Source organism: Micropterus salmoides, unplaced genomic scaffold (assembly GCF_014851395.1).
Source record: "Micropterus salmoides isolate LMB-PRFRI ecotype aquatic unplaced genomic scaffold, ASM1485139v1 Ms_hic_scaffold_1, whole genome shotgun sequence".
Classification (NCBI taxonomy): Eukaryota; Metazoa; Chordata; class Actinopteri; order Centrarchiformes; family Centrarchidae; genus Micropterus; species Micropterus salmoides.
Window position 1 is genome coordinate 48,143,300 of NW_024040040.1, and position 144,179 is coordinate 48,287,478.

General features: G+C 39.6%; 1 protein-coding gene across 1 annotated transcript; it reads right to left on the bottom strand.

Moving 5' to 3' along the window:
- Positions 1-12,210: 12,210 nt before the first annotated feature.
- Positions 12,211-115,247, bottom strand: LOC119912717 (cadherin-18-like). The gene is given in 13 exon segments (XM_038732012.1): positions 12,211-12,820; positions 12,823-13,029; positions 21,047-21,298; positions 37,721-37,838; positions 41,653-41,774; positions 44,917-45,053; positions 53,876-54,129; positions 54,945-55,132; positions 56,195-56,362; positions 72,218-72,337; positions 77,060-77,354; positions 92,692-93,252; positions 115,012-115,247. Coding segments are annotated over 12 exon segments (2,388 nt in total). The 5' UTR covers positions 92,923-93,252; positions 115,012-115,247; the 3' UTR covers positions 12,211-12,524.
- Positions 115,248-144,179: the final 28,932 nt, after the last annotated feature.

Genomic DNA, 144,179 nt, shown 5'->3' on the forward strand with positions numbered 1-144,179 from the left:
GCTCTGCCAGCTTATAGAGTTCCTGCTGCGTCCTCCACTGTTAGGGTACCCCGACTATGAGAAGCCATTTGTGTTACACTGTGACGCCTCTCAGGATGGGCTTGGTGCGGTATTGTACCAGAGACAACAAGGCAAGCTGGTGGTCATTGGCTATGGGTCGAGAACACTAACTGCTCCAGAAAAGAACTACCACCTCCATTCTGGAAAGTTAGAGTTTTTAGCAATGAAGTGGGCAATTTGTGAAAGATTCAGGGAGTACCTGTATTATGCACCCTCATTCATTGTCTACACCGACAATAATCCTTTAACCTACGTTTTAACCACAGCGAAGTTGAACGCTACAACACACCGATGGATTGCTGAATTAGCAGACTTTAATTTCTCAATCAAGTACCGGCCCGGGAAAGTTAATGGAGACGCTGATGGATTGTCACGAATGCCATTAGATATGGAGCAGTACATCAGGACATGCTCACAGGAATTGGAGCCAGAGGTAATAACGACTGTCACCCAGGCACTCCAGCTTGAATCCGGCAAACGGCAGCCCTGGATGTGTCCTGCCACCATTACTGCAGCGTGCACCGATGTGGAGCAAGAGCGAATAACATCCCCTGTGGCAGAAATCCCCATTGAGGACTTAAAGAAAGCACAAGAGGATGATCCAGTCATTGGCAAGGTGCGAGAGTATGTCATGACTGGACAATGGCCTCATCTGAGAGGGAGAGACCGACGTGATGACCTGTCGGCCCTAGCAAGGGAGAGAAACAAGTTGTATGTCAATGAAGATGGTATCCTGTATAGGAAGTCAGCGGCTCGAGCTCAACTAGTGCTACCAGCAACATTCCACCCACTGATCTACAGAGAGCTTCATGAGGAAATGGGGCACCTCGGAGTGGAGAGGACACTCTGCTCGATCCGCGATCGATTCTATTGGCCGCACATGCAAAGGGATGTGGACCACTACGTGACGAAGGTGTGTAGCTGTCTGAAACGGAGGCGTCCGAACAAGCCAACTAAAGCACCACTGGTTAATGTAGTAACAACATACCCCTTTGAATGGTTTCGATCGACTACTTGCATTTAGAAAGCTGTAAAGGAGGATATGAGTACATTCTGGTCGTTATAGATCATTTTACGCGCTTTGCTCAGGCATATGCATGCACCAACAAGTCAGCAAAAACAGCAGCTGAAAAGATCTTTGGAGACTTTGTGCTCAAGTTTGGATTTCCGGCCAAGCTTCATCATGATCAAGGGAAGGAGTTCGAGAATAAGTTGTTTTCCAAGTTAGAGGAATATTGTGGCATCCAAGGCTCACGCACAACACCATACCATGCAGCTGGAAATGGTCAGGCAGAGAGATTTAATCGAACACTCCTTTCCATGCTCAGAAACCTGACGGAGGAAGCCAAGTCTGATTGGAAGAGTTCCTTGGCCAAGGTCGTGCATGCGTATAACTGTACGCGCAGTGAGGCGACAGGATTTGCTCCATATTACCTCCTCTATGGCAGAAATCCGCGACTACCGGTGGACATCATGTTTGGCCTGACACCAGATGACCAGAGCACTTCCCACAGTGAATATGCCAGTAAATGGAGAAGGCGGATGCAGGAGGCATACAGGCTGGCATCAAAGACAGCTCAGAAGGAGCAGAACAGGTCAAAGAAGCAGTATGACCGGAAAACTTATGGAGCAGAACTACAGCCAGGGTGCAGAGTACTAGTAAGGAACTTCAGGGACAGAGGGGGACCCGGGAAGCTCAGGTCTTATTGGGAGGAGCAAGTCCATGTCGTAACTGAGAGGAAACACAAGGATAGTCCTGTCTATGCAGTACGACCTGAGAAAGGCTCCGGAAAGACTAGAGTCCTGCACAGGAACCTGCTGCTGCCCTGTGACTTCCTACCTGTTGAAGAGGATAAGCAGGCAAAGAAAATGGAAAAAAGAAAGCCAAGAGTGAATGATAGCCGTAAACGGCAGACAGAGAAAAAGGAGAGAGACCCTGACAGCAGTTCAGAGGATGAAAGTAACTGGGGGTTCATCACCACACGACCAGTAGGAACATTTGACCAGGTCAGGAGCCAGCTCAGAGTGGAAGCAGAGGAATTTCAGCCACAAGGACCTGACAAAGAACTGGAGCAAGATGGTGAAAATGCTGAGTGGCCAGACCAGGGTACAGAATGCAGGATGGAACCAGAGGTGGACAATGGAGAAACAGCAGGGGCGGAACCAGCGTCGTCGTCTGATGAAGAAGACGAGATAAACTCTGAGCGAGTGTCGTCATCGGATGAAGTAGATGAGAGAGATCCAGAGCCACTGTCATCTTCCACAAAAAAATATCCTTTTCGACAAAGAAATCCACCCAAGACACTCACATACAACACATTAGGTCAACCATCAGTCACATACAGAGGCCAGTGATATTTACAGCTAAAAATGAAAGACACAAGTTCATAGTCACATGTTGAGTTTATTATTGTGATAGTTTTAATGAAGAAGAGTTCATAGTAGCACTTGAGGCTGGAGGAAAAGGTTAAGGTTAAATTCATGCAGTAATATAAGTTTCCCATGTTAGTTAAGGAGTGAAGTACCAGAATACAGACCACTGACACATAGAAGAACACTGTGACATATGCGAGGCATACAGTAGTATATGTGAGTCTGTGTAATGGGTTATGGGGTAGAAAAAGGGTCAAAACTTTTCAGTCTAAGGTACGTAGCCCGCAGGAGTAGCGGAGTAGTGTTCCAGATATCACCTGGCCAGTGATGTCTGTTGCTGACACATGGCATAAAAAGGGAGATAACATGTCATGTCAATGACTGTGGTTAAACAGAAAGTATCCTGAAAGACTGGCTCCCATACAACCTACCACTATAACTCACTAGGAAGACCAAAGTACTCTGGGAAATCCTTAACGTCGAGGCGACGTTTGTTTTGGAGGGGAGAGTGTGGGACCCACAGTAATGTTGGCCTTGTTAATGGACTCTTTGGGCATGTTGATGGACACACAACAGTGGGCACCCCCCATTCTAATGCAGTTTTAATTGTTTTGATTTTGCTTTGGTAATCTGATGTATGTGCTATTGTACAATAACAACTGTAATATTTTAGTAGGTCAGTTTATGGGTATAATGTGTAAGGCTCACACAGGCACTTTGGGGCAGCGTGTGGGGTCCTTCGGGTTAGACAGAAGGGCACACACGTCAGTCAGTAGACGTAAACAGCCTGCTGTACGTAGCGACAACGTTCTGCTGATGTGCTTGTGTTTCTGTATTCACAGGTGAGCAAAAGTGATGAAAAGAGGTAAAATGTGGTTACTCAGATGCATAATGAATGTTTAAGACGATAACGGATTGTCGGTAATGCGGACATGAGATGTATATCGTAGTTTTGCTAGTTAAATGAGATGGCATGTTGTGGTAACGAATAGCCTACATCACCAAGTATGCTAATGAGGACAACAGTAATTTAGCTACCTGTAGCCTGCTAAATATTCAGTGTGTGTACAGCATTCTTAGTGTGTGTTCGGGAATGATGGCATTTTATGTGATGCGAGTTAAAGAGGGTTAGACAGAAGGGCACACACGTCAGTCAGTAGACGTAAACAGCCTGCTGTACGTAGCGACAACGTTCTGCTGATGTGCTTGTGTTTCTGTATTCACAGAATACGAAAGTAAAGGAGTTATTGAAAACTTATGCACGCCTGGAAGTCCTTTTGTGTCCAAGTGTGCAACATATGCGTTTTAAGTTTAAACTGACAAAACTATCCGGCTCTTGCACATGTGACATCACTACCTCAACTTGTGAGAAGGTGTGTGGGAATAGCCTTTCACCTGTAGCTCAGTCAGTAAGTCACCTATTCTGGAAATCTGCAAGTCCAGGGTTCAAATCCCCAGGTGACCAAGTCAGACTTGCTGACAATCGGGTTGTTCAGATCATAGTGAATCTAAGGTCTCTCTATTTTTGGGTAGTGGTGGGGTTCAGACAATTCATAAAACATGGCTTTGTTAAAAATAAAAATGAGAGAGAGAGAGACGAGAAAAGTACAGTATGTGTTAAATCAATTTGATGCTTTGAAGGCAAAACAATTGCATTGCAAATGAATACTAAGTAAAAAATTGCCTAATTTAACACAACTTCCTGTATAAACCAGAGCCATTTCCAGTCTACTATCCAAATACAGATAGACAATTTTGTTGGATGAACAGATACAGATAATGACATCTGTACACCTATATGCTACCTACTAAGCACTAGGAATAATGTTCTAATAAACTTTCTTTCTTTCACACGTAATCATTTAAATTGTTGTAACTTCTGACTGCCAGAAAAGTGTGGCGTACCGAGCGCCTAGATAACTGTTAATGTCTGTAATACATTCGGACTAATAATTTGTTAAGTTTATTGGGATGTTTACAGCAGGGAAGGTGTCGCCACACTCTTTAGTGAAGAGCTGTGAAAATTGCTTGCAGCTGCCATCGCTTATGTTTTAACAATTTTCACATCTAGCATGCCGTTTCAGAAGATGATGAACTCATGGAGTAACTCAACAACAATATGTACTTTAATTTAACCACAGGTTCCCACTATCTTTAATGCAGTAGGAAACAGGAGAGCCGCAGTTTCCAAACAACTCCTTCAATGGCATAACACCACGAAACTGCACTGCAGAGAACCAATAGAAGGTTGTTTTTTGTAGATGAATCAAACTGTTAATACAACATTATGTAAGATTTGGGGCTATATGGCGCCCCTACTGTTTTGTGTAATTTATTGCTGTGCCGGTGCATTTGTTATTAGATTATAATCAAAAACTGGCAAAAACTACATTTTGACAACTTTGCTAACACAGCCAAACATCAAACGTGCGACAACAGAAGACACAGCAATTACTAGTGATGTGCGGATCGATCCTAAAGTATCGATATTTCTGATACCAACGTTTCCTGCTCTAGGATTGATACTCATAAAAGGATCAATATCTAAACTCAGTCATTTGGAGTGTGTGTGTGTGTGTGTGTGTGTGTGTGTGTGTGTGTTTTATCATAAGTATCTTTCTGTCACCAGGATGGTCTAATTATACTCGGTAGATAGGAACTACTTTTCATTCCGCCTGTCAAAGTCATGCTTGCGCTACGGCTCTGTGACGGAGCTTCTTTGAAGTGAGCCACTGCAGCCATTTACATTTCCCGCGATTGAATACTGACTCTGGCTTACTGTAAAAACAGTCACGTCTGGCTGTATTTTAGCTGAGAAGGTAATAATGTTGCTCTGTGTGATGTGTGTGCAAAGACAGTGAAATACTTTGGCAACACCGCAAACTTCGCTAAACATCTGAGATTAAATCTGTCACAATAATAGGATGATGTTATGAAGCGTCAGTTGTGAGCAGAATATTTTCATTATAATTAAAGAATATGACAGTAGTTTGATGTCTTGTCATGCAGCTATTATTTTGAATTGGTAAGGCTACAGCCTACTCCTTATTTCTCATAAATACACAAACGGGAGGGGGGAGGTCACATTAAAATAGAAATAAAATATGTAAAAAGTATTGGTATCGGCAATACCAGCCTGGGTATTACTTGGTATTGGATCATATAGGAATTAAGTGGTATCGCACATCACTAGCAATTACTTACTAGTCCAACTGACAGAACACAGAAAGAATGCCAGCTCGTAGTCTGTTTTGCAGCCTTTTATTTCACAAAGCTCTAACCAAAGTCCGGGATCCTCCCGTTTTTTTTTTGTTGTTTTTTTTTGTTCTTAGCTTTCTTCGTCAACGTGCTCTTCTTTATAGCTACCAGCTGAACCTGTCTGTGGCTGATTTTGCTGGAGTCAACAACTTTGCTAACACAGGCAAACATCAAGCAAGCAAAGCAACACAGGACATAGCAAGCTAGTAAGTTATTACTTCCTAGTCAAACAGCATGAAGGTCAGTTTGGCATCTGTCCTGCCTCCTTTGAGCTCTTTTTTTTTTAGTACCCGCCAACCAGTAAAAGTCGTCTGAGATTTACTCATCTGTGTGCTTGCTCGCCACTCTCTCCTTTTTCTCTACCTTGCTTCCTCTAGAACGTCTTCTTCTGTCTCTTGGCTGCCTTTGCCATGATTTCCATGCTAAGAATACTGAATTAGCTTTTCCAAAGACCTCACATATTTTTTGCTTCTTCTTATAACTGAAGAGTCTTAAATCATTACACCATTACATAGCAAAAGGTTTTGTGCCCTGGATTCCAATGTTACATAGTCTAAGAGCGGGGGCAGCGGGGGCAGCAAGCCCGGAGTGGCTACGACAGAAACGTCATTCACCCTTTTAAAAGTCAGTGCACCATCAAAATGCTGGGGGCAGCGAGCCCGGAGCGGCTATGATAGAAAAGTCATTCACTCTATTATAAGTCAATGCAGCATCAAAATGATTTTGCTGTTATTTTAAGATAAAATGACTTCATAATGTTGCTTTAGTGTCTGATGTCAACATCAGACACTAAATAGTGCATTCAACCCTACTGTTGGTAGAAAGATTTGCGTATCTTAATGTTTTTCCTATTCAGTAGTTGCACAGAATCAGTCCTCACTCCAAAGATTTATTTGGAGTTTGCTTAAATGCATCTTTATTCTGCAGAGGCCCATCATCCCCTGAGGTGTAAAGCTGTGTAAAGAAGAGATTCATTCTCAAAACAGTGAATGTAAACTAACCACCACAATGACCTAGGTTCAATCCCCAGCTATGGTGCTTTGAGCTTAGTGCTCCATCAAAGCAGACTGGCAGTGTTTCTGGTGTGAGGATCCTCGCTAGGGCCTTAGCAAATCTCCCTGGTTTGGCAGAAACATTAACCTATTGAACATGTGCAGGAGCCACATGGTGGTCTACAGCCATCTCTGAGTAGACAGAATTCACTTGTAGAACAGTTGCCAGACAGTTTTCAAGCTGTAATGAAAGAAAATGGAAAACGTTTCACATGCCAAACCTGACTTTCATTGAATACTAACTAAAATGATTTTAACTTCATGAAAAAAAATATTCTTGTAGTGGAAAGGTGCATTCAGACTGAACATTAAGTGAATTTTAGAGGCAGTTCTGGTAGGTTTTGAGGCAGCACTTAAGCTTTCACACAAAAACACACGTTTACAACTAACTGGTTACTGCTAGCATTCATACCGTCAGTAGCTACATTGCCTGTTTGGGGCAAACAAACACGGACAGCAAAAAAACCCTCCTGTGCTCAAATTTGCATTAATAACATTAGGCAAAACTTGTGTATGTTCAGCCTGTATGGACTTTATTACTTTTGGACCTCACTCTTAAACAATGAGTATATCATTGTCATAGCTGGTAACCTTTAATCTGTGATTTTGGTGGGAAATTGGCCACCAAATGTCAACAAATACAACTACTGTACATTTCTGGAAACAAATTATCTAAATCTAGCCAACAGAGAATGTGCAGTTAATTCCATGTGCATTAAGCCACACATGAATCCGTCTCATATTCATGAAGAGGTTTCAATTTCATGATGTAGCTTTATATTAGTCACACACTGGTGAAGAAAGTCTGCAGCAGCCTGTCCCCACTCCTCCCCTGCATAACTTTTCAAAGCTATGTAGGTCAGCTGTCTCACTGATGGGGCTGTTTTGCACCATGATCTTTAAATTCTTCATTGTTTATTCTCTCACATCCCTGGAAATTATGTATTAGAGGTGATGTGTCATAGAGACAAATGCTAATCAACAAATGTACAGCCCTATTTCCCCCTTCTCCCGAAAGCAACAATCAGAATTTATGGAATTATATTTTATATATATATATTATGTACTTATTTTCAAAGCCTAAATTCACAGACATACAGTTTAACTATTATGGCTTCCTAATCATCATAGACATCCGTAGAAGAAGATGTGACACTGATAAGTCATTTTGCATCTTAAAGTTGAAATTCCAACTTTCACAAAGTACTTTTTAACAGCAAACAAACCTCTGCAGCTTCCTAAACTTTTGGGTAAAACAACTTTAATGATCGCAAGCTTGAATTTGAAAGGATTTAGTCTCTTTGATCTTTTATTTCCAATTCACCTTCACATACTCCAGAGTCATGAACATTTATAATATGCAAAGCCCTCCTCCATTAAATCATACTCTATGTGAAAGCTTCAAACCTTCTTAGAAGCCTCTGACCTCAAACAGTATGAAAAGTAGCACCGGCTGGCTCTGCTGGCCCTGAGGTCTTAGCTTACACAACCACTGAAAAAAATAGCCCCCCCCCCCCCCCCCACCCAACCGAAGTACACACACCCCTTACCTCTCAGGCAGTCAGATACACAAACATAAATGCACATCCATCCTTGACCTGATATGCAAAGTAAATTAAAGCTGTTTTGGTATGCAAACATGCTCTGTAAACAAAGTCTACTGTATGATGCATGGCTGCTCTTCCTAGAGATATGAGGATGTTAAGGGTGAAGGAGGCAGTAAAGTATCATGAGAACAATCACCACTTGCAATAAGACTAGTATTTTCTTAGATAACCCATTCTGCTTCTTTTGACAAAAGATAAAACCTCAGGAGCTATTTCCCCAACACATATCCTCATACAGCTTGTGAGATATTACCCTTGCCTTATCTTGGAAACATATGGGCAGAGCTTTGATAGATTGTGGCTCTAAAAGGAAGAAATCTTTATTCAGGGAGTGACGGTTTAATCCATGTAAACCTCTCTTGGTGTCTAACGCTTATCTTACCACTCATTTTCTGTACAAAAGCACAATTTGGCACTCCTCTGGAAACTTTACACCACTTTTTAATTAATTTACATTCAAGCTCATTTCTCAGCTGAAAACTTGTTCTGTAAGTGTCGTGTATGCTTAATTTCCTAACAAGTAACTAATTGCCTCAAGATTAGTTTTTCCAGTCATGGATGAAAAATAAACCTCTCTTACAAAGCTTTATTTTCCACAAGATTTATCTTCTACACAAATTGCATGCCTATGGATGTGATATGAACATGCTGTGTAGAACGGCACTGCATCAGCTGATTATGTTGATTTCATGTCCTTAGTCTGGCGCAGAGACACTACAGTGTAGTGTACAGACCACAGTATCTATTAGGTCAAATAGGATCCTTAATTACTGGCTAAATCATTTAGAGGTAGCAAATGATTTCCTACTCCAGGGCTGTTCATTGATTTGAACATCATCAACTGTATAAATGTAAATTCGTGTTGGGGTTTAAATATTATGAGCAACAATATTAAAATTGCTGTTGGATACTCATGGATGGATTGGTCAAAAATAAAGCTTCAGAATCATCCTTTTACAAACTTATATATCAAAAACTTTACATCATAAAAAAAGAAGATGGTTCTGATGATTTTGTTTCTGTTAATCTTTCTTTTTTCAATAAAATCTGAAAAAATAGTGTGGAATTCCCAAAACTGAATGTTATGTCTAATTACATGTTTTTGTCCTCCAAACAGTCCAAAACCCAAACATACAGAATTCAGTTTAATATGATACATAACAGCAGCAAATCCTCACAATTGAAAAGCTTGACCGAAGAATATTTAGCACTTTTGCTTGACAAATAATCAACTAATAATAATTTCTGCACTAGAAGAAATTAAAGGGGTGCTCCCATAATTTGCCACTGAGACTGATTCAAAAATAATGGTGACAATTTGTGCAGCACAGACCAAAATATCCTGTCTTTTAGGCCCTATATATGGGTAAATGCTCTAAATATGTTGGACCCAACACTTCTCATAACGCATATTGAAAGTAAATTTTGTAAAGTCAGTCGACTGCCCCTTTAATGCTCATTTTGAGACCAGTACACAAATTTGTTTTAGGCACCTGAAAGGCTCCCGCACGAATCCCTTGACAAGTGCATGGCTTTGATTCACAAAAACTGAATAATTGCAGGTCTGTATTTTCTATCTTACAGACAAGTTGACCATTTGGAGCACTCTCCTGCTGTGTGAAGATAGCCATCTATCTTCCAGAGCAAGGCTCTCTTTTTCCAAAACTACCATAATATTTCAAGTTCTCACTTGTTTATAACACAGCCCTCCAGGTTAGGCACTGGTATATTTTTGCCTGAGGAAAGACATTTTGACACTTTAGGAGCCTCATCAGAGTCATCACAAGGTTGTAGTGTTGTGGGTTATGTTTACATTGGCAACCACACTAAGACTGGGGGAATAAAGAATAGAAAGAGGATTGTTATGGAGAGAAGAGTCATGATCTCAGGAGGTTAGAGTGGATAGCCTAAAATATTCATTACCCTCCATTCGTCTAAAGACCATCGTCAGCGTTTCTGAAGCAACTAACGCTGATCAAGAGCATGACAGGACAGTCAGGGCTGAGTGGAGATAATTAATCAGCATGTACAATAACACCATGTACAAGTGATACAGTTTCTGTAAGTTAGTGCTGATGTTAGTGCCCAAGCATTTCCCTGTCATCATTACACGGAGAACTGCAGAGTTTTGTTTCAAAGTGAGACATTCTCCAGCTATTGAACTTACCAGACATTATCCTGTTTTACAGAATACTTGATAGCACAAAATGAAACCTCTTGGAGGTGATCTGGAACTCCCAACTGATAAAATGACACCCCTTTGAAGCTGAGTTTTCTTGACTCATGTCTTAGTTCCCTAATGGATGTAAGGGATGATCAAGTTCCATTTAATGTAATTTAAAGTATCATAAAGGTTGTGGTACTTTGAGAGAGGCATCTTAGACACGATTTCTTGTGGAGCAGACAAGAAATCATGTCAATTCAAATGTTCTTGTTCTACCTGGCAGGTGCCAAAACATTTATAAGACTATACTGAACAAATCACTCAACAAAATTAAAACAGCTGTAATCAATAGTTTTATATTAACAATGGACCACATGTATAAGCCATACTTCTATGTAAAAAGCGTCGCTCAGTGTGATCAAACCACAGAATATCAACTGACTATAAGTCCCCTCAGCTTTACAGAGCTTCATAGCATCTGTCATTTCATTTAATTAACATCTTTCATTTCATATTATGGTCATTGTTTTTTTGGTTCCCTCTCATTGTTCTAGGTTTGCAACTAGCTAGTGAACATAGTGGAACATTTAGCGGCTAAAGACCCAGATATTTCCCTCAGGACCAAAAATTGGACCTAAAAGGAGAGTGAATATTGGACTTAAACATGTTAGGTGACCAGAGACACAACTCTCTCTGCTCTGTTGGTCTTTATCTCCTGGATGTGTAAATGGGCACGTGTTTGCTAACAGTGATGATATGTCAGTGTTGTGTTTAGTGCTTATTTCAGCTGACAAAAAGTGGCCAAAAAATCAGTTAATGCAGTTTTAACATCATGGGGGAAAAAATAACAGGCACTAACTTGCCATAACAATTAGACACTACATGCACTACGTCCTAGAAAAGTATGAAGCACACACCAGGCAACTTTAGTCTCCAGTGTCAACACTTCATATTGAAAAGCCTATTCGAATTAGTATGCTGTATTAGATTTGACATAGAAGTTAGTTAGAAGTATGAGAGTGCATACCTGTATCTCTAAGTGGTCCCATTGCAAAAAGTGTCATGGACAAACAAATTATTGAACCAAAGTTCTTTTAGAGGGGCTCACAAATGCCTAATAAATTGGAAAGTTGACCATGAGGAGATCTTGGGGAAACTTCTGGATACCAAGGTTGCATTTTTGGGTGTTGTGGCTCTAGAGAATCAGAAACATGTTTTTATATCTTCATGGTATCACAAGTTTAAGCATTTGCTAAAAGATTTTGGCTTTGGGAAAACATCCATCACATTCATTGTTCCCTTTTGGATTGTAATAATTACGTATACCTCAATTAAAAAGTATAATGCTGTGTAAAGATGCTAGTTGTGATAACATTATCCACTTACAGTTGTACTTGAACTTGATGACTAAAAGTAATTCTGCATTACCTTGCCCATCATCAGTTAATGTCAAAGAACCATGGGAAAATGTACATGTATGGCTGATTGAAATGAGTGATTTGAAGATAATGGCAACATGAAATAAATGACACAAAACATATTGTGAGCTCATTTGACTGAAGGTGTCATTATTGTGCATATGGCTGGCTCAGCATCATCCTCTGCGTGGTGAATCACACTGTTGGTAATGCCTCCCACCATGATAATCTTAACTGGATGCTGTATCCATTCTTGGAGGAAGAAGACAAATGTACAATTTTGTTTTCACATATCCACTCATATGGATTTCAGGACTTTATTGAGCAATAAAAAATATACACCAAGGAAAATATGATTTTCCTTTTTTCCCCATATTGTTGTTCTTCCATCTCACGTAATACTTCCAGATGAACGACCCATGATCCAAAGTGTCAAAAGCAAGAGGGGGGAAAAAAAGAGCAGTATTTTTAATTCAACAGTTGAAAACCACTAGAACAGTTTGAAAGCATCTCTGTTCATTTATATTGTTCACAGAAATTTTGAAAAACGGATTTCAAACAGATTTGGTTCGAACAGGAGTGAAATCACAGACTAGGTCGTCACATCGGAATCTGCCTCTCCATAGAGTTCTGCCAGTTTCTGGAACTCAGGCCCCCAGTTGTCCAGGTAGTTATATTCCTGCTCTGATTGCGTGCCGGGAGAGTCTAAAGGGCTGATGGATCCTGTGGGTGAACCTTGGCCCTCGTAAGCGTAGGTCTGGAGGGAGTCGTAGGGCGGCACGCTGGTGTCCATGTCGGCCTCCACCAGTTTCTGCTTGATAAATTCGTGCACATCCACCTCGTCCAGCTCCACTGAAGGGCTTCGGCGGCTGCGGGGCGGGCCGCAGTGTTGCCTGCCTCTGGGCGAACATCCCGTCGGAATTTGAGCTCTTCAGCGGCAGCTGGGTTACGAAGGGCGATGATGTCGAAGGCCTCGGTATCCTCCTCGCCTCCGCCCTCATCGTCATAGGTGACCACATTCTCTCGGATGTCCTCCTCGGAGATGATAAGGGGCTCTTTCTTGCTCCGCCTTAGTGTGATGAAGAGAACCACGATGGCTGCAAGACAGAATAAAACATTTTTTCATATCAATGCTTACATTTCCAAAAATAAAATGAGACGCGCTGGAGATAACACCCTCTTATGTATCAATAAATAACAAGTATAACTGGGAAATAATAAATGTAGTAATAAATGTGTTGACAATGCTCAGCCATGTTTTTTATGCAAATATCAATTCCTGTGGGTGCCTGTGTTGTTTCATGGCCCATGACAGACAAACATGTTGTGGTTCGTAAACAGCACACCAAATGAACACAAGACGATTTTATGTACATGTTTATCCAATTTTCCATCAGGACACTAAAACTAGCAAAGCAGTGAAGAGATGTAAATCAATAATACAAATCAGCCCACGTTAGCAATGGCTGTGATGATACGTTGAGTGCATGCTGTTGAGATGATGACAATATACACATTAGTATCATCATCTGTGGAGCAAATTCAGCCTCCCCTCCAGCATTACACATTAGAATATGTGTCAGAATATGGAGGTATTTCTCGTGATTATCTTTTAGATTTTTAGTTTTAGGTGAAGCCAGTAATAGAAACAATGATGCAGTTTTACCACATTAAAGAAAATATAGCACGGCGTTGGAAAATGTCTCTGCACATAAGTAGCTTACTGTTTTAAATGTCTTTTCCAACTGCTAATGAAGTCATGAAGCCATGTAATATCTGATGACATGCTTCAGCTTGGAAATTGTTCCTACAGCTAATGAGAGTTATCCTTCTTTGGATTAATGATGACCCCTCTGTTAACATCTTTTTAATAAAATGATGCCAGGGAAGTAGATTTTTTTTTTACAGTATCTAAGAGGAGTTCATTAAGCTACATTAGCAGAGACGAGAGAGCTAAATCAGTGTTCCTGCAGAGGCGTCTTTGCTTCACAATCAAATTACATTAGATTCAGGAGGAAAAACATAATGCTTAAAAAATAACTAAGGGAAATCCAACTGTGATAAGAAATTGGTTTAAATAAAAAAAGTTGAATCAAACTTTCGGTGTCTTGGCATTCCACATCAAAATGTTATGTGCTCACCAGAGAGAGAGGAAGGTGGTGGTGGTGGATTAAGACGAGGTAGATTTTTCAGCTTTCATAATAAGGATGCAGTGATGCATTTGGCTAATCTACTATATTTATTCAAGCAATAAATTTTTTCTAAACCTATTATCGTGACTATGGCATTCTCTAGACAGGCTATGACGGATTTCAAAGCTTGTTGTCAGCGCACCTTTAGTCTAACACTGAAGCTGTTACTTCTTCAGTTCACCTGGGCAGGTGAAAATAATCTTATTCAAACTGGTAAAACGGAATAACTGGACCAAAACAGACTGACAGAAAATGTCAGACATCTTCCAGGTTTTGTCATAACTGACAACCAGAACCAACTACAGTATATGAAATTTCCATTTTATGGGTGTAATCATGGACAGATTAACTCGCCACGGAGCCTCAGGGACAAAAATGAGATGTAGTCCATTTGTATTGTAAAAACAGTTGGTGGTAACATGCATTTGAATAAGGCCACTGCGCTGACACAGTGGGAGCTCTGGGAAAAAACGCAGGATCGGCAGTAAAAATTCTACACAAAATGGGGTGGGGAGGCACGGAAACGGCGTTCTGGGATTAAAAGTCGTGAGGGAATGGTGTTCCTGCTCAGATTTTATAAATCTATTCAATGTTTTTAATCTGGGGAAATCAATTATAGCATTTTACAGAATTTCTAAAGCATGTTCTTGAAATTGAGATAATTTATTGTGCTTGAAAGGCGTGACATTGGAGGTTTCCTGGAACCAGTCCCCAAGGTAGCGTTTCTGTGTCAGTGCTGTCATTGCTGCTGGCTACAGGTTTGCTGGAACCTACAGTGATGTTGATAAGTAAGTGTCCTGCGTCTCTGACGCATTAAAATCCGAAAGTACTTGCATCCTATTTTTCCTGGGATTATGCTAACATTACATTATAAATTTAAGAATAAGAGTAATAAGTTGAACTCTTGGAAACCCTGCTCTCTAGGAGCTCTTACACAAACACACATATGGAGCAAAGTCAGCGAAGAGCAGAGTGGCAGCCTTGAAGAAGTGAACCAGGTGACCAACAACTCCAAGATTACTCGATTTGATGACAACTACGCTTGGTACTGTAAGAACGTGCAATAAAACTTTGACGGGGAGAGGGGGAGAGAGAGAGAGAGAGAGAGAGAGAGACTCTATCCTGTTGTAAACATCACTGTTCATGGTCTAGAAACATTTAAATTTTAAAGGTTCATATTAAAAAACCGAACTGATATAAGAGTAGTAGTTTTGATACTTATCCCTAAACATGAGTTTACCACTACAATTTGTCAAAAAAAACATTTTAATGGAGACCCACTCAATTTCCCTGGCCCTGCTCAAATGATGGGGAGTCACTACATTGAAAACCTATCAACATCACTGTCGAGAAATTCATTACAAATCAATATTAGGTTCGCTTTCTAATTTCCTCAAACATTACTGGACTCTTTGACGTATCTAGCCTATTTAATGTAATGTTAATCTTGATTATTTGAAGATTTGTGTGTTTATTGTTGTTGTAGAGGAGCGGAAACAATGCAGCAGAGCAGGAGAGAGGAGACAGCAGTGCAACAGAGAATAGTTGATGAATCAGTAGATGTCAGTAATCTGGACTAAATGGCCTTAAGGTTAGAAAAGTGAGTTTTTCACTAGGAGTTCTCCAATGCCTGGACCTGCAGGATAAATGTGGGTGAGGAATGTGAATTTTTAACCTCAACTGCTCCAGTGGAACTGCTCAGTGGCCAGAAGAACAGACTGCAGTTGTACGTACAGATGTGAATGTGTGTAACTGTGCGAATGTGATCAGGGCATTCGTGCAAAAGAGAGGCTTCCTCTCACTGAAACTTCCCTAAATACATAAAGAAAAGTACACCCGTAAGCCACTGTAGCAGGGTGAGAAGTTAAACCACTGGAGGTCAGCAAAGACAAGATTTTTAGGGGGTATTACCCTTTAACTGGCCTTCCAGGATTGTATTTTCTTATCTCAGAACATTGAAACAACAAAACCCGACCAATGCAAACCCTTGGATTTCTTTAATGCAGGGCCACATTTTTGACAGTGTGATGAAATACCATGACATACCATAATGTTTATAAGATAATCAATCACCAAAACTCAGGCTTGTAACTAAACTACAAGCCCTGATTGAGTTGCAGTTGGATAATGTAAAACTAAAAGTAGAATGCAACAAAGTAGACTTTTCCAATGTGAACTAAAAATAATTCTTTGACTGTACGCTAAGACACCCTATGACTAAAGTAATTACGCACAGATTCATCTATCTACATATTTCATTGTTCAGTGCAGTTCCTTGCTTGCGTTTTTAATGAAATGTCCCCCAACCTGCCTGTGATTAATCTATGCAAAGAAACCAAATTCACTGCACTCCACCTGGTGCAGTGGCATTGCCCAAGTGTGGTTAGAGAGGGTGAAAAATGTAATTTGTGTGGGACAGTGCTTATCGCTCGACTTGTTTAAAGCAACCAATTACACAATGCAATGATGTGAGAGCGTGTGGGGTAAGCTGGGTCAATCATTGTGCAGAACTAGGAAATAAAGAATTTTATTTTTTCATTTACTTTCCCGTGCATATTTTCGAGCTGCAAGATATTTTTCCACTTACTGCTCCCACTATTTACAGTTTAGAGGTAAACAACCTGAATATAATAAAAAATAAAACTTTAACCCAGACACTCAGTTAATGCAAATTTCATTATTTATCATCATACACCAGACTGCACTTTTCACAGTTCATGAGTGGATAGGAATATATTAGTAGTATATCCCTATACAGTGGAAACACCATGTTGTAATACACTCCTTACATTAATGCTCTCTCAGTGGTTCATTCAGGTCATTTCATATGCCTAGCTAAGGCCAGTTGAGGCCAAAATGTTGTTCAACACACCACTTACGGCACCAGGGAGCACGATTCCAGTCTACAGATATCTATTTGTTGCAAAAGAAGCTATTGCAGAAGTCTATTTTATGCTACATGTACCCTGGTTATAGAAGATTACACTACCAGACTAAGTAGATGTCTATATTGTATTGAAAAATAATGTCTAATTCAAATAAGAGGCCATTTTCAAATATAAGTACAGTATTTCCACTATGATCAGTATTTAAGCCATGCCACCTTTGTCTTCAGGTGTGAACAATCATTGTTAAAATCGCTTTATAAATGTGTTTTTTATATTTGAGAAATTGAGTTGCCAATTTGCCTACTAGTTCTTTTAACCTGTTGCTATGACACTAGAATGAGAAAGAACTGGGAAGGATTATCATATTAAAAAAGATTACTAACAATAAATGTTATATTTTACCAAAGACGTTACACATTAAGCAAGTTATGGTTGTATTTTTAATCAATTCCTCTTTTAACCCAAAGTACTGTAATATTGTACCATTTGCTTTGAAACTAAATTAGTGAAATCCAAACATCTGATCTGCTTAGGTATATTTTATATTATTTAAGTCATGTATGCTGTTTAATAAAAAAACAGCCATGTGTACATGCGGAAAATCATCCTTGCGAGGTAGCAGTCGCAACTGCTCAGTGCTCACTCATCAGGTTGAATTTTGAGACTTTGGAGGCGGGGATGGAATAGACAGTGGCTCATGTCTCTGCACCTTTGATTGTTCACTTTCAACACCCACAGGCTCTAGCCTGTCTCTGACCCCCTTTTTTGGCAGAAGAATCATTTAAAAAATGATGTCGCAGAAAAAAAGAGGTCAAAAAGCATAGGCTATTTGTGTTGACAGCACTGGCTTATAGGACGCAAGCAATTACATCTACAGTTGCTACGGAAAAATGTTGCTAGCAACTGCCGGTCTTCGACTGTGTCAGTGATCAAACCAAACAGCCAATCAAAGGTCATAGTCAGTATTCAAAGTGACCAATTAAAAGCCATAGTAAATCAACCGAGTCAGCTGAGAGATGGTTTGTATCCCTTTCTGGTTTGCAGCAGGCTTAATTAGGATGGCTTATCAGAGAGCTAAGAGATAAAACATGGACATTAGTCGGACAGATGGAAAACAAATAAGACAAACAAATCCCTCTGACAAGCAAAGACGAGCACAAATCGAAAGAGTGAGCAATGTCTGTTAGACATCCATGTGCTGGCTCTACCACTTTTGTCTGTCAACCAATCAACTTTATTCTGCATTTCTAAAAGCAGCTTGGCACTCTTTCACTACATCCTGTGTCGTAAGACCTCTCGCTCACTTTTTCTTGTATGTCTCTTAAACTGTGCACGGAAAAACATGTTTAATTTTCTTTCAGCCTTGAGCAGTTTGTGTTCCATCCAGGATGTTAAAAGATTACCTATCTTCGCCTCTTCCCACTAGCGTAAGCAAACCAGGCAATGGCTCCAAGTATTAGCAATAGCTAGCCCTTGAAAAATTGATTTAAAATACATGATACCCGTCCATGGCACTGCTTTCATTTGTTTGCATATTGAGATTCGATTACATCTAGAGTAGAATCAAGATACTGACAACTTTAATACAAGGTATAAATGCAAAGGCCTTGGGATTTCATATCCTTACACAGATAATGTATCTAGATATCACATGTCATTACCAGGTGTTAATGGGGTCAATAAGTATTTAGTGTGACCCTTTAAACTGGGTATAATACTGTTGCTTAGGGCCCGTGTCCACTAAAACGTTCTTTTCTGATGCCAGCGTCTTTTTTCAGTTCATTGGAATGGGAGTGCCGCGTTTTTACAAGCTGGTAAAAACACCAGTACCAGTAAAAACACAAGAAGCTGAGCGTTTTTTCAGCTCTGAGCTCTAAGCGTTTTTTCAGCTCTGGGCTCTGAGCGCTTTTTCCCCTGGTCGGCGAGAGGAAAAACGCTGCGCTCGTCACTTTCACTTTTTACTCAAGACTTACTCTCATCTGTCCAATCACAGTAGAGGAGGGGCGGGACAAATACCACACCGTAGCAACGGTTACTATCCTGGAACCAGGCTTCGTCCGACCTCAGCTCTTGGACTAAACGGTGGTACTCGCCGAACCCACATACGGTGAGTCCGTCCTCTCTCTCCACCTGCTTCAGCCTTCTCTTCATACAGAGCAAGGGCCAGAGCAAGTAGGCTACTCTACTCTTTTTACATCCAACATCACTTCCTCGGATTTTATGTATCATAGCAACCAAAGCAGTCGTAAAAAACGCTGCCCCTCTTAAACGCCCGCTAGCGCTCCCTGCTGGGCGTTTTCAGAAGAGTAGCTGGCGTTTTCAGCTGGCAAGAAATGCTTTGGTGGACACGGGCCCTTAGCATGCGTCTTAGACCACTATTCCACCAGAACACTCACATTCAGCTATTTCTTCATTGTACCTGGTTTGGGCACTGTGGTGCTGAATTATGAAAAATGTTACAGGCAAGTCAAATGACTAGCTGTTAAATGGAGTGGAATCTAATTTATTTTGACTGCGACCCACTGACAAAATGTCAAATCTCGTGGGGCAACAGGTTACCAAACCTCTGCCCAGCGGCTGAGCTATGTACGAGACACTTCGCTTGTAACTGGAAAGTGTGAACCCAAAATGCAACACAGGTGAAACAAAAAAAGAAAAAAGGTGTGATCAGTTTCTGCCTCTCCCTCTTTCTCTTTCTCTCTCACTCTGTCCTAACGAGTGTCTGCCTTGTGCTGATGATTAGGATTCAGCGTGTGTCTCTCACTCAAGCGTTTGCTCCAAACAGTGGTGATGGCCTTTTGTTCGCCTCAGCAAGAGGCTTTGGCATAGAGGAGGAAGACAGCCAGGATGAATATGCATAACCTTCACGCACTAATGTCCACAGACAATCACTGAAGAGAGGAGGGGAGAACAGCAAGGGTGAAGCTCCGTTATTAGACAGTTTTGTCCAATCATGTCCTACTGCAGTTTGATTTGCAGTGGAAGAAATTGGTCTTCGACATCTCTCACACCCTACATTTAGCTGACTTTGGTAAATATAATGAGTTAAATTTAAAAGACTTTTTCAGACATTTTCCACCTCCAACACATGTTCTATTTTTTTTTTTTTTATCTGACCTGTAAAGCTAGCTGTCCACATTCCAAATTCAGTGACAAGATCGTATTTGCAAGTTTATATATAATCATTTGCTGTCACTGCAAAGACTGGTTTCTATAGTAACACAGAACGCATACTCATTGACCGAGGACATGTTTTCTGGGTGCTGCAATGATCTGGTAAGATAGATGTAGCCCTGTTTATTTTCACTGTATTTCTGATGCAGTTTTATATTCATGGTGCAGAACACATCCGTCACACATGAAATCAACAAGAGCGGTATCTATGTTGACTGTCACCGCATTCCTCCATGCTTGTCCTCTGCTCTTCTAGTCACCACATGCAAAGTCAAACATGTGCCAGGCACATAGTGATGGGGAAGGATATTCAGTTACATGGTAAGAGAGAAGAATTGAATTGAAAATCGTCAGTAAATGTGATTTAGGTCTAATCAAATTTTCTGATTCAAGCTGCCTGAATATGAATCCTCACTGCTCTCTTACTCAAGTCCCCCTCTCGAGCCACTGCACATTTATTTCAGTATTCTTTCAGTTGTATACACCTCCTCTCTGAAATCACACTGACCCTTAAATCTCTATTCCCCTCATCTTTGCTGTCTTTGTCCTCACCATCTCCTTTCTAGTCACCTCTCTTCCAGCCTCCTCTCTGTGTCCTCATTCTCTTCTGTCCTTCATATCCTTTTCTTTTTCTTCCACCCCTGCCCTCTCCAACTCTTTCTACCCTCATTCTGAATTCTACCTGTGTCCTCACATGTCTATTCATCCCTCTCTCCTCCTCTGCCCTTGTCAAATTCTTTCAAACCCGTCCACCCTTGCTTGCTCCTCTATGGTTCATCCCCTCCATCCATGCCCTCAGGATATTTGCCCCCGGGCAGTTCCCCCCTGCTGCAGTCCCCACAGGGGCTGTCCCAACTTACCCAGCAGGATGACGATGCACAGCAGGATGGCAATCAGAGCCCCCGTGCTGAGACCCGCCGAGGAGAGGAACGCCTCGCCTTGGCACATCCGGATCCTGCCATGGCGTTGGCATGGGCACACCCGCAGGGTCAAGGTGCTGGTGCCACTCAGCGATGGCTCCCCACCATCCCACACCACAATGGGCAGCTCGTATAGCTCCTGGGTCAAGTGGTTAAAACGCCGCCGCCTGGCAATGATGCTGGCCGTGCTGTCTATAATGAAAGAGGTTAAGGAAAATTAGACCCTTTGGCAAAAAAGACTAATTGATGGTTTCATCTTTCTTCTCAATTGCGGTGCTCTTTCAGTGAAGCGTGCAATTATCCTATTTATACAGGAAGACATTTAGATTAAGGGTAAGACTCGTCAGTTTGACAGAAAAAATTGCCATTGTGAATGTGATTTTTTATTTTTTTTTTTTTTTTTTTTACTTTTGAAGTATCTCAAACTGGTAAATGTCTTACTGCTTCCTCCCTGCACGCCTAGGCTAATTAATTTCAAAGGCGTTCGTTTACTATTTTAATGTGCTTTAGAAGAGCAGTTCACCTTGGCCTCTGCTAAAACACTGTTAATGGAACATGTCATGTAGATAAACAGAAATAAAAAGGCTGGATTTGCAGAGAAGAAAAAGCAAATAAGAGAGAACTCGAGAGGAAGGTTTTATGAAAAAGAGGAGGAAGCAAATAATCGCACAGATGAAACACTTGTATAAACACGAACGGGGGGGGGGGGGGGGTTGAAAAGGAGCTCATTGTGTTACTGTGATGTCAGTACTCTCTCTCTCAGGTGGACTTGAATGCATGATTTGAGACATACCCACTACCCACAGCAATAACAGTAATGAAACAACTTTAATTGGCTTGAATTCATCCCTGTCACAGACAGCCTGTGTACAAGTCCAATGCACACCAATATTCCTAGTCAACTGAAGCAGCCTTATTTACTTCACACAAGCTTATTTTGACATTAGTGGATTGTGGAAGTACAGGGAGAATATACATAAATTAAGTATTAATATTACATGTACAGGTGTGTCTCAAAAATATTTAAATATTGTGGGAAGCGCCAGAACCAGACTGAGAGGTCTTGTGTATGTATGTCTAGAGCTCTTTTCAGGCCGACATTTCTGTATTATAAATTCTTTACTCCAAGATGAGGAAGTTTAAATTTCCATGAGCTGTAAACCGTAATCATCAAGATTAAAACAACAAAAAGGCTTGAAATAGTTCACGTTATGTATAATGAATCTAGCATATCTAAAAGTTTCACTTTTTGAATGAAATTAAATCTTCCACAACATATTCAAATTGTCTGAAATGCACCTGTGTACAGGTATATATTACACTTTTTCAAAAACAAAAACTCACAGACAAAACACAAAACATCACAAAGCACAGATTACAGATGACATTTTGTGTTCAAATGACACACACACCTTCACATTAAAATACATTTCTAAGAACCAATTGAACAATGATGTGCTAAATGGCGAACACTACGATGAGCAGAAAACACTACTAAACTCAGCAAAAAAAGAAACGTCCTCTGACTTTCAACTGTTTTTTCTTTCAGTAAACTTAATGTGTGTAAATATTTGTATGAACACTAAAAGAGTCAACACCATAAGACATAAACGAAAAATGTTTCACAGACATGTGACTAACAGAAAGAGAATAATCTGTCCCTGAATGAAGGGAGGCTCAAAATCAAAAGTGCCAGTCAGTATCTGGTGTGGCCACCAGCTGCTTGAAGTACTGCAGTGCATCTCCTCCTCATGGACTGGACCAGATTTGTCAGTTCTTGCTGTGAGATGTTACCCCACTCTTCCACCAAGGCACTTGCAAGTTCCTGGACATTTCTGGGGGGAATGGCCCTAGCCCTCACCCCGCGATCCAACAGGTCCCAGACATGCTCAATGGGATTGAGATCCGGGCTCTTCGCTGGCCATGGCAGAACACTGACATTGCTGTCATGCAGAAACTCACGCACAGAACGAGCAGTATGGCTGGTGGCATTGTCCTGCTGGAGGATCATCTCCGGATGAGCATGCATAAAGGGTACCACATGAGGGAGGAGGATGTCTTCCCTGTACCGCAAGGCATTGAGATTGCCTGCAATGACAACAAGCTCAGTCCGATGGTGATGTGATATACCGCCCCAGACCATGACGGACCCCCCACCTCCAAATCGATCCCGCTCCAGAGTACAGGCCTCGGTGTAACGCTCATTCCTTCGACGATAAACACGAATCCGTCCATCACCCCTGGTGAGACAAAACCGTGACTCATCAGTGAAGAGCACTTTTTGCCATTCCTGTCTGGTCCAGCGAAGGTGGGTTTGTGCCCATAGGCGGCGTTGGTGCTGGTGATGTCTGGTAAGGACCTGCCTTACAACAGGCCTACAAGCCCTCAGTCCAGCCTCTCTCAGCCTATTGCGGACAGTCTGAGCACTGATGGAGGGATTGTGTGTTCCTGGTGTGACTCGGGCAGTTGTTGTGGCCATCCTGTACCTGTCACGCAGGTGTGATATTCAGATATACCGATCCTGTGCAGGTGTTGTTACACGTGGTCTTCCACTGCGAGGATGATCAGCTGTCCTTCCTGTCTCCCTGTAGCGCTGTCGTAGGCGTCTCACAGTGCGGACATGGCAATTTATTGCTCTGGCCACATCAGCAGTCCTCATGCTTCCCTGCAGCATGCCTAATGCACGTTCACGCAGATGAGCAGGGACCCTGGGCATCTTTCTTTGGGTGTTTTTCACAGTCGGTAGACAAGTCTCTTTAGTGTCCTGCGTTTTTAGAACTGTGACCTTAAGTGCCTACTCTCTGTAAGCTGTTAAGGTCTTAATGACCATTCCACAGGTGCATGTTAATTGTTTGTTGTTTAAACCCTTTACAATGAAGATCTGTAAAGTTGTTTGGATTTTTATAACATTATTGTTGAAATACACAGTCCTGAAAAAGGGACGTTTCTTTTTTTACTGAGTTTATAATAATCTTATCAGTTTGCCTTTTGCATTTTCAGTGTTACACTACATACAGTACGTATCCTGTTGTAAACTGTTATGTTTTCATACTCAAATATAAAACTCACAAATACAAGAATAGAATGTTTTTTTTATTCTGAAATACTGTGTATACATCTGAGGAAGCACAGTTGGATTTGTAACCTGTTCTTCACACAGAACAAACAATAGAAAGAAGAAGATTAGCATTAAAAAAAATACAAAAATAAACTTGGCTGTAACTTGCTACAGCATTGCAGGTGATGTTCTCCCTGGCCAAGCAGCAGGAGAAGTATTGCCTTGCATGGTGAATCCAGCCCTGAAAAGCTTTTACAGGTATATCTGCACATGCATCTTGCATAGTTTGCATAGTTTGGTATACATGTTTGGGGATCGTGGTCTTTCTTGGACCTTCCATTCAGGCAGTAAATCATGTAAATACTGTGTAGATGTAGATATTTCTTGCATACATAAAATATACTTTCTGTTGAATTCATGAATAATGGTTCAAATGTAGAACATTGTGTGTAATGTTTTGAAAAAAATTGTGTTTTAGAACTGTAATCTGAGTGTAAAGCAGGAAATATGTGTGTATTTTGGTTCAGAGGGTTAGTACATGAATTAAAAGTTGTGGTCCTGTGTCTCAAGTACCAATGTTAGTGTGTGGACAATAGAGTAAAACTGCAATACACGTATATGCTAAAAAACAGTCCAACAGTGAGAAGCACATAGAGCTCTTGCATGGACAGCAACAGTGGCAACATTGCTGTCAGAGCTGCCATTAGCCATCTGGTGGTATTTATGGTCCAGTTGCCTACCAATTCCAAACAAAACGGAGTAACTATGCTGCATTGACTTTCACTATGGACTGTATTAGCAACCCCAGCGAGAAAGGATTGCCAGCAGAGTAAAAGAAACTTTCTTCAAGGATAGACCAAAGAAGCTACCAAAGCCAACAAGAAGAGGGGAACAGCTGACTACTGATTGAGTGCCTCTAACTTATCTGTTTGTACATGAACAGCTCTATATGTTGTAATATGGGATTTATAGTAAAAGTAAAATATGGCGATTCTATATTTGAATAGTTTAAACAGTCCTTATCTTCATGTTTGTTGTTGTGAGATGGCTAGCATTGCTGTAGGGGTAAGCTTGTTAGCCAAACTTACACAAGGGTGTTTATAATTTCCCCTGCACCCTTCAGATTGCACAAAAATAGCCACTGTTCCGTTGATTTGTTTTGCAACAGTAGAGGCGAAGCTCATTTCAAATTTGTTAGGGATGTTAAACACTTGTTTTCAAAAGGTGTGCATACTAAGAAGCTTACACCAACATGTAGGCTATCACACAACCACTTCACATGTTGGGCTGGTGAGGGTTTAACATCAAAAATCTGACACGCAATGCATATTGTATATAGGCTGTGTGAGAGGGGCAATCTCAGCAGGAGATTACCAACTAGCTAAATAGGCGTCCAAATAGCTATTGTTTTATAGTAAGGTGACCAAATTTCTGAAATGGAAAACCCGGGACATTTTTGGTTTGGTAGCCAGTACGTCATTAAAAAATATAATATTATTATATATGAAATAAAAAGGGGGATAATTTTGGTTTTATAATCGCTCAAATATAACTCTTCTGAATGAAATCAAGTCATTTTGAGGCAGAAACTACCTTTCATTCAATAAGTAGAGGCCGCAATCACTTTCTGGCAAGTAGAATACTGCATTTTATGTGTTGTTTTTGCCATTTAAAGGTATTTTAAGAGGTAAAACATACTAGTTGAGTTATAATCCGTCAAATATAACTTTGAATGAAATCAGTTCTATTATTTCAACAAAGTTTACATTAAAAATCTTTAAATCCAAACTTCAAAATCATGCTGAAAATCAAAACGGAGTTACCTTCCATCAATTCATCATTTGCATTTTTGGTGCCATTTCAGATATGTGTTACCTTGTAGCCGTCTTTGGCAAGTTGACAGAGCATAGAAAGTCAACAAAATGCATCACATTATCAATAGGTTATCAATAAAAACAAGTTAATAAATATCTGTCTTATACTTATACTTGTCACTGCCCTTTAATCCTCACTGCTCTTCCTCACTCTTTTTCCTCATCTGCGTTATTAGACTCATCCTCACAATCACTGTCACTTTTCTTGCAGGATTTCCAGCAACTCACTGTTTTCCTCACTACTAAATCCTTATTCATCCTCAGTACCATCACCTGGAAGTGACCTTTCTTTGATGAATCATAGAAAACCATTGTGTTCATCCTCTATATGGAAGAACAATGTGTTTAAAATATAAGCATGTGCTCTGCAGGGGGGGATAACAAAGCGTAAGGTTAAAATATACAGAGTAATAATAATTCATCCCTATAATACATTTTTTTGTATTACAGTGTTATTACAACTAACATTATCAAATATATAATTATTGAATTAATTAATGTAAAATGAGTCAAAATTATGTTAACTGTTATGCTTTTTACATATACATACATACATAAACCTAATGCACAACACCAAAAAATGGTATGACGGGATTCCATAATGGTGTGATTTTGCTTCAAAGCAACATTTGCATTTGAACTATTTTCCATTGTATAATTATCAAATAAATTACATTAAACAATTAACAATGCAACTTGACTCACCAATTATTGTGAATAAAATCTTTCTGGGTCAAAAAAAATGGCATAAAAATATGTTTTGAGGGCAGTTTAGAGCAGAGAGAAAATGGAGCTGAACCATGTGTGAAAGGCAGCACTAAAAGGATTCATAATGGGCGCCAGAGAATCAATTGACACATTTTAACACTGCTATTGGTTTCCTTATGGCCCTGCAACTCTTTTAAAGTAATGCATCATATTTTGGGATGTTTTGTGGAGGTGTACTAGGCCAAAAATGGGTATGTTGCCCACAGGCAACATCGTACCATAGAGGGCAAAATAGTTTGTGAGATAAGGAATCACATAATGTTGAAAACAGTGCATACTTCATTCAACGTATATGGCTGGGTGAATCAAGTACCTGGATGACTAACTTGGGCCTTACATGACTGACTACCTAGAAACTTGCAGATGACACATTGCTGATATATATTCACACGATATTTTGAGTTCTGAAAATGCTGAATCGTGCACAGGGCAACCTTTTTCCTTTCCATCCAGCAAAAAGACACCTCTGCCGTGCTGTACTATCATGCTACTGCTCTGAGACCTCGCCTCCCACTCCAATCTCTGTTCCATCTATGAATAATTATAATGATCGACAGTTGGAATGACAACACGTACTTCAAGCTTTATTAAGTCAGACTCGCAGTATCACCGTATCAGCAAGCAGATGGGTGGGGGGTTTGAGGGACTGGCGTGTGAGAGATGCAAATAACAAGGAAGAGAGATGGGGAGTTGGAAGATGAGAGGAGAAGAGGGGGAGGCGAGGGGGGCGAATGAGGGAGGTGTGTGTATGTGTGAGCCAAAGAGAGAGCAGATAGGATGAATACCCAGGCTGAGGCGGAGAGAGACACAAACAAGCTGTGTGTCCGTGGTGTTCGCTGTCACTGCCTTTACACTGTGAACCACACGACCACGGCAGCATGGGTACAGACCTCAACAAGGAAGTACACATCAATTAGGTCATGCTAATTTCACATTAAACTGCCTCTCGTGGCAGGTGGGTAGAGGAGAGCTGTGCGCTTGTTGATTAATGTCGCAGTGAGATGGGCCATCTGCAGCTACGTGGCATCCACATAAGAGGAGCGACAGCATGAAGTTAGAACACTCACAGATTAACCGTGTTGTGACAGCTCGCGTGCGAGGCAGATGACCACCCAGGAAATGAGGGAATATATGCTTTTAAGAGCATTTCACACTTCATTGAAAATGATCCTGTACATTTTGCAGATCACTAGCAATCACTTTTCCATTTTTCTCCCTGGTGTCTAGTTTTCTACCACATAAAAAAAACGCACACAGGCATTAATATGCATGTGTGTGAGGTTTTACAAAACCCTGTGGAATTCCGCCTGCACTGGGTTCGTTAAGCCAGAATACGAGCCACTAACTGGCAAATGGCCTAATTTTTTCACTTTTCCAAAGGCATTAGCATGATAGGTAAAGTATCACTTTTTCAACTTTTGTATTACTTATGCATTCCTGACTCTCCATTTGAAGATATTGAAGTTAAGTGAGATTTCACAGCAAGCAACCCTATAGGACTTAACTATGATCTCTGTGGTCACTCTCTTTCTCATAGTTTGTTTTCTTGATTGAAAACATTTTTTGGCTGTCATGAAAAAACAATGAAGCCATTTAAACTTTTTTTTTAAATGTAAGTGACAATGAAAAACTAAGCAAGAGGATAGCAGATTTAAAAAGTGATTTAGAGTATCAACTGATACAATAAGAGATGGGCCACTACATTTAAATGTAAAATTTATGGTATGTACCATATAGAGACTCAAGTATCTTTGTCATAGAGTTGCCTCACTTTAAAACATATGAAGTGTGATTAAGAAAAAAAAGCAAGCCAAAAATATACCAACAATAGACAACACAGCCACATCTCTACAGACTTCACACTTGCCTACACATGCACTTAGCTGGATTCCTTGTGAACTTTGGTGGGTGTGTGTAGGTGCCACTGATGGGATTCAGCACGAACCTTCTCTCCAGTTGCCATTTGGAGCACAACATACATTGCGGTGGCACTATTTTGGGACAGATAATACTGTATATTGGGTCACATTTTACAGGCGAGTACATATTGTTGGGGATCGCTCAAGTTTATAGGCTGCATATGTTTAAGAAATGTATGTATTATGTCGGTGCTGCAGGTATTAAGTCCTTCTTTCTGCAACAGATATAGCAATAAATTTTGTTAGACAGTTTGTTAGAATCCTCCAAGGCTTATAATATTTAAGCAATTTGTGTTGAAAAAGTACAGAGCCTTGTACATAAATAAGACAATCCCAAATGCCTTTAAATTGGTTACAGCACACAGTTTCCCTCCTGTACAGTCCAAAGTTGGTGTACTGGGAAACCATAATGCCTTCAAGGAGAGATTGATATGGGAGGGTTTACAGACTCTGCCCTTATGGTAAGATGTTGTATACAGTATTGCACAAGCAAAACAGATTAGCAGCTGGTAGCCAACAGTTACCCATCAACATACTGACAAAGCTTTATGGGTGGAAAATACACTTTTAAAATTACTGCATGTTCCACAGGTGCCAAGATGTAGACTGCACTCAGCCTATATTAAACTACACTGAACAAAATTATAAATGTAACACTTTAGTTTTTGCCCCCATTCATCATGAGCTGAACTCAAAGATCTAAGACTTTCTCTATGTACACAAAAGACCTATTTCTCTCAAATGTTGTTCACAAATCATCATAATGTCATATTAAGACATAAAAAACACATTCTCACTCCAGACTCATCACATATTGACCCTTGGTCAAGGTCCTTCAGCGTCACTTTTTAACGCCCTGGGTACCTCTTTCGCGTCATTTTTTGATGTAATTAGTTAGTTAAATGTAGTAACACACGCTACAATGCATTTTAACTCGAAATTAATTGGTGTTTTATTTTTTTAATAATTCACCAACACCAAGAAACATTTCGGCAGCAGAAAAACAAATCCATGAGTAAAAGAGTAATATTATTTCCTGTTGGGGGAATCCGATGGTCGAGATTGTAGGCAGGGTGCAAACTACAGGGGAGCTTGTATCCTCTTAACAAGACGGTAGCTCACCTGATGGATCATGCGGAAATACTATGTGTTTGTGCTTGAGCAAATTAGAGAGGCTGATCCTGTTGGAGTGTCGGGGGATTCGTACCTCGTACGTAATTGCGCAGACTGTCTTTGTTAATGGGGAGATGATTCATCCTACCTACTTGGTTAAGGTTTGGAAAAGATCATGGTTTGGGTTAAAATAACTACGTACGTGTGTTACCACGTAAGTTAACTTACGTCACTTGCCTAACTTTCGCAATTTACAGTACTTGCGTAACTTAAATAAAAGTATTATGTTGACTTTTTGTTTCACACAGGACACGAATACCGCTCTCCTGCTTCAAAGTCCTGCCACCTCCTTAGTCAGTCTTTTCTGCTAAATATCATATACCTGCCATTACCGTCGAAAACTGCGTTGTACTATGACGCTATAGGGATCCCCAGTGTGTTACAAACTGAAGCAGATGGGTCTTGACCATGCATCCATATGTGACGAGTCAGGGAGTGAGAACGGGTTGCTGTAAATTCTAGAAATGACTGCACGTGAAAATCCCAGTATATCAGCAGTTTCTGAAATACTCAGACTATGGAGCAACTTCAAGTGTCTTGCTCAGGGACACAATGGTTGATGTGTCACAGTGGGGAGCTGAACCCAGGTCTCAGAGCAAATACAGATGCAGTTATATGTCTAGGTATTATTACAGAGCAGCTGTGAATATCAAACACTAATATAATTTTGTGTAGAAAAAAGAAGGCCTTTCATGCCGAATAACAAACGCATCAAGAGACAAACATAAAAATCTCCTTTAAAAGAAACCCCTGTTCAATAAGGATTAGTGTGACTCAGTAAGGCTTAGCCTAATAAAATATGCCCAGCGGTGACAACAGGTAGCGGTAAGTGATCGGGCTGCTTGTAAAAAAAACCCCCAACAACAATATGTTTTGGCCACTGCATTGGTTTCAGCATACTCACACTGTCTCACTATGGTATGTTTATTCCAAGGTTGTGTTTTGTGTATTTGAGTTAATTACAGTTTGGCCTGTATGCTTCTGCAGTAACAATCAAACAAGACCTCAGAGTACTATTATTACGTTCCTATGTTACGCAGGAACAAATTGGTTTACAGATGTGGCACCAACAGCTGCTGTGGCCTTACTGCACACATATTAGTCTTATGCAAAACAATATGGGTTTATTTGATTAAAAGAAAACAATATTATTCCTTTTTCTTAAACTATAAACATCAAGTAATTAGGGAAAAGGCGGAAGTTTGTGTGATTAAACAGAAAGCTAATCAAATACAGTTTTTGCTGTTCGTTGTGCAGGTTTTGACAAAACCAGCACGAGACAAGCTGCTCTGCCCTCTTTCCACAAATCATGCTGTTTCAGCAGATAATGGGTGTTTGGGAATCTAGAAGTATAACTCCCATTGCAAGTGAAGTGTGAATGACATAAAAGCTAATTAAACGTCCTGCATATCAATGGCTTGACAGCGCTTCTTTCAACACAGCTGATTAACTGTAATATTATAAGGTCTTCTGTATGCACACTGGAAGAAGCTGCCTTCAGAAATCAATTGATCTATTTAAGTATGTGGGTTATTTAGAGATCATAGCGTCCATTTAATTCCCTTTTTAGAAGCAAATGTCATCACAATGTGACAGATAAGGAGATCAAAGAGGCATTCAATTTTCAGCCATTGTAAAGTAGGCATAGTCAAGTTGAATATATTTAAAGGGCTTTTAATGGAACAGGTTTGTCACAAAGTGCTTTCCTAGAGCAGTTGAGTAGAAGCATCCCCCTTGTTTTTCAGCTTTAATGGTGCCTAACATGCTGTAGGAGTTTGACCTGCATATATTGTTGCACATCCAGCACTCCAACTGCATCAGCACATCTGCATGATAACTGTGTGCTTAAGGAACCCTGTCTTCATCTCTGCAATTCCATAACGAGGAAAAGGCCTTGATCTGCAGACTGCATCTGTGTTTTCTTTTTAGCTCAAAATTGACTCTCAACAGCTATGCTGATCTGATTTTGTTAAACAGGGCTGGAGCTGTTAAAGGTCTCCATACAAAAACAACCCAATTGTAACAAGGTTATAGCTTTTAACAAATCTGATATAGCTGCAAGTACAGAAAACAGCTTGTCAAAAAACCCATTATGCTTTCGTTAATGGGTTCTTTTAAAAGTCGTGATTGTTAAATTACCTGAAATGCATGAGGAGGAGGAATCAATTGCAGATGTCATTAGTTATTTAATTTTAAAAAAGTAGTCATTAAATATATCAGATGGTCTCAAACTAAATCCTTTTTTCTCTAATGCAAAAATTGTGCATGGAGCCACAAAAATCCTAGTTCATGAGGATCCATTCTGAGCAAACTGTAACTGAGGAGGAAAGGAGGCCATGAGAGAGTTAGTCGTGTGAGTGACTGAGAGGGATTTTCGTCAGTTGCACAACAACAGAGGGAGGTATTAGGCTCTGGCACAGAGTAGCTACCAACTGTTGGTCTGCTACAACAGCAATGAAAGAAGTTGCTTCGAGTGTGAAGAGCTTACTTTAATTATCAGATACAGGAGTCAACAGTATGGTGCATTGTGTGTCTGTCCCTCTCTCTCTCTCACTTACACTCACACACACACACACACACACACCCTGATATTGTGAACACAGCAAATAACTTCTAATACACAGTGGCAGAAGAAAGCTATATGACTCTGACACCTCTTTTGAGTGCAATTGCAAATGCAGGCTCCAACTGACTGGAGATGACTGAAGCAGCATGAACTCAGAGTGCAGCGGCTTAACATTTAGAGGGAGGTTGGTGTTTTTGAACTGCAAATGAACTAGGAGGGATAGAGAGAAAAAAATATTGAATTATTATATGAATCTTTGTAGGTGGACAAGGACATATAATATAAAAGAGTAAGCAAGCAAAACAGATCGGAAACAGGTAGCTAAAAAGGTAATCTTGATGCTTAATGCTGATGTGTTTTGTCACTTGAGTTTTTGACCTGACGACAACACCAATTTCCTTCATTCATACAGTATTGAATATAACTGTGTGTCTGATAGTAGATGGTTCTTTAAACCACTTTCCTTGTCTAAAAGCTTAAGATTAAATGTGCCCTTGATCAAGGCATTTAACTGCTCCACTGGTACAAGTTGGACACTTTTCTGGGCAGTTGTCTCCCTTTCATCTGGTCAACTAACTGTCCAAGTTATTGCCTTAAGACCGAATATGCTCTTTAACAGCTTTCCTGGTTAAAGAAATTAAGCTGTATGAGGAAATACAAGGATCCCTGTATGTTGGAGTGGTAGTTTGAATCCCACTTCTATGCTAGCCGGATGGGATGGGTTGTTTTTAGGTGGATGGGGAATTTCCTCTTTTCTTTCAAGTTCTCTCTGACAAATGATTAAAGCATGAATATTTTTTGACACATGACACATACTGGCCCATCCCACTTGTGGTTATATCACATAGATTGAGAAAAACAAGATCCTGTGGGATGGTACACATCAGGAGCTAAACCCAAATTGAAAGGCACCATTACTCAAACAGCATGAACCAAAAAAACTGCTGTCAATCCTTCAAGAAAGCAGGGTTTCCTTCCTGGATGCTTTGGGAATACTTATACTTACATGCTGCAGATGGCTCTGTTGTTAAGAAATCTAAAGATATTTGAGAAAATCTCTTTGCATGAGTGGGACATATTTTGAAATGTTGGGTATATAAAGAGGAAGTCTAGTATTTCAAGTGTTTAATTTGTAATGTGCACTCAATATAGACCATGTCCAACCATAACCCCATGGGCAACCCTACCCACTTGCCTGTGAGGCCTGGCTCCAGAAAGGTGCCGTCCTTTCCTAAGCAGACCTTTCCAAAGACACTGATATATAGATGGCTTACCACATGCTCTTGACCACATCATTTGACACCAATTTGTCCTAGAAGACCATACTAGAAGCTTTGTTATTTACTTGGTTAAAATATTAAATAAATAGCCCCTCTAGGAAACTATAGCTACCACTATTCCTCACTATGCCTTTGTATATTTGTACTTGTGGCCCTGGAGGACATAATTTACATGTTACTGTTCACAGTTATGATATGCCTCACATTATCTGGCAGACATCTTACTATACAGAAAGCAGAAGGAGTCAACAAAAGCAAAAAATGACTGCATCACTGTGGCCAGCATGTTAGTGGTTAACAAGTAGTGTTGGGCAGTAACGCGTTAATATTACTTTTCCCAGTAACTAGTATTGTAAACCCCCCCGCCCCGCACTGTGATTCTACAGGAAACACTGGAAAGTAATATTACTTTTTTATGGAGTAATAAGTAACTAGTAATATATTACAATTTCTGAGAAACTTGCCCAACACTGTTAACAACTGATTAGTGATTAGTATTAGCTTCTGTCAGCTTTCCTTCAAGTCAGCACTGTCAATCCCTAACTTTGATTTGGTGACTTTGTGCATAATAATAAACATCAAATGTAAAAATATTGACAAGGTATATTGAAAATAAAATAATAATGATTAATGAAAAACCCTTGAATAACAAAGTGACAATGATGAAAAATATATTTAACAAGTGTTTTTCACAACATATACAACACAGTCACACTTGTAACAAGACGTTAAAATAACAATCCTCAAATAGTTGGAATAAAAAGCGTGTCTCTGGGTTTTATACCAAGCCCAGAAATTTTCTGTGTGGTGTGATGGCAATTTTCCATTAGGTAAAAATATTTATTTGGGCTTCTGCACTAAGCAGTGATACATGTAATACAAAACCGATTCATATCAAGCATGGAAACTAAAGTAAATATTCACGTCCTTTGCCCCAACAAATACCATCACACTTCCACTTCTTGGGAGGGTTCAACCAATGAATTGAGAGCTGTACTAATCAATGGCACCGTCGAGAGGGGGGGGGGGGGGGCTGGCAAGGAGCATATGCATAAAGTGCTATATACTGTGTGTATATATATATATATATTATGTAACTCCTTGGTGTGAGTTAGGAGGTGATTAGCTGCATACAAGTGTTCTCATATTAGGCTCTGTCACTTTAAGATTTAACCTCTGACCCTGAGGTGTGACAGACTGTTTATTTTAGGAGGATGCCTCCGATTCGTCCATGTAGATGACAATCACGTTTCTAAATTGTGACTGATTAAGGGCCGGGACTAATGGGCAGAGCAGAGTGGCGTACACCGGTGTTGTGCCGAATGTGTGTGTTTTCTGTGCACATCACTACTGCAGAAGAAATAAAAGTCAAATTAATGTACAGAGACAGTTAGTAGTCTGGCTAGTTTATAATAAGTTTGTCACACTGCTACACAGGTTTGTGTATTGTACTGTGTGTGAGAGCTAATAGTCTGCAGATAGGAACAGGTTAGCACCATTGCTAACAGCAAGCTAACGTCGTACGAACACTGGAGCCCCTGACAGCGCCGTGTGTGACCGGCTGTTAACTTTATGCTTCGAGGGAGACCGCTCTGTACCTGTTTTCATCTTCATCTTTCTGAGAGGATTACAAAACACGAGAACAGAGGGAGTCATCTGGAACAATGCCGTGAAACTGGGCTCAACGTTACTTGCGGCCAACAGGCGCCCCAGTGAGCAGCACAACAAACACGACGAGTCGCCAGCCTGTCTGAAAAACTTCAGAGTCACCCAGAAGTTTGCCCAGAGGAAAAAACGCCATTCTGCCTTTCTCCTCATGTGAGGCCTTAGCTGTAGTGAGTGAAAACATCTTTTATCATCCTGACTCTGCTGCTGGTCCCTGTATGGGCAAATTGTTGTGCTGGATCGGTTGAGACTAGGCTACGGATTGCGGTTGTTGTCATATAGCCACTGTCATACTGCCTTATTATTCAGGATTATTAGGCCAGTTTGCTGGCTCGCTGCGCTGTATGAAAGGGACGGAGCTGGGAATAGGATATATATTGGCGGATATTCTTTCTGTTTTGATTGCAGGATCTCTGTGGAAAGCAGCTATAGAAAGGCTCTGGATCCCTAAAACATTGTCTGTGCGCCTCGTTGTTGACTTCAGTGGTGTCTCAGTAGGCTCATTTGTTCTGAGCTTGGTTGTGTCTGCTTAAATATTGCATTCTTAATTTAGGTTTGTGACAGTAGTACTGTAACTTGTGTCAATGCATCTCTCTCTCTCTCTCTCTCTCTCGTTAAGTGTTTTATGGAGCCATGCTGTTTGTTGACGTGTTAAAAAATACAGAAGCAAGACAGATTATTGTAGTTTTACTGGTATTTATGTTTTGAAATGGTTGAAATGGTCAAATCAGTTGTTAACAAGTGGGATATTTCAAGAATAACTATCCTAGTTGTTTGTAACAATAATTACACAACTCTATACAGACATATCGTATATTTCAATTTGAATTGTTGGAAATATTAAAAGAAAAATATTTATGCTCCATGATGTCTTTAATCTTGAGTAGGCTTGTTCCCAGTAAATGTTTTGTTCCTCTCCGTCAGTGCACTCCTACAAATAAAAGCTGTATTTGTCTTTTTAAGGAAAAGGTCAACTTACCTATTTAAAGAATAATTAATTGCCGAACACATACAGATAACACATCAAACAGGATTTTTATGTTGTTGACTGAACTGGTTTTAGTCTATGGACATTAGACAATTTTAACTGTAAAATAAGAAACAAAAGTAATTCAGTCTGTGATTCCTTAACTCATATTTTTATGTAGTATTCAAGTAGTCTATATAATGCATAATCGAATTCCTGAAATTCAGTTATGGCTTTTGGTTTAGTGTGCCACCCCAGGATTTTCAGTGGCCCCATCTGAATATGACACTGGTCAAATCGGTGGTTAAAAAGTGGGATATTTCAAGAATAACTATCCTAGTTGTTTGTAACAGGAATAACACCAAACTTGTGAAATAGTATGTTAATAAATATGGCTTTTGGTTTTAGTGGCCCCATCTGGTCACCCCTAGGAAAGTTTTCTGGGGGCAGGAATGGTGCTACTGTTGTTAATGTGTGTGAAAGTGAATCAAACTACAGTTGAATAAAATAGTTATACCATATTTGCACTTTCAAAAATAGATAATTTATTGTCTTCTGGGAAATATGTGTCTTTGGAGCAGTATTACAGTCAGTCTTTGCTTTGTTTGATTTATCTGGCCCTTAGGAGTGGAGGTGGGCAGGAGCTGAGGGATGTCCCTAAGTGCCACTCACATAAACGCAGCAAAACTAGCCTTTGCATATGTTGCAGTTGAAGTGGACAAGGGAAGGCTTATGGTGGGAAGCAACTGGAGCAACGGCTAAACAGACTTATCTCCTATTATCACATTGATTTATTTTTTTTTTTACCTCTCCCGCACTCTCTTCCTCTCTGTTTTCAGCCTCTCTGTGGCTCAGACATTCATCTGGAGTGTTGTGAACTCCTCCTCTCAGTGGGCAACTGTGCGATCTTCTGGCTGAGAGCTTTTAAAAGCCCTGTGATTGCAGACCAACCCAGGGCTAGGTATTCACCTGAGACTGAGATGGTTGCCATGGTAACACCCATGGTTGGCTCTGCGCTGGCACAAAATAATGCACGCAGGAGGGGAAAGAGTGAGCGCCAGACCGGGTAATCCATTTAACACGATGCGCAAACATGCCAAACCTTTATGACTCTTATGTTTCATGAAGCCCCGACTCAGAGTAGATCCCTGCAGCATTTGAATCTCCAGATGTTTATCGCACGCAGTTGACAAACCACATATTTTATTGCACCTCCAAGGTATGAGGAAATCAGTAAAGCCTATTGAATTTTGGAATGTGAGCAATGACGATGGAGCCCTGCCCCGAAGGCTGAGTGCAAAACTCATAAGAAATGCAAACAAACATATTGATCTCTTTAATTACCTTCATTGTCTTTCAGAGTGAAGTTGGGATTGACTGGTAGCTGGCTTGGCAACGCAAATGAAAACCGCTGTCCATTGGCAAAGTCATCCTTATCCATTGCTGTGACAGTCTGGATCACCTGTTGTTCAGAGGACACAGGTTAAATTACTCTCCAAAGACACCTGCATCATTTAATTATCCGTTGAACCATTTAGAATCACTTTTCACTCTAATTACATGCGGGACAAGGAGTTGTTTCTGATACATGTCTCATGATTTGTTGATCATAATTGGCCAGAGTCAGAGTTCATTTGACCTTCAGCTAACTGGCCTTGCAACGTTTTCTCCTCTACCTGTGTATGCTGCCTGAAAGAGAGGCTGGTTGCAACGTTAAGATTCAAGAACATTTGGCTTGTGCCAGGGGTGGGGGGGCTGGCATCTAACAATGACAGGGGTGCTCTCAGGGCAACCTCACTGCCACTTTTGTCAGCTTGTTACCCTTAATTGGAAAAACACACAGTGAGAGCGCGGAGGGAGCTGGAGTTGAGAGAAAAACGACCTGATAGCCCCTGTCACCACGGGGAGTTCTTATCTTTAATGTCAGATTTGGGGTGTTGTTGGTCTTCTTGCACAAGCCTCTGCCTTTAACTGTGCAGTATTAGGATGTACTTTGTGTGTGCTTTAGTTAATGTATGTGGATGTCATGCTTAACGGGGTGACACTTGTGTGAGCTGTTGGCTGAGAAAAGCAGGGTGCTTTTTCCTCTAGTGTTTATTGGTTTCAAACTTAAGTTGTAATGATTTTTTTTGCAATATGAAAAACCAGCTAACTGCCGCTTGATTACTCCATGGAACATCTGGAAAACAAAAGGCAGCAAAACAACTGGTTGGAAAATGCCTGCCTGGGGAAACATCACACCTGAGTGGGTGCAAAGTTGTTCTCCATAATGTAAGTTTTGGTTTAGAGCTTAATGAGTCTAATGTGTCTCTGCTCTTGTTCAAGAATTTCTTCAGAAATATGTGAGATTGTCTATATAGAGTTCTGGCTACCAGTGGTGTAAAAATACTGTACTGTATCTTTCAGTACATAGTTCTCAGTCTAATACGTTGAGCAATACAATGCTCTCATTGTTGAGATGACAAGATTAGAGCCCGACCGATATGGGTTTTTGGGGGCCGATGCCGATATTAAAGTGAAAAAGAGCCGTTTTATGAGCTGATATTTTGATTTTAAGAATGATTTGGATAGTAGACCCCTTTACTGTATAAAGTACACTTAGAACAGGCCGATATTGAAGCTGGTATGTATGTGGGCTATAAAACCTTTTCTTAAATGGATTATGTTAATAAAATCGATTATAGTCTCAAAAAGTGAACATGTAAACAATTCACATCAATAAATATTTGCTGCTGGAAGGTGCAACTTTTTCAGCCGTCTGTAAACAAAGAGAGAATAAGCATGTGTATTTCACTTTACACATAATCTGCCATAATTTCAATGTAGCACATTCAGGTCTAGTTCATACCCTTACCAGCACTCTTTAATTCTAACCAAAGCTATGTGAAACCATTTAACCACCATCGGTATAAAGCATGCCGTCTAGATACAGTGAGCTGCTGTTGAATGCATCTAATACTACAGGAATGTCTACAACGAGGACCTGCAACTTTGAGATTTCATTTAACTAACGTTACATAACTACAACCAGAGCCGATTACACCAGAAACTATAGTTTAACAGCTCATTAACTCCTCCACTGTTAAACACAGCATTAGCTTTGTGGCTAATTTAGCAACGAGCAGCATTAGCTGCTGTAACGTTACGTGATTTTAGAGAATATTTAGAAGTGATGAACTAGGGACAAATGTGAACCGTTCGCTAGAACTGCCACACTGGTTGAAATAAATGTACAGTTACGTCTGTCCAGCAGCGTAGCGTTCAACACCCAACTACCGTAACATTGAACTAGGGTTTGGCAGGCATCATGACGTTGAGCCGGCATCGTGATTGTAAAACCCCCACCCCAGCAAAAGAAAATCTCAAATGTTCACATTATACCACCCTGTAAAATCATGTTTTAATGACCACTAACATTCTTCTTATTGTTCTAAAGAATGCTTTGCACCTGCCTCGGAGTTCTCTTCTCCCCACACTCTGACACACTCACACACACCTACATCTCGGGTAAACACCTCAGGTTGACTCGCCTCTCTCTGCCTCACTGTCTGTCCCCCCGTCTGCTCCATTTTCTCCATCAGCAGTATGTTTTATAAAGTCGCCTAAAAGAATGATAACTCGTCTTTTTGCCGTATATTTCCAACCGCAATCCACTATCAAGGTAGCAGGTGAGCCGCACGTCGGCTTATTAATGACGCAGCCTATCAAACAACTGAAATCAACATCTGCACCCCGTGTGTTCAATGCTGCTTTACCTGGTGCGTGCGTAAAATATCCACCATGACTTGTAACGTAAGTTAATAGTCTTCCAATTTTTGCGCGCCCGCGCACCCGATGACATCGTTCATCCTGATGTTTCGTTGTAGACATTGTCCGATGGAACCTTACATTAAACTGCTGCGAGCTGGTAGGAAGCCGGGAGATAGCAGTGAAAAACGGGAGGGTTAGCAAGTCATGAATGTTTTCAGAAGAGGAGAAGTGACTGGGTCTGTTTTTATTATAATTATTAAAGTCATGTAATTAACTTGACAGAAGACTGACTCACTGCTCACACGGTCCTCTGCGTGTTTCTACATGCTGCGTGTAAGCATGCAGCTGCAGCTGGTTGCCTTCTGGTGGGCAAAGTATGCAACACCCATGACATGAGTGAAGGATTTGACTCTAGGTTTCTTTTTTAATAGTCATATATCTGCTGTTATAAATGGCCGATGCCGATTAAATGCAATTAGCTCATATCGGCGATAATATTGGCCGGCCGATATATCGGTCAGGCTCTAGACAAGATTCCTCCTCTCACTGTTAGCACATGTAGGTGTTTTTGTAATACCACACTCTTTGTAATAAGTTTCAGCACCTGTTGTTCTCAACACCATTCACAAATCTTGAACCTTGATGTCTAACTGGCATTAAAGTCAAAATGTGATTTTGTGACTCATTATACCCTACGCTTTTTGACCTTATGGTCATTTTAAAAGGATTTAAAGGATTGGTCCATTTTACTGTTGTACTGTAGCTACACTTACCTGCAGTTTAATATACATTGAACACTGATTTAGAACATATATTTAACTCTTGGAACTAGGTGTTCTCATGCAATTTTGACACATAGACACCTGCAAACCAGAACATTTTCCATGGCCATGGTATAGAAATGGAAACAGATTCTCAAACATTAATGAGCATCTTTTAAATCCAGTCATCTGAATGGTGGTGTGCCACCGTCTCATTCAACAAATTCTTCCCACTTAATCCCCCAGGCCAAGAACCCTGAGGCTATAATGCAACTTTAATTCAAATTTAACGTGACCTTTAATTTAAACTTTTCTTCCACACACTTAAAACTATTACAAATGTGTATAGATGTGTTTCCCCAGTCTTTACTCCATCATCCTTTGCTGAACCACTGTTTCAGCCATTTCCATGCGCCTGATTGCTCTATATCTCAAAAAACCTTCTTAATTTGAATTAATCAAAGGCTACAGACAGCAAATTGGAATGAGCTTCAATTTAGAGCTGTCATGGTTTGCTAAGATACTCATTTTGAATGAGGGGTGATTAAGCAGCTCTCTCCAATGCCTTTACAGTATCTTACTGCTAAGTTCTCAGTGAGCAACCCAAACTCCTGAGGAAGACAACAGTTCTGTGTACAAATACATCGGCACAGTGAGACGACTGATATACAGCTCTCAGCATATTCCTTCTGAGGTGTGTCTGTGGTGTAAAATGGCGAGGAGAGAGAGAAAAGCATTTTATCTAGTTGAATCCTAGACACTCACCTGTCCCGGCCTTGAGCTCTCACACACAATGACCTCCTCGTCTGTAGCTATTTCTGGTGGATTGTCGTTCACGTCAAGCACCTGGACGGTAACATGAACATGACTGAGAAGGCTGGGGTTGTCTGTAGCACAGAGAGAACAAGTGACAAAGAAGATGAAAGTCAAATGTGAGCCATGATAACAAAGTAGAGCTTCAAACTATAATTTTAAACTGGGACACACTGTTCTCTTCTTGTTAGCCTGCTTATGGGTTTTTGTCGTGGGCTGTGCCACTAAAAGCACTGAGGGACGCAATGTTATAGTAGACTATTTTGTGTATTAAAGCACATCTGATTATCTTTGTGCAGCATTTTCTTGTCCCAGTTGGTATACTTCGTTGTGCTGCATTGTGTGCCCCTTCTACTGCATGAAACATGAAGTCATATGTCTTACTCCTCTGTTTTTAATATAAAGTAACAGTCTTAAAGGCAAGAAAATAGCCACATATGTCACTGAAATACATGATATAGTTACTAACATTAGTTTGAAATACATAATTTTACACTTAAATTCTGATCTGCCCTATTGAATTAAGATTTCATATTTATTGCAGTATATGCCATGCGGCAGACACCTATATCCATTCAGCACTATGAGGCCCGTATAAAGCAACAACAACACTTAAATATCTGTTAATATTTATGCAAACTGTTCAAATGTGAACAATCAAAGATTATTTTTATTTATTAGTTATTTTGGTATATGGAAGGTTGAGATAGTCTTTCCTCAAAAGACATGTTTTCCTATGATTTTTCTCTAGTTCCAGAAATATTATTGAAGTAACCCAGAGCAAGGCATTTTAATTCCCCTAACTCATCGGGCACCTCAGTCCCCAAAAGAAGAAGATTGTTTTACTGGGTAGCTTCCAGGTGCGAGTATGCTTTACAGTATGAGTGTGCAGCAGGCAAGCACTAAATAATGGCATGCTCACTCAGCAAAACCTTCCTTGAAGAGAAAAAGTCATGCATCTACGACTGTCTTTCCATTAAATTAATGTTTCGAGATTTTTATTTACTTTATCTTGTGCCTAAAGGTTTCCATGCATGGTATGTTTTTTCAGCTCCTAAAGACACTGGACCTACTGTAGTGTAAGACAGCTCTTTGTGCTTTAAGATGTTAAGTGCCAAGGTGATCCTAAAATTTAATCATATATTTATTCTCCAATTCATTCACTCACTATGGTCTATCTACTCCTGGTGCACAGAAAGCGGGGTAAAGTCTCTGTACTGGATGCTTTGTGTCTATGACACTATGTGTCCTGACTCATTCAAAGTGAAAAAAATTATCTTTCTGCCTTTTGACAGTGTGTTGGCATGCTGTATCCTTGAATACTAAGGAGAGGTGAAGAGATAAAGAAGCATTAGCATGCAGCACCTTTTGTCGGTTGGCAGGAGATTTGCCTAATTGTGATTACAAATTACCCAAGTTACCTGATAACAATTCTTGAAGTTAGTGGGGCCTGCATTGATTTAATTAATTTTCAATGTAGGAAAGGACATTGAAACAATTGGGATTAATTTGATTTTGTAGTTAATTATAAGAAAAACACACTCTAACCTATTTGAATACATTATAATCAAAATGCAAATGATCTTCTTCATCCTTGTTTTCTCCAGACTTTAATTCTTAATTTCAGTATTGACTCACCTGGTACTTGGCTGTATTTAAATATTACTGTTAATAATGCTGTTAAAAAATATTGGTGTTCTGAAAACTGGACAGGTATGTAAACAGTGCAATGAAATGCACAATACAATAAGCTATTTCCTTGGATCGACCATGTTAATTATTAAGAATCCCAATAATACAATACAAAGAATTTTTCCTTGTTGAACACTGTATTTTAAGTGGGATGTTTTCACAGCATAACTAAAATAAATAAGGTATTTTACTATCCAATCAAACAAAATTATTCTGTGACAAAGACTTCAGACAATTTTTTTGTGGTCAGGAGCTAGCTGTATAGTCTGATCACTGTGAACCTTAAATAAAATTCAGCAGACTAGGTTTGCATTAGAGATCAAAGAGAAAATATGTTACACTGAACTCCTTAGCTGAATAGCTGCAGGCAGTAGACACTTATTGTAGTTTTGGTGAACCCTTATAGTCCTTGTTTTGTGCATTCTTTCCAAATACGTAATTGGTGGAATTGTGGCCTCATAGTGAGGCTAAGACTTAGAAGTCGGAGTCCAGCTGCAGTGGATGTGTATTCCATTAACATGTACAATATCTTGTGTCTTTGATGAAGACACTGCATCTATTTCTTCTAATCTTTGAATAAAATCTGCTCAGTGCCTGAAACATGCTGCTGAATTTATTATGTAGGTAAAGGGAGAGTGTGCAGTGTAGATTCATATAATCATTTCTTTTTATGGAACCTTTCTTTGGTTGATATTGATTTTGACTCCAATTTTACACGCTGAATTTGAACCTGGACTGCTCCCTGACGATATCATCCCCTTAGGGTGTCTTGTTATATTATGGGAAAGGGGGGGGGAAAACAACCCCTGAGTAGACCTTTAGCACCTACCTTTATTTTTTAATTTTTAAATCATGCTGTTGTGGCAAAAAACTTGGCCATGATTTTAATGCAGTTCTGATAATGATTTATAATGTCTCCTTAGCTTGAGGCAAAACAAGATGAGTATGGAAAGAAAGAGCAATCTTTTTTAAGTGCCTCTTTCAGGAAATTGCATATCAGTATTTCATATGTTTACTACAGCCCCCGAAGGTGTGAAACATGGGAGAAAAACACCAGTTATTTAAATATTTATATGTCAGAAGGTGAAGAGAATGGTATGTTCAGTATGTGCAGTGTGTAAGTATATGTGTACCATATCTGCTTATTTACCTACTTTATTACTAGATTGTAAAACCAGTTTTTAATATGAATATCAATAGAAATGCAAACATATTTAAATAATCTTATTACCTGATGAAATTGTAGGTGTACAACTATATTAAAATAGCTATTTCACAATAGCATTGAGACAGAACTAGAACATCTTCAGGTCTCAAGACTTTCTTGTACTTGCATAAAGTGAAAATTAAATCAGAATCTGAAGGAACCAAGTCAAAATGGAAAAAAATATACAGAACTCAAGAAAACCTACATCTGCTCACTCATGAACACTCACATAAGAACAAATATATCACAGCAGGTCCATTACATTTACACGCCCACGTGTAAATATTTAGTTTATGGACAGCAACCTGGGTACCTACCAACCTCCGAGGCCATCACAGTGATGTTGTGCCAAGGCATGTCTTCCCTGTCCAGAGGCTGTGTCGTCCTTACAACTCCACTGTTTTCATCGATTCTGAAGTACCTTACTCCTTCCTCTTTGCTGTCCAAGAAATACCTATTTGGAAAGGAAATTATAATCTATTTATCCACTCCAAGTGCATTTGTCAAAAAACAGAGCAATGGAAAAGATAAGGTTCAAGAGGCCATCAAGATGGCAGTGGATAATCTACAGGCTACCGGGCACAGTTAGATGGTGCTGCCCGGTCAGCATGAATTTTCTTACTTTACATTGAGATGACATCACACAGAATTTTTTCCCCACACTCTGTTAAAGTTTTACACATCTTGTTGGTATAGGGAAATGCTTTTTTAGCTGCAGGGAATTCTTAGTTGCATGTGTTTGGCCACTGTGACATAGTGGCGGCAAAGCAGACTTTCTGCACATTATAAAGCTCTCTTGATACATATTTGATCTACATGGAATAACTGTAGCTGCAAAGCCATATATTTAATTTCTTCTATAACCAAGCAACAGTTTATTCCCTATGTCTCTGAGAGTGCCTTTCAACATCAACATGGAGCCACTTCTTGTTCTTTACTGAACAACAGTGTTTGCAAAATACCTAAAATGATGAATGTGGAAGGCCAATTATAGATGCAGACTTAAAGGGGCATTCCATCAATTTAATGCTGCACTTCCATAACTCGCAAGAGAAAAAATAAAAACAATAATGGTCACAATCCAAGCAAAAAAGGCAGATATACAGTCTCTTAGTCCATATGGATCAAGCTGCTAAGATACTGGGTCTTTAATTTCCCATATGCAACCAATAGCATACTTCTGTTTTACCCTCCACTTGGTAAACACCAGCATCTTTCAATGTCAGTTTCCGCAGGCTTACTGTTAGTAGTTAGTAGTCTAGAAGCCCATTCCGAGATACAGTAAGTGATGATATAATCAGGAGGAAGGTCCGTTAGAGCCAGAGAAGACATTATACAACTGTTTTCTCAGACTGCGTACTAATGCTCATTACAAACTCAACTGACTAGTAAACTGACTAGTAGAGTGCCACTTTAAGATAAATTGTACACAGTTAAATGCCTCAGAACACTACACACATGCTTGATGTGTTTTGATCACATGTATCAAACCAGACAAAAAGACCTTACATTAATGATAAAAGATTCGGTCAACCAAAACCATGCAGCGGCATGAATGAAGTGCAGACACAGCACAAGCCAAAGGGGATGTTCTTATGCCACTGTGATTTTCAAAATCAGGACCCACTTCTAAAGAACAGGAATAGAATAATCCCTACTGCTTTTAAATGTACTTTGGGTCTTAACAGGATGTTCTTAAAAACATATTTCTAATTCAAGAGCAATTATCTTTAATATTTAATAACGACAAAAGGCGATGTTCTGCTGGCAATGTTTACACGGTTGTAATGGTTTCTTGCAACGTTGTTATCAAACTAGAAGCAAAGCTGTCTGTGGAATACAAAGCAGAAATGGGCTCAGCTGCTCCTCTCATGAGTTCAAGCACGAAATGAGCATTGACTGTGTATTTCCTTATTTATCTCTTAATGACCTATTTACACCTTTTAATCCAGCAGTCATTCTCCTGAGTAATAAAACCTAAGTCGACAATTTTCAGTTGACAGAGAGGGAAATGGTGAAAGGGATATTAATGCCAGGATTGCATTTATTTGAAATAATTAACTTTTTTCTTTAGCTGGAATTATTTACAAGCACCCTCAGTAGAAATGCTGTCATTATTTATTAAATGCTCAGGTTCATAAGTCCATGAAGGCTTTTGAGAAGTAAAAGTAAGAATTTAGGTGCTAAGCATTCATTTTTTTAAGGAGAAAAACATGCTATTTAATGGCTTTTAGGGAAAAATCCACTGAAAAACATTTTCTCTTAATTCTGTGATTACTGCTACTGATGATAAATGTTGTGTATTTTGTTGTTTAATGGTTTATTTTTTTATTCCTGCAGATAACTAATCAAAAGTACAACATGTTACATCATTTGACTATTTTCCAGAATATCTTGTATGCAAAATATCTTTTCTTTTCATCAACAAACATCAGGTTTTCTTAGCAGACCCCATGAATTATATAACAAGACTGCTGCATGTGAAAAGATTTCCATATGAATGGCAATAGCCTCCTTACTGGCATTCTGGGTAAAGTAGGAAATTCAGACTGAAATACAGTAAGGGCCTGATTTACTTAAAGGTTTGCGTGAGAAAAAAACGTATGCAAACTTGATATCACCAGTAAATTAGCACGTAAGCTGATCTACTAACGGTGTGCACGCAGAATAACTAATTTCAAAAGTGCAAGATAGCACCTGTTGTTCATTTAGTACTTTTGCCTTAATGAATATGCAATTTGGGGCGTTTAAATTTTATAGTGCAAAGTAGTGGTAGGGTAACATGCAAATACATTTATTTACTACACGGAATTTGATCTAACAAGCCTAAATGCAATTTCATGTGAGTGCAACAGCATCTGTATTTAATACGTTTAAAAAGAAGGTGCAAACCGCCAAGTGTGAGATGTCTGCTGTTATCGTTGCCAGAAGGAGACACAGCCCTAATGAAAGACAACGTAGTCAAAATAACAGATAATATTATTTTATATCCAATGTATTGATATTATTTTATTGTAGTTATTCGATGAACTATATGAATTGATTTTTTTTTTTCCTTTAGCTTTAGCAATACTGTTGTATTAACATTCATGCCAATAAAGCAAATTTTGTTTCGACCTGACTTCTTTTCTCCGTGAGATGGAAGAATTTAGAAAGTTGCGTGGCGCTGCGGAGAGCCCCGTGCTGCAGTAGTGCATGGATCACGCGTAAAATTCATCCAGCCAGAGGGAACGATCACCAACTGTTCACAGCGTGCTGGTCATAATAGCGACACAATCCATTGTAAGTATCGGAGAGGGACTCACATTTGAAGGGATTGCGGAGCGGTGCGGATGGTTGTCATTGTTCCCTGTGGCTGGATGAAACCAAGGTTTTTACGCAGTGGCTGCTTTCCCTCCCGACTCTCCATGGAGGAAACCATTAAAACACGCAAAACCCTCATTTAAATACTGCCATCTCCATTGTTTTTGCTACTGTTGTCATCTACACAATAATTCTTGGTAAATCCCCCATAACAGGTACTAAAATTGCACGTGCAATATTTTAGAATGCACACGCAATTTAGTGCTCTTTATTCGGGATGTTAGTAAATTGGGCCCTAAATGTTCACTGGAAAAGCCTTGGTGCACTGATCATCAACAAGTGAGAGCCAGGCGGCGTACGCTCCTCCAACGAACGCCACCTGGCTCTGCCATCACTTCACACAAAGCAATCCCAGTCCCGGCTATTCTCATCTGTGACACCACGATGGTGGAACGAGCTACCACAAGCCATCAGAGCCCTCTCCAACTTCAAGAAGCTCTTGAAAACTCATCTCTTCCGAGAACACTTCCTCTTATAACACCTAACTCCTAACCTCTAACATGCACTTCCTGTGCTCTTCTTCTTCTTCTATCCCCTACAATTATCTTGTATTGATTGCACTTTTTTTGTTTTGATTGCACTTTTTGTTAACTCTTACTTCCTTCCCTAGGTATTTACCCCATTGATGTGATATGTACTATGAGCTCTTACTAGTATTTATTGCTGCTCTTACTAGTATGTATGTCAGTTGTAGATCTGTAGTTGATGCTCTGTTGATGCTTCTATGTTGTTCCTCAAATGTAAGTCGCTTTGGATAAAAGCGTCTGCCAAATGAGTAAATATAAGACTAAAAGTCTGTAGTATTGCAGACCAGTGATGTGGTTATGCTTAATACATTTTCAGAAGTATGGAATTATAGATGATCTAACCTTCTGTCAGTAGGTGGGTGGAAGACAAACATAACAAAATACGTTCAAGTATACACAACACATCTGTACAACACGCATGTTCACTTATGGGAAACTGGAGAAGGATTTTTTTCTCTTAAACTGCACCTCTTTGTTGTCCTCAGAAGTACAACTGAATATTAACTTGCTAATGTGAGCATGCTAGGTTAACATCTCATCAGGATGATAGTAATTCAGTCATGAAAGGTTTTCCGTTAATGTGGTGAAGTCTTGGACAAAATTTTGGGTACCATGAATATTTGTGTTTAAAGGTGAGGTGCTGGGGTAGACAAAACTGGAGAAACTAGCAAGAGACAGCTAGATTTTTAAAGGTTCAGTGTGTAAGTTTTAATAGCTTCTAGTGGTGAGGGTTGTGAATTGCAACAATAGATTCACAATGTATCACATGCTCCTCTGAGGGTGCCATTTCCTGAGTTGTGAAGTCATTCTTCCGACTTCAGCGTTTGTTCACGTGCTCTTAAGTCGGAATGTGGAATCAACATGGACGCTACTACAAAGATGTGTTGGATTAGCATTATCAGAGCATATAAACAACACACAGACATCTAGATCACTCTACATGGACAGCAAACTAACTGTTATAACCATGTTACACATTATGTGTGTGTGTGTGTGTGTGTGTGTATGTATGTATGTATGTATGTATGTATGTGTATATATATATATATATATATATATATATATGCACTATGTGATTTTGTACAAATCAAAGGAGAAGCTATGGTGGCCAACACGCTGTCAGCTCTTGTGCTAAGTAATAGATTTTATTTATTGATTGCTGTCAGGATGTAAAGAGAAAATATATAATATAATTTATTTATTTTTTAATATAAAATATCAAAATTGCTTCTGAAGTAAATTGCCTACCCCAATAACCAATCTGCTTTTTTAAAGAGGTGGTATTATGCTAATTTTCAGCTTCAAAATCTTATTTAGGGGTTGTACCAGAACAGGTTTACATGGTTTCATATTCAAAAAACACCATATGTCATACTGCACATTGCTGCAGCTCGTCTTTTCAACCCTGTGTGTTGAACGCTTCGTTTTATCTATGCAGTGATACATCTGGCCTCTACATGATCTTTGTTGTGAGCTGCACATGCGCAGTTCCTAGTTAAGGACTACTAGCCAATCAGTAGCAGAGAAGGGCGGGTCAGTGAGAAGCCGGTAAACACAGATTTGGTTCAGCTGTATATCCCCTTACCATTAATCTGTAACAGAAGTATCTTTCATCCATAAAGTTTTAACTGACCTCTACATCACAGTAACAACTTTATGTCCACTGACTGCCTGGAGGGTAGCTAGTGTTTGGAAGGGAGAGGAGAGGTGTGCTGCAGCTCACTGTTTTTCCACCAATGTTTTTGAGGGTGTGTCGGACTAGCCGCTTGGCGAGCTTTATATAACGTGCATTTTGCTTTCATCCGTGTGACATCAGAGGGATGAAAGGGAACGGCTGGACGAGCTGTTTTCAGGAAGTTCAGAGCAGTGTTTTGTGGGAGATGGGAACTCCCTTTCGGGTGGACTTTGGGTATTTTCCTTTTGCAAATCTATTACATGCACAAAAAAGATATATAACTCAATAAAGGAGAGGGAAAAAGGCAAAAAGCATAAACACCTCTTTATGTACTTTATTTTTTTACATTTAAATTCCTACAAAATGTGTTAAAACCGTGTTTAATCAAGTGTCTGTTTGGTAGTCTTAGTTGTCATTGCTATCTATTTAAAACTCACTACTTTCAACAGTTTATTTGATATTATCCAAAGAAGGTTAAAGTCAAGGGTGGCAGGTCTTGGTTGAAGATACTAAAATATGTTTGGTCCCTCATCCAAGAGACTTATTCATTTCTCAGTATCTTCAACCAAGTCCAGACGCCTTGACTTTAACCTTCTATGGATAACTATGACCTGGATGACTGAGAATCTTCACCGACATTTATTTGATATTACAGCTGTTAACACCATGAAAGAAAAGAGACTGTCAGTTAATACAAGTTGAAGACGTGGCTGACTTGAATCCATGAAGTGCTTAATAGTAACCAGGCCAAGAACTGTTCCTGAAGATTATGATAATGTATAAGAGCAACCAGAGGTAATGAGCCATCGAGACTTTGTTTGGCTATTTAGATGTCAATTTCAGACGAGCATTTGAACTGTCACTTCAATAATGTGTTTATTCCATTGCATGCATGGGCAGGCTTCTGATGATCAAAGAGCCGAATACTGATCCCTGCCGCATTCTGATGCCAACGCAGGGAGCAGTGGCAGTTGAGTTCAAGTGGATGTCATTGAAATACTCCCTTGCCTTCTTTATGTGGTGAATATTAGGAGCGATGTACAGTAGGAATTGACAAGGAGGAGGTATCCCACAAGGAGAGCAAGGAAACTCTTTCGTATGCAGATTGCCTTTTTGTTTACTACAAATGTTTTACAAAGTCTTAAGATTCTGATATGAATCAAGAATGACTTTTACCCTGTGTCTTCCTCCCATTTGAAATCATACATTATTCATCGAGAATCGCAGAGCTCACCTCTCCAAAACTGGAGGGACAGCAATATGGTCATAAGTCTCTGTTTAATGCCGTTTAGAAAACCCACAAAACCGCTGGCCTCCGCTGCCTATGGCAAGACTTTAGACTATGATCCTATAACATGTCATAGCAACAGAAGATTGCTTCTTATTGATATAATACCAATGCTTCATCTCATGAGGGGTTCCATGTTTACAGCTGCTCCATCATTTACGCCAAGGCTATAGAGGGAATTCACATTAATACTAGCAGTGCACAGTTGCTTGACTGTAATGTCATGAAACGAGGTACCTGTGCAGAGCAAAAACCTAGAATTAGTCCACAGCCTTAGGGTAATATCAATCTTTTTTCAACAGTGCACAAGAATGTGTTTAGAGCGCATACAAATGTGCTAAGCAGTTGTATTGCCTCGGGTTACTTCACAAGCTTGCAGACAAAATAACCATCCAGCTGATGATGCCAAAAAATGTTAAGATTCAGTGTGCATATTACTGATTTTCAGAGGGGATATGAAACATTAACAGCATGTATAGTATCAGAAACAAACAATAGACTATTAAATATATTGCAGTCCATCTTCAGTATATTGCAGTCCATCTTCAATCTATCAAACATTATTCTCTGTATTGGTATGACCTAAGACAAGGTCAAAGCCACCTAAAAAGTCCTCAATTTGACTTAATATTGTGAAAATTGTTATATAGTGCTTACATAGGACATACCTCATGCTTTTTTCATATATTGTTGCATCCTGTTTTATTGTCATATTTCCTGTTGACCCTTTAAGGTTGATTATCTGATTGTTTGACACCATTCTGACTATTGGGCTGGGTCGATATAGGCAGGCCCTTCTGTTCAGCTCTCTCTCTCTCTCCATTCTGCTGCAGCAAGACCTTTGTGGTGCTTGGTATGTAGTTTCCATTTATCCATTCATGTATTCCAATAAACTTGCATGCAGTAACTCTTCCCTGGTATTGTATCCATTGCTATGTGTGGTGTTTGAGCCAGCCATGACAAAATAAAGGGGGCTCACCAGAGATACAAACCCATTTGGTAAGGTTAAATCTAGTCTACTGTGTCAAATGAGAAATTGTTGATTGGTATGTTGGTGGCAAATTTGGTTTGTGACCCTTGTGGCTTATAGCATATATTAAAGATCCTTTGTTTTTTAGCATTGTGGATAAGATTTTGGGGATATCGCACAAGGTTTTTATCGCACAGTTGGTTAGACTGGTTGCTTTTGCTGAGTTTGTTTTTGGTTGATATTGTCTGTGAGTAAAGCCACATTAGTTTGTAGGAGCCATGCAAGTGGTTGATCTCAACAGGAGACTAACCATTTGTTTTCTCTTAGTGTGGCAGAGAACAGGGTGAAAACAATGTCTTGGAAGCATTTCCCTAGTTTCCAGGGAGTTACCAGTTTCTGGTTGCCTTTTGGTTTCAGTGAAAGCAGTGCATAAGTAACCACCAACAGTAACTGTCTAAAGACTAGGGCGAGCCCCTATTATTTTGGCTCAAACATCGAACATAACAATGGACACAATACCAGGAGAAGAGTTACTGCATGTCGGGTTATTGGAAAACATAAATGAATAAATGAAAATCAGATACAAGCACTACAAATGGACTGGCTACAGAAGGGGGTGGGGGGTAGAGAGAGAGAGAGCTGAAAGGAAGAGCCTGCCTATATGTATACCCAGCCCACTAGTCAGCAGAGGTGCCTGCCAATCAGATGGTCAATCTAGAAGGGTCTACAGGAAACACAAAAATAAAACAGGACGCAACAATGTACATATCAGATACATGTGCAAATTACAGTGTGAAGTAATCGCTTTAAATGCTTATCTATAAAAGGTACCGTTATATGAGGCAGAGATATGACATGCAAATTGGTGTTTTAGTTAGACAAACATTTCTTGGAGGCAGAAATAATCTTATTAATCGACTTAAACCTCAATGGGCAAATCTAAAGCGCCTCAGTTTTTTTGCAGCAAAATATATTTTACTTGTAAACCTGAATGCCAAAAATCCCCAAAAGATGTATAAACAAACAAGCAATTCCTGATATGCTGTGACCAGTTTGGCAAATAAATTTTCTTTCTCGTTATCAAAATTCTTGCATGGCAAACGTATGCTTAAACAGATATGGTTTCGAATCCATCTGGCAAAGACTGGTATGTTTCTAAAAAAAAATTTACGTTTTTGGCAACCAAAGTGACAGTTACATTGGCTGCCAGTCACATCTGAAAGAGCACTGAGCCTCAGAATAAGCCTCATAATATTAACAACCTCCTCTCTTACCCATTGCTTTTGCAACGAGTTTGTCTGGTATTTCTTAACAAGAGATCTTCAGATCTCAATTCTATCAAATGATGCACGACTAATAAGACTGTATATCTACAGAGCTGCTTTGCCTCTGAATATTTGTAAGCATTTCTACAGTTTGTAGATGTACATTTATGGGAGTTAAAGTGTCTTACCTGACAGGACTGTTCCTGCTGTCAGGATCTCGAGCTGTGACAGTGCCCACCTCTGTGCCACTGGGCGTGTTCTCATATACATCCATGATATAATGATCTATAGAAAAGACAGGGGCTTCGTCCACATCCCCAACTGTGATTTTAAGGGTGGCAGTGTCTTTGAAAGACCCAAGATAGGAAAAACGAGGATCCACATGTGTATTCACCCCCTCAATGTGGAGAGTGTAGGTCTTCTTTCTCTCGTAGTTTAGAGGCTATTGGGAAAAGGCACCACAGGGAATTATCATTAGCACGCTAGTAGTACAAAGTAGTTACACTTTATCTGGATGGATCAAGTGACAAGAAGTGAATGCTAACTTAGGGCTAACTTAAATACAGCCTATGCTGCAAGTCTACTTACAATTGTGTTTATACGCTTGCCGTCCTATAAACACAATTGTTTTAACTATGCAGTAAGCAAGTGAACTATAAAAATGCAACTAAAAAGTACAAATATTTACTTCAGTAAAAGTCATCAAAGAATAAATTTGTCACATAACCATCTGAGAGCTGTCAGTTTAATGTGATGCGTGTTGACAAGAAATCTAATTTTAGTTCATGATATGTTTAGATGCATATAGACAGTTGTGGAGTTTTCATTTTAAACAAAATGACTTAATATTAATTCAACACTACTACAAAAGTCATTGTAAGAGTCATAGATGTATGTTTTGAGTGCATTTCCTACCTCACAAACCCATAAACCTTTGGAACAATGTACATCAGCTGGCATTTAACTCTTTCTACTCCTCCATTACTGGAGCATTGCTACATTTCAAAGTGCATTACTTTCACCAACTGTTACCACCCTCTGCAGATGGCAGAATTGTGTATGCATGAGTGTCCTCATATGCCCTTAATTGATTTAATTCAAACAATATGAAGACCTGCCCTTCAAAACATTGCATTGCATTTACAGCAACACGTGTGGTCAAAACTCTCCACAGTACTACTTTAAGTCAGTGGAAAATATATTTTCCTGAGGAGTCTAAAAAATTACATTTCTTTCTTGGAGACAGTATTTTCTTACCTTTCTGAGGCTGATAATTCCCTCTCTTGTGTCCCTATCCGTGGATATGGAGAACATGTTGGCCCCCTCTGAGTTAATGATGCTGTACTTGATGTCTGCATTGATGCCAAGGTCCTCATCATTGGCTTTGATCTTCCCTACCGGTTTCCCTACTTGAGCTGATTCAGGGACATACAGCTGGTAATTTTCTGTGGATAAAGCATTGATGTGTACCCATTTAGAGATTGCAAAAACAGTTTTAAACAGACTCTGATCTGCCCCACATCATTGTCAGAATGTTCTACCAAAAGGGCTTAGCTAAGCAATTTGATTCTGTCACCATTTGTTCCTGAGGGAATGTCATTAAAAATACTCTGCAGTGCTTCAACTGACATTAAATGCTAAACCGTGGTTGATAGCACTGCAATGGAGCAGATCAAACTCTGAGGCAGATGATTATTTAGGAAATGTTGATAGTTTTGAAATTGTTTGTCACTGCAGCACAAAATAAAAATCCCCCCTTAGGGGATTGTGCTTGATGAGGCACTTTCAAAGACAAAGAATCACAACGTTACGATTACTTAAATTTATCATTAAAATGAAGGAATTTCAGGCTGCAAAACAGAGGGTTTTGATGAACGCTCGTCTAATTTAGCTAATTATGGAAAATCTAGCTGCAATATTACACTAAGGAGAAATGTAATACATCAGAGTGAGGATTGCTGAGTAGATATATAAGGGGAAGCTTCAATAATCCATGATTGGTGCTCTAAAATGTTTAAGATTGATATTTTGTTAATCAATACATGCATTAAAAATGTATAATTAAAATACTTTTGTATCAGCAAATACCAGAATGTTGATGTTTCCTCAACAAAATAGAAATGCTTTTGAGGTAATGTAACTGCCTCAGGCATCTGTAGAGGAGGTCTTCTGCTCAAGGCCAAAAATGGCTGAGAACAGCTGATAATATTTCCAGACACAGCTTGAAATAAATGTAATGTTATAGAAGCTAATGTATTCCGGTTGGTAATAGTAACACATTTACATCACCATTGGTTATTTTGCTAAATTACCCTTCTGGCTAGTTAAGTAGCAAGGAAGCCAAAGTGCAACAATTTTCTCAGGGTAAAGAGTTTAACAATAGAGGCTACGGAAATGCAGTGTCTTCCAGTCTCCTTAATGTAATAATAAAAAAATAACTATCTACAGCATAGTTAACTTTAGGCTGTATTTTGTTAGCTGGACTGTCGTTGACATTTTGTACATACTTTGGGGAAATTTCGGTGGGTTGTCATTGATGTCTGTCAGAGTGATATTGATGGTGGTAGACCCAGAGAGGCCTCCGACCTGGCCTGCCATGTCTTTGGCTTGGATAACAACAGTGTAGTGTTCTCTGGCTTCCCGGTCCATGTTGGCTAAGGCAGTCCTGATGATTCCTGCATGGTTGGATGAAACAAACCATTTTAGCTAAAACAATTCTCACAAGGCACCAGACATTTTTTTATATCTGTATAAAGAATAATAATGAGTTTGCGGTTAACGCAAAGTAAAATACATTGCCCACTATAAAATATATCATAGATCTTTTGAGAATAAACACAACAAGAAACAACAAAACAAACCATGCTGTTCAAGATAAAGACACAAAAAGGGATCACTGTTGAGAGAGTGAAGATGACACTGTTTCTGTCAGGATGTTACTGCTGTTGTCCTAATATTTTTCCCACCAAAACTTCTTTCAGTTATACTCATAAAGCACCATAGAAAAATGTGCTTCTTTCATCTTTTATTCTCCTGGTCTCTCATTGCCAAGGTTAGTGTTTCCTCACTTTTCATTATATTTAAAATGACTATGCAACCTTTGATCGGGGCAGATTGCAACTTTCTCAGGCACCCACTCAATCACGTTTATTACTACAATAACACAGCAAAAACAGCCATGAACTTTCACAATGCTAACTCAGTGATATATGACTGCACCTCTGCCCACTACAGAGAAACTGTACACAGGTAAATTGGAACACAGTAACAAGCCAAAAAGACAGACCGAGTATTTGCTTCCTGTGTTGCTGTGTGGTAGGTGATTTACTGAATGTATTGGCTGAATTTCTTGCACATATAGTGTGTGTGTGTGTGTGTGTGTGTGTGTGTGCGTGTGTGTGTGTGTGTCTAAACATGTCTGTTTGTCTATATTAGTTCTTTTGTGTGTCTATATCTGTGCCACAGGGTTAATTCCATCTTAGCTCCTGAAACCACAACACCACATGGAGCCTGATTTAATATGTTCTACCAGTAACATCAATGTTCATTGTAAATCTTGCTTTTCCCCAGAGCCAAGACCCTCCGGCTGCCATTGAACTTATGTTCTTGTGAACTTGTGAACCCTGAAATAATACAATAAAACAGTTGACCGGCAGCAGTTAGACCTGGGAGGAAATGGGATGTCGTTGATCATGATGGTAAATGGACTTTTGCTGCTGTTGACGTTTGATAAGATAATTGATAATAAAGCTTTCGAGAATAAATCATGGCATCACTACCATCACTGAAGCCTGATGAAAAAATATTTTTGGTTTATGTTTACAGCAGAAAGTGCTACAGTAATCACATGTTTTGCATGAATTACATGATGAATAATTAATTCACATTATACTCTCTGTTTGGCTATTTTTACGTATGTTTTGTTGAGAAGCCAAGGACACACAATTTGGTTTGTAGTAAATTCATACTCCACTCCTACTGCTTATTTTCATTCTTCTCTGGGAAGCAAGATGTATGCAATTAAATGCAATTAGCCCTTTTCACAATCATAGCTGATGATCGTTGTGTTTACTTTGTCGTGGCATTCTTACTATTACTACATGTACAACTGTTACAGTGCCACCCCTTGCTGACTGTCAATTATCTTCAAATCCACAAAAAAAGTGTTCTACTATATCACATTATGCATTATTGCCACAGCCATATTTTTCTATTGTCAGAGGACTCAAGAGAAGCAGCTGTTTTCTGCAACAATAACAAAAAAAAGCTATAAAAACCCATTGTACACCACCTGCCCTCTGCAAAATAACATACAGACAAATTTAGTGACTAGCTGGTCAACCCAGTGGAGTGTTTAGCAGCTAAAGAGGTGACCTAAAAAATCCATGGACACATCAAACAGACTTTCTGACCTGAAATATTAATGAACATATACATTACCTAATGTAATTGTTACAATTAAACCATCTATACATAGAAAAAAATTACCAAAGACCTTATCCACAATGGTCTTTAAAGTTTACTATAGGTGAGTTAAGTAGAAGTTCTATGTGGCAAATGCATTTAAAGCATCTTTCACTAGTTACTTTTTTGTGCTCCATCCCTCCATCCCCGCTTATCCTGCGTACAAGGTCATGGGGGGGCTGGAACCAATCCCAGCTTACATCAGGCAAAACAACCACTCACACCTAAGGACAATTTAGAAACACCAATTAACCTAGCCTGCATGTCTTTAGATGGTGGGAGGACGCCAGAGCACCCAAGCAGACACAGGGAGAACATGCAAACTCCACACAGAAAGGCCGGGGCAACCGGGGTTTGAACCCACAACCTTCTTGCTGTGAGGAAACAGTGCTAACCACTGCACCACCATGCCAAACCTGTATGGGACAAAATTTTAAAAATGTTATGTATATATAAATTTCTTAAAATGTGTTTGAAGTACATTGTTAACTGACTCAGATGACTGACCACGTAAATTATCATTTATACCAATTATTGAGTTAGTATTCTGTTTCCAGTTCAAACCTTAACCGCATGAATTTCACAAAAATTAATTTTGGAGTGACTTAATGCAGTTTTATGATTTCCTTATTTCACAAAAGAGACAGCTATAGCTGTGTTATACAATAGGTCATTTTCCTCTTTCATTCTTCAAGACTCCACAGACAGAAACTAATCCACTCGCCTCAGGCAGAATAATCATTAAAAGTGGGTCAAGGAGCAAGTCAGCCAATAGTGTTAAGATCCAGGGGATCTTAGGTTACACATCATCCGTCAGACTGAGCTGTGGCTTAAGTCCCATAGACTCATCAACAGTGAATCAACAAAAAGGGAAATTATATTTTAAATAGCAGATAGATCAGAATGGAATAGTAATATTTAACTATCATAGGACAAATTATAGGACAAGTTGTACAAGGAGTCAGTGTTCTGCTGAACATTGCAGACAAGAGTTGAGCTAATGTCAGATGATTCTGTAATCTCCACTATGCATCCTATAACAAATATAAACTTGACAAGGTGACGTGTCTATGAATGCGCTGTCAATAGAGTTCTACTGCTGCATCCACAGTGGTATGAATAGTTTCTACCGCAGCATCCACAGTGGTATGAATAAACCCTAACCTATTGATTCCTCCTTTTTGTATTTCTCTGGTGGCTGATGCTTCTAGACTTTTTCCATAAAAACGACAAAATAAGTTGACCGGTTAAGAAAGAGTTTGCCAATGTAAAATGTCACAGTGTGTCCTCAAATTCCTCTTCAAGGATGTTGTGGGCAATAGTAGATTTAGCAAATTTTTTGTAAGGTACTTTAAAAAAATATTGTGGTGGTTCAGTCTGTTTTATGTGCCAACTCTGATAGTGTCTACTACTCGTATGGTATCATTTGGTGTGCATTAGTTCTGCTTGCAAAAGAACAACCGTTAAGTGGGGCAGCAAGCTAGACAGACACTAATGTGTTGCAGGGCTTTATTCCAAGGGATATCAAAGCAAATAAATTCACTCTGATTGCCAGGTAGATTCCTTTCTGACACTACACAAAAATATTTCATTTTTTCAACAGCTGCATTTGCATTTTGTTCCCTCTGCACATTTCATTTATTCGTTCATCTGTTCTAATATTAGAATTAGCGCTTGATTTAAAATAAATAATAGTGGTTATATTTTTACAATAGTCCAGTTCTAGTTGAATGATTAGCCTATGGGAGTCGACTGACTTGTGAGTTGGTGGTGAATTGAACATTTTGTCTTTCAAATGCTAAGCAGATGGAGACAGACTGTTCCTTTGAACTCTGACTGAGTTGAAGGGACCGATTAATGTTATGCTGCGCTCCCTATTTGATATGCTAGAACTACAAGCTAAAGCAAAATTATTTAGCCATTTTAACTTAAAATAACAGCTTCCAAATAATTTTGATTGTACACTTGCTTTCATTGTCACTCCAGGCCCGCAGCGCCTACAAATGCACTATGTAACATTGGAACCTCGGGCAGGAAATTTATCATGACACTGGAGTAATGCTTTACCAAATCGCATACAGGGTATATAATGTAGGCCTACAATGAAACTTCTTTGGAAGAAACTAGCTAACTTGTTATTCTCTGTATACACATCATGGCAGAGGCTGTGAAGAAACCGAAGACATTGAGGAAACGAGGAAGAGACTGGACAACAGTAAATATTTGACTGCCTTTTACGCGTGAGCTAAGGGAGCTGAAAGGATGCAAGACAGATGCCAAGCTAACCTTCTTGCTGTTAGATAATTAAGTAATAGTGTGTTAGCTTGCTTGCTATGTTGTGTTGTTGCACTTGACGTTTGCCTGTGTTAGCAAAGTTGTCACAGAGGTTTCACAGACAGGCTAGCTCGCCAACCAAGTTTTAAGCAACATTATGGCTGCAGGTGGAGAGCCTGTGTTGAGCTGGAGCCAGGTGAGCAGGCAGCATAACCGGGTTCAGAAGCCTCTATGGACATAATGTTTGCTACTGGCACAGGCAAAGATACAAACAAGGATGCTTACTGAAGAAGCAAAGAGGAGAACAGAACAGAACAGAGTGACACTGAGCTGGCATTCTTTCTCTGTATAGAATTGGACAAGCAAGAAATCTTGTATCTTTTGTTGTCACACTTGCTTGATGTTTGGCTGCGTTAGCAAAATTGTCAACTTGCTAGTTTTTATAATTCAATAAGTAATGTTATTATAACAAATGCATGTGTACAGCTGTCCTTATTTACAACAGCCTGTGAATTACACTGGAACGGTAGGGATGCCAAATCACACCGAATCATAATGTTGCTTTAAACGCACCTAAATAATAATCACCAGTGTTTACTATATATTGGGACTACTGGATTCACTATGATTTCAAAGATTGAAAGATGTCAATATTTGCGTCCACTGTATGAATACTCTGGAATATTTGTGTTCTTGTTGGAGGAAAAGTAAAACAATAAAAGCTATTTCTTAATAATAGACCAAATACAAGAGGTTTAAGTTGTGCATTTAAATACATACAAACCCAAAAGAATTTTATTTTACCCTACAAAACTGACTCAGAGAATCAGAACATAGTTGTTTAATTTTTTACCACACTGATTTTTTTAAATACCAGGTCTCAGCATGGATCAACTGCTTTTCCTGGTCTCAGAACTAATGAAAGTACTTGCAGCCACTTTCCTGTAATGATGCAGGCTCTGCAAACTCTAGTGGTCCTTTGTTATTAACTGGAGTCTTAGCATTACTTAACCTGGGGTCCTTGAGACACACATACCTTGGCAAGTGGCCACACTTTCCATTAAAACAACACCATGACAGACGATATGACCTTTCAAGTCTCTTATTACCCCATTTACTCTTGAAGGCGCATCGTTCCTGGGCAACATTTCACAGCAGTGGATTTAGGAACAATGAGCACACACTACAAATGTATGAGGTTTTCTTTTGTGGCTTTGGGAATACCACTGTTGTCCATAACAGTGAAGATGATCTGCTGACAGTCGTTTGTCATCCAACAAACAAATAAGAAGCCGGAACTGTATTCATTTTCAAAGCAAATTATTTAACAATACAGAAAAGGCCACAGGGGTATTCTTAGGAAAGTGCAAGTACCTGAAAGGTATGTCAGTACTTTGACATGAGGATCACACCCCTGAACTCCCTTTCCTGACCATTTCTGAGCCGCAATACCTCAGATAGTCTCTGCTAAGTCTCTATGGAGCTCGTCAGTTAATTTAGAAAATAATTGAGAAAGAGCCGGCTTCCCTGAACCTGGGCCCATTTGACACAGTGAGGTGGTTAGCCTTTTCCTCAACCTCCCCAGTCTATTAGAGTTGATACCATCACACTATCCACCTCTTTGTCTGTCTGGAAACTTCTAAAGGGGGACAATCTCCTGGGTGAACAAAAAGGATTATAGAAGATTACTAAAGCGCTCTTCAATCTCCAGCTTCAGGAATCTTGGTTTTTAGCCCATACAATACGATGTTATCCCTGTGTGTCTGCACTCTTACAACGTTTCTGGAAAAAAGGTAGATAACAGCAACAAAAGCAGCTATAAAAATCATAGAAATCATAATGGTATGCTTCTTCTTTTGACTTTACAAAGATTCTTCTGCATATGTACTGGATCATATATCTGATTGAGAATAACTGGTAGGACTGCTCACGATTACATCACGACTGATTGACAAAGTGACAGCTTTTTCCTTGGCTTAATCCATGAACCGCAAAACGTCTTGATCTGTGTCAGCTCCTTCAATAAAATCCAACACTCCCAAATCCCAGATCAGCAGAGAAATTAGCCTATTTAGAATGCAAAAGGGACTTCAGGGTTCTGCAGTGGTGTGTCTCTGCATGTATGTGTGAGCAAGTACAGATGTGAAGTGGGGTTGGGGGAGCATTCGACTAAGAGACTCAAGGGGAACAGCCTTGATGTCTCTGCGGGTTAGTGACAAATGCACAGTAGTAATGGGAAGAACAGGAGTTACGACCCGACTATAAAAAGGATAAATGCAACCACCGTCTAAAATGTGCATTTGCTGAGATATAGAAAGCTTATATTAAAACGGCTGGCTTGCAGTTTCGAGATTTGCAAACCATGTAATCAAGTGAAGCCATCGGAACAAATGTTCTTAACACAGTTAGCATGTCGCTTAGCATATATAACTGGCAAGCTAATATTTTAAGAGTTCTCCAACATAAAATGACAGAGCTTTCTCAGGATAAACGTGTCAAATGTACATCCAGGCACGATTTCTTACTTTTATCCTGTGTGCTTTACATTCAGCGAGCAGATAGAGATTCAGTCTGCCTGCCTAATACTTCGTCGTCCTTGTGCATCTGCTCTTGTTATTGACCAAAATCCCCAGACAAGTCACAACATAAGCAGCAGGTATGGGGCTCAGGTGACTGTGGCTAGACTCTGGAACTCTCTCCCTTTAGCCTTGAGAACGATAGATTCTTTTGAAACTTTAAAAAAATAAATAAATAAAAAAACCCACATCTTTTAAAACAAGTTTTTAATTGACTGTCTTTTAATTTTAATGGTACCTTTTATGTGCAGTTGTTATTTTATTAACTGTAAAGCACTTTATGACCCCTCTTTGTCTGTGAAAGGTGCATATAAATACACCTCTAAGTGGACGCCTTACCAGGATTCATTGATGTTGTTAAAAAATCTTTACCAAGCAAACCTCTGTCAAGGTCCAGCTTTTTTGTTAAAACACAAGTTGAAAATTTAAAAAGGAATAATTTTACATATTGGGAAATTTGCGTATTCACTTTTTACATACAAAAGTAGCTACAAAGATAAACTCCAATATGTGCATTCAATATGAAGCTAGAGCCAGCAGCCGGTTATCCTAGCATGAAAATATGGGTAAACAGTTAACAAAGGTAACAAAATCTGCCTACCAGAACTTCTAAAGTTTACTAAGACGTTTGGATTGTATGGATTAAACAAACTAGATAGAACATGCTGACAGATTTCAGATTCAGAGAGTCAGCAACATAATGAGTAGGCACATTTCCCCAAATGTTTTACCTATTCCTTTAAATACATTTCTAGGAAAACACAAATTAATTCCTGTTTACTGGTGATGAATAGCAAAAACTGAACTTGCTTCGTACCTACTATGCAGAAACTCCAGGTAAAAAGGGACTGCAGAAAATAGTACTGAATTAAGAGTCTGCAGGTTTTCACTCCAGCCACACACCGCACCAGATGATTTCACTGATTAGTCTCTCCACTCTTTTTGAAGGTGTGATAATCAGTGACCTCTGTTGCTGTAGTGTGCAGTTGGAAAGAAAACTGCAGCGTCTCTGTGCTTCACTAAGCAACAAGTGGATAATTTAGGCACACCTCTAAATTACATTTCACTGTTCTGTATAATAATGCTATGGACACCATCTAATTTGAACCGACACATATTTAAGTCTTTATAATGTGGTATACATAGTTTTTTTTATTTATGACTACTTGATTTAATAGATCAAGCATTTACACAATTAAGTCAGGATCACAGGTTAAAATAATCTAACACTTTAAAAGGACTTTGTTCAGCACTATTAAGATGTCAGATATAAATATAAAACATATTGGTCAAATAGAGAAGTTAAGATAGTAAATGTAAATCTCTCACCACATAATCATTACTGACACACTGGATTGTTGGAATTACACCTCATATTGCTAAGATGACAAAAATCTTATTACCTACCCAAACGTCAACCACACATGATTACTTACATTGACTCATTTGGCAGACGCTTTTATCCAAAGCGACTTATATTTGAGGAACAACATTCAAGCATCAAATAAAGCACGAGATCTACAACTGACTAGTAAGAGCAGCAATAAATACTAGTAAGAGCTAATAGGACATATCATGTCAATGGGGTAAATACCTAGTGAAAGTAGTAAGAGTTAACAAAAAAGTGCAATCAATGCAAGATAATTGTAAGGGGATAGAAGAAGAGCACAGGAAGTGTACATTAGAGGTTAGGAGTTAGAGGTCTTATAAGAGAAAGTGTTCTCGGAAGGGACGAGTTTTCAAGAGCTTCTTAAAGTTAGAGGGACGCCCCTGCTCTGATGGCATGTGGTAGCTTGTTCTACCATTGTGGTTTCACAGATGAGAACAGCCTGAGATTGCTTTGAGTGAAGGGACAGCAGAGCCAGGCAGGGATTGCTGGAGGAGCGTAGTGGCCGAGAAGGAACATAAACTATGGAGTTTAGGTAGATGGGTGCAGACCCAGTAGTCACTCTATGTCCAAGCATTACTGACTTAAATCTGATTCGGGGGGCCATGGGTAGACAGTGGAGGTCACACAGTAATGGAGTGACATGAGTCCTTTTGGGCTGATTAAAAACCAGACGTGCTGCTGCGTTCTGAAACATTTCTACGGGTTTCACCGCACAAGCTGGAAGACCTACTAGGAGGGCATTGCAATAGTCAAGCCGAGAGATAACCATGGCCTGTACCAGAAGCTGGGTGGCATATTGGGTGAGGTAGGGCCTGATTTTTCTGATGTTGTATAGCAAAGGGGGGGTTTTGGTCCTGATGGACCGCAGCCTTCTGCCAGAGGGGAGTGTCTTAAACTGTTTGCGTCCGGGATGGGAGGGGTCAGCTGAAATCCTTCCTGCACGCCTCAGAGTCCTGGAGGTGTACAGTTCCTGAAGAGATGGAAGGTGACAACCAATCACCTTCTCTGCAGAGTGAATGATACGGCAGCAGCGTACCAGATGGTGATGGAGGAGGTGAGGATGGACTCAATGATGGCGGTGTAGAAGTGCACCATCATTGTCTTTGGTATGCTGAACTTCTTCAGCTGCTGCAGGAAGTACATCCTCTGCTGGGCCTTCTTGGTGATGGAGTTGATGTTTAGCTCCCACTTGAGGTCCTGGGAGATGATGGTGTCCAGGAAGCGGTCCACAGTGGTGACTGGGGAGTCACACAGGATGATGGGGGAGGGTGGGGCTGGGCTCATTCTAAAATCCACAACCATCTCCACTGTCCTCAGAGCGTTGAGCTCCAAACTGTTCAGGCTGTACCAGGTCACCAGATGGTCAATCTCCCACCTGTAGGCGGACTCATCCCCACCTGTGATGAGCCCACTGAAGGTGGTGTCATCCGCAAACTTCAGGAGCTTGACAGACTGGTGACTGGAGGTGCAGCTGTTGGTGTGCAGGGACAAGAGCAGAGGGGAAAGAACGCAGCCCTGAGGGGAACCGGTGCTGAGGCTCCTGGAGTTAGAGAGATGTTTTCCCAGCTTAACATGCTGCTTCCTCCCCGAAAGGAAGTCTGTGATCCACCTGCAGGTGGAGTCAAGACACGCTTAGCTGGTAGAGCTTGTCCTGTAGCAGGGCCAGGATGATGGTGTTGAAAACAGAGCTGAAATCCACAAATAGGATCCTGGCGTCGGTTCCTGGGGAGTCCAGGTGCTGGAGGATGTTGGTGAAGGGCCATGTTTACTAAGTTGTCTACAGACCTGCTGGCTCTGTAGGTAAACTGCAGGGGGTCCAGGAGTGGGTCAGTGATGGATTTTAGGTGGGACAACACAAGGCGCTCAAAAGGACTTCATAACCACAGATGTCAAGGTCTGAAGTCATTTAGTCCTGTGGTCCTTGGTTTTTTGGGGACAGGGATGATGGTGGAGGCTTTGAAGCAGGCTGGCACCATGGCATGTCTCCAGTGAGGTGTTAAAAATGTCTGTTAACACCGGAGACAGCTGAGTGACGCAGTGCTTCAGGGTGGATGAGAGACAGAGTCCGGCCCAGCTGCTTTGCAAGGTTTCTGCCTCCTGAACAGTCTGTTGACATCCCTCTCCAGGATGGTAAGAGAGGGAGAGGAGGTGGGGGGTGAGATGGTGGACTGTTTCCAATCAGTGGTGTGACGGGGGGCGGTGTCAGGTCTGTCCCATTGTCTTTCAAAACGACAGTAAGAGTCATTTTTTGAGAACTGGTGCTGTAATCTCTCTGCGTACAGCTGCTTAGCATCTTGCACTGTCTTGCTAAAGCTGTACTTTGACTCGTTAAACCTGGCCAGGTCTCCAATTCTAAACGATACTTCCTTTTCCAACCTCAACTGTCTGAGGTTAGCTGTGAACCAGGTTTGTCATTGGTATAACTCACTCTGGTGCATGTTGGAATGCAGCCGGTGGGGTAGTCTGGCGGGAAGGATAGGTAGAGTTGCGGAACGTCTGCGTAGCAGTGGTAAGAGAAGCCCTGTGAGTGAATGATCGGCCTCAGTGAGTTAGTGTAAATTGAGAAGAGAAGGGGCCCTAGCACTGAGCCTTGAGGCACCCCTGTGGAGAGGCAGTTGGAGGAGGATAATTGTCCTTACCACAAAACATTGTAGGAAGAGAGGTAGGATTCGAACCACAGGAGTGCTTTACCCGAGATGCCCATTGCTAAGAGTGTGGTTAGCAGGATCCTGTGATTGACTGTGTCAAAAGGATGCTGATAGGTCAAGCAGGATAAGAACCAAGGATTGGGCTGCAGCTTTAGCTGACCTTCTGTTACAGACAAGAGCCATTTCAGTAGAGTCGCCACTCTTAAAACCAGACTGATATGGATCTAGGAGGTCATTCTGTGAATTCTGAGACCTGTTTGCAGACTATCCATTCGATAGTTTTGGATAAAAATGGTCGAAGTGAAACTGGACAATATTTCTCAACTTGAGTTGGGTCAAGTGAGGGCTTTTTGAGCAAGGGTTAACCCGAGCCCTTTTGAAGGTGGTCGAGAAGGTTCCTGAAGCCAGAGAAGTATTTATCACATGAGTGATTGCTGGGACCATGGTAGGAGATATGGCTTGCAGGAGAATCATAGGAATCTGGTTTTGTTCAGTACGAAGCCTACGGATGGTATCAGCTATGGGACTGGTTCGGGCGAGCAGGCTTGGTGGATAGAGGACACAGGCTATCCAGGCATGAGCTCAGTGTACAGCACAGAGATTGTGCGGCATCATTGACCTCGAGTGGGGAAAATGTGTTGAGGGGAGGTAGAGCAGAAGCTACCACTGAGGCAAAATGAGTGGGAGACAGGTTGCGAAGGTTGCGGCCGTGTGATGTGACAGATGGTGCTGGAACAATGGGCTGTTTCTGTAGGCATATCGTGAAATGAATGACATAGTGGTCAGACATGTGTAGAGGTGTGATTGTTGGGCACTTGGTGGCACAGTTTCGGACAAGAACGAGGTCAAGCACCTTGCCAGCTTTGTGGGTCGGGAGGCTGAGAACCTGTGTTAGATCAAAGGACTGAATCAGAGACAGGAAGTCTGCTGAGTTTGATTTGTCTAAGTGAATGTTCAAGAAACGGACAGTCATGCTCTGGGATTGAAGACAGCAGTGTGTCTAGCTTGTCCACAAAGTTACCCACTTGTCCTGGTGGACGGTATATGACAATCACAGAAACCTCTACCAAAGTGGACACCAAGACAGCAGCTGTGTGAATTTCCATGTGTTGGAAAATAAGAGCTCAGTCCCAGTGAATGAAAGAGTAATGGTGGACAGCGCAGCAGGGGCAGCAGAGTTTTCTGATTTGATCCAGGTCTGAGTGCGCGCCAGTAGCCCAAGAGATAATGTGTTAGCATAAGCAGTGATAAAGTCAGCTTTGTTGACTGCAGACTGGCAGTTCCATGAACCAACAGAGAAGTAAACGGATGTGGGTGGTGTCTGTTTTAAAGGCTTGAGGAGTGCCTGATTTCTGTACCTAATGTCATGATATCTCTTGCGTGCCACAGAGACAACAGGAATAGTATGGTACATGGCCTGTGTAGTTGTAGCCAGCAGCTTTAAGTGAGTAGGTGTGCTTAGGAAAAGCTACTCTAGTAGGTGGCCTTGCTTGGTGGACTCGCACAGGTAGACTGGCTGGTCTTTACCCAAGTAGGTCTTCACACAAGGAGCAGACGCTTCAGTGATAGGTTTCATTGAAGTAGTATCAGTCTAATTGCATACAGGTGTGCATTAGAACTGATTGTACCCAGTTGAGATTGCTCTCCGGATAACCAAGACAGCAGGGTTGGTTTCAGTGGGTGGGACACCAACTTACAGACAACTCTGTCATTTTATGTAAAACTTGAGACATTATTCATGAAAAACAATTGTAAGGCCATATAAAATATTTTGGAATGACAAATTATTCTAACACAGTGCAAAGCTGCCACATTTGTTTTCTTCTGCCCACATCTTTCCCCTCAGGCCTCCCATCATTATCAGCTGTATCAGTTATATTTCTGTCTTTACAAAGTCTGTGTCATGCTCATTTATTTCTTCAGCGAAGTAAATCTAATCCTAAATTCCTATCTCCTTTTTTGCATGCCGCATGACACCATTATAAATGCATTAATTACAATTTAACATACATGATTGAATCTTATTTCCAGCGGAGACAAGAAGCTGCCTTAATATTGTTTTCTGAGTTAATTAGTCAGTTAAGAAGTATAAACTCAGTGTTATTTTGTATTGAGTTATCAACATGTTGTCTTAGTCATCTGACTTTGAAATACATTGAATGTGCCTAAAATATTTAATAGTATTATTTAGAACTAGTAATTGGTGGTTCAGTGTCTGGTGTGAGGCTAGACAACTAATCAACCAATTATAATGTAAGAAGCTGATCTGTTTCTTTGTTTAGGATGATACAGTTTAACTAGGGCTGTCCCTGAATAAGGATTTACATGTCAAGGATTGCCTATAGTCGACAGATCGTGTGTGTGTGTGTGTGTGGGGGGGGGGGGTTACACACGGTAACTCTGCTTTAATCTCTAGAAGTTGCAGTCTCTATTCATTAGTCATTGTAATTTACACTGTAGATTTACACCTGAACTGAGGCAGCTCTGCTCGCCTGCCATTCACTGGTCTTGTGCAACGTTGTGCATGTCCGCCAACTCGCCGACAATTGCATGCACGTCGTGGTTGCTTGTGGGTCTATTCGAAGTACTGTTTCGCTTTTGAAAGATAACTTGAATGTGCTTATTCCTGTGTACATAACAAAGCTGTCTAAATCTTCTAATCTTCTAATTTCAAAGACGAGACATTTAAAGTGATTATGGTGACAGTGTACTTTATATCTAACAGGTGATCATCTTCATTACAAAAGTAGTAGTAGTGATTTAATGTAGTGGAGTGCAAGAGACGTGGGTGTTAACCAGTCATGGACAACTTAATGACAGACACTATAGGGTTGCATTATGATAGATGTACATCATTTCTGTTTTTGAAGCATGACTTTTACAAGTCAGGATATCTTCTCTATCTTCTCCTGTTTAAACTTGTCTCTTCTATAATATTGTTCACCAACATTATGAAAGTAAACTATTAAATCACTGGAGTAGCCCTTTAATTTAACTTTCAATAGTTTTAAAGAGTAACTGCATCTTGGCAAATCATGTGACCATTCCTAAACAGTATCTTACTTCATACATAATTTTTCAAAATACACACTAATAACACAACCCTAATTTGACTATAGAGTGGCAATACAGCCATGCAGTATTCATTTATAAAATAATTACATATTGTAGCTTAACCCTCACATCCTATTTAGTTTTATTACGGACATTAATGTACATTATTTTAATTCTAACAGCTGCAAGGCATCACAAATACTTAATGGGATATTTGGTATTAGGAGCTAGTATCAAGTTTATGATTGCTTTGCCAAGGCAGCCTGTTATATAATACCTTTATCCTGTGCTAAAGTTGAAAAGGGCTATGTGCTGTAACTGTGGTCAATTTACCATTTAATACAATTTCTAAACAATCAGACAGGCCTGTCATTTGAGTCATTGGTGGGTTTGACATGATGTTATCAAAACCATTGAGCCAGGATAAAAAAATAGGTAAACCTGTTCCATTTGTTGCTAACTGAGGATTTGGGTCAAGTCTGAGACGGTCCTTTGGGGATTCCTTTAGCACCATATGTGCAGGCCAAATGCTATCATTACCCTCTGCCCTTAAACGATCTTCCCTTCTATCTTGTGGGTCTTATAAAATCTGTCACTACTGTATCAGGCCACCAGACCAAGGTCAAATGGGAAGGGGTGGATTTGTCCGTGCGGGTTTGCTTGCATGTGTGTGTTCTTTTAATCTCATTAATGATATATGAATTCCCCATGACGGTGTCTCTATAGTTTAAGCATGGTGGGAGCCAGGTAGATATGAGGAGGAGTAAACAAGCTAATGCAATGTAATACAGATGCAGTTGCAGTTTCAGCTCCCTAGTGTGGTGCTCAAATGTGGCAGCATGCCAACAAAACAGGGTTTTGACTTGGGCTTAGCATATTAAAGATCACAAGTGCAACTCCCTCCATGTGCACATCTCCCATTGACCGCAGGAATTCCTTGTCCTAATTTGAGGGAAGAGGTTGCACTGCCAGTGGCGAAAACAACAGCCGACTTGTATAAATTAATACGCGTAGGCGGAATAGTGCTGTGCAGAAAGTGCAGCTGGCTAGGCCTTCGATCATGTCCCTACTCCTCTGCATGCCCCACACTGAATTACAATTCAGACAAGCTGCCGAGTCAGCTCAAGCTAAACAAGCCATCTGATGTGTCCAAAGGCACACTGCATATAGAAAAAGGAAAGAAAAACACTGTAGAATAATAATCTTTACAATCAAAATGTGATTTATAATAGATTTCAACTACAAGAACAAAGTATGTGGCATTGCGTGAAAAAGCCCAATTTTCATTCAAAAATTTACCTCTCTTTTGCCTCCCCACACCACTGCAAAATTGCTCCATCAATCCCTACTGCCTTTTCCCTCGAGGTAAAGTCAAAATATTCAGCAGTTCATTTGTGTTGCTCATTCAGCAAAGAACTTGTGTATTACATGGGCGGTATAGTCTCAAAGGGGCCAATAGTTGTTCCAGACAGCAATGAATCAATTCATACAAGTCGATTGTTGTTCATGTTAAACGGCAGCACAAGCAGAGGCAAGCATGCAAAACTTCAGACACGGGAGCATGTACACTCTTTTTTTGTGAGCCAATAAGAGATGCACACACGCACAACAACAAAAACTTCACATCATATAAAAGTGAAATGTCCTGCACTTTAGAGGGTTTATTAACATTTAATAGATTCCAGCAGAGGCCTCTCTGACAAAAGAAAGACTTTGAACTGCACTGCCTGTTGTGGCTTTTTACTGCCTTTCAAAAGGTAGGAAACAATGGCTTTCCGAAGGCATCTCTACAAATGTCTCCTTTGACCCTTGAGGAGTTACTTATGGCCCACAGAGTGGATTGCGCACTGAACAATACAGCAGTCGTATGAGTCCATAACTCTGCCGTGGCTGCATTAGCTTTTATGATGTCAGACGTGCTGCAATAACAGAACAGGATGTTCCTTGCAAGAAGCGTATGGTGCACGTTTCACAGCATGATATACACATCACTTTAGGACATCAACAATAGAGATTATAACAAAGTTATTACTCCCATTGTTAGTTATAGTCACCATGCTTTCACGAGTGTGGGTGATTACTATGTCTAAGCATTTTTTTCCAGAGCATGCAGTAATACCACACCTGTTTTGGGGTCGACAGAAAAATATGGCTGTCCTTGTAGAATACTGTAGACTATCCTGGCACTGTTTCCATAGGTGGGGTCATCCGCATCAGTCGCTGTGACTTGCAACACTGAAACACCTAAAAATGAATACAGCAAGATTATTTCCTGATAAATACTGTCTCTCTTGGAGGTTTGCAAATAATGCAAGTGTATAATTATTATTATTTCATTATGTAATGGCTATGTGTTGAAAAGCAACCATGTCTGGTGACTTTAGATCAGAGGAGAACTGCTTATGCATTATGAAAATATGATGAGAGAGAGATACTTAAAATGCTGAACATATCCTCAATAAAAAACAGTTGTTGTTGTAGCTTTACGAAGATCACCTCATTAAATCTAAAGAAACAGGCAGCTAGAGAGTAATCATATAGAAATGCATTCACTTATTTATTTATTTATTTAACAGCTGACTGGGTGTGTGTGTGTGTGTGTGTGTGTGTGTGTGAGTTATGTCAAATTGCTTTTTCAGACATCTTCATCTGTTAAACCTTAAATGGGCAATAAGAGCACAATCACAGGTCTCCATTTTCAAGCATTTTTCATTACGAAAGATGACAAAGACAAATCATTTGTAAATTTCCTTAAAAATCCCTTGTAAAAGTCATTGTGGTTCAATTTCTCTGTTGCTCAAACAGTATTATGATTATTACATTATAATTACATGATGAGTGCATTGTAATTGCACAGCAAGCTTATTAAGTACATATAAGATTCATAATATGACTGTGTTAGGAGTAACATGAACTATATTGTACATCCTAGGGCACACAGGCTCTGTTGTTGTCCTCTGGGAATTAAAATAAAATAAACATTTGAAACTCACTACACTCTGACCCACTGGATTTTATTTCTTGTAAACCTGAAGGAAATCCCACCCATAATGAACCATCTACTCCACAGTATGCTTGGGCACTCTGAATCTCTGTCAACCTTGAAGTGAATATTGCACAGGGAATTATTTGGAAGCTGAGCCGGTTCCAAATCATCTGTCTAGGAAAATATAGTAGTTAGTACATAATTGAATTGATTATCCTTGAACTGCTCTGTGTTAATGGTTTAAGTAAAGACAATGCTCATCTGTGACCTCTTATGATTAATATTTCTGTATAGCATGGTGAAGAATCTGAACTCTTTATCAAGCCTACATATTTTATCTCCAGTTTTTTTCAAAATGTGTAACTCTAATAGAAATCTTGTCACAGTACCTTTTTTCATGTTACAGGCTTCCTGAAGCATAAAGACACTTTACAGTGGGACAGCACCTAACAAGACTTTTTGTAGTTTGTCTTATAAGAAGGAGCCTGAAATTTTCTAAGTTAGTGCTAACTTGTAGCGACTGGATCTAGGAGTTCTTGGACTTATCCCAGTTAAGGGGTCGTTGCACCCAGCCCCTTTTGCAGGTAGTGCCCCTCAGTTGAAACAAATTGACTATTTTTGACAGATAAACCCTTGCAATAAATTTGACATTGAGTCCTCGAGGATATATTACATTGTTGGAATGCCAGACCGCTTTGACGGCAGTGAGGCTCCATCAGTTTAAGGTTTCAGTTGAACATTACACCTTTCATTGCACATGGATTATTTTTATAATGTTCTTTTTGAAAATGACCACAATTATAGAGATGACAAAAGACTCATCTATCAGTACACACACACAGTGGCCCCTTCATTACTGTAGGTACACGACTGGTTGGAAACATGTCAAACAAAAGTCCAATTATATGTTTATTACTGAGGTCAAGTTAAAGGTGGTGTACTGGACTACTTTATCCTTTCCATTTACATACATGAGGGGGTTTAAACAACTCTCAATACAATGCAGTCCAATACAACATCATCACTAACTATGACCGCAATGTTAAAATATAAATATAATTTTATTAACACCTCTATGACAGGCATCATAAAAGTTGCCTTTATGGCAGAACAGTTGCATTGAATTTTATTAGACCATACAGGCATACCCAATAAAGGGACAACTGAGTGTATACTAGTTGTTCATATTCATGAAACCTTCCAGAGTACTACCAGCCCATGGAAGTTGTAGATTGTGCTAACATCACAAAGTGGGAACAGCAAAGGGTTACGCAGAAAGGTACCACGCTGGAAATTGGCTTCAGAATTTCTTTAAAAAAACATCTGTACTTGGTTCAACATTTACAGATCATCCTTTCCATTATGAACCCAGTACATCCACTTTTATCACCTCCTTTAGGTTTCAATCCATCTACGTCTATTGACTTCACTGGACTCATTGCTGTAAATCACAAAATCTAATGCACTTTTAAGAGATCATGTTTGGTCTCGGGAACTGGATTACAATGAGTAGCACCTCTTCATCCTCCCTCAGTCTGAGTCAAGGGACTTGTGCCATTTGCTGAAAAACCCCAATTTCTTGGATGTGAATTGTAATGAAGCAGCAATTTGTTAGAAAGATGTTGATTGAGACTTAATGGGTTGAAATAAGATGCCATCTTAATGGGATAAAAGATATCCATACACAGCCAAGTGTTTGGTTTCAGAGAGGCCAGCCATCAGATATGGAAACTGATTGGAAATGTGAAAGCAAAACAGAATGGGCAACAAGTACATATCATACAACATGGGGTTTATGGGGGGGGGAAGTCAAATTGATCTGTGTTTTATGATAGATAGAAGCATCTACTGGAAACATTTGAGAGATGCTAATATTGGAAAATAAATCCAAAGTGTCAAAAGTGCTTTGTATACAACCCTGAATATCTATTTTGATGTGTTTAAAAAGGGTTAAACACTTACTTACACATTTGTGCAATTCTGCTCAATTGCCATACACTGGTTCCAATAACACTAATTTAATCATAACTACTCACCTAAACAAGCCACCACCTCTGCCTCTAGGTTTTGAAACCACTATTAAACAGTGATTTTCCCAGAAGTGAAATGGTTGACAGGAAAGCAGAGCTTCTACATCCAGCTTTTCCATTTAGAGACAAGTCAACTGGGAGATATCCAGTAGTGGGAAATTGATACTCCTTTCATCTAGCACTCTAAAAAATATGAATGTATGATTGAATGGGAAGTATGAAACAGTAACGCTGGACTACCTGGCATGTGCCCAGCTAATCAATTTAGACAGGAAAAAAGAACATCACAACCAATTAGCTGCCACACTCCCAGACAGCCCCTTCCTGCACTTGGGAACGCCAGTATTGATAAATGCTGGGGGATTAGTGCTCTGGAGTGTGAGGACAGTTGATTGTTACAGCCGATTTGACGCTGCAGATGCCGAACCAAAGAAGAATTACTTTAATGGACATCTGCAAGAGGGGGCGGGAAAAAGGCTAATTATTTTCCCCTTCACAGTCTTTGATTTCCTCCCTTGGGTCATCAATGATGATTGATACTTTTTGTGCAACCGATGATGACGTTTGCAGTGAACATTGAAACTTTAAAATGAGTGGCCTCATTAGAACTAAACTAAGAATGCCAATACACAAATTAGTGCTGCAAGTATATTCTCATTACCCTATTATGCACTCATTTAGAAATAAAGATTACAGCAAACAATTTATCTAATTATCAGAATCATTTGTTGTAAGATTTAATAGACATATTTTTGCAGCAACAGCACAGTTTTCCACCTTAAACTAAACCTAAAAATAAAATATTCTGTATTATTCTACATACAAAGCATCAGGACATACAGTGCAGCACTCCCAGAAGATATTAAGACATGTACTTGACACATCCAACTTAGAAACAAATATACTGACTAGCAAAGTTGTATGTGTGTCAGGCCTGTCTGTTCATGAAAATTCATGAATGCAACCAGGAAGATATTGACTGTTTATAAAGATGGCGCCTACAGGTCTATTGGGGTTTGCATATTTAATCAGTTTTGCTCATTTCCATCTTCTTGCAGCAAGAAACTGATGAAGCTGTTCATTTTTGCTTTGAGATATTTTCTAATACATATTTCTACTTCTGTTCAGCAACTTTAGGGATTATTTTAGACAGACAGATATAAATGGAGTATTTTCAACAAACTGTCAGCGTCACAAATTCACCATCTTATAGTATATTTGAAGCAAAATTGCTCTGACAGCAGTTTGGCCACCATTTGGACAACCTACATATGTTTTGAAGGAGTGCTGTGAAATATTAGAGCACCGTACTTTTGAGCTATTGTGCTTCGAGGCAGAATCCACTGGACTGAGAAAAGGGTGGCTTTTGTTCACCCGAGCTAAAAACAGAACAGTACAATAAAGAAATAAAAAATAGATGTTTGCCACATGATGCTGGGCATATGAGGAGAAGTTGTCTCAGAGGAGGTGGATAGAGGCTTTTCTTTCCTCTATGATGTGGAGGACTCCACAGTCTCGATGGCGGGGATTGCTGTGGAGGCATTATTGAATGCTTTATAAAGACCTGCCCACCCGGGAAACCATCACAGCAACCAGAAAACAAAGATGAAAAAGAGGACTGGGCTGGCTTACAGAAGATCAAACATTCTGGAGAACATTATCACATAGAGGGCAAACCAGAGTGCCGCACAGGGTAATAACATGTTTGATCACAGTTCTTCATGGTAATACCTTCTTTTAAACCATCTTAGAGCAGCAGTACTAGATCATGAGTCTATTTGAAACATACACACGTTGTAAAGTCAAAGGTCTTGTAGTTTTCTCTTTACTGTAGGTGTAAAGGGGATTTTAACCATGACACATATCTTAAAAGCAACATAAATGACACTCAAATTCAGACAGAAGAGAGCAATTATTTGGAGGTCCAGTTTATTTTGTAGCACTACTCACCCACTTCAGACATCTCAGGCACCGTAGCTACAAAGGGTCCATCTGTGAATTTAGGTGCATTGTCGTTGATGTCTTGTACTTTGATGATGAATTCTGACTTTGGTTCCAGGGCCTCCTCTGTGTTGCGGTCCAAGGCTTGTGCATGCAGGACATAATGTGTTTTCCTTTCCCGATCCAGGCTCTTAGTGGCATGAATATCTCCTGTCACTTCGTCGATGATAAATATAGTCCCAGCTCCTTCCCCGCTCAGAATGTACCTGACGGATCCATCGCCTTTATCTGAGTTTGAGTGAAGCTGCAAGGAAAACGAGACAAGACGTTGTTTGAATGCAGAGGATGTTGCCAAAATCACTTCTTAGGACTGCTTTTGATTCACAGTTTTTAAAATATGATTCACACTCGTAACATTCACAGTGGCCACAGTGCACTGCAGTAGAAATTCATGAACAGGGACTGCAACCACTAAGATGTCCATATTGGCGCTGAGATGATTTGTTGATTAGTCAATAGTCAACTGACATAGTTAATCTCAAATACTGGTAAATGGTTAATAGTTTTCCAGAAAAAAACAACACAGTTTTTCAAATGTGAAGATTTTAAGATTACTAAACTAATACTAAGCTAAACTAAATAATTAACAATATTGATGAAAATTATAAAAAGTCGCAGCCCTAGTCCATATGAAGACAAACATAGGTTTTATAAGAATAAAATACACATCTAAAATACTACACTTTGATATAATCCCTACCAAGACTATTTAAAAACATCTGTTCTTTATATAGCAGTAACCTTTGCAGCATTACTGCACTGCACGGTGATCGTCAGCCCATGTTTCAGCTTCAGAAAGCTCCCAACATCTAACTCAGACATTACATTATTCAATATTCTTCTCTCAGGCCTGACTGTACCCAAGCATCGCTGAAGAAATGCATCTTTAGAGATTAAAGTTTTGGGGGAAATCCTTACAACTCTGTTCAAATGGAAGAGCGCTGCCTCTTTCTCACCAGGAGAGAGAGGAATAAGAGAAAAATGAGCCACTTGTTCAGCCATAATTGACACCAAGAGGATTAGGACTTTCATGCCAATTGCTCAGCTGGGTTGCAGTTTTAGACTTTATAAATATATTTTACAATACCACTGAATTGCCAAACCAGGGCGCCACGGTAACATCATCATTTAAGAAATTTCATTTTTATCCATGAATAAAACATGTTAAGAAACACAGACATTTTTCCTTAGGGAAATGTCACAGCTCAACATAACAGAACAATCCATTTTCATTGAGCATTGGCAAAGCTTTACATACTGGTGGTATTTTTGTATTTTATATTTGCACATCAACAAGCTGTGAACACAAACTTTGAATTCCAAAGTGCATCTCAGCCTTAATCAAGATTCATGCAAGTCTTTGGATAACATACGATACACATACTTGTTTGTAGGATATATTTTCCCCCTCCTCACATTGTCATATATTTATACTCTGAATAAGCATAGTTTTATGAAACCTGCAAAAAAAACTACCAAAATGTAAAAGGGGAGACAAAATACTAACTAAAACTACTAAAATAAAACTAAATAATGTAAAAATGCCATGAAAAGGAACTTTAACTTTGAAGTAATAAATCATAATTACAACTGTTGCTAAAAAGACAGATCATTTTTTGTTGAGTGCCAATTAGAAACTTCAGTATACTGTTGATATGTTACCTTGCTTGACAGTGTACTTATAACCAATCACATCACAGTAACAAAGATATTTTTAACCAGTCATGTGATTCTCCAACTGATATCAGTGATAGATAAGGATTTTGTTGTAAATGTGTTTGACTGGTGCAGTCCCAGAGTTGGGAACCAGCTACAGTATTTTGGAGTACACCCATTATTGACCAAACTACATAATACCTTCTGTTTGTTGAATAATTAATTACTATTGCAGCACTGCTAATCCACCACTGAACCTCCATCTCTGCTGGGAGATATGACATGACAGCCTGTAAACCTGTAGAGTGTGCAAGGATACAAGTGGAAAAACCAAATGAATTAGCGTAGTGTTACCTTACTGACCATGAAGCTTGTTTCTGGCAAACACAGGTGTATTTTCCAACCACTTAACAACAAGTACAACCACAGATGTACACATTTATATTTACAAAAAACATTTCAGAACTTCTTCTATAAGATGCACAACCATTCAAATAGACAAGTTATTTAACAAGCTGAACGGCAGAGGTCCTCAGGCGACATCTAATCAAAACCCAGACTAGCAAATAAATTACTAATTAGAAAGCTGCTGTTGATTGCTGGGCTGACTCTTGATTAGCGCTAACTGTCCTTCCCGTGCTAAATATCAAGCCTGTAATTAGATAAGGAGTCAAAGATCCTGTTGAATCAGGTAGTTAATCAGTTACTAGATTATACTAATATAAAACACAAGCTTCAAAACAAGAAACACATGGATTGTATTATTTAAGTTATTACTTATTACAAGTACAGACCACTTCCATAACTACTACTAGGATATATCCACTTTTGTCCAGCAGCGCTCTACAACTACATCTCACAAATGTAATTTCGCCTCCAGCCGGTGCTAATTTAGCCATCCACTTCATTTGCAGGAACCAATAAATCATGCTCTGCAAAGTGCGAACCAATGATGCATATGGCGACTACTGCCTTCCAAAATCTATGGGTGATAAAAGTGTCCACAGGTTGCCGGCTTTTACATAAACATTGCGAACTGAAAGCACAGCAGTGTCAAGCTAGCTGAGAGTGAAACAACATGAGGATACTCTTCATTAAAATCAGAAAAGAGTTATTGAGCAATAAAAAGGATGCATGCATGAATATATTAAGTCTGTTATATTAAGTTTATTAAGTATAATTATTTTTTAAGTCTTCTCTGCAGGTGATGCAGTCTTTATTGGTCTTAAAATCACCCTTATCTTCCACCATTGTCCATTGCTTACTCATAATAGATGTGTTATACATAATGTATGAATGATATATTGACCCTTTTAACCATCAACACATTTCTAAACTTTGTATACTCTAGTGAGGATCGGAAGATCTGGGATCCAGGACTCTACAGATATCTTCAGGGAAAAAACAAAACAAGGTCTCTTAAGTTTCAGAGGTATGCACAAAATAGTGAGTGTAACATAATGTGAGTCAACACTTTTTTTTAATTCATCATATTTTTAAAGCGGCAATATGTAGTTTTCAGTGGCCACTACCGGTGCGGTTTAAATATTGCAACCAGGTGTGTGCTTGTAGGCGTGTACTCATGAGCGAGCATAATCCGAAGCATAACCGCTTTCATACAGAAATCCTGCAATAAATGCAGAAAAACTGGCATACAGGCTGTGGCTTTTCTCCAGACATGTTCCGGCTCTGTTACTTCAACGTTCCCGACTCATACAGCGCAGTGAGCCGCATTTTGGCACAATACTCCTGGAATAAGGCAGTGGGACAGCAGCTATAGACAGACAGGGAGACAGCTTCACACAACATGCTGGAAACTCCCACCGCAACGTTACAATAATATTTTTATTACCTTGCGGTTGAACTAATCTACGCTCGTTACAAAATAGGTAAAACGACAATAAATCTAAATTGAACCTTACGAAGCAAAGAGCGGCAGGTCCAAGCTAATGTAGCGTTAGCTGGAAGCCCTGCCTGACATCACTAGAGGCTAGTAAACAAATCGCTCTACATTTGCTTTTTACCATTAGATGCTTTCTTGCAGGCTACTTAGACATAATACCGGTGGTACACAGGATAGTAACATGGGTCGCGTTAGTTGGTGATGTGGAAAGCAATAAAAGTTTGCACTGTATAACGTTAGCAACTGCACGACGTTAGCCAGCAAGCTAACGTGACGCACTCCGTGACTTTCCAGTGTTTTCTGTTTTTACCCGACATCATTTGGTCTGATGGGCTTCAGCACATAAAACTTTGTTGTTGTTTTGTATCCTTAAATGGAGTTTATGTTGGAGTCTGTGTTGTGCTGGGAGCCGGTTATTTTATGGTTTACTGTAAGTGGACTAAATGTTGTTAGCTGCGGTGTTGTCGCTGTAGTCTTAGAGAGGCTCGGGAGAGTGCGCAGGGCCACATCCCAACCTGGTGTCCTCACATAAGAAGTAGAAAAGTGCCTGATGCATGTAACAGAGAAAACAGGCGTGTGCTTCATTTCTAAGTGAGGTTAGAGTCCATTGACAAAAAGGAAGTAAAAATTTGATTTATTAATAAGTGATTTCATTGAAAAATACATATAGGCCCTTTAACCAGCAAGAAGTCCCATGGAGATGCAATATCTGTTCTGCCAGGGAGTCCAGGTCAACATCAAACTTATGTCAGAAATTCGGCTGAGCAAATATCTTGTTACAAGGTAATTTCCACTGAGAACTGGGGAGCAATGCCCCCATCACTTTTACAGTTTTGATTTGATGTTCCTGCTCGACACCCTCTACTGCAACGACTATTGTTGCTGGTCTTATTGTTATTATAATCATTAACATTACGATGGTTACCATTAACACTATAATAAATATCTGTACCATTTTTCATTTAGTTTATAGCAACATTACCTTCGCTGTCTGTACCTCTGTGTGTATATTGTGTAGGCTGCCTCCCTCCCCTCTCTCTCTCCTTACATCCCTCTCTCTCTCTCTCTCTCTCTTTCTCTCTCTCTCTCTCTTTCACTCTCTCTCTCTCTCTCTTTCTCTCTCTCTCTCTCTCACCCCAACCGGTCGAGGCAGATGGCCGCCCACCCTGAGTCATGGTTCTGCTCGAGGTTTCTGCCTCTTAAAAGGAAGTTTTTCCTTGCCTCTGTCGCCTAGTGCTTGCTCTTGGTGGGAACTGTTGGGCTTCTGTAAATATCATCACAGAGTACGGTCTAGACCTGCTCTTTTATGAAAAGCGCTGTGAGATAACTGTTGTTGTGATTTGGCGCTATATAAATAAAATTGAATTGAATTGAATGTACTCACTAAACACTCTCTAAGATGAGTTATTTTACTGTCCACCTGTCACAGTCCACGTTTGTGAAGCTATAAGTTGGTGAATATTTAGATTTTCTCATTTAGGCTACCTTCAGTTTTCACCCTACACCCACAGCAATAAGGCTTATGAGCAATGGCATTGGAATTAGCAGACTCTCTTGTCCCGGGTTTTGTCTGTCAGGCTCGAAACAGGCCAATCTAACCATCTGATTGGTGGAGCTTTTTGGGGCCATATGTAGCTTAAAGGAGACATGAGGTTAAAGTATATAAATGAAATCCCTGTGAGCACAAACCTCAGATTTCCTCCTGTTCTGAACACTCTGTTTTCAACAGCTTTCTCTATCAACGGCTCCTTTGTACAACACACACAGAGCTATACAGAGCCGGTATTCCATATATGGTCTTGGCCAATCAGAAGACAGTGGGCTTTGAGAGGGGGGGGCGGGGATTTCACATCTGAAATCAAACATACACCCTTGCAATTATTTAATAATATTTTGGGGTTTTTCGGATGGCTATGGTCAGGCAAAAAGTTAAAAAACATTAGTAGTACCTTGATAAAGCCGGGGGTAAAAGCATTTGCTGTTAATTTCTTTTGCAACAGTCAAGTAAATTAAAATAATTTCAGTCAACTGCAGCCTTAAGGACCAGAAAAAGACAACATAAAACAACAAATATTTATAGATCTTAAAGTGATATACCTCCTGGCCGTAAGTAAACTGCATACAACTTTCTCATGTTTACTAGCCATCTGTGACTGCTTGATGATACCAAAGAGAGAGGAGGCAAAAAAAAAGACATTTTTTCTGGACAAAGACTGCCCTCAGTGCTATTTAGGGGACAGTAGAAATTTCACATCTTTCCCTTCTTAATCAAAGCTGATTGTAAAAAAATAAAAATAAAAGTGGTCTTGGAGGAAATTTCTGTAACATGATTTGAAGCCTTCATTTCTCTTTAGAGGGTACTGCTACTGCATATTGGCTTCAGCGTTGGAATATTTTATTTATACTTCATTCATTTTGATCACACAGAAAATTTCATGACTTCCCGCCTTAATGTAATTAGTGTCAATTTTGTTAAACTGCAGAGCACACGCGATATGAGCTTAACATACATAAGCACTACATGTGGCATTCTGGATCAAGGGGACATGAAAATGTCAGTAATGTCCAGTTCATGCAATAAATAATGAAAGGAAATATATGGAAATCTCTCATACACAGTGATCAGAGAAGTCCAGGGGAAACATCATGAGAAAGTTGAAAATACAACCTCTGCAACCTTGTTGTTTTGTCATCTCCCCACAACGACTTAGAGGAATCCTTTTCCTCCACAGGGCATCAAAACAAGGGATTGTTTTTATCTCTCTGTCTCTATGGGCGACTTTATTAAAGACTAGTGGAATAATATGACTGACATGTGGCTGGCGGCTGGCAGCTGGCAATGCATTTCTGAGGAGTTTAAAGAGATCAACAGAGTCTGGGGCTCTAAAGTCGCTGGCGCAAACACTCCAATCGCAAGAAAAACCTCACTTATAATTTCATCATATGCCCAGATGAGCAACCTGAGAGAAAGTGTATCTTCACTTTCTTTTGTCAACAAGCTACGTGTTTTCCCTGCCAGGCTCTGTATACTCATTGTCAAGAGCAGCCTTAAACTTTTTGTGTTCACAAGCTAATTGGTGCTCACAGCCAAACAGTCTACCTTTGGCTCTGTCGTACCACTTGTCAGGTGTCAAAGTCAATTACAAGGAGAGAAGAGATTTGAGGAAGAAAGCAATCCTTAGTGGATTGATAAATGATAAATATCTGCCAGTACCACATTATTTCTGCAACATTACATTGTATTTTTTTACTCATGTAGTGATGCTGGATAATATAATAAAGTTAATGGGTCACAAATGTAATCAAACTAGAGCTGCAACTTGTGATTATAGTTATTCAGTCACTCATTTAGTCTGTCAGAGTTGATGACAAATGAAAAGTTACAAATTATGAGTTACAGCACAGAGTGAAAATTGCACAAATGAATAAAGAGAAGCTGTGAGCAGCAAATGTTAGTCTAAAACACTAACATTCGCTGCTCATAGTTTCTCTTACATCTGTATAACCAACACAATAATCACAATTATCAAAAGTAATTAAGTTGGTTCCTGGCTCAAAAATTGATCGTCAACTATTCTTACTGCTGTTAAAGGCTGTATAGTGACACCATAACATATTCAGAATTTTTTTTTTTATTACATTCTGCTGATGTAACAAGTGAAGTGTGGGATCAATAAAGTCTATCTTATCTTATTTTATCTTTTCTTCACTGTCAAATCTTTGAGAAACTGTTGATAAAATAAAAATAAGTGGATTATAGGACTGGACTATATGTATTCCATTTAATATACCAGTATGTGAAATATCTTTTCTTGTAGTGGTTTATTTTATATATATGTTTGTCTGGATGAATTACAGTATGACCTGTTAAAGATTCTGGACTTCTTCGGTCTGACTGGGTTGGTTGAACATGACACTGGTTGTTGTATCTACTCTCAACTAAGCATGTACAATCCTGAAACTGCAATTAGAATAAATTAAGGTTGGTAAAATATTCACAATATCTGTAATCTGATAAATTGGGTTTATCATTTGATAACGTAATATTGTGCTGGTATTGCATTTGTAACACTAGTTCTCATCATATGAGAAATCCAATCAAACATATTTTATTACATATTAACTAAGATTAAAGCTAATGATTTAGGGCCCTATGATTTCCGTGATACAGAAAACGGAATTCGATAATAAAAACTGAATCAAGAATTTTTTCAGAGCACTTAAGCCAAACAAATAGAAAAAACTATGCTTTTATGTTTTGGTGTAATTTACAGGCCCTGATTCTATCATCTGCTCTCTGTATTTCATTAAGACGGGGCCCAGCGCCTCCTGTACGTCGTTTACGAAGTTGGCACTCATATGTAAGTTGGCACTCTAGCAAGAGCTCATCACTTCAACATACTCCCAAAAGTGCAACAACACAGACTCTAATACAAACTCCATGTAAGTATTAAGACCAACGACGAAACTTTATGTGCTAAAGCCGAAAAGTCAACATCATAAATGCTGGAGTCTGACACAGAGTTGGCTTTCATCCTATTGGACAGGTAAACTAACATTACTGCCAAGCATATGAAATATTTTGTGATTTTGTGCTTTAGTTAGCTCAAGTTACTTAAGGTTAGCTTGTCGACTAACACCTAGCATTTGCTAACATTATCTGGTGCCCTTGGATTACTTTCTACATTACTTCACCAGCAAATGTGGCCCATATTACTATCCTGAGTACCACCGGCATTATGTCAGTGTTGATTTTAGCCTGCAAGAAATTATGCAACGGTAAAAAGCAAGTGTGGAGCGATTTGTTTACTAGCCTTTACTAGTGATTTAAGGCAGAGGCAGCCAGCTAACCTAAGTACATATCTACCCATGCTTTGAAATGTTCAACATACATTTATTGACGTTTTACCAATAGCAGACAGCTTCCTCACCTGTAGATGTTGCCATAATATACATTAATGCAAAATAAAGGCGCAGGACATTAACACCCATGGAAGACCCTTTCACAACCGTAAAGTTACTTACTGCGGTCTAATTGTTATGAAGTGTGGCAACAATCTTATTTATAGCACATATCTGTTTGCTATCTGAAGACCAGACCGCTAATGGCCACTGGAAACTACATAATGCCACTTTAATAGAGAACAATTTACAATATATTGCAACAATACATGAGTGATCAAGTAAATGTTTGGCATTTCTTCTTGAAAATAATTCCTGGAATTGGATTGTTGATCCATTTTCTGTCACTTGATTAATCAGTTAATAAAATAACGTCTCCGTTCTAATGTTGACAATTAATTGCATTACCCAGCAGCCATCTAGTGTACCAACAGAGCTATCCTGCAACCCACTACTGAAAATGAATGAACAACTGCATACAGAATATCTTACAAACATTTATGAATGCATTAGCACAAGATTTGCTGCTGCAATGGATGGCCAAAAGCATATCACTTCTGAAAGCATTCAAGAAGATTCAAAGTCTCCAATAGAACATCATGCACCATTACAGCATTCAGTCTTGGTTTAGACATAACCACCATGCCAATTATTCTATTCCGGCCAATTTTTCTGCTGAAAAATATAGAGTTGACTGGCCACATGGTGCTGCAATAATCAGCCAAATTGCTTAGAAGTGCACATGGGACAATGTCCTATTTCAGTAGAGTCAACAAAATTATCCTTAATTTCCTAATGTTGGCAAACTTTAATAGAGCGTGGAAAATATCCACTTTTTGGAAAAGGAACGCGTGACGTGTAACACAATCTTAACAATTACACAGCAACATCAGAGGATACGCTCTACTGAGTGCCATCCTGATACATTATTAGTTGCTACACAGCTTGACCTTCATCTCTTTTGCTCCTCCACTTCTTTTCCCTTCGGTACTGGCTTAGTCGTTTTCATTTTACAGATCCTGATAATGTATGCGCCTGGTTGGATTGCATTATTGGTGAATGTCCTTTGTAATGGCTTGGACATATTCGGCGTACAGATCCACATAATGTATGTGCCTAGCTAGTCTTGTTTGCTCTCTGCTTGCATTAAGGGATGTTGCTTTACTACTGTTATGTCTACTCATTATGTACGCTATGTATGCTGTGTGGAATAAGAACAAGGAGATGACCAAGAAAAATGTCTCTCTGGCTGTCACAAAATGAACACGTACAACATGAAACCCAGCATATGACAATATGAAATCCAGGATACATTTTTATACCAGGCAAAGAGCATAAAATATGTCAAAACACAACCACTGTGGCTACATTTCAGCTGATTGATCCAATACTTATAGATTTTCCTGCAAGATAAACTTTCAGTGAGTTAGCCTTATGGCAAAGCTAAACTGCCAACAGGCTACACGAAGGCACAGCACATTTCTATAGATGCACAAGGCTACTAATAGCTCTGCATGCTTTGCTGAAAGCTCAACATCATTTGTGTGTTCTTTGTTGTACTTTCACAACTCTGGTAATCAGTCTGGCACTGGACAAACAGTAGTGACATTTACTTCATCTTGGTTCCAAAAAGATTCATGACCATGTTGAGGCAGAAATGGGAGTTGAAGGTGTGGGGCTTTCATTCCATCAACAATGTGCATGGTGATGGGAGCGGGGGTGGGGTGGGGTTGGTGGTGGATGAAGAAAAGGAGAAATGAGCAGGCTATGCGCCCTAGCTGATGATCAGTGCCTTGGCTTCACATTTGCAATTAGTGAAGGGGGGGGTGGGTTTGTTTTTGATTGAATCTCAGCTCTTACACTTCACTCAAGAGGACTTAATCACTTTTTGTGTGGGCGTGCTTGATTGTCTGATTATATCCACATTTTGGCCATGCTCCCTCCCAATCAACTCCTCTGAGCGACTCCTTCTCTGTGATTGATTTGTAACAGTCACAGTAAACCCTGATGATGGAGCGCCTGTCTAATGACCATACAAAAGACAGTGATGAGGGCTGTGCTGTAGACGTGTTGTTGATGCATATCACCGAGATCCGCCCTAATAGTTGTCCTCTATTTTGACAACTGGGGGGAGAAACAGAATGAATCGTTGTCTTCCCAGCAGGATAGTTGGCTTCTTGATGTACAGTAATGAGATTATTAGAGTCCCGGAAGCAACTCTGACAATCATTTAATGGCTCTGCCTCTAACTGCTGCTAAAATTCAATATTTGAATGAGACCAAAATGTAATTGTCCGCACAAAACATGAAGTTTCAGCCTTGTGCTCTGGCAGTGAGTGAAAGCAAATGGTTTTAGTCTCAAGTGTCTAAATGGTGCTAATATGTTTGAATGTTTCAGCCAGTGGACAGGGGAATGCACTTTGGAAATTATGCATGCCTGCACAGACAGCAGACATAAGCTTCAAGTGTTATTTTCTGCAGTTATTGACTCAATGGAAGTTAAACTGTAATTCACTTGACTTAACTTGCTTAACTTTGTATCATATTTTGTTTTGTGAAAGTGAGACCCTATCAAGGACACATCACTACAGATTTCTAACCATGACCAGAGAACGATGAGCCTTTCCAAACAAAGACCTGAAACACAGGTGAGAAAAATCAATGACTTTCTCTTTGCCACACATGTCAAGACACAACACTTACTGGTGCTATAACAATTGTTCATTTAATCAGTTTTGACATTGTTAATTGTTTAAAGCTGCACCAATCAATATTTTTCTATCAACACTGGATTCATTGATTAAACAGAGAATTATGACCTAACACTGCAGTCTCCTTCTCTACGAGGCTTTACAACACTTTTGGTGTCTTTCAGCTAATTAGTTTGGTTTGAAAGCCTTTACTGCTTGGGTCAGTTTGGGTTCATCAGCCTCACTTCCAGATGCAGCAGGCAGCTCCGATAAACCTACTGCAGGGTACCCCCAGGATTCTCCAAGTTAAATTTAAGATTTTATTATAATACTGACATTCATATATGATAGCTTTGTGTGTTTGTAATCTGATAACATAAAATGAATGCAATATTTGTGGGGATAATGACTTGGGCTCTGGTTAGTTTTTTTACTCGTCCCGGTGATCAGCACATCTGAATGACGTAAGTTTAATGTCCATTAGCATGTTGGATGTTTTCATTCACATAATGTTACCCTACAACAGTGGCGCAAAGCCAACACACAGACACGGTCCTCGTGTCATTCACTCGTCTCTCCATTGCTGTTGTAACATTCACTGACCAGTAACCTGCAGCGGGTCTTCCAGCTCCGCTGTTTCATTAGCGCTGGCCATAGTGTGACTGACTCGTAGTGCTAACCTCAGCGCCACTGCCCTCAGCCTCGTCCCCCAACATGTCCATATCTCTGGCCTTCTGAACTTCACACACTTGTCCATTCTGAGTCGACCAGCTAACGTTAGCTTGTTAGTAGCACATCAGAGAGGTTTTGTTTCCTAACAACTGACTGATTCGCACCAGAGCTTGGATGCTCATGTACCGTGAACACTCCACAGTCCAGAGCGTAAAGCTAAACTCTGGCCTAAACAGCAGCGTTACCTGTACTGCCGTATAGCATCAAACGGAGTAAATTGTAAAGTCACAAACACAAAAAATATTTATTTATGATGTTACGGCATTTATTTAATCCTACGAAAGGACGAGAAAAAAATTAAGACATTTGTAAATGAAATTTCACACTTTGTAACCGAATATTTTTAGAATATTAAATTTAAGACTTTTTAACCCGTGGGTACCCTGTACTGTACACTGACAGGAGAAAATGTTAGCAATTAGATAGCATAGAGGAGCATTTAGCAGGTAAAGAGACCTCTCGCAGTTTGTCCACAGCAGAGCTATAAAATTGTTAATAATAATAGTGAATATTGCACCAATATTCATCAGTGGCTCTTCTCTCTCTTGATATGTAAATAGCCAGCTATTAGCTAAAACATTCACCATATCAACTTCATGAGTTAATCACTCACTCACTCTTTTTGTTAGTTTTGTTTCATTGTAAATAGAAAATCTTTGGTTCTACAATTGAAGATGTAATTTTGTGCTCTGTGAACCAGCTATGGGTTTGATTAATTTCAATGAATCAAAACAGTAATTAAAACAGTCCTCAACAATGAAAAATATTTTTTGTTGTAGCCCTAATACACAGACAAACAGACGCATTTCTGCACTCATATGAGCATGTGTCAGTGTCATAAACAGTTCTCACGGGTTGCTAAGTATTATTTCTGCCATTTTCAGAATCTTTCAACAACGCAGTGTAGTAATGTAACACTGGCTGGGAAATGTTCCTTTTTATTTCATGCAACACTTCACTGGTTTAACACTGAAAACATTTCAATCTACATGCACTTGTTTCCTGCATTGCAAAGTGTGGGTGAAAAGCAATTTTATGTAAAAACCTCTTTTTACTTTCCCCCCCCTTCCCACTGTTGAGCTATTACTGTGCATACAACAAGACAGTTGCCTGATTCTGTCACAGCACAATCCATTTTTAGATGTATGAATAAAACATTTAGACACCTTTCTAACAGGTTGCTGCTTTACTCTGTAAATGAACACACAATAAGACAGGGGGTATTCCTCCTAGTCTGGGTTGAAGCACCCATTCTGTCAAGTCTAAATTATTTACTGTATATTGTAGCGGCGGCGAGACACCCCATGATGGAGCGACTCAAGGATTCCTGACCAAGGATCTATTTTTTTTAATCCAACACCTGTACCCCGTCCTCCAAATAAGTTACAGCAGACAGTTCACCGCATTTCATACTCATTCAGGGTTTGAGGATTTGCATCGTCTTTCTAAAAATTACCATCCAGTCTGTAACCTGCCTGACTACTTCAAAGCACCAAGCTGAACTGATTGACATTGAAGACATTCGCGCCTCCATCCAGAGAGTGGATTGTCTCCTCACTCCTATCTGGACAAGCCCTGTCCCCTACCAAGCAGTTGCGTCTCACTCATGCACAAAGCTGTCATTTCACAAATGCATCAGCCCCCCCAGAAGGTGTCACTTGGGATTACGGCATACCTCAGGGGGATTAAAAATGTTCTTGACAGACTGGCCGCTTCGCTTATTCCCAGAAGTCACTCCTTGCTGTCCTTTATGTGAGAGTATTGGTAAAATGTACACATAACATTTAAACCTGCCAAGGCCAAGTCTTACACTGTGGTATGACGGTGTAGATTTCTTAGCACAAATGTGCTTTTTATGTTGACGGTGCAATACTTAGAATTCCACTTCAGTGTGCTGTAGTCCCCGCATCACATCATGAAGTCTGTTTTAAAACTTCACATTTTTTGATGAAAGCAATTATCAACAAAGAAAGTGTTGGCAATTCCCTGTAGTGGAACTGCTCATTTGCTGCTTGTTAATGTCCAGAGTTTTTAATCAAGCAAAGGGAGGAAGAAAAAAAAACAAAACAGCCCAGTACGTGCTGAGTGAATTAATCCTCCTCCTCTCCTGTCTTCGTCTAATTAAGGGTCATTCTGTCTCCTGGCCACATTAGGACACTGCACACCAGTCCCAACCCACATAATTAAATGTTTTTTTGTGCTAACCATCTGGAGACCTCATCTCTTTAAACATGCATGTCAAATTGATTCCTTAATAATGTTTATGTTTCTTCTCAGTGCTTTATTATCATCCAGGATTAGCTGTTTATGTTTATTCTGCTTTCATCAGCAGCACGAGTCACACACAGACACACTTACACACACGCATACACACATATGCTGAACAACAACACCCTTAAGGTAGGAGTAGAACTAGCACACCAGCCAGCCAGTCAGTCAGCAAACCAAACAATCACGAACTTCAAAGCAGTGGATGGATTTAATGTAAGCGTAACTACTTCTTCATGAAGTTAGTACATCGACAAACAGACGCTTTGAATATGCAGCAAATACCATTGGTATTGTCTAATACTCAGGACACAATGCCTCATAAATGCTGAGGGATTGTTTTCGTTGGCACCGTGGGATTCTATGGTTCATTCATGCATCAAATAACATTATCAAAAGCATGTTTCACCAATAAATAACCTTTCTATCCTGCCTTGTCATCTTCGCAAAGGACATTTGTGATTAAAACCCCAGGTTTATTCAATAAATAGACAGTTAAGCAGGAAATTGATATTGGCTGTTTTTTTCTCCTTTCACCCTTTTTCCAAGCATGTCATCCCTGTTTTATTTTATTTTTTTCCTTCAAATGGTGCCGTTGTTGAAATGCAGACATATGTGCAGTCAGAGGAGCGTTCTGCCTTTCTCAATCTCTTTCTCTCGGAGTGCAGTTGAGGGGATTAGTTTGTGCCTGAGTGCCTAGAATAATGATCACTGCAGTGGAGAAACACATTTTAACATTTCAGGAGATAAGGGCAGGCAATCTGCAAGTAGAGGACTTAACCAGCTCCCTGTGGCTTATTGTAGAGCTAACAGAAAATGCACCACCAACAACCAGGCTACACCGTGCCCTATGCACAAGCAGGAAGAATACCCACTACTATCCTCTCCACTGTAAGGGACACTGAAATTACATTCATAAAGTTTTCTAACTCTGAGGCACCCTGGCTGTCCCCATTGCACTACTGTCCAGGTTCTTACTGTGGTGGTACATTTCCCACAGTGAGATCAAATCTAATATTTCACTTCAAAGATAGCTTGATGTAGAGGGCTGTTCTCACTTTCAAACTCCTCTCTTGCATCCTGGCTTCCCAGAGTGGCTGGCATGCTGAGAGTCACTCCTTAATTACAGAGAATAAAACATTTTTTGGACATTATCATAAGAGGAATTCGGTCAGCCGTCGTAACGACAGAAAAAAAAAAACTCCATACACCTTCACAAACGAGACCCGAATTTCCACATCAGAAGATTTAAAAAAGCGTGTACAATGCCGACGTGGCAATCTACCTCAATAGAACAGCTTGCTGCTGCTGTAACCCATTTCTCAATAAACAAGAGGAGAGAGAAATGCCAAGTAAGCTGTTCAAAAGCAAGTTCCCTGGGATCAAAAGATTTCTTTTTTACAGTTGCAGTCAGTTCACTAAAATCCTACCTTTCCCACATACTGTGCATCTGGTCCCATGTGCTCTTCTAAAACAAAGAACTGGTTCCAGATCCAGCCACGCTTAGGCCTGTGGTGCACCTCTGTCTCCCCGTTGGCCAGTTTGGTCTGGTTCTTGGAGGGCACATTGCTGGGGCCGTGGTGGCTCGCCCCGTAGCACTTCTGGATGAAGCAGAGGCAGACCAGAAAGGGACAGAGACAGGAGGTGGTGTATATCCTCATGGTGGTGTGTGCTTTTGTAAAGTTATCCCTGTGTTCCAAGGTGGTAAGGTCCTCCCACCACCGCCGCCGCCACCACTAGCCACCGCTGCAGGCCTGTGCAGTAGTCCCAGCAAAAGAGGAGTCTAAATCCAAACTAAGGAAATAGTGGTCCCGGTAGATCCTCTAAGGTTCATGGCCCAAAGCTGAAGGTTTAACGTAAAAAAAAAAAAATAGCAAGCCACATTTACATTATGGAATTTCCCAGGCTGTGAGATGCTGTGCAAATGGACGTGAACTTCTGGGTAGTTCTACCAAGAGCAGAGGTTAATCCCGGAAGCCATTCTGGATTTCCTGGGAGAGAGAGAAGGGAAAAGAGAAACACTAAGTTAGAGATTAATTTGATGGATATTAGAAGCTAAATGTCCACTAAGTCCCTCCAATTAAATTGCAACTCATAAATCCTTACGGATGAGGACATGAACTTCAAACTGGTTGACTGTGATAAAGCACAAAGAGGCAACGAGAAATCTAGTTTCAGTATTCCAGCCATTTTGCCATTATACAGATGATACAAACAAGTTAAGACTCGAGGAGTTAAAAGTGCTATTAAAAGGCTGTCCATGCCTATAGGGTCAGAGCGCTGCTTGGTGACTGATACTGCCCTGTGAAGTCAGAGTCATGTATCAGAGTAGAGCAGCGCCGGCCCTGTGACTCAAAGGATGAGTTGGCTTTATTAAAAAAAAATCTGAAAAAGGTTTGATTTGGATGTTTTAACATGACCAAGGCATACTGTGAGGCTTACTGTGTGCCTCAGCGGTGAATAATAAGTGTGGCAGGAAGGAATACATTTAGTATGATAAGGACAGACATCAAGCCACTCAGACGTAAGGCAGAGAGTGATTTTTAGAAGGCAGTGGAATGGAAAAGACAGAAGGAAACTGTTTCTAAATCTAAATTGTATATTGAAGATAGCATTGAAGTAGTAAAAATTAACTGCAAGCATTGTGAAATCTCTGTTACTGAGCTTTCAAATGAAGTTCTGCTAGTCCAGTGTCCCTTTTGAAAGAACGTGCATTACAGCTGCATGTGCAACCCTGTGCTCTTATTTTCATTTTTTTTTTTTTGCGAGAAAACGACCTTGTCGTTTTGAAATGCCCTTTGGTGTGACGTCACAACTAAAGACACAAGAATTTCTTGTTAGTTAGTTGATATACAGTTAGATATGAGGCCTTTATCATACAGTATGTCACCTTCTAACTTGCACCGGGAGCACGCACAATTTGCAAACGAGACAAAAACATTCTTGCTGACCAGCTTGGTGTTTACACTGAAAACAAGTGTACACCTTCTGTGTGTGACAAAATATTCTCAGCTCAAAGGTCCACTTATCTACCTATTTTGGAGCTTCAACCATGTAGAAGGGCTGGCAAGAGATACACCCATCACTGCGCAATTTATAAAACAGGGAGCCCAAAGTACCCAGAGGCAGCAATACTGTCTGTTGTTAACAGCTTAATAAAAACATTACCCTTACATTTACTTTGAACCAAAACTATTTGACAAGCAACAAATATTATATTTTGGCTCTGAGGAGACATCACTGCCACTGATAAATAACCAAAGGGCTTGCCGAGGTAAGACTGTTGAAGATGACCATAGACACAGACCCGCTGACTGATTGGAGGAATTTTTTCAGGTCAACCACATATTCACAATCGAAATGCTTAATTTGTCACAAAACGACATTTTCGGACACAGGTAACAGTTGGATGAATAGAAAATAGTTCCTGCTCACTCTGCAACTCCATGTTCACACAAAAGGGAGAAGGAAGAACTCTTGCAATGATTTTGATCAGTCTTGGCTAAATGCAGACTTCAAATTGGGAAAATCGTTATTCTTTAGATCGACATTAAAGTCACAAGAACAAATGCAAAATGAGACAGTGCTATGGTGTTTGGGTATGACCAAGGGTGGGGGACCAAGCCAGTTATACTGTAAGCCAATCAGTGTGGGGGATTATGTATAATGCTAGCATACAAATAAACAGCCTGTTTCACTGAAGGCTGGTTGGGAACTATTTTGGTGGGGGAAAGAATTAGCCTATGGTCTTCTTATGTAGTAGTCATAACGGGTTGTCACAAAAACCGGAAAGTGCCACCCTTTTTAAATGAAAACTATCTGCACTGACAAGTGAAACTTTCAGGAAATTATATAACAAATGTAAGTCAACACTGTAAAACAAGCACAAAACAGTAAAAAGTTTGGGCACTTTTCCACAATTACACAGTCTCGATAACTGACTTAAAGCAGGAGAGCTTGTCCAACATTCAAAGTGCTACAGTAGAATACCAGTTTTGTGGGGATTATCGACAGGACAAACACGTGTATTTGATATTTAATGGGATCTAGGAGCTGACAGACTTCAAAGGAAGCTACTCTATCACTTACAATACATGTGACTACATTAGTGAGAAACGCTAAAACGAGACATTAATGCAACTTACGACTGTCACATACTTTGAAGGATAATCACTGAATTATTTTTTCATAAATATAAATATTTTTACATATATATGGATTAAGATGGGCTTAGAACCCCTGACTAATCCCCATGTTTCAAATATCTCTACATGCAAATTATGCAGCTCAACTATAGTTGCTGTTGATGTTGACTAAGTGCAGTGGTTGTAATGGGTAATTCCTACTGCCAGGCCAGTCTGTGAAAGAGAAGGCAAAGTCTGTTCCACATCGACTTGGATTAAAGCAGCAGAGGATAAATACTCAGCCACAAACTAAACATGTGTAATCTGGGAAAAGATTCTCATCTGCATAGGTAGAGCTTTGCCCAAATCCTCCTTCCCCTGCTTTCTTCCAGTAACTGAGAAAACGATATCAAGCCCTGCAAAGAATGCTGATTGAGGAGTTCTTTTGCAAATCTTTTTCAGCAATTTTAAGGTTTTTCTTCTTGGTTCAGAATCATTTTTCTGATTCTGATCTGTGGGACATTTGTGGTACCTTAGGGAATCAGACTCTGCTTCACAATGAGAATAAAAAATTTTTTCCAGTTCACTTTTGCCTCCTGGGGTTCTCTTCAATCAGTCTTTTAATTGTCTGATTTTCATGCTGATTCTAAGCAAAATACATTTCAGGGAGCCATGAAATCAACAGCATCTGGCTCTGTCAATGGAAATGATTTTCCCCTTTTTATGATGATGATATTGTTTTGAGCTGCCCTCTGCCCATGGCATGTTTCTATATGTGCAGCGTTTAACAGGATGGGTTATGCAGATTTGCAGACACAAATACTTTGACAGGACTGCATGCAAAAGAGGCTATGTTAACAATGCAATTCTGTTTCGATCTCATTTTGTTAATGCCGTACCTTGATTTCAATATCCTTGTTAAATTCATAATCATAAAATAAGGCTGGAAATATTTTATATTTTTCTTCAAATCCAATAAAAAGACCACAGCTATCAATGATTTAAGTCTGATATAGCTTATTCATCTTTGCCAGAGAGCTCTACTGCTGTACAAAAAATGTTTAAAAAAAACACATGTTGCACTGAATGACATCCTACAACATTACCACACAGGCCTGTAGTTTACTTTCCCACATAAACTGTCTGCTGCTGGAAACACTCAAGCATAATAAATAATAAATGCATATTAATCCACTGTTAAAAATAATCCTCAACAAACTGAAACTATATATTTGTGACTTGTTGTGAAAGATTTTTATCTTCAGTAGTAACCGATGGGCTTGGGACTGAGAGTTGCTGAGAGGATAGGAAAGGGGGGGGGAGAAATCAGAAGATATTGCGAGACAGACTAACACATTGCTGATTTCATGGGATCTGTTGCCAATAAAAAAATATATTGATTTAAACATTAGGGTTGGGCGATGTCTACCATATTTCCATTGGACAATGTCTACAATGAAACATTGTGATGGACGATGACATCAGGGAGCGCGCGCACAGGGGGAGGCAGCGTTCGTCCTATGTCTTGCATAGACTTCACTCGTAAAAACTTGGTAGCCTATTAACTTACGTTACAAGTCGCGGTGGATATCTTACAAGCAGACCAGGTAAAGCAACAGTGAACACACAGGGTGCAGATGTTGGTTTTAGTTGTTTGAAAGGCTACATCATTAAAAAGCCCATGTGCGGCTCACCTGCTGCCGTGATATCGGATCGCAGGTGAAAAATAAGGAAAAAAAGACAAATTCTGTGTCTTTAAGACGACTTTATAAAACGTACTGCTGAAAGTGTAGCAGATTTGTTGGATAGAGACAATACCAGCTCAACGTCGTCATGTCTGTCAGCCATCACCGATGGACGATGTCTATCCAACTCTAATAAACATATGTAAGTATATAACACCAGCCCAATAATGTTCTTGTTGATTTTACACCTAATTATGTCCCTTCACACTTCATCACTTTCTGCTTCACTTGTCTGCAAAAATCTGACTACAATGTAGGATTAGTTGATTAGTTCATTAATCAGTTAACAAAAAATAAAGAATGAGTAATTTATCTAGCAAAATCTTCCAAATATTTACTAGTTCCATATTCGCTGTTGGATTACTTTTTTCACAAATAACCCACTGCTCAGTTGACAAAGATAAACATTAATATTTTTTTATGTATTAAATCATTTCATATCTTTGAAAAAAGTTACATCACATTTCATATAAAATATTTATATGGTGAGTTACCACAGCTGTCGGTACGTATGCACACTTGCACAAAAATAACTACCACCAGGCTTTGGGATTTTTCTCAGAGAGCCTTTCCAAGCATCATACCCTTTCCTCCCCCTTTATGCCCTCTTCCCATCATCCCCAGTGGCACACTGAACCCATTCATACTTTTTTTTTTTTTTGCTGGTGAACTGTTCAACATGTGGCTCCACCATAGGCAGACAGAAATACTGTGTCTCTGTCTCCTGTTTTATTTGTGGAAACAGGAAAACTCAATCGCAGGAAATCAACTGGTCATGTAAACAACTTAAATTAAATAAGACCTTAGCTGGAGTACCGGCAGCATTCACAGGCAACCACAGCCACTGATGACACTGCAGACAAGTGAAACACTTAAAAAGGCAGAAAGATAAAGAAAATGAAAGACAGCGAGCGAGGGAGAGATGTTTAGAAAGCGACAGAGATGGGTCTCTATTCGGTCTGACAGAGAGGTAGAACAGGCTCCTGTCGCCTGCCGCTAATAGCTAATGTTTTGGGCTCCTGTTGAGAGCTCACCCACTGCATTCGATTTCACAGCATCGGCTTTCTACCGATGTCAAACACCAGATAGCAGAAGACTAGGGTGGGTCAAAACACATATCACTGGACCACTGTTCTATCCCCAGAGCAAAGAGGGTCAGCCAGAGAGAGAGAGACGACCACCGAGAAAGATACCCTTGACTTTTGACCTCACCTGAAAGGAACCAGTACAAACATTTCCACCCATTTATAGGGTCTGTTTGTTCCCTGTAGTCTCAAGCGATGTTTCACTGAGCTCAGGTAAATAAACAAGAGGGTTAAAGTAAGTACAGTGGAGGAGAAAATTAGTGACACAGCAATGTGTTTGTGTAAAATCAGGCTGTAACACTGCAGTGAAATGTTCCTGAGGCCTGAATATGAATTTATCTGTTGCTCTGTAGCTTATCTGTTGTTTCTGATGAATCAGAAGGAGCTCTCCATGAACCTGTTGTAATTGATACTTAAATGGAAGGCACGCTTAAAGGCATATTCTGCACTAATGATGTAATATATATAGCATATTGTCTAAAGCTATTAATGTTTTTATTCGTTATAGCGTGTAGCTTTAGAAATATGTGGTTTTATACTTATACAATATGGACCCTGTACATATTATACACATTATACTGTAAATATCTGTTAGTCTCAGAAGCTGGGTTACATTATTGCCCTAAGGGCTCACTTTTGTAGACACAAATTTGTTGGTCTGTGGAATTTTTGTGATTTTGTTTCTTTTACACAAAAGGAAGATAAAATCATGCATGTGTTAAATTTGTTTCTGTGCAAAAGCATTGCAGTATTTTAAAACTAACAGTGGTAGATTGGTATATTGGTCCTTTGCCAGCAAAAAGTTGTTTCCTGTTTCTAAGCAATATCCTGTTGCCTTTCCTTCAGCATCCACTTGCTTACTGTCAATATTTACTTGAGAATGTTTCAGGTCATCTACTAAATGTCTGATTAAATTTAAAACTACCTAACTCAAAATTCCCATCTTGGTTTGGTGCTTTGTAGCATCAAAAAGTATGGGGCACAGTTGTTAAGAAGTTGGTCCATTATATAAAAAAAGCTATACCTGTCATATACCTCAAGCGTTGAACTATAAATATAAGCACCCATGCAGTTAGAATATGTACTTTTGAACTGAAAGCTGTACAATACAGTATATTCTGAGTCACTGACAAGTGATAACTACTTTTGTTAAAACTGCAAAAATGCATTTGATTGATCTGTACCTGCTCTAAAAATAAGTGCTTTTTGCCTGGAGTCTATTGGGTGATTTGACCCAGCTCATTGTTTGTGAAGGGAAGCAGATTAGTCTGATCAGCTCCGCAAGCAGGGCAATCCTCTGAATGTGTGGCACACCCTGGAGGTTCCACGAAATTGGAGGAGACAAATAGGTTGGAGAAAGGTGCCAGCGTTTCATGGGTTTAGCCAAGCAGACTGTAGTATTTCCACAATGCCATCTTACTAGAAACACACGGGCAATCATGGCTGAATGAATTGTTTTAGGGTTTAGTTTTTCTACAAAAGCTGTGCTCGTGAGCCCTTTTTACACAGGTCTAGCCTAGGGTTTGTGAAATACATGATTTGGTAATGTGATTTTTTTTATAGGACATTCTGTTATGCTTCGTTTTGTTGCAACTTAGCATTAACCACTACTGATGTGGTGAAGGGTCTGTCCACAATGCAAGCTGTCCTGGAATATCACAGTTTCTCTGCTGGAGCAGGTGTTAAATGTCTTGCTCCCCTTGATAGTAGTTCAGAAATATGTCCTGAGATTCAGATCAGCATCCCACATGGCAGGGTCACACACTTGCTTCTCTTAACTTTCAGGCTTCCCAAAATGAATGGCACTCATCTTCATAAATCTAATTTCCTATTTACAACTGCCCTACCCTTACTTTTAATTAAAATTCAACATCAATTTCAGTACTTTTTCTAGAAGCGAATGATTGATATTTCGTTCTCACACATTCCAGCACCTTCAAGAATACGACTTTAATCACATTACATCACCCAAGGATGGTCTGCAGAAAACAACCTTAACATTATCTAATAATCATGAGCTGGCTCTATAGATAAAACTTCCCTTGACTCGTCTTCTTGTCGAAACCTGACCCCTGAAGATCTGGGAATCAATTCTCTTTCTTCTTGCCTTAAGTGATGAGGGGGAGAGTAATTTAGTTTTCAGGCTACAGACTGTACAGCTGTCAGAGTAACTGAGTCATTTTAAATGAAGGTGTAAGCTGTGAAAAACATAACGAAAATACTTGGTTGTCAAACACACTTGTGCTGTAGAGTACGACGACAGATAAAGCCCTCTGTGTAAACAGTCCAGGAAATACAATACCACACTGAAGCTACAATTAAGCATCTGAAGCTTGAAAGTATGACATAATGGAACAATCCCCACATCTATTTTCCTTCTCTCAAGCACATACACATACAGAAACACAACAAACAAATGCTCCAACCTTGCATTTCAATCTTTTTTCAACACTTGTGGGTAATTAAAAGCAATAAGCAGCAGGTTTTTAAACACAGATTACGCCTGAAGGTAATTAGGCCCATTGCAGTAATGACTCCCACTGAGTCATGTGGGTAGGATAGTGTGTCAGTCACCCCCTCCCACCATGTCTCCCAAAGTCAACAGCAACTTGTCCTTCCAGTACACTACCCTCCAAATGCCATCTGTTCTAACCCTCATCTTTGATTACCTCAAACCCAAAACGCACTACTCCTCACACGACTCGGCAAGGCAAAGGTTGTCGAGATGAGAGCGGGAAGCCTCTGATGGTTTCATCTCCTCATGTTTACATGCCAAGTTAAACAACCTCAATTATATCTGTGAAGGAGGAGTTCTTCCTCGTTTTTCTTCTTGCTGTCAAATTAGAAAACATGCCTGCACTCGTCAACCCCACTATATGTTGTTTGGCTGCTTAATGAGAGCTGGGTGGAAGATGGAAAATGTCCCATCTGTTGTGTGTTTAATGGCTGGATTCTTGAGCTCTAATCATACAGCAGGAGTGCCAGGATGGAGCAGACAGCACCCATCTGCTGGCCACTGCGGGAAAAAAATACAGTTTTTCAACTCGCATCATCATCATCATCATCATCTCTCTCCACCCTCACTGTAGCGGCTGCCGCACAACATCCCAACGTTCAATGTAGGGGTTCAACTTATTATTTATTTATCAATATGTTGATGTGTCAACATATTAATGTCACCATTTTAAAGGATTCAAATCATTTGCTTGTTTTCAGACAAAAGAGAATTGAAAACCGATATTGTTAAATTATGTTAAAAGCAGCAAATCGTCGAGGCTGGAATCAGTGAACATTAGACATTTTGGCTAATTAATCAGTCATTTATTAAAATTTCTGTTTTGTTTTAGTGACTCTTTTTTCAATTAAACAATTAATAGTTTACTCTAAGTATCTGAAAATAGACACAAATCACATTCATAAGTGTTTTTCTCAAATTACAGCCTGGGGGATTTAAGTGAAATCATTCTGACAATATTAACAAGGACATTTTCTGTTATCATTGTTTTTGTGCAGTGGAATGTGTACAAAATCACATATAAAATCCTCAAATTACTGTTCAAAGCTTTCAACTAATTAATAGGATAACTTCTATGTAGAACATAAGACATACAATCATTATTATATTATTTTGATGACATTAAGAATCCATTATGTCCAGCTGCACTTCAAATTGCTCGTTTTGCCGAAACAACAGTCCAAAACTTAAAAAGGAGTTTTCGACCACTAGAGCACAGTAGAGCGATGTTTTGAAATGTAATGTTTCGCTTCTAGCTCATGCACAAGTCCAAATGTTTGATGGGAAAGGAATTGGAGTCGATAAGGTAGGTCTCAAGGACACAAACAATTGGTTTTACTGAGAGAAAAGTGAATGTTTACACTGTTAACTTCATTTGTTTACAAAAAACTCCACAGAGTATATTTCAAGGCATGAATTCATTTTCCAGTGATATAAACCAGAGAAAAGTAAATCCTCAAAATCAAGAGGCTGGAAACCATCGTCATGTTGTTTGAAAAATTGAATGATTAATCAATTATAAAAATTGTTGATACATTTTCAGTTGACTAATCAATGAATTGACTAATCGTTCCTGCACTACTTGGATGAGCTTGTAATGCTCTTGGGATTTTAGTCATCCTCTGCCAAAGACAACAAAAGAAAAAGACACAAGGTAGATTCAAGATGGAAATATATTCATATCACCCACAGCACTTGGTTCTCTTCATGTCTGAGAAGTCTAAATTCAGGTTGAGGCTACCGGAGTTTGGCAGGCTTCACCATTTCACACATGCTAAAACACACAGAGCAGGTGGGTTTTACAACAAGGAGAGGGCCTCTGTGCTCTCATCCACAAAGTAGGGCTGAGGCTATTCACATTAGCATTTCATACACAGATAAGCTTGCTTTCTTGCTGCCAGGTAGATTCCCTCATGAGAGGATGAAGTGCGAGAGATTTGGGGGTTTTGCAGATGCTCACCACACTGCTTTTCAAGTGCCCACGGAGACTCGTGGGGGGGTGTCAGGAGCAGCAGCAGACAAATATGCCACCTTATGGTGCAAATAAAGAAAAGGCTGATGACGTAGAAGGCAGAGATGGAGGTAGGGATGAAAACTCATAGGGAGGTGTGAGGAGGGTGTGCAGTGTTGTGTGGGCTGTGGGGGACACTAGTGTTTTCAAGATGACATGTTTTAAAATTATTTTAAAATGCTGTTAAAAGCCAGAACTACTCAAGTGTCATGAAAAACAAAAAGAAAATGGTAGATTAAAAGAGAACATTTCTGGGCAAAAGGAGAATCACGACTTTCTCATTTGAGTTGAGATTATGATTCTCTCACAATTTATTTCCACTTTCTCTAAATCACCAGTGGGGTTTCCTTGATTCTGACTCATTTTGTTCTTGTTTTTGTGGTTCCTCCGAGGCATTTTCTTTCACTGTGAGAGATTGATTTGGGAAAATTGAAATGTATGTTCCATTTTTGCTCTCTGTGCCTGTGTATATGGTGCAATGCAGTTTGTTCTTTGTGATCCAACTCAAAAGCACAACACTGAATTCAACTTTTTTAATTGGTGAATTACTGTTTACACTGAGTGACTTTTTTATTAAAATCTTTTGGTTTCTGGACTGTAGTGTTCATTGCAACAGCGGTTTGTTTGAATTTTTCCTATCAGCTATTTTCATTATCGATGAATCTATAGATTGTTCTCTTGATTAACTGATTAATCGTTTCTAATCATGGAGTTTAAAATGCCCATTACAGGTTCCCAGAGCCCATTACGAGGTGTTCAAATGTCTTGTTTTGTCTGACCAACGGATATTCGGTTTAATATCATAAAAGACAAAGAAAACTATATAACATTCACATCTGACAGACTGGAACCAGTGAATGTCTGCAATTTTTGTGAATGATGAAATAAAATACATTTTCTGTTAATCGACTAATCAATTAATCATTTCATTTTGGACTCTAGTCCCATAGGCAACAACACACTTTCTCCAATTTTTCCAAATGGCATTTCTATCAAGGCACAATATATATATATATATATATATATATATAAATAGTAATCAACTGTCAGTTATTTGCAGTTTGAGTTTGAGTTGTAATTTGTGAAGACATTTGGATTTGAAAAAAAAGTGTTATTATGTGACGGGGCCATCAAGCTACATCGGGATGTAAAGTCGCTCTTTAAGGAGAAAGAAACGACGCTGGTGTAAATACTACAATATAGTTGCCATGTAAGACGGAGACTGTGTAGACATATGAATTGATTTTATTATGGTTAATTAAGCAGCCATGCTTAGACTGATATGAACTTACCTAACCTAACTAACTAAATACCAGTTCTGGTAGTAGCTGGATGTCAAGCTTGAAATTAGGCTCCTGGCAGGGTAGTTGACTTGTTTAGGTACATTGAGATTCATGGAGAGCTGTTTCGCACTTTGGCAACAGTGCATTAGCTCACAAATACAGTCGTCATAGATGTTGCTACAAAGTGAATGGTTCAATCACAGTTCTGGAGACTGTTCTAAGAAAATCTGCTTACACAGCTCAACTGGAACATTAACAGCAATGGTACCAATGGAGTACAGTCAGTGGTGACTGAAATTATGAATGAATCAATATGTTCTATTGTTACGGCTGCCGAGGTCTGGTTGATCCCGCCTCCCACATCCGACGATCCTGATTGGAGTGGCGCACCAACCCTCCTCCAATCACCGAGCTGCCTGTAGGACCGCCTTCTCGCCTTCTCCGTCAAATAGGCTGGTCTGCTGCTGGATCGAGGCAGCTACCATTTGCCACGTAGTTTGCCCCGACACTGGTCCTGACATTGAACTCTGTGTGTGCGTGACCTCAGTGGAAACAACCATTTCCTTGTTCGTTAGATCTGTGTGTTATTGAGAGTTGGTAACTCACCCGGGTTGATCTCAGTATTGGTCTACAGAACTATGGAGGAGAAGCTCATCACTGATTACTTACATCTGTTAGAAATTACTTGTTTTAGATACACTAGGTTTAGGGGTGCTGCGCTCCCTGTGTTTTGGTTTTTGAACGACGGCTAGAGAGGTTTTTGTTTATTCCTTTGTAGAAGTAGTTTAGTAATCCCTCGTTTAGGAGGGATCTCTTTTTGTTATATTTGGTTCTTTGTTTTACGCAGCACCTGCTTGCCCATTTTCTTGACTTTTTGTTGTATCGTCTGTTTAATAAATAATCTTTCCACCCATACCAAAACCATCTGGATTATGTTTACGTCTCTCCTACCCCTAGTGAGCGGGGATGTAACATCTATTATTTTAGAAATATAGTGTAAATGCATCAAAATAGAAGCAAAAAACTGCACCAAAGCCATACATTCTCGTCTAAAACTAGAAAATGGGAAAAAGGCAAAAATCCACCTGTACATAAACACCATATAGACGGGATATTTACTAGTAACTAGTAACGCATTACTGTAATAATATTACTTTTCCCAGTAACTATGTAGTGTAATTACTTTTCTAAAACAGTGATATTATTACTAGTTACTAATGCAAGTAACTCTGGCTGCATTACTCGTTACTGAACGCACCATCCTTGACGTGAATCCACGACTCAGGACACCTGACTTTGTTGTTAATGTCTGCTGATAGCCAAAAACTAAAGGAAGAAAGGAGAACGAGGGAGAGAGGCGTTCTTTCCACAGCTGTAAGTAGCTACCACTATTGTGTCACAGTCTGATTAAAAAAGCATTGTCGTCTAGTGTAAATCAGCAAAAACCTTTCAACCACGATCAATTCTACATCTAATTCATTGAAGCATCTGCTAAAGCAGCACATCAACGTGAAACTTACAGAAAGAAACTCCGGCAGCTACTGCCACTGATGCTTGGACTCGTCGGGAGAGAGTGCCATTAACGTAACGTTTTGTAACTACTGAATACTGCTCTTATAAACAGGCTACATTTGCAGAAAAACGGCCGTTTAAAAGTCAGGATTTACTTGCTTTATTTTTATTTCAGCCGCTGGTGTTAAGAAACGTTAGGCCTAGGTTATATACTTTGTAAAAAAACACTCTCGCTGCTGTTATGACTATGATATTAGTTAAAAAGTCGGGAAAGACAGCTTTGTTTGGGGGTGAAGGTTAAGTTTTCCATAATTAGCCTATGATTTGGATAATTATCAACACTGACCGCCACGTACTGATTTTCAGATTTTTTTACTATGCGTATTTAAAATCATATTTGATTGAGGAGCATATATTCGTGCAGCACCTCCTCGCTCCCTCCCTCTTTCTCTCTCTCTCTCTCTCGTGAACACCGCTGAACAAACCTGTCCAAAGTTAGTTCGCACATTACGCTGTAGCTTGACTTGTTGTATAACGACCTTAAGCTTGACAGAAGCTGATACTGCAGAAACTTTAGTGTCAAACAGGGAATGAAATTAGCACCCGCCACCCGCGGGTAACTGAAATCGTCGGGCCATCCACAGCTTTGGCGGACAGAACATACATGGCGAACAGAAAGACACAGGAAGTGCGTATTGTGGCGATCGGTGCCTGTGACACTCAGCCACCAGCGGGAATATCTGTGAAATGGCGTTTCAAACCAAAATCACAAGTCCGAGAAAGAGGCCCAGTCTGTCCCAAGTTACAGCCTGGTTACAGCCAGTGCGTGCTGCTTCAATTCAATTCAATCAACTTTATTAATCCTACTAGGGGCACTTAGTTAAGAGCAGCATGTTTGCAACAGTACATAACACAAATCACACACATTATTCACATCATACAAGCAGCCAGTACATTTAAAACCCCAAACAACCCTACAGGGAGTTTAAAAGTTAAAATTTTTTAAGATAAAGGACAGGAAAAAACAAAAGATTAGATTAACATAGGGGATAATAATAATAGTGCCTGGGCTTTTCTAAAATTAATTTATCATTCTGTTATTGTTCATATATTCTCTAATGACAGTCCATGGGGCACCTATACCATTATCATAATCCTTGAGGCTTGAGGCTGCATTCTCCATTGATAATAAGTCCAGGAAGTCTTTCAGCCAGTTGTATTTGTTAAAACAGTCCAGTCCAGACAAGAGGCATCACTTGGTTTTATTTTCGTTGGCCAACTTTTGTTTAGAACCTCTTTTTTGTTTGCTTACTGGGATATAGAAAAGGAGGTTTTTGATGAGAGATGGACTCCTAGGAGATTTGAACTGAGATAAGGTCTCAATAATTGGTGGTTGAACTGTGGGTTTTAAGCACTTACGGTACACTGTGGTGAACTTTGTTTTTCTTGTTGTCTGTAAGTAAGCCTCCCTGATGATATTATATCATTTTATTTAATGCCACGACTGGACTCTCAAATTACCTTTCTCATATTATAATTTTTGGGGCGGTGCAGTGGTTAGCACTGTCGCCTCACAGCAAGAAGGTAGTGGGTCCAAACCCTGGTTGCCTCATGTTCTCCCCATGTTCGCATGGGTTCTCTCCGGGTGCTCCGGCTTCCTCCCACCATCCAAAGACATTCAGGCTAGGTTAATTGGTGTCTCCAAAATTTTCCTTAGGTGTGGATGTGAGTGAGTGTGGTTGTCTGTCTATGTGTGGCCCTGCAATGGACTGGCGACCTGTCCAGGGTGTACCCCGCCTTTCGCCCCAATGTAAGCTGGGATTGGCTCCAGCCCCCCGCGACCCTGTACGCAGGATAAGCGGTTGACGATGGATGGATATTATACTTCTTCTTAATACTTCTTCTCCACCATTGCTTATAATAATAATTCATGCAATTCATGCATCACCTAACACAGGCCTGACCCACAAGAAAGAACAGTGTATGTTTAATCTATCTAAATTGTGTTGTCTTGTCCATTTTGAATAACACAGAAGGTAAAGAGCTTAAAAAATAATCGCATATTAAAAAAAATTGCAATTAGTTTATTTTCCAAAAATGTTCAGCCCTAGGCAGAACCCAATGTATTTTTCAATTTCATTAATTTATACATCAGTCTTCTTTGTCTTGATATCAGCCATCGGCTATTAAACTGCACTTGCTGTTAGGCCTACCACCAGTAACCACAGCTGTCTCCAAATCAACCAGGACTAAAATCTTAAAGATTACAACTTTAACTATTGCCTGTTTATAAAACTAGCATTGAATTCAACCTTTTGCAGAGGTATTCCAGCAGCATTAAAATTATAGTTATCGTCTTAACTCCAGTGGACAGCCCCCCGCGGCTCGCCTCTCATGCACCTCAGATCTGTGAATCAGAAGGGACGCCCTGTCCATCTCCCCCCCTCGCTCTCTCACTCTCACCCTCATAAAGTGTTGGCATGGTCCAATTAACATCTCTTTCACATTTCCACGTCCCGGCTTTGCATGTGAAGGGTGAGCAGGTCTGACAGGCGCACAGCACACTAATGTTTTATCAGCGCCACACATCAGGGTTTCTCTTTGCACTGTGACACCGACAACTAACTGACGTGACTCGCCTTTTCTCTCTGTCAGGATACTACAAGACTTTTCAGTTAGTCCATCTTCCACCGAGAGCAATTTTTTCAGGTAGTAAATGAAATGTCTCTCAGCAATGAAGGCAAAAAAAATGATAAACAATTGCTGCAGGGTCTCATCAATATAAGTTTTATGTCAATATTGTCGATCAACACACTAATATTATGTAAAACTCTTATTGAGCAAGATGCTGAATTTCTACCAGTTTCTTGTGTGTACACTGAGTAAGTGTTTTTGAAATGCCTGAAGCTTAGAATGTAAATTTAGAGGATAAGTATTATAAAGAATTTGCCCAAGTGAATAAAACACAGGCCTTTCCGTGAAAAAGCTGAAATCTCCCAAATGTCACCGAAAGCCATACCCACCACCCTGAGCAGAGAACAAAATAAAATACTCGGAGGCTACCCCCAGGATCCCAGGCAGAAACGTGCTGCGATTACATAATGACAGTTCATCCTAAAAAGCTATTTAAAAAAGGGAAAGTCTCTGAGCAAACACTCACAAATGTGAGCTGGAAACCCAACCCCCTAATAGTACATTAACTATTCATGCAGCATATTGGCAATCAAATGACTTGCAAAGATATTCTTCACATATGCAGACAGAGAATATTTTCATCTTGCTGCATTTTTGTTATTTTACGTCACAGATTTTTCTGCTACATTACACTTTGAAGTTCACATGCTTTTTATTGTAAACATCAAAAACAATATCCCACCAAAAGTGATTTTACGTTGTTTAGTATTTTATGTAATTCACATCTGCCATACTATGTAATATGACTCAACACAAAGCTTTTCTACCATGTAAGGCAGAGCTATGTTTCTATTACATTCTTGAACAGCAATGTGTTGCGGACTTTGTTGATGTGTATGACATGTTCTCATACCAGGCTGTCAAATACTGACGCTGCTTTGTCTCGCTCCTCGGGGGATCATATTACATCCCAAGGGGTACATCCCGAGTCTCCTAATTCCACCCACGTTTCCCTCACTTGCATCTTTTCCATTTTTCCTCTTGCATATAGAGACACAAGGAAACCATGCAGCACAGAAGAAATGAGAAAACGTTTATAGAGAAATGAGTCCTTTAGGTTTAGGCACCCAAAATATTCGGTTAGGTTTAGAACATAGACTGTATATAAGAAGTGGACGTAGTCATTGAGACATTACCCGTTGGTTTGTTGACTGCTGTTTTGAAGCCTCGAGTTTGGCGATTAGGGCGCCACCATGTTGAGATTTTGCAACCAGCGGCACTGGACATGACCATATTTAGATCAGACAGTGGAGCTAACGGCCGTGTGTGGTGCTAAGTAGCTTGCTTAGCTACATTCATCTGTAATTCACGTTAACTGTCATTTTAACCGGAATGATAATTGTACTCACCAGAGAAAGTGAACAGTCAACTCCTAATAAGCTTTTTCAACGGCGTTCGTTAAATTTAACAGTGCCGTGGGTACGAGTCACTCTAACCTGATAGACACGTTGCCATGGTAACAACTTGTCAATCTCAGATAATCGTACCCTGAAGCATACTCTGCTTTATGGTCTATTTTACTCTAAATGGGACCATAATTCACTAAATGAACATCATGTTGTATTGAAGAAGACTTGAAACTTGCAATTGAGACCATAAACTCATTAGGGAAGTGTTTACTAAGGTAATAAATCAGGTGAGAGGTAGCCTCATTTTACTATTATTTCTAATGGAACCAGGCCCTTTTTGCAACCAGAAGAGAAAGACATCATAGTTTGTGTTATAATGAGTCACATAAATTATGTAACGTAAAGTAGCATTGTCTAACTAGGTCAACAATAACTTAGTTTCCCACAGGACATAAACCGTGGTCTCCTAGGTGAAAGTCCTGTGTTTGACCCATCCATCCACCCCATCTCCTTATGTGTACATTGTCGTTCTGTATCCTACATCACTTGACAAGGATGGGTTACATTGAAAGCCTGGTGTGTTTCATATGGATGTTAAAGGGTACTGTGTACGTCTGTGTGAGACGGCGGTCTGACAAAATGTGGGTATTTGACAACCTAGAAATGAGTAAGGGCTGGACGTTGCACTTAAGAGCAAAACATTTTTCTTATTTTCAGTGTCCGCTCAGCATCAAGTCTTGAAAAATCACAGAAATTCAAATTTATTATGAAAAAGCCTCTAAAAATACTAAGCTTATGATCCATTAAAAATTAAGAAATTCTTAAAAACTGTCAGGGTTTTTATGAGACAGACTATTTATATAATTAATGTGTAATGTAATAATGAATTTCTTTTAGACAATTACATGCCAACTTTAATAATAATTGTGTTTTCCTCAGGTCAAAATATTGATGCTCAACTGCCATAGTCTTCTAATAGTGCTCTGTCATGATCAAAGTTAAACTCCCTCTCATAGTGCTGAGTGTTCTTTAAGGAAATGCTTTGCTGCCCATTCGTCACTGACAGTGGGAGCAGGAGATGAATCATTCTAATGTTGCTTTCACCCATACTGAAGAAACCCAGAGAGCAATAATGTCAGCACGATGCAGACTGCTCTCTGTGACCCACTGTAAGAAATGAAAGTCTAAATCAAAACAAGGAAATGCTAGATGTGTTAAACGTAGAGTGCCTGACATATCTCTTCCTCATTGTACTGATGAGCCAGGTGTGTCTGGTTTCAGTCAAGACAACTCTCTCAATGATTTTCCTCAAAGCAAGAGAAGCCAAATGCCTCCACGGTGTTGGACCATGTAGCTCTACAGCCTATTTAAATGTAGAACTACATGGTCTGTAAGTTGTGTTGATGATGGTGCTATGACCAAAGCTTTCACTTTTTTTCATCATACTTATACTGTGACTTTTTTAATAAAGAATGGCAACAATGTAAATATCCAACAGGGAACTTATAAAAGGCAAAGAAAAATGCAGAGTATTGAATCATTCAACATTTAAATGGAAACCCATGAAAGAAAATCCAGATTGAAAGAAAATACCTTTGGTAGTGTTGTAGTGCACTTTTTGATATTTGGATAACAGATGATAGCAGTAGCAGAGAGGATTTAACTGGGAAACAAATAAAAGGTACATGCAGGAGAATATCATAAATGATGACATAAAAGTGGACTACGTCTAAAATGGTAGGACACCGCAGTTCTTATCCATTTATACTACTCCCTGCAAGATGCTGTAAAAAATATGCTTCTCTTTCAAAATGCAATTGGTGAATAAAGTCTAATTCAGTGTGCAACACGGGTAGATAAAAGATTATTATGTGATTATAGTTTGATTTTTGTTGCAACAGTGGTGCAAAGCAAATATTTTTATCAATTAAACAGCGAGGGTGTCCCTTTATTTTCTATTAATAACTTAACTTTCACAAGGTGGAACCCTTTTTTTCCCTCCATCAATCAGCCCTATTCACGCTACCTATTGGTTTCCTATTATTCCAAATGAACAGTTGCTGCTGCCAGACATTTAAAATGCAATACTTCCTGCATATATAAATGTATAATGCTCAGTGTGAAAACTCATTTTTGTGAGTGTGTGTATACATTCCCATCAGGGCAGCATGTTCGATAAGAAATGTAATGACAAAATTCATCCATCATTTATCTTTGTAAGACACACACAATAACATCACACTGCAGCATTAGAAGCAGGGGATTATTTTACCTTGTCACATCCTGGATTTAGAAGACGATGGCATCACAGACAACACTGATCAACACTTGCCTTTTCAAAGCTATAATTCTTACTTGTAGTAACCCCTACATTGTCAGTCGTGGTTGGCAGACAGGGACAGTGAATGCCCACTTCTTGTTTGCTTTCTGTGAAGAGACTGTTAATGTTCAAAGGAAAGCATGATTCATCTTTTGAATGGCCCTTTGAATGTGCTGTTGGAACAATAATCCACTGTTCTTTTTCCTGTCTAGTCTGCAAGTGATCTGATTGAACATGCAATGGTGGCCATCACACTGTCGCCACCTGAGGTGACCCATTTCTGCATGGACCATTACTTCTTGATGCATCTTGCTTGCTTGTAAGATTGATTTGGCACAATCTAGAAGGCGTTACTAGCAGGTTCCTAATGAGGGGTGCTCCAGAAATTGAGAATTCTACCTCCATGAAGTTGAGGGACTTCGACCTCCAAAAATATTGCGTTCTAAAATTCCAAAAATGCAGTTGGATAGCATATTTTGTTAGAGCCTCCCGACAGCCAAACATACATATCTTTCAAACTCCACACCTCCAGTTTGCAACAGAGGCTTTCTATTAGTCGCCAAGCCTTAGGCAAGCTAACCCTGATGCCACAGAAGACATTATACTATATTAAGTGTTTCACAGGCTTAGTAGTACTCCTTTATGATGAGTAAATGGATCTTCATCTGTAAAATTGTTGAAGTGCCCCGCTACATTCATGAACCTGTGTCCATATTAAGCCTTGATGACTAAGTCAGTCAAACTTTTCTGATCAAAAACAGTCGAAATTGGCCTTTCAGGATCCAAACAGTAGCATTAAGTGACTAATTACAAAAGTTTTATGATTGTCAACGTGTGGTCTAAAATTACATCTATTTTGACAAATAATTACTTTATGATGTCGCTACTAGCTTGCCACCATGCTGAGCAATAAACACCATTTAAGATGCCTGCTCTGCTGCAAGCACACTGTTATGAGTGACTGATAATTGCACAATTGTTCACAGTTGAGTTCACACAATACTTCAGGGTAGGGCTTGTGTAAGTGGCTTCAAATCAGGGATTCTAGTGATTACCATGTACAGGTTGGCCTTCGTGCAGTTATCATTGTGTCTACATCATAGTATGATATTCAAACAGGAGTCTGTCTGTAAGTAAAGCAGACATTTTCCTGAGTCGCTGTCTTCAGTGAGATTAATAATGATGTAATTAGCTCAGTCCCCTTTTCAAACAAGGTAACGTCCACAGGCTGGACAGAAGGGCATACAATTATATCAATAGACTGTCTAATAAAGGGTAGTGGGGCCACCTTTGTCCTTTCAGAGCATCTGCAGTTTGCGTTGGATAGCTTTCAGGCAGGTGCTGACCTGTGTATAGTGGGATACTCCATTTTTTATCGAAGGAGAGCCTACAAGTCACTGTTGCAAGTAGGAAACCCAAAATCAACAGGTTAAATGATGATTTGTTCTGGTGATTGCCAGGAAAACATGTATTTTTCAGAGGTGTTGAGCAAACCAAGTTCACTGAGTGGCTGCCACAATTATTCGATTAAGTGAATATCACAATTTCAATAATTTGTCATGTAAAATGACCAGCTATCTAAGGGTTTTCTCTGTCATAAGCTTCATCATTGTAAATGTAATGCTTTTAAGTTTTCTTTCTCTTTTAGTCAGACTAAGCAAATTTAAGGTCTCTCTTTTGGCTCAGCTAACTTGATTGACATGATGGAAGGATATGTGAGGCCTTCTGAGGTTGATGCATATTACATAATGTATGTCAGTGTTCACCAAAATCACACAACTCACAAAATCACCAAATTCCCGATATTCAGTCTAGTGCTGAAACTAATCAACAATTTTGATGGCTGATCAATCATTTAAGCCTAACATTTGGAAAAGCTTACTCAGATTTGAGGATGTGTAGATTTTTTACTTTTTCTATTAATGTAAAAGGATTCTGAAACATTGTGATAGACATTTTGTACTAATTGCTGACAAATAATCAAATAACTGATACTGAAAATAATAATTTATTGAAGCCCTAGTTCAGTCCACGTGGCTAAATAAGACCATGGATGTAAAAACACAGGAATAGGAACTGCTACACATGTCCCCAGGCACCAATTAAAGAAAACATATCATCAAAACTTCTCCCTCAGTGCAGTTTTACGATCATAAATATCATTTGCATGTAGTCTGCGTCATTGTCAGAGCCCATGGGAGCCAAATGCCTTTCCTGTGGTAGAGCCATTCTGTCAACTCTTCAGCTATATGGGGAAAACATCATCCACAGTTTTTTTTTCACACACTATAGCCCAACAACATGCTCACTCAATCATAGTGACACTTGGCATCTTTTTTTTCTAAACATTTGCAAACACATCAGAGAGGTGATCACCTTGCAAAATAATGCTATGCTGAGGATTGGCAGCCAAACCAGAAGCCAACCAATGCAAAATTAACAAGGACAACTAAGCATCTGGCACTTGGCTCACGTATCGTTCCACACACAAGACTGTCAAAGCATTTCAGAGCATTCAGATGACTGAGGCATCCACTCACAACACTCTTTATTTTATATTTTTTACTCCCACTACAGAGAGATGGAATCTGGTGCGGGGATAGAAAGCTCGACTTAGAGAGGCTGCAGTCAATGAGTGGACTCCTGTTTCCTGCAGTGCGCGCAAATTTCAGTCTAGCTACACTGGTGCGGCACGCGCATCAGAGGGATCGGATAGCCTCTAACTCCCACTCTATTATAGCAGCCTGTCTATCATTCATAACTACATTGAGGCAGTGGGCAACAACACCCCAGGAGAAAAGACTGCGGTGCGCGAGAGAGAAGTACACTCATTATAGCCGAAATATGACATGAGACAGGCGCACTCTTCTACTTCTGTCTGCTTAGTGCAGATTTTCTTGGGGTGCAATTGAAAATGCGCGCACAAACTCACCGCTTACGAGTGCGCGCACAAGACTCCTATTTATTTCCCAGTTCTTTCAAACACAACACAGTATAGGCGGGGGCACACGCCCGCGCACACAGGCAGTCACGGGCACAGGTGCAAATGCAAAACTTAACACTCTAACACAGATAACAGCGTAAACCAGACAAACTTATTTCTCTCTCTTACCTGTCCACGTTCACTCCCCTGAACACACATGACAGCTGACTAACGGTGAAAAAGATGCAAGAGTTTGGGTTTGTTCCTCATTGCTCCTATCCCCCGGCTCTCTTTCAATGTCCTCCCCTTACCGCTGTCATTCTCTCCAGGGCAGAGCTTGACTGCACGGCTTGCTGAGAGCCGATACTCTTCCTTTCTCCCCGTATGTGTGTGTGTATGCTGGCGACGGGACGAGCGAACAGAGCCGGTGCTCGTGTGCGCATCTCTCCTCTGAGGCATCATCCAATCCTGCCCGGCTACTGCGGCGGCTCAGGCCGAGGAAGGCGCCCGATTGGACGATTTTAAGATCAATCTATGGCTATCAGACTCAGACCGGCCTCTCTGTGCTTTCCCCTACCTCTCTCTCCATTATCTCCCTCTCCTCCTTTGCTCCTCTCTTTCCCTTTTAACACGATTATATAAGATAGTGATCAGAAAGCAATACTTCATCACATCTTATTTTCTTACACAAAGTCTAGCTTCCCTGAATGTCAGTAGCATATAGAGCTCATCTTCAACAAACAAAAAACTGTTCATGTATGCATGTTTTTCACCTTTGAAACAACAAATACCTTATATAAGTTACCGTTCAGTTATTTAGGCTAAATTTTATTCTGACATAATGTCTTTGTGGAGATAGAATAAAATACTCATTCTCTTCACAAAATGTTGTGGGTACCAAACTGAAGAAGTAATTTTCATTTTCATTTTAAACAGCAGTTTTATTTTGAAATCATGAGAGACTGGCTCAAACTCTGGGCAGCAAATCACACTGGCGCTCAGGACTGTGGGAACTGCAGACTAAATGTTGCATAGATTTTTCTCATTTTAGCAGCAACCTTGGGAATAACCCCGTTCACAGAATCAAGAAATTGTTGATATGAATATTCAAGACTCATGATGTCATTGCTTACTCATGGTGGTAACTGTTCGGTCTCTGTTAATAATATTACAAAGACTACAAAACAAAAAGTAGTAAATGTGATAACGTTTATTATGAATTGCAGCTATATACATAAAATTGAATTGAATAGGCTGCTAACCTTTCTGACATCATACAGGTCAGGGGTCAACATCTAGGAGGTGAATAGTTAACAAAAGCATAAAAAATGAATAATATAGGCAACTATTTAGTGGACTCCTTACAGCATGTTCTCAATATCAACACACAAGGGAGGGGTTATAACAAAATGTGATCATTTTGCTCATAACGACCTACGATGATATAGATATGATGCACCAATAGGTTCACATGCAAGCCTAACTTAAACAAGGGGATGGAATGCTCTGTTAGGGTTTAACATAAAGTGCAGGTGTGCAGATATGAGGGAGTACATGGCTAGAGTGAAACACTGTAATAAGTGACACCTTACAAAAACATGGTACAGCAGTATATTATGTAATTATCTTAATGCCTCCACTTTCTTAAGGGGATATGAAGTTTCCACTTCAGAAAGTATGTTTTAAAAGTTCCAGATGAAAAATTAATGAACATTTTTTAGGAACAAAATAATTAGGCCAAGACAATTTCGCTCCAATCCATGTTTTTGGGAGGTGGTCTGTATCCTTCCAAATCGACGCATATGACATTGAGACAGTGACGTCTGTGTTCATCTCTTTCTTTTTTTTTCAACAAAGATGGAAACTGGGGGTTCTGTTTCAAAAGCTTTAAACATCTTCAGACATGATTAGTCCTAACAATCAAATCTTTTTTTAAACATTTCTGGTTGAGATTTTTGAGTTGTGAAGAGTTGAGTGTTACTTTCATCCCTCCAAAATCTTAATAGCGCCATCAGCAAAGCACAGCTACCAATTACTCCAGTGAGTTCAGAAGAATTAGGAGCGTGGGGTCAACATCTAAGCAGTGGAATTTAGGAAAAGTAGTCCTCATAGATTCATAAACTTCAATTTGCTCATCTCGCCTTAGAGAGAAAGTTTTGCATATTATGTTGGGCTTTTGAGAGAAAAGAGCATGTCCATGTGCTTCAAAACAACTTTAATAGAAATAGAAATTGAGTACAAAAGCTCTTCATCAGGTCAAACTTACACTCATAAGGACATAGTTATGCTTCTGGCACAGTATAGCACATACATTGATCTGTTTGGGCATCATTTGGGCATTTTGTAGAAATCAGTCAACATGCATCTAATTGAGAACACTTCCTTTTATCTATTCACTTTCAATACCATTCGTCACAATGCAAAGCTTTATAGGAAACAAATATGAAACCAAGATAAGTAAACAAGCAAATGGACTTTGCATAGACAATACAATTGACCTCAATTGACCAGTTGTTATTGCACTACAATATCTTTGCTACCACCCCTACATTTACACCTCTGCATTCAGCACATAGCTTGTGTTTGCAGACAACAGGGTGCATCAGTAGTCAGCTGTTGCTTTGAGGTGCATAACTAATGCACTGAGGCGTTCAATAAAGAATGACGTTTTGTTTTGAACCGTGTTTCGTAATGCTTTGCACTGCTCTCTGAAACTCAAAGCTGGATCTGCAACCATGCATGCATGTCTAAAAACACTTTCCTATCTGCACATCTGGTGTCACGACAGTCTGTCACAGGGTCATATCCCCTGGGGCATTTCGATGATGTTCAATGTCTGGCCACAATCGGGGATTGAATGCACAAACTCACAATCGTGGTAGCTTGGACAAGCAAGGCAGTTTTTAACAGCACAGATGTTCTTCTGCAGGTTAGAACCTAAACATGTGATCCAAATTATCATGTTTCATAAAGATAAAACCTCCTTGTGCACAATTAAGAGTCAGAAAAAATACAAAAATTAAAAAACTTATTGTTCCACATTACTACATAACTCTAATGGTGAGACAGATACCATTTGACAACAAATAAAAAAAAACATGATTTTTATGACATGATGGAATGATGATGTCATCATGAGCAATAATGTATAGCTAATGTGTCCTGATATAGAAAATATCATACCAGGACAGAGATGTGCATAATGTCTAGGATGGATGACTTTTTAGGAAAGTGTATTTGTCATTTTAACCCTTCATTATCCAGTTTTCAGAACACAACTGAAGTAACCTCTTTTGCCCTCGGAGGCACCAATACCCTATAGTGAATAAACTGAAGAAAAAACATATTGTTTTAAAAGACTTATCCAGTCTTCCACAAAACATCAGTTTTTAATCACAATAAAATTATGTCAGTCCTCCTGTACATGCCACTCCTCAGCTAGGCGACACCTTTTCTTGGTTTCATCATACAATGGCATTGCCTCCTGCAACCAGCACCTCTCTGATTAGCTGCACTGCGTTTCCTGGTTTTAAAACCGAATCACACTGTTTTGAACTGTTTTTCAGCAGAGTGCTCTTTTTTGACTTTCAGTCTTTCTTTTTCTCTCCCTTTTTTGCTTCTGTCAATCAATTAGTCAGTCTGTCAGTCTGTCACTCTCTTTCTGCCTCTCTCTCTTCACACACACACACACACACACACACACACACACACACACACATCTCAGGTACCCTTGGGCCAGCTGTTGAGTCTGCCTATGAATTCAGCCGTGCTTTTGCTCTCTCTGGGTCCAAAGGGGAAACTCAATGAATAATGAACAGAGCAGTGAAAGGGATGGGGGAGTCGGCCGAGGAGATGGGCAGAAGGAGAGAGAGGGAGAGAGGCCCTTCAGGACCAGGACACGATGGAGAGATGGAGGGAGGGCAACTTGTTAGTGTTCACCCATCAATTAGGCTGCAGAGGAGACATGAAGAGAATGGAGGGTGATGCGTCATGAACAGGGGGGGGGGGGGGGGGGGGTGAAGGTTTAGAAACTAAAGAGTGTGCTTGCTGAGGAGACCGATTAGGCATCAGAGACAGGAGGCAAGCAGCGAGATGAGAGTCAGAAGGAAGTGGACATGGAGAGGCAGGGGCCTAGAAGACGTCAGAGGCTCCTCGGCACACTGTCTCCAGCTTCATCTATCATCCAGGCCTAGTTTTTCCTGCCAACACAACTGTGTCTCTGGTCCACATCCAGAGTTGGCATATAGCTTCAAAAACACTCTAAAGTGGATGTGCTCAGTATATTAAATAAAGTAATGACTCTACTTGAAACTACAGATAGGTGTTTTTATTCTTAGCCCTAAATGAAAATAAGAATTGCACGTCTTGAAATTCAGATTCCACTTTATTGTCAAATGTTAAGTCTGATTATATTTGTTTTTTGGCCGAATTTGTACCTAGTGTAAATGATAATGCTGTTGTCTCTTCTTTATGCCCATCATTTAGTTTGCCCCTATCTTGAAATAATGCTGCTGATGTCGGCACAAAATCAGAATCATTTTGGTACTTCATGAAAAATCAGCCCGATCTCTGCAAGTTGGATAATTCTGCAGTCTATGTTTATATCCACCTGCAACATTCAGTGTCACTACAAGAAGAATCAAACCTGTCTCCTCACATTTTTAAGGCAATTTATTTATATAGATACACAGTATTATTAAACTCTTTTTTTAGGCACTCACAGCACCTGGTTATGGTTAGGGAAATATAATGATCGTGGTTTAATACTTTTTTTTTAACACAGTGACATGAAGCACAAGTAACAATATGTTTACCATACTGACCTTTATCTGAAACATGAACTTTTTCAAACTTTAACCAACCATTTTGTTGCTCTTTTTTTATTAGCCTGACTGCCGGTGCCAATATTGTGAGATTAATTCAACTTTCTAGAACATGGTCATTTAATGTAATACAGGGCTGCAGAATTAGTCTGTCCGTTATCAACGGTCTGTCTGGCAAATGTGTTTGTTGGGGTGTGCTACTCTGGCTAACACTGACTGAGAAAGCAAACTGTATCCTGTCTATCTAGGACATCCCAATCAGTATGCTACCAGCCATTGTGAAAGACTTTTAATTGTTTTTTGTAAATGACCATTTCCTGCCTGTGGTTAAAAACACTTAAGTAATGGCTAGGATGTTTATGTAGATTAAAATTAGATTCAATTGCCTAAAACCTCACATCAATGTATGACACCATACCTTCAATCAAAGAAGGTTTACCAGACTCTGGACATCATCCAGAAAGTGCATTAGTTACTATGATTAGGCTATGAACATGGACAGTACTGTGCAAGATTTTTAGGCAGGTCTGGGGGAAATGCTGTAAAGTAAGAATGCTTTAAAAAATAGACAAGTTAATAGATTATAGGCTATTTATCAATTAACAAAATGCGAAGTGAATGAACAGAAGAAAAATCTAAATCAATTCAATATTTGGTGTGACCACTATGGTGTTTATTTTTGGTCATAAGTTGTGAGCGTGTAAAACATGCTCACGAGCAAATTATGTTATTCCACATGCGCAAAAATTAACCTTCCCGTGCGCACGATACAGTACTCGCACACAATTCATCAACCGAGAGTTGTACAGGTTTCTGTGAGCGAGCGCCTGGTTTGCTCTCAAGGGATAACTCTGCTTGCACAGTGGAATTCTGCTTGCGCGCAGCACTTTCAACGTGATCACAACCAGAGCCCTTAAATAAGAGAGTTACGACACTCCCATTGACTTCTGTAGGAACTGTGGAATGCCAAAGTGGTTTGCCCACTGCCAATAAACACAAAAGAAGAAGTTTCAGCGCTATATCCCATTCATTTTTGTTGTTTCCGATGAACCTACGCTCGCTGGTAAGTTGATGAAATAACTGACATTTTAACCCATCAACTGACCTCTTTTTAGTCAATAGTGGTATTTTATGTAGCCAGCTTTAGTTCAACTTTAGTTTAGTTCGGAAGATATTAACTAATTTCATCAGATTCTAAGTGCAGCTAGCTAACCTGAGCAACACTTCACTGGCTAAGGTACCATAAAGTTAACGTTACTCCTTGTCAGTTTGCCGACATGTACTTTAAATGTCAAGTTATAAGTGTACGTTGATTCATTGGCATTCAAAGTTTATCTTAAGTTATTAGAATTATAATAGAAGTTAGCATCACTTAGTGGCTGCCGTAGTAGTAACATAACGTTACTATGAACGGTAACATTAGCTATGTGAAATAGATAACATGTCAAGCTTGTATCTAGCAAGGTTGTTCCTTGGTTAACGTCAATTCAGTCATTAACGTCACACACATTGTTTGTTGGACAGTGAATCGGCTGATAAGATCAACAGCACAAAAAGCAAGTAACGTTATAACTGCAGCAGATAACGACTTCATATGTTTTTCTGTTGCAGAGGCTGACATATGAAACCATCGGAGACTGACTTTAATGAGTGAGAAAGCCAGTTATCCACAAAGGATCCAAATATCAACGAGGTATGTCTCTGTCAGAAACCGCTCTCCGTGTTGAATCATGCCTCTGAACAGCTAAAGCTGAATATTTTAACCTTCATGAAGGTAGTATTTTTGCAGGACTGCATTATTTTGTAGCTCGGTGTACCTAATAAACTGGCAGCTGGATCTGCTTACAGGCCTCATAGAAATGCCAAACTTGTATATTTAAGAGTAAGTTAGTGGAGTGCAAATACTATATCCAGCCAACAATAAAAACTTCCTTTCACATTGATGCAAATATGAATATAGTGACATGAAACATACAAATAATTTGAGCTACGGAGGCATTTACACATCCTTTCAGCTGCTGGTCTCACTGTGTTGAATGCTCTTAGTGGCCTTAATAGGTGCACCTTTACAATGTAATGCAATTCAATACAACAGCTGTGCCATTATTTAATTAAATTTACACATATGACCATAAATGTGTAAATTTAATTAAATGTTTAATACTGAGGTTAAAATTAAAGGGTGTTTTACTGAACTACATTGTGTTGGATATGAGGATTTTTTTGTCCTCCCTATTTGTCCTCACTGAAATACCATGAAAAAAAGGTTATAGTTGCATAATATCAAATTCTTTACTGGGGCACAGAACCAAATAACCAAAATCATGCCAATGTCCAGATATAACTGGACCTAACTGTGTACTCTCACTCCTGTAATCTCAACCTCATGAAATTATTTGGGAAACATTGGCTTTCCATGAATATTATAATTATAATTTATATTATAATATTAAAATCAATGTCTTAAATGTATTAACCTTGTATTAACATGTATTAACACTGTTTCATCTTTCTTCTTCCTGTTCTTTCCAGCAGCATCAGGCTCGTGTCTCCTCAAGAGCTTGGTCTCATCTGGGGCCTATGACCTGGTCTGCTACTGACAGTGGAATGTCCTCAACAACCTCACTTACCCTCTCCCTGTAGATAATATATAATAAAGTGTTTTGTTGAATGCAATTGGTTGCTTTATATATTTTGCACTATTGACCAAACTTCTCTCTTGACTTAAACTGAGCAGCTTCAGTTATTTATTGATATTCACTTGTTGGGGATGTTCATGTGAATGTGTGTTAACACAACAGTACATTAAGACATATAGGACTAATTATATATATTATGCATATGCAGTACATTTTATGCATGTATTTGTGTGTTCCGAGGTATAGTTTAGCCTGTGTTTCGGGAAAGATAAAGGGGTAACATTACAATAGTCATTTTAAAATAAATTACAAAGCAGTAAATATATGGATTGTATTTAGGAACAGAGTAATTCACTCAGTAGCCTAACCATCTCTGCAGTTGCATTTCAACAGATAATACTGTTAATGTCTATGAAGATTCTCAGTCATCCAGGTCATAGTTATCCAACGAAGGTTAAAATGAAGGGCAACTGGACTTGGTTGAAGCTACTGGAAGACGTTTCGTCCCTTATCCAAAGGACTTCTTCAGTTCTGACTGACTGGCAGGGAAACTCAGCTATTTAACCTCAGTGGGGTCGTTATCCCGGGTCATCGATACCGCTGGTTTGTTAGTGTTCCTTGGTGTTGTGACGACAGTCGTTACAGTCGTTGAGACTACCTGTGGCCAAGACTGAACGACCATCGTTGGTATCTTCACCTGAGGCCAATAGGTTACGTTTGTTGAGTTTCCTGGGAAGTGATGAAAGGACAGCATTGTAAGTGGGGGATAAGTGGTGGCGTAGACCCCTCGGGCCGGGTCATCGATACCGCTGGTTCGTTAGTAACTAACGAACCAGCGGTATCGATGACCCGGGCCAACGACCCCACTGAAGTTAAATAGCTGAGTTTCCCTGCCAGTCAGTCAGAACTGAAGAAGTCCTTTGGATAAGGGACGAAACGTCTTCCAGTAGCTTCAACCAAGTCCAGTTGCCCTTCATTTTAACCTTCATTGGATAATACTGTTAATGCTGTCTCTCCGTCCTTCCAAAGAAAAAAATCACTACTGTAAGTACAGTTACCATAGTAATCAATGCACATTATACGAAAAGTGCTGCAAATATAGTCTGCTGTTAATGTGTTGTAACGTCACACCTCTTCCCTCCAAAATTAACCCCAAACAGATAATAATGCTTTCCCGACTCCCCAGAAGAAATTGTAGGCTATCATATGTAAGTATAAGGGTGGTAATCAAAACACATTATGCCTTAATATTTATCCGAAAACTGCTGCAAATATAGTCGCCGCTGGTGTGGTGTCCCACCTGAAACCGTTCAAAGTGGTTGACAGTGCGGATTGGTTGGAACTACTGAGAGCTGCATGGAGCACGTGATTGCGCGGCGGCAAGATCAAAGAGTGTCGTTACTCTCTTATTTAAGGGCTCTGGTTGTGATCACGTTGAAAGTGACCAGTCATAAGAGGGTCAGTTCCCTCCTTGGTTTCCGCCCCCAAATTGTCAAAAGTCATGTAGACTCGAGCGAGCAGAAATCAGCTGAGCGAGCAGAAATCCACTGCACGAGCTAAACACCACTGCGTGAGCAGAAGCACACTGCGCGCCAGCAGAATTCCACTGTGCAAGCAGAGTTATCCTTTGAGAGCAAACCAGGCGCTCGCTCGCAGAAACCTGTACAACTCTCGGTTGTTGAATTTGTGCACAAGTACTGTATTGTGCACACGGGAATGTTAATTTTTGCGCGTGTGGAATAACATAATTTGCTCGTGAGCATGTTTTACACGCTCACAACTTATGACTTAAAATAAACGCCATAAGGGTTACTTCTCTTCGCCATTGGAAGATGTCTAGTAGTGCCATCAGCTCAGAGCTAGCAGAAAACAGTGGGACCCTGGTACACCCAACTCCTGTCAGGAGAAGTCTGGTCAGTAGTGGCTGCCATGGAAGACTTGCAGCCAAAAAGCCAAAATTACCTCTGACATGGAAACAAGGCCAAGCAATTCAACTATACACAGAAACACAGGAACTGGGATGTAGAAAAATGGAAGCTGGTGCTCTGAACTGATGAGTCATAATGTGAAATATTTGGCTGCAGCAGAAGACAGGTTGTTAGCCGAAGAGCTGGAGAGTGGTATAAGAATGAGTGTCTGCAGGTAACAGTGAAGCATTGTGGTTCCTTGCAAGTTTGGGGCTGCATTTCTGTAAACAGAGTTGGGTTAATCTGTTAATGGTGTTCGCAATGCTGAGAAGCACAGGCATCAGGGAGCCATCTGATTGGCCCCAAATTTATGCAGCATGACAATAACCTCAAACATACAAATCATAAGAACTATCTTCAGCTTAAAGAACATGTAGTTCTGGAAGTGATGGTATGGACCTCCCACAGTGCCCTGATCTCAATATCATCAAGTCTTTCTGGGATTACATGAAGAGAGAGAAGCAACCAAAACTGCCTAAATCCATACAAGAATTGTGGGTGGTTCTCCAAGATGTTTGGGCCAACCCACCTGCCTGTGTGTGTGCTGCTGCGTGGATACATGGATACGTGGATACATTAATAAATATATGCTTGACAGGGAAGCTGTGTGCAAACAATAATACATATGTATTCGTTTATTTAAAAAGAAAAAAAAAACAGGTGTTCAAGCCACTTTTGATATCTATGTGTTCATGTGCGTGCTCAACGTCCTGCCAATTACCAGAGACTATCCCCTTACCAACTTCCACATTATTTTGCATCTTTATTAGTTGGAACAGCATTTCACTTCACTATGGGTCCAACACTTTTATGATTATAAAAATGAAAATGAATTTCAAAATGAGATGGGAAAAAGTAGTTGTAAAATAGTAACAGATTATCAACCCATATGACAGTGGTACAAAGTGCATGGATTTCATTTATTGTTTATTAATGAGGGCCAGGAGGACCTTGCACATACATTATATGAGTGTGAAACTCTGTAAACATAAATGCTTCTCCCTAATGACAAGCTGCACAGTGCTTTAAGGGTTACTCAGATATCGATCCATAGTACCATTTCTCTGCATGATGTCTAATAGCCTGACAGGTTTTTAATGATATGTCAGTGGATCATTTTGCCAGAGGGGCTGATTGCTAAAGAACCTTTAACGATATACTGAGATTACAATGTGTTCTCTGGACAACTTTGCAAACGATTTAATTGCGTGGACATTTTTTGCGATTTACCAAATAGCCAGTGTGATTTCTTTTTTAAAATGGTGCAAGCTGGTTCTGTGGAGCCCCCATATATGAGACATTTGGTCAATTAATCACAGCTAAGCAGAACTGAGGGATTATGCACTTGAGTGAATCTCATTTCAAGCTGCTGGTTCGGGTGGGTGTGTGCACAGGAACTGCTGTGGACACAGACAAATGGTGGAGGCAGCGGGCTCTGCTGGAGCTGGGAGACACATCAGCAGGGTAGGACTGGGAATTTGTTTGCCGAAACACATTTCAATGATATGTGGTTGACGAGCATCAAGGTTACACTGGACCCATCCATTAAAAATCCATATACTACTCTTCCCTCAGTGGAAAATACTGAGTACTGTTACTCCTGAGCACTTACCAAGCCAAAGCAAATTACTGCTCAGGAATCAAACAAATAGTTGTTTTTGCTGCCGACTCTGAAAACATATTGTTTCCTTGTTAGAATGCATCAAACAACTTGCTGAAGAATGTGCAGCCTCTCAAAGGCCCTTAGTCTCTCTTATGCACAATGGTTAGTTACAGTTGGTATGAACAATGAGTATTTCTACAGTTTACATTTTAGTGAATTAGAATTCACAGATATTGGTGGTTTTGAAAAGTAGACTTAGAGTTCATATTTAATTTTTTCTAACCTAATGAATGAATGAAAACAATAGATGAATTATTTTTTTCTGTCTTTAAAACACACAGGGATTTCATATTCCCCACCCACACTTTATGCTCTCATTAATTATGAATTCACTAGATCTGATTTACAATACAAACACAGGCACTGCTGGGTGATGGGGGGAGAATGTCAAGAGTCAATCTGTTTTACACAGGGGAAAGTTTACAAGCAGCTTATTTACATTCAGCTCATACACTATAAAAAAAGAGCGTAGCATTAAAGAAAGAGAAAGTAACTGCAAATCATATCTGACATAAAATATTATCTGTATAATTGGAAATATAACTCCAACATCTGACAAAAAATGAACAAAAACAACTGAACAAAAAAATCGATCCTATGACAGAACAGCCATTTACTTTCAAATCCACGTTTCTTTGCACTCATGTATCAAGTGGCACTATGTGGGCTTGACTCCATTGCTCTGAGTAACGACTAAACACAGGCAACGGTGTGAGTAGAGGGACAGTGTCAAGAGTTACACCTGCTAATGGGCCGAGTACACACATGGAAAACTCTTTTAAATAAACTGCTGATTAGTTTAAAGAAAGCCTGAAACTAGTGATACTTTTTCATCAGTGATTGATCTGGTGATTTGTTTTCTTTCTTTTGAAACATCAATTTAGTTCATAAAAATTCAAAAGATTGTCGAAAAATGCAAACGTGTCTCCTAAAAACAATAGCAGCAACAAAAACATATTTCATTTGTTTACCTTACACTATCTGCCGCTGGTAACTAAAGGCAACTCATATCTCTTTGATAAGGTTAGGGCAAGATGGTATTCTTGGTTGAAAAATTCAATACTGACACAATCCTGCACAATTAAAGGCTGCAAATCAATCAGTGTGCTCCAGTCTCTGTTTTTCCTATGTAAGTTTGCTGTCCGCAATCTGGGAAGCGCCTGATCCAAAGCGACTTACAATTGCTATTAAAATTTCAGAGGTCACACACCTCTGGAGCAACTAGAGGTTAAGTGTCTTGCTCAGGGACACAATGGTAATGTGATGATTTCACCCTAACCTCAACCAGTATTATTGTAGCTCATTCTAACCTGGTGTCAAAGCCCTGTGCTTTATACGCGCAATGCCCAGAGATCACATTAAAAATAAATGATTCATTCATACTAAAGTGGTAATTCTTCATGGTCTTCATTTATGGGATAAACTGTACACAATGCAGAGAGGACATGGAGACTATTGATGGTTTACTCTGACCTTGAAAACCTCTCTAATGCACAATAATAAGTCAGGCTCCAGAGCACTCCCAACCTACCCTAAGGCTTAACCGAGGGGCCAAAGGTCTCTCTGTAGAATACTCTTATTTCACTCTCACAAATACTATAACAACCTTGATAACAGTGTCTTTGAGCTGTGAAAGAACACCAGATATCCCTGGACTGCGGTCTGCCTTGGTTCACCTCCTCCAATGGGAGCTTTTTCACATTTTGTTAAGCTCCAATAAGTGGGGACTTTGTAAATTTACATGTGAAGACATTTTCATCTACAATTAGGAACTGTTTCTGCTACTTGTCTGCACACTGAGCAAGGAGGAAATTATCTCCAAATTGTGCAGAATTATGAATGCAAAATAAATCTGACAAATACACTATATAGCCAAAAGTATGTGAACACCCCTACCCACATCCTTTTGGTCTAGAGCTATAGAACAATAGTGTAAATTTAATGTACCTTTTCCTTTGGTGTGGTGTTCCTTTAGTGGCTTATACAGAACTTTGACCTCAACTCTATCAAACATCTTTGGGATGAACTTAACAATGACTGCAAACCAGGCCTTATCGCCCAACATCAGTGGCCACTCTCACTAATGCTGAATGGCAGCTAATCCCTGCAGCCAGGTTCTAAAAACTTGTGAATATACTTACCAGAAGAGTGGAGAATGTTGTAGTAGAGGCCTGTGAATGCATACCTTTGGAATGACATTTGGGTGTAATGTACAGGTGTCCTTGGAGTGCATATATAAATATGTTCCTAGGACTGCACTCTTCTGGACAGGGACCTCTGATGTTTTACCTGGAATATGCTGTAGCCACTCTCCCAGTTTAATGGGTCACAGGCCCCAGTGCTTCGATTACCATTGGCACCACTGTTGCTCTTACTTTCCGCATCTTTTCTAGCTCCTCTTTCAGCCCTTGGTATTTCTCAAGCTTCTCGTGTTCCTTCTTCTTGATGTTGCTGTCGCTTGGGATTGCCACATCTATTACTGCAGCCTGCTTCTGCTGTTTGTCGATCAACACGATGTCTGGTTGGTTAGCCATCACCAGTTTGTCAGTCTGGATCTTGAAGTCCCGCAGGATCTTAGCTCGGTCATTCTCAACTACCTTAGGAGGTGTCTTCCATTTTGACCTTGGGACTTCCAGCCCATTCTCATGGCAGATGTTCCTGTACACTATGCCAGCTGGTTATGGCGTTCCATATATGCACTTCCTGCCTGCATCTTACACTCTGCTTCCAGACTGTTGATCTTGTACATTTCCAAGCATTCCAGTATTCATGTATGTATAAGTCATAGGCTTTCTTGTAGTCAATCCAGGCGGTGCACAGATCGGTCTGCCTGGTCTTGCAGTCTTGAGTGACAGCTCTATCGACCTGTAGCTGGTGCTTGGCTCCCCTGGTATTACTGCCCTTCTGGGCCCTGTCCATGTAGTGAGCCATGTGCCTACTCATCTTAGCTTCATTGCTAATGGCCGGTAGTTGGATGGGATTGTCCTTCTGGGGATCCTTCTGACTGTCTGTCTTTGGTCTCGGTTATGGCTTTAGTAGGGATAGTACTAGTATCTAGGGCTGCATTCACATCTTCTAGCAGACTTTCAGAGGGTACTTTGTCACTTAGCCTTGGCAATCTTGGTCGTTGTACTTGGGGGTCCATTTGGTAATGATCTTCAATCGTAGGTCAGTCGCCCTTATGTTGAGTGATTCTGTACCGTAAGGGCTTGTTGTTATTCGGGCTTGGGACCCAATCTCTGAGTGTGGGGAGGATGATGATAATATCTCCCCGCTGACCTGTCGTCCTGGCTTCCCCTTGCCGTAGCATATTTGTTGTACTTTGTCAATCTCTAGCAGTTGCCGTTGGCGGATGTTAGAACATGTTAGAATGTTTCTTTGTCAGTGTGGATGATTGGTCGAAGCATCCATCCATCATGGATGCTAATAATTCACATTTTAAATTCGGGTATTTTTCCCTTGTGGTACAACAATCTCGCCACCAACCTAAGTAAAGGATGTAACTACTAACTCCACCACAACAATCTTTTTTCAATTCTGTCTTGTGAAAACATGTATTTGCATGTGTTCTTTTTTTTTTGTTTCTTTTAATGTGAAAGGTCACATTCTAATTTCTATAACATGGTATCCCAAATCTTTACCCTTTGATTTATTGAAAAACATTCTCTTCCAGTTGGAGTTTCTGTCTGACAAGACTGAAATGAATGAATTATTTAACATTTCACATGCTGAGGTATAGCCCTTTACATATGCACTGTTGTGTGAAGCATGTTTGTTTGACATTGCAGGTGGATGACTTGATTTCTTGCAGTCAGATTACATGAGAGTGAATAATGGTACATTTGCAGCCAGCTGATAAAATTAGAACAGTATGTCACAAGGTATACATGTTTTGCAGGTTAATGTTGGAAACTCTCCACCACTGTGTGCTCCTGCCTCTGGCAGCGCCCAAAGGATCTCTGTCCTCCCACGCATGGAGATCTCATTTATAGACCCACAGTAACCAATCAGGACCAAGTCAAAGAGTTTTGTTTCACACTGATACACTCAGCATGTGAAAAAGTGATACCTACTGAAATTCTGGAAAGTTTAAGAGGACAGATGGTAAAGGATGTGCTTATTTGACCAAATGATCTAAATACTTAATTTTCATTCATTATATACGTTTCAATCTTTGTGGCAACATTTGATTCATAGGATGTTTTGCATCAATGTGATGAAGTATCTTAAGATGGCATATTTAGTGATCAGATTTAGTATTCATGTCCGTCCGTCTCTAAAAGACATTATGTTAATCAGTTGTATGTCATTTTCTCTTTGCAAAAAGGCACAAATGGCCAAAAGATGTTAATGTTTCAGTTAACCTGCTAAAAAATCCCAATTGTGTGATTACAGATATGTATTATTAATAAACTAATTCATGGGATAACTTATACTTTGGAAATATTTTGTAATGCATATAGATAAATGCACCAAGAGACATTTTACAGTATTTCCAGTAAAAATCAATGAAAACACATAGCGTCTTGTATAGATTGAAACTACTGTATTTTCTGAAATATTGTTAAAATATAATATTAAATGACAGATAATTGTTCTCTGCTCCACATAAACATGTATATTTGTTTTGTTACATAACTTGCTGTGCAGTACAACTGACTACATTGCGCTCAAAACAGTTGAAGTGATGGAGCTCATTTAGGTGGATAAAGGGGCTTACACCTCCATCATCTCAAATATTGAGGGTAGCGTTTTTTAGGTCAGTGGCCTTCCTAAAACAAACAGAACTTACTTGAGCTACTGGAGGACTGTTGACACAGTGCTGTAGTTATTTGAGGAATGATAGAATTGGACAAACTTGCCGTTTGTACAAAGGACACTTTCCTGAGAAGTCACAGCCCCAGCAAACAGCACACAACCCCATTTAGCCCCTGAAATGATCCACTTCACTCCACTTAATTAATCCGTTTATACAAGTAAGACAACATATAGATATTTTGTCATTGCTGACAGCTCCAAATAAAAAACTGAATTGCTCCTTAAAACACTATTAATAATAGTGTGTTTGTTTATTATTCTCATTTCATGGATGTTTGTGACTCACTTTGCCCTTTGAATCATTGATGCGATCAATACTGGGTCTGAGAACTGCAGCTGCGGATGAAATCCAAGTTGAAACTAATATCAGGCCAGGCACAGTGACCACAAGGCATTGAATCATTCATAATAATAGCTGGATGAGCGACTGCATGGCGGATGATGGTTAACATCTGATGCATTACCAAGGGTACTCCAGAAGAAGTTAGGCCTAGAAACATGGATTGATTTCATCCTTTGGGTCAAAAACCTCGTGGATCAGTTAATAGTGGGTATCTATCTAAGTTATTGTTTAAAATGCACATGAACAAGAGGTGACTCCACAAATAGATTACTATATAGAAAAGCTCTGTCATAGCTCTATAGCTGTTATTATTATTATTATTATTAAGCTCACGTTAGCTTTCCCTGACGCTGCACTTCAATTGGAGCATGGTGTTGGTGCCAGCCAGTGAGCACGGTAGAAAAGAACATTTCTGGCCAAGCATGCTTGCCCATAACCTCAAGAGACTAGTGTTTGAGGACTGAAATCAGACATCAGAATCATGTCATAAACTCAGACCTAGTGAAGTGATGAAGGTGACGGAAGGAGAAGTACTTTTACTGAGTTCTGCCAAGGTTACACATCAAACAAAAAAGCTAGAGTTGCACACTACCTGAACAACGCCTTTGTTAGTGTGGTACTGGCACACAGCATGAACCACGTGTACTATCACATCCTCAAACTTCTGCAATTCCTGTAAAATTTGAGTATAACTCAGATGATTCATTATTTATAGGCACAGACAGGAAAGTCTTACTTCTTTCATACTTGCTTGAAAAGGTTCGAGCGCGACCATGTTGGATTTTTTTCTGTTCATGACAGGATTGTGGTGTAAATATATGGGACACACCCACATTTTAACCATTTATTACAACAATACACTTTTTTGTTTGGCTTTGTGGCTCTACTCGTTCTGGAGCAAATCTGAGCAAGTTTGACACAGACCAAATGAGTACTGAATGTTTCTATGGATATACATGATTTGAGCATGGATGGAAGATGGCTATGAATGTTTCTGTCCAACTGTATTACACACCGTAGTACAACATGTAATACATTTTATCCAAGAGATATCTTTTAAAAACCCAGACAAAATCTGTAATTAGGGACTGCAGGTATAAAAATAGTGCCGCCACTTCATAATATAGTAATAGAATAGTAAATTAGGGTGTCATGTCTAAATTTGTAACCAGTTATGACTCATATGTGCTTAGCAATGTGCCTGCAGAGAAACAAAATATTTGGAGAATAGCTATGTGTAAATTGAGATTAGAGTCTACTGTATTTGACGGGCGTCATGAAGACCTAAGATGTATACCTTTATCTGACACATCCAGTTCAAATCGTGCCAGGGACCATTGTTGCATTTCACGCCCTTCTTTTTCTCTTTTCTCATTTCATATCTACTTCTTAACGGTTCTTATCAAAGAGAGGCAATTAAATATGCTCAACATAATGTAGAAAGTGTCCACTGTATTAAGCTCTATATGTGTCAATTCAAAGTACACCACATTCTACATTGTAGATTTTATGCCAGACCATAATAATTTTGGGCACAGGGCATTTTCCAAGACCCTAAGAAAGATCTTCAGGAACCTACATGACAAAAAGGTGTAGTTACATTTACTTTGTGGAAAGACATGGATCAAAAGATTTTCTTCTCTATCAGTTTTACTAGGCTATACTATTTTTTAACCCTAACCCTACTTGATAGATATATACCCTTGGTAAATTAGATGTTATATTGCAGCCAACACTATATACACATTTTCTACTGTTGATGAAACATGGTCTCAACAAAATATTATAAAATTTATTTATTTATTCAGGGAGGTTTCACTGAGAGGAAGCCTTTCTTTTGCAGGAACACACTGATCACATTCAGCAACAGTTTCACACATTCACACCTGGAAGCTGCCAAGTTCAACCACAGTCTGATCTGCTGGCTACTGAGTTGGGGTTACGGGCCTTGCTCAATGGTATCTCAGTGGTAGCAATAAGGGAGGGGAAAGCGCTGCTTTTTCACTTTTCCAGATTCATCCTACTGGCCTGGGGATTGACCCGATGAGATCCCGGTCAGAAGTTCAAATCATTGGGCTATCCATGCCTAATAAGTGCCAATATCCAGCACTTAGTATACTGTATTATGCTAATCATTACAATAAAACATAACGTTTTTAGGTGGGTGGAAATGCAGAGAACAGTACTTTCTCATAGGCTACAAAAGAGTGTACTTAGAAAATTATACATCCTTTCTCTTTGTGGGTGTACCAGTGAAGGTAACATTTAGTGACAGTTGGAATTGCAAGAGTTTCTTAGAATTGCAGGGATACATGGAGATTGTAACATTCAAGGGACCAATTAGAATAATGTCCTTTTACCACTGAAGTCCAAGTCAGCCCCTATCTCACTTTGTGTCCCACACGCAGCAAAAAGCTATACAAACACTAATAAGACTGGGGACATTTTCAATATCTTTTACATCCTCTCGGGCGTTTAAACACTGTTAGTTCAAAGGCATCACTGGCATGGATACAAGTTACATTTTGGTAGTGGCTTTAAGAGCTTCTCTCATTATGCTGAGTCAAGAGCATCTGATGAAACATAAAGTGACAAGCGTGTTTTCTACAGCAACATCACCTAAATGTCTGAAAGGGATTTGCTACAGACGAGACGAGCAGAAAGGTTCCTGAAGCCCTGAACCAAACTGTTGGGTGGAAATCGACACTGTCAGATGTCACTCACAAGAAGAGGAGGCAAAGTAGAGACACCTGCGTCACTTAAATTGTCTTAGACTCCAAGACTAGAGGCCACAGGAAGGAAACAGTGACAGAAAGTGATCATACTGAAGAATCATACATCCTTTAAGCAGACTGAAGTTTTAGTTCTATAGACATTATAAAAAGTTTAATTTTTAACACAATTTCTTGCTAGGAAATGTTAGACTGCAAAATCACAAAACAAAACAAAACAGGAATAAGAAAAGGTACGTAATATTATAGAGCTTACAGAACAGTCAAATTGTTGAATAACAAAATCAACTAATTAGATTATTACTGCCAGCAGAGCGGCTCTGCCTCTATGAAATGTGCATATTAATCACTTGGAGTACACATTTTACTAGCTCAAATTATTTTATAACAAGAACTAAAAGAACCACTGAATTTATATAAACTGAGATGGGTGATTTGTTTTGGGAGTTTCTTTTCCTTTTGTCAGGTGTCCTGAACAGAAATAAGCTGTAAAGCGTATGGATAAATGCAGTTTAGTAGTGGGACTTAAGTTTCTGTATTTACAGAATACAAAAGGTTTGGCCCACACAATCAAGACTAATTAGTAGTAGTAGTAGTAGTAGTAGGATTAATACCTTTTCTCAACCCCCCAGAAATCTCAGATTTAACAAGAAAGAGCAAATTCACTGAAACAACTTTTGCAAATTACTCATTAGCACAGTGATTAATAAAAGGGGGCGGCAGTAGCCCAGTCCATAAGGACTAGGCTGGGAACCGGAGGGTCACCGGTTCGAATCCAGAGTTGCAGAGTGTGGACTGATAGCCAGTTGCAAGAGATGTGCCAGTTCACCTCCCGGGCACTGCCGAAGGAGGCCTTGAGCCCTGAACCCCCAACTGCTCGGGGTGCCGCCGAGTAGCAGCCCCTCACTCTGACATCTCTCTGTGTGTTGCTATGGGTCCTGTTTGTGCATGTGTGTGTCTTTTGGACCTGTGTGTAAATACTAACATAATAAAACAGGGTGAAAACACTGAGTTTCCTCTGGTGGGATTAATTAATCTTTTTCTAAAACCAAAAATGATAAAAAAGGTAGTGTTTCTACAAATTATATTTTTTTACATTAATTTTTCAAAAAATAGCCCAGAAATACTAAAATGTGACAGAGCTGTATTTGTGAGAGTCGGTCTGAACCAAGTGCGTTTGTTGAAAAAGACCTAGAACCCCACACCACCTGCAGAATCAGGATCAGCTGTGTTTTCTAACCATGTGTCACAATTTGCTCCTCAGTCTCTCTTTTAGACCATACGCTCTCATCCCCAGCTACATCAAACTACATCAGTCTGCCTGTTTCATCTGCGTTTGGGTCAACACTGAATTACACTAAATGTGAAGAAAAAAATTTGCATTCTGTCATAGAACTTATATTTAAAAAAAAAAATCCTGTTTTATTGATGAAAAGCATGTTCAAACTTATACTAGTAGCAATAACTCTAACTTTGTCTTCATTCAGTGAGTACAAATTTGCATTTGGAGCAGAATTGTGGATCCACGAAGACATCATGTACAAAGGTAATCTTGTAAAAAAAGTAATTGTGCAGATTAGTCATGGTTTCAATCTACATTGAAACTACAACTACACAAAGCATCCTTGTCTTCTTCAGTCACGGCTGTTTTGGCACAAAACTCTACCTATTCTTTTGAGAGAGAGGCTCCACAATCTTGGAGCAACAAGATGCTCTCCCACTGAGAAGTGGGACTGTTTACAAACGTTTCAAGCTTCTTGATCTGTATGTGGGTCTTGCTTCAGGTTCTCATCTCCCACACAGTGTGTTCTTCAGGAGGTAGCACTCATTGTGTCCTGTAACAGTAAAGTACACTCTAAATTCATGGAACATGTGTCACATATACAAGCAAACCCAGTAGGTTTGCCAGCACATAAGGGGGGACTCTGTGGGTAAAACATTAAAACACAACATAACTATAAATTGTTTCCAATGTTATAAAAATAAGGCATTTGTATTTAAAATAGAATTTATTATTTGCCAAACAAATGAGATTATTTCTGCATCAGCTTTTTCCACCATGAATGCATCATCCACAACAAGTCACTACAACCATTCCAAGAATGCTTCATACATAGGTATGGTCAGGAGCATTATTATAACAAATTAGTGTTTTGAAAATAAATTACTTCCAGTTTTTCTTTAAACTCACTTTTAAAGTTACTTTAAAGTAAAACACACTGTCTAGGCCTGGATAAAGCTGAAACAAAGATGTAAAAATTACATGTCCATGGTGTTTTTGTTCTGGTGAAACCCAACAAACAACTTCTCTTCTTCCCATGCTTGTGGGAAAAATCATGATCTAATGAGAGCAATGTTTGGGGAAGCTGGAAATAGCTCAATGAATATTTTAAAGCCACTGGCTCCAGCAGCTATTTACTAAGAGCTAGTTTCATTGCTGTTCAAGAAAAAAAATATTAACAAACAGTGGGGTGGGGGGTGTTGTGGGGGCGTAGTTAAGACGTGTTACTTCTCAGCCTTGCATGCGGTTGATTTCCTCAGTGCTAATCTTTGCGAGACAGATCTGGGATTAGAGAATCAGGAGCGTATCACCAGGTAATCCAGCTTGTGTGTCTCGCTGGCAGAGGTCAAGCATGTCAGCGTCTGGTGCTAAATATGGCCTCTAGCCGGCGTCCTGCAGAATGGCAGCTAGAATCCAGTGGGATAAGCTTCTCACCCACCAGACCAAGCAGTGTTTGTAGTCAAGTCACTGAAACTGGCCTTGTTGGTTGGTCCACCAATATATTCATGAATATCCTGAACCTGTAATTACTGCACTGACCACTCCAGACCTTTAAATTTCCAGTTGACCCTTTCAAAATTCTAGAAATCCAAGCTGATTCACTCGATGTAAACGTTTAAGAATCAAGAATCAATGCAAGAGTTTATGAGGTCAAATGCTGCATTTGCTGCTCTCTCTGTACAAAACAGAGCAGCTCTTTTAAAAGCTGATTCCAAGAAAGCCCAAAAGGTCAATCTTCATGCTGTCAAAGAGTCCACATCTAACCCATAGGCTGGGAGGAAGTGCCCCCTGCTCCAAGAAATTCAGACATCACACTCGAAAACTGGAGGCTCTCTACCAAGAGCATCCAAAATCAAGATTGGAGAGTTACAGTATGTTGGTTGTAAACTCCCATGCCAGTTGCGTTTACACCCAGTTCAATCAATACTACCCGCCCATAACAGCCCTGTAGCGCTGTGATGCAACACAGATACTGGGCAGCATTCTGACCTGAGGAGGCAGAGGCCTTTACCTCACAGGTTAATATAGAAGCTGATATAATCCTTTCCTTCAGTCTGCAGTCACAGTTCTAGGAAAGGGTGCTTTCTGCTCACGACACCTCTGAGCTGACCAACTGCACCTTTTCAATGTACATGACAAATACTGACAGGACATTATGTGGTACCATAATCACAATTCACATTTAAAATGAAGTCATCTGTTTTATTCTCTTTTTATTCTGAAATACAAATAACCATTGACAATGTTGTCAATCAAGGTCCTTCAAGTTGTAGTCCTTAATATTTCAGTTCAAGCTGATTTGTGACACCTGTGGTTTCCATAGTAACAGAAAGTGTACTTTAATAGTACAGAGTGCTTTACTCTAAAATACAACACAAGATCTATTTATAGTGCAACCAAAAAAAGTCACGTTGTAGGTATTCATAGGTAGGCAATTTGAATGCATGGTGTGAATAGCAGACTCCACTTCTCATGATGACAACTATAAAAGAAAGGTAACGACAGAATGTAAGTGCACTGCAGAAAAAATATGACCATAGATAGCATCAAAAATTTAACTTTAGTTTTTAACATTAATAAGTGCAAATTGAATTTTTCCCACCTCAAAACAAGTTCAACAAGAAATAAATTTGTAGTTAGACTTAATAAATAATTCAAAAGTCTCGTCATTATCTGGGAGTTGTCTTTTTGGAAGAAAAGTCTTCTCACACAAAGTTTCTCGCACAACAGAAAAAGTTAAATACAGATTCTTTTGAAACCAGCACATCACCACAGTATAATTACATCATGCAACAACCTCTGACTTAAATCAGATGAAAACTGGCTTACTGACCTAGGAGGCCAAAAGAAATCTCTGTGTACTAACTCCAAATTCCACAGCTAAAAATTACATCCAAATTAGAGATTTAAGGAGTAATCATCAACCACTCCATCACTCTTACCCCAAACAATGCCTGGAGAGGTAGCCGTGGAGCAGAGTCATTTTGAATCAAATGTGCTAATACAGCCTTTGCGATGTGAGGGCAACATCTTAATCTCTTACCTCATTAAACTGTATAATGTGCAATAAAATTCTCATTCCAGGCACAGAAGCGTAAAGTGTTGACTTCGGAGTCCAGTCTTACTGCCAGTAGCAGTGATGGTGAAATCCCACATGGGCAACAACAGCAGCACGCTGGTTGTGTGAAAAGCAACACACAGCATGGGTAAGACCATGCACTTTTACCAGGGCTTTATGTGAATACCTAGATAATTCCCTGTTATCAAGTTAGGGATATAGACACATGGGGAGATAGCCTTTTCATAAATTTCTAACATATTTTTTTGTATGCAACACTTACCGCAGCTATTTGTACTTTTCACTGTGCATATAGGGTCTAAATGGGTGTTGAACATGTAATTTGCTGGTTAGAGGATAGACTCTATGACCACCTGGCCGTGCCTTAATGAATAATCGTGATGAAAATAAACTTGTGTATATTAGCATAAAATTAGGGCAGGTCATTGTCATTTTCTGTTAAGACAATGGGGGTTTCTTTGTAGCTAGATTTTATACTCTCTATTAATTCATTTGATTGTTAAATAATGTGTTCTATAAAAAATTTTTTGTATCCTACACTATCCTCTGTCACTGAATGTAGTACACAGTGGTCACTTTGTCTCTGAACCCATTTTAAAAATATCTGCTTAATGCAAGGGTTCCAGTGTGCTATTCACAAAGTGTAATAATTTCCATCCTAGAGATAATTTTTATTAGGAAATACTCGAAATATTCTATATTATAGTTGCTCATATTTTCAGCTTCAGTAATGTAACATATTCATTAGAGTAACTAAAATGTAAAAAAGTGTAAATCCTCCGTATTTGTATAGCGCCTTTCTAGTCTTTGCGACCACTAAAAGCTGTTAAACTACATCGCATTCACCATTCACACACAAAGTGCTCAAACAGAAACTAACATTCACACACATTCATACACTGGTGGAAGAGCCACCAGGGGAAGTTCGGGGTTCAGTGTCTTGCCCAAGCACACTTAGACATGCAGACCCTCCTCACCAAAAATACGGCCCTGTAAGTCATCTGTGCAAGCAGCGTATTAAAACCCATGTGTACATTTATTGTAAAGCGGTGACCTCTAGGGACCTTAGTAATTATGACTGCGAAGTCTGTGTGGGTGCATGGATGGGTCAAACACAGGACTTTCACATAAGAGACTGCTGTTTGGTCCTGTGTGAAACCAAAGGTCCATGTTGACTTACTGTAACTTACGCACGTAAGTGACAAGTTAAAATAAGTCAAATTAACTAATGTGACATACTTTTTGAATGTGTATGTATGCATGATCTTTTGCTAAACCCTACATAATAGTTCTGGAGGCTATAATACAACGTCATATGTCGTTTTGGGAGTCTTTGGCAAGCAAACTATTCTGTTGTTTAGGCATGAGGACACTCCCCTTACCCACATTGTTAAATACAGAGAAGGAGAATAAAGGTTAAATTAATCAATTAGACCTCAATCACACACTTTGGAAATATGAACAAAGTTTTTGCAGGTTGAAATCCAATCTTCCTGTGTAATTGCTCTGCTAGCTACCCGCTGGGCAGTCAAGTGCAGCTTTATATGATGGGCGGGTTTAGCCCAAATCACTTTTAAATACAATACATTTTTGACAGATATTTAGTATATAAGAAGTGATAAAAGAACAATTATCAAAGGGACACAAGATTGTAACTTGAATAATGTATTTCTCATGTCACTGTATCATCAACTACTGCTGTTAAAACCTACTACAGATCTAATTGATGTACAAATATGATATACAAGTATGTTTTATTTTTTGTTTTTGCCTTGCTACAGACAATAAAGATCTGACCTGATCTTATCACTGAAGTTAGGCCAGCTCGACACATGTGGAAATATGTTTGAATGATGCTGGTGTCCTTTTAAAAAGGAGACTCAAAACATCAAACATTTTGTGTGTTTTCTCATTGTATATGTCAGTGATTGTCATTCACAATCAAAAATATATGTTTTTACATCATACACCTAAAAGCACATTTGTACGTATTTGCCCCAAGAGAAGACGCTGCCTTGAGTCTACTGTAAGTATAGTTCTCAGTTTGATGTACTCTAGGCATGCATCATTTCTAACATATTAAGAGGAGGTTGCAAAGGTAGTTACAGTAAGCGACATTTATCTTTTGGATGGTTATGTGCTAAATCTAACATTGAGGGATCATCATCAACATAACATATTAAATATTGAAATGCCTTGTGGAGAGTGCCACAATGTCAAAACTTATTTAAGATCCTTTTTTTCTTCTGTAATTGAATGGTTTTCCATCACATCAAACTACAATCCTGCGTCGGTCATACAGTAACAATCCATCCTGAGATATGGAATCACTTGTCAAATATAATGTATTAGGACACAAACGGGCCGTCTCATCGATCCAGTCCCAAGGGTGCATTAAAGTGTTGCACTACCACTATACATTGTAGCAGTAACAGCAAGAGATAATGTGACCAGCTGAGAGTACATTCACCATCCTTATCAGCGAAACATCTTTAATATATCATTGCGATGGTAATTAACAAGCTAGATTTTGAATCTCAAAAAACTATTTAGGGTACTCCAGACAGCCTTTAGTCCAGATGCCTTAGATTTTCCCCGCTTGCATCGCCAACACTCTCTCCAGGGCTTTGCCTGCTCCAGAAATTTCTGTAGGAATGCCTACGCTTCTGCTCTGTCAGTCCCAGTGATCTTCAGGAGGAATGGCCCTGAAGAGATAAGGCAGCCGGACAATGAGCATGTCCACCTGGCAAGACGAGATGCTTCATCACAGGGCCCAGGTTTACTAAGGTGTCAGTAGCTCTCCTAGTCCACTACATTGAGGAAGTGCCATATCCTCAGTGGTCCCTGGCAGATACAGAAGACCTCCTGGCAGAGTAAACGCTGCTGACTGCAATGTCTGATTTTATTCTAAAATTGGTGTCCAAAATTAAAGCTGCACTAAGCAAGAATGTTATGTAACGAGGACACACAGCGTCATGATGTAAAGCACCTGAAACCAGGCCCGGGAGAGCTGGAGTGCAAGCACTTTGAAAATAACAAGTCTGGACCTGCAGTTCATGGTCAAACCTGCGCTACCTACTGGCAATGAAAGTAACAGCAACACCAGTCTGGAATCTCAGATGTAGATGTGTCAATGTGCAGCATCAACAGACAAGGAGCATTAGAGTTTCTGCGATTTTGATACTGTAGGAAATAATTGTTACAACTGCACTTTTGTTATAATTACATTATCTGTCCTCTGACATTTAGGGCTGTACTGGTACTTTAAAGAACAAAATAAATGACCCAACCCAGATAAAATGATTTTGTTGCTGAATATTTGAACTATTTAAATTAAACTTGTCTTTCAATTATTCACATTTATATTGTGATTGTTTTATGTACATTTGTGTAAACTGGCTGATACTGAAGTGCTTAAAAAAGCCCAGGTTATAGGTATTTAGAAACCAAAGGTACATACTGCAATTCCAATAACAAACTCTGAAGGTAGCACTTATTGTTTTAAAGCAACAGGCTGAGGTGTATATTGGTCATTTAGTACCCACAAGATACCACTTTCTCCAAGCTTATCACAATATAGAAGCAGCAATAGCTATAATGAAAAAACACTACACAGTAACCCTCACTGCTTATGTGGCAAAAGTGCCATCATTTTTGATTTTCTTCACCTGTTACTTTGTTTGCCTAGAGGTGGCAGGGTTTCACGGTGGCACGGCGAATACGTGAATGTGATTGGAAGACGTAGGGCCCATAGAGTCCAGTAGAGGGTGGAGCCTGTGTGAGATAGAACTGGTTCTAGTTCAACTCATAGATAGTATAATTAATAGATGAAGCCACTAGGCGGGTTTGAATGGAGAGCTGTGAAGCAAATCTGTGTCTAAACTTAAATGTTTACGATGGAAAGGACCTGAAACCAGGCTCAGGAGAGCGACAGTGCTAGTACTTTTAAAGTAACAAGTCAAAGTGCAATAACAAGTCTGGACTCCGAACAGAGAGGAGTCTGCCACCACTCTAAAGCTGGTGCTGATTTGCTGTCTGAACCTTAATACATTTTTGGAGTCAGGTGACTTCCACAGGCAAATCATAACTTAAGAGTGAATTACAAACTCTCCCAAATCTCCTGAACTGCAGTGAGCATACTCCATTCGGTAGGGGACAGACCCACCAAATTAGATTTCTGTGTGTGTGCATTGACGTTCAAGCTGACATTTGAAAGTTTCTGATTCACTTCCACAATGTGACTGTTAAAGGTTTGTCACTCATCCTCTTTTCACTTACCACTGGAAATAAAGTTTGAAGCTAGTTATCTGTCCAGACAGAGGAGAAAAAGAAGATTAGTCACCATTTTGTGTTGAGCCAACAATGTCAGCCGTTGGATACAGAGTCATTGTTTTTCTTTTTGATGTCATTGGCTCATCATCAGAGTGTTCAGTTGCCAGGGGGTAAATTTTAATACAGGCACTGCATATAACTGAACCATTCGAATAATACCCTTCAAAAACTATGACTGGAGACAAGGGGTGAAAATGACATTTTTTGTCATTTTAATTTTTAAAACAAAGGCACATTGTGTTTCAAATCTTTAATAATTAATTTTCTCTAATTGCATCCCAATGGAATTGTGAAATGAATCGAACATTCAATAGGAGTGCATGCATCACCATCAGAATTCCCTGGCATACTTACTCTGTTTTAACTACAGTATATTACTACTACTAATTACTACTTATTACTATTACTATAACAATGACTGTTCCTGATACATAAAATGTTCACAGCAGAGCAGTCATGTGCATTTAGACACTGCTTCCTCTTTTACTCCACTACCATCTTTTTTCAGGACACTGCGGGAAAAGAAATGAACTAATTCTGCAATACAATATAATCAAAAGAATCACCTAAAAATGTCCTTGGAGCGATATTAATATTTTTGGTTGTAATTCACAACACACACCCCACAAATAAATAAAGAAAAAGATAGAAAAATCTAAGGAACACTAATGGTGTTTTGCTCTTTTTTAACTGACTGAAGTTGTAGCCAAGTAATTTCTGAGCCATTGCCATCTATTTTCTTTGGTCAGGGAAGAGCTGGTGTTGAAAACAGTGTTGCCCACAGCTTAAATCTCACCAGATGGCTCAAGAAGCGACACAAGAGGTAGGTAATCTGGATTTATGACCTTGCACATATGCTGAGTGCAGGGGCATCTGCTGTGATGAAAATGGCAGCTATTTTAATGAAAGCAGGAACTTTGCGCCAAGATGTCATAGAGAGAGGCCTGTAAAATTACACACTTTACACCAAGGTTACTTCTCAAATGGCCCTGTGTTTGGCCTCACAATTATAGAGCAGCTTTGAATCACACTCAAAAAAAAATCCCCATTCGTTCAAACCCTTCAAAACATTTTGTGGTACCCATAACAACAATAACAACAATCATCGCCACCACCATCATCATCATCATCATTATCATCTCTATTTATATACCAGCTTTGAAGGCTGGTGTTGCATGCCTTACATCAGCAAGTCTTACTAAGGTATTACTAAGGCTCGCTCACTGCTGCTGCTTCTTTACTCAGGCACAAACAAACACCTGCCAGGTGCTGTTAAAGGAGAGGGAAAGGGATGCTACAGAGACGAATGAAATTAAACGATGTGTTCTGTTGAGGCTACGTAAATAAATGTAATTGGCTATAAAAAAAACCTGATAATTTAAATCTTGTAGTCATGATTAAAAAAATTAATTTTCTTGCAATGCACTGCCACTTTTCTGCACTTTTGCACTTTTCTTGTCAAATAAGGCAAATCAGCCAACATTTGCATGCTTATATGCTTCATTGATAATTGTAATTTCCTTATTTTAGGGACTGTCTATGTTCAGTTCCAGGTCACGACAGACAGCCCCGTTAATAGATCCAGCTGTTTCAGCAACATTTTCTTGAGTTACACGAAGTCTGCTTCTGCCAGAGAAGTGAGTTGATTTATTTCTCTCCGTCACCTAAGCATTGCTCAT